Here is a 144,179-nt window from a genome sequence, read left to right as displayed (position 1 = left end):
TGTCATTTTTAAGCTCATAGGCTTTTGTTTCTTCAACTGCTTCGGTTGCGTTGGCTTTGAAACATTCATAGGCTCATACACAAACCCCAGGGGAAGGACACGAACTGGGTCTGGACCCTTTTCAGTCAGTCATCCTCTGTAATCATCCCCACCCCCAACAACAACAACTTCACCATCCCAATAGGTTTTGTTTGTTTGTTTGTTCTTTTTAAATTTTAAATTTTTTTATTTTTGCCTTTTCTAGAAGGTTCTATAGAGGAAACCATATAGCACGTGGCCTTTGGCACACCCAATCCCCTTCATTATGCACAGGAATTAGCAAACTTTCATGAAGGGACAAGTAGTAAATATTGTCAGCTTTGAAGGACATTTGGTTGCTTTTGCTACTATTCAGCTCTGTCACCATAGCTTGAGAGCAGTCACAGGCAATCCGTAAATAGCTGTAGCTGGATTTGGCTTGCAAGCCAGATAGTCTACTGACCCTCGAGTCAGTAAGCACAAAGTGGAGGTGCTCCATCCACATCTGACCCAGAGGAAGTTTAATCCTTTTGATGGCTGAACGTTTTACAGTGTGGCTGTATGACAGCACCTTTGTCATATTTAGAAGGGGAGACACATTTGAGTGTGTCTTAGTGATTATGAATTAAAATTGAGCTATGAACTAAATGTTTCCCCCAAATTTGGAATGAAACTCTGTACTCATCAGTGTACAAAGGTAGAGCTTTTGGAGCTCTTTAGGTCACGATGGCTCCTCCTTTATGAACGAGATGAAGGTCTTTACAAGGGAGATTTTGCCTAGGCATTTTCCTTAGGAGGACAAAACATTCACCTACTCTGAAAGGATGTCACAGATGGTACCGAGATGGGCTTACTTACCACACCTGCTAGACCCTTTGGAACTTCCTAGCTTCCAGAACTGTGCCCTATCAGGGGCCAGCTGAGCTGGTTACATGGTGGTAGCTTTAAAGCTGGCAAGTCAGTGATAATGTGTTACAGGGGCTAGTTGTACCTGTATAGAACCTATATTGCTTATTTTTAAGGCAAGTCCTTCACATTATTAAGTTAAACAAAAGCTGTACATCATGGTTCTCTTCTTACACACATTTCTTAATGTCACATGTTATTCTGTGTGTGAAGTCTGGGCCAGTAAGTTCCCTAGACTCTACTCTGACTGGGCCTTCAGCCTGTATGCTTAGAACATGAGACATTTTCATTTCCTGTTGACACTTGATTTGGATAATACTCTGCATTCCAATGAAAACACACTAGTCTATTAACAATAAAAATACAGCATTGAACCAATGGTGGGTTTCTCCAGGCAGTCTGATGACAAAGCTTCCAAATATTCAGTATTCACCTGAAACTCCAGCTGTCACAGGTAAGGGAAAAGAAGATCTGCACTCTGTCGGCTTACTCCACTTTACATCATGTCCCATACCCCAAAGCTCCAGCCTTTAAAACACAAATCAAGACAAATGCTGGGCATCGTACCTGCAGTCCCAGCATGGCAGGAGGCAGAGACTGAAGGAGCTTGAATTCAGAACTATATAGTGAGACCTTTATCTAATCAAAACCAAACAGGAGAGAGGGAGAGAGAGACAGAGACAGAGACACAGACAATATAGACAGATATAGAAAACTTTAGTCCTCATGCTTTTAATCCCAGCATTCGGGAGGCAGAGGCAGACGTATTTCTGAGTTCAAGACCAGCCTGGTCTACAGAGTGAGTTCCAGGACAGCCAGGGCTACACAGTGAAACTCTGTCTTGAAAAACCAAAAAAAAAAACAAACAAAAAAAACAAAAAAAAAAAAAAAAAAAAAAAGAAAAAGAAAGAAAGAAAGAAAACTTTTGTCCTCTTCCTACCATTTACTAATTGTGTGATTTTTAATAATTTACACTTATTAAGTGGAGTCATCACACAACTGTATCTTTTACCAGTTTCAATATTCTGTGATCATATAGGGGAGAAATTGAAAATAGACTGCAATAATATAAAACCTGAAAATAGACTGTAGTAAATGTGAAACCTGAAAAGGAAATGTTTCCTTTCCAATCCCCTGGCAGATTGGAAGCTCTAAATTGGGGGCTTGGGGGTCATTAATCAGTTATAGCATCAAGCATACTAAACAGGTAGATAATCACACTGACTTCCGTTTTTGTTTGTTTGTTTGTTTGTTCTGTTTCGTTTTTTGTTTTTAAGCAATCATCACTTAATTCATTCACTATCTTGGAAAGTTAGTGGCTGTCCAAACTCAATTACGATTTGCAATTAAGTGAAAACCCATGCTTGAGTGACTGTAAGTTTATGACTGAGTTGGCACCTCTGCGCCGTGCTAAAAGTGAGACTGTGGGGACTTGCAGATTTAAGGACTCAGAACAGACAACAGTCCCAGGAATGCCGAAGGGATTGTTAGAAGTTAAAAGCAGCCACTTCCCCCACTTGCTAGAGAATTTGAAATTAAAAACTGGAAGGTTGTGGAAAATCAGCAGAAATATGGTCCGAGTGCACCGAGAATTTCAGAAATGCTGTCCAAGTGCACAGAGAATTTTGAGCCCCCCCCCCCCCAGCTTCCGTGAGAAGAAACATAAAAATCTGAGAAGTGTATGGCAATGGGACCATACAGGAAAGGCCTGTACTGCCCACTTCAGGTTCCTCTCTCTGCCCTCCACGCCTGCACACATGAGCAACTAGACCAAATTCACTCTAGAGGTACACGCCTGGCCCCTGTACTTTTACTTCAACTTTAACAGTAAATAGTTACCCCAGCCCAGTCACATGACATAGTCTGTTGTTTACCATTGAAAAACTGTTCAAACACTTATTTACACACCTTCCCCATGGTGAGTTGGTATTGTTTGCTGACAGAATTGGTATTGTTTGCTGACCAGCACTGACGTCTTGTTTGTGTTGTCCATTCGCCTTTAGCATGACCCTGTATTTTCTCTCATTTTTCCTTTCCAGTCCCCTGACAGTGTAGAAGTACCACGTTGTATTTTACCCAGTGAACATTATCATTACGTTAGCTTTTTAGATATTGAATGCTATGTTTTCTGTGAATGCTTGAAGTTTTTCAGTATTCTCATCTCTTACAGTGATATAATTTCTATGTATATCTTATGATATAGCTCAGGATGATATAGCTATTCATTCAACAACTTCTGCTACTTTTTAAAATCTGATTTTAAACTGAAAAAAAAAAAAGAAAATTTCAACACTACACACCACAGCGAGTGTGTGAGGGGCTTGGGGAGATGGCTCAGTGGGTAAAGAACTTGCCATGTAATCGTGAGGGCCTGAGTTCAGACCTCTGGCACTCAGGTGAAAATGGTAAGACACTGGAGAGGAAGAGAGAAATGTCCCTGTACTGGATAGCTTTGGGTCAACTTGACACAGCTGGAGTTATCACAGAGAAAGGAGCTTCAGTTGGGGAAATGCCTCCATGAGATCCAGCTGTAAGGCATTTTCTCAATTAGTGATCAAGCGGGAGGGCCCCTTGTGGGTGGTGCCATCTCTGGGCTGGTAGTCTTGGTTTCTATAAGAGAGTGGACTGAGCAAGCCCGTGGAGGCAAGCCAGTAAAGAACATCTCTCTATGGCTTCTGCATCAGCTCCTGCTTTCTGACCTGCTTGAGTTCCAGTCCTGTGTCCTTTGGTAATCAACAGCAGTATGGAAATGTAAGCTGAATAAACCCTTTCCTCCCCAATTTGCTTCTTGGTCATGATGTTTGTGCAGGAATAGAAACCCTGACTAAGACAGTCCCCAAGGCTTTCCAGCCGGCCATTCTAGCAGAACCAGCAAGCGCCAAGTTCAGTGAGAGAAGCTATCTCCAAAAATAAGGTGGAAAAACAGCTCAAGGCAGCTGGTGTCAACCTCTGACTTCCGCAAGCACGTGTACATAAGCAAGACACACAAACACTTACAGAACACGAAAAAGTGATCACTATCTAGTCGATACATGCTCAGTGCTTTTTAGATAACCTCTTACGATGGCATCTGTTTCCTATAACTCAACCTTATAAGTTAATGTATTTGATTTTATTTTGTAAAGTTTTTAAAAAATAATATTTTACTAATTCTTTGAGAATTGTATAGAATATGTTTGTTTGTTTTTTATCAAATTCATCCCTACTCCCCCAACTTCTCCCAGATCTACCCTCTCCACCTCCTACCCTCCACCATCTCCCCAAACAGCTTTGAAACAAGTGTTCAAACCCATGAGCCGGCAGGGATGTGATGACTAATGTTAGTAGTCCACTTGACACACTTAGGGAGAGGGAACCTCGACTGAGAAACCTCCATTAGATTGGCCTGTGGCTTGTCTGTGTTTATGTGCATGTGTTTGGGGGGGAGCATTTTCCTGATGTGGAAGGGCCCAGGCCATTGTGAGTGGTGCAACCCCCTGGGCCGAGTTATATAAGAAAGCAAGCTGAGTATTGGGCAAACGCCTGTGCGCACCATTACTCCATGGTTTTGGTTCCCACCTCACCTTTCCTGGATGATGGACTGTAACCTGTAAGCCAAACCCTTTCCTCTCCAAGTCCCTTTTGCTCAGTCTGTTTCTTACAGCAACAGAAAGCCAACTATGTCAGACTTTGGATTCAAACCACAACTTACTTCTTCACTAATTCTCTCCTTTGTCTTTATCTGCTTCTTTTCCTGTGAACCCCAGAAAATGGAGATCAGTTCTGTTTTGTCTTTGTATCTACAGTTCTTAGGATTGAAGCTTGGGTCACTCAATTTTTTTGCAAATAAATTAAAGTAAGTACTTTCAGATACATTTTGTGATGTTTGACAACTTCAAAGCACTTTATAATGACACTTCCTAACTTTTTACTTTCAAGTTCTTCCCAAAATACTAGATTCTACATTAAAATATGTCAAAGGAATAGTCAACAAATGAACTTGTAAATGAGCTAGTGACTCATAAGGAAGAAATATTGCACTGCCTCCATATGTAGGGCCCCATAATAACTTCTGTTGCTTTAAAATTTAATGTCATCAGTTCCATGTGCAGTCCCTGCCTTTACTGACATTTAAATCTATAAGCTCTTATACTTAATCCTTAAAGTTAATGCAGTGTAATATGCTTAAAATCTGTCAAGGAATCAGAGTGAGAAGCTGTATGGACATACAATTCACCATGTTACATATTGATTTCTTTGTTTCTGACCCAGGCACATAGAATCAATGTTTATGACAGTAGTTGATGAGGGGGAGTGGGGGCTAAGTGAGCTTCCCGTGTGCACTCATAGCCCATAAGTGAAACAAAGAGATCCACTGTGAGTCACATCTCCGGTGGCGTTGATTAAACCTGAGTGTGTGTGACTGAAGCATCGCAGCATGCAGGTTGTGTTGCCTGGAGGGTATCAGTGGCTGGCAGGAGCAGCAGGCAGTGGCATTCTCTATGCCCAGTGATTTCACTGCATGGATATAATTTCAGACAACTGCAATTGAAAACACTTGGATTCCCCTTAGCACTACAGAGACAGCCAGGCCGTAAATGGCAGAATGGCTGCTTCAGAGATCCCCTCACCCAGGAACAGTGGGGCTTGACAAGCAAAGAGAAAGCAGCAGCAGACACCAGCCATTCCTTTAGGCTGTCAAGGCCAGAGTGGAGGGAATCCTGTCTCTTTGTTGGTCTTGCAAGCAGGCAAGGGAAAAGAAATATAAGCAGGTATTCAAGGAGAGAAAAATTGTATGTGTGCTGTTTTCACAGCTGGGCTGAGCACGTCGTGAATTATAGAGGAACTTAAGAGCGTAGGGGGAGGGTCTCCTGGAGGATAGAAAATGCCAGCATGTGGTTATCTGTGTGTCCTGACTCCCCCATGCTATTCTGCAAATATTCACAGAGTTCCTGCTGGGATGCATAAAGGATATAAAGGACACAAGCCAGGTCTAGGCTCTGGTAGCCTTGTTCTGCTAAAACACACCTTTTCCATTATCAATTAGATTGCAGGCGGGAGCTACAGTGAAGAGCATGTGGTGTGTTGCGGGGACAGGCCACCTTCCACCGAGGGCGGAGATTTCTCGGGCACACCAGTACTGTTGCTATCACAGAGATAATTGTTCTGGGACACATTTAGCATCTTGGGCATTGGGAGTGCAGTTTAAGAAAATGATTCCATCTAGTCTCTTCACAAAAGTATGCATGCTTAGCAAAGGGCAGCGTTAAAAGGTGTTTTATTTAATGTTCAAATTCTGCAATGTACTTATTTCCAAAAATCTTTATTAAGTAACCTGGTGCTTTTAAAGCTAGATTTAGGAAATCTAGCTTTACTGATATAGAAAGGTGAAAGCAGAATACTATACTAACCACAGTGGGAAGTTATTAACAAGAATTAAAGGTTAGGAATTTTTTCCTTTCAGATGGCCAAGCATACACTGCCAGGAAGACAATCCCTTTTAATACAGGTATTTGATTTCCGACCCTGGGACAAGGAAGTAAGATGCATATATTACATACCAAAGCAGACCTGGCTTCCAGGTTCTCCCAGCATCCCTCAGTCCCTACCTGGCATACCTTGCCCCAAAACTTGAACTTTCCAGCCCAGGGGCTGGGCTGCCCTTTCTTTCCTTTGAAGCTCTTTTCTATATAATCCAGACATTTTGCTCTCTCTCTCTCTCTCTCTCTCTCTCTCTCTCTCTCTCTCTCTCTCTCTCTCTCTCTCTCTCTCTGTCTCTATCTTCCTTCTCTGTGTGAACAACCTTTCTCCCTTACTCCCCCTGCCCATGTTGATTCCCCTGACCTCAATCCTTGGGGCCAGTGAACTCACCTGAAAGCAGCTTCCCAATAAATATGCCTTTAGTATAATCTAATCTGGTATGAACTGGCTCATTTCACTAGCAGAGAAATGATCTATCAATAGGATTCTGGAAAATCATAAAAATTTTTATAAATAGAAAAATAAATAAATAAAACAGGAACTGGACCTCTAAATCATACATAGATTTGGGGGTTCAGTGTGCCCAGCTTAGCTATATACCAACTATGTAACATCTGGGTACTTAGGTAGTCTATTTTATGGCTTTTCCCAGGAGGACAGGAACAGTGTCTATTTATTCCAGAAGACACATTGATGATAAGCCAAAGAAACAATTCCACCCCAGTCTAGCTTGCTGACCAGTGTGTTTATTGTAGTTTCAAACAGGACTACAGGAGACAGGTTACTCCCAGGAGTTTGGATTAATCAAAGGCAACTATAGAACAAAAAAGCCTTTCCATACGGATGAGAATTCACGTAAGCTATATCCCTGAAGTTTCTTGCATGACCTATAGGCAGCTCAGGCTGCTGGAGTCTCCTCTCCTCAGTACCTTACTGTGTGCATAGTCTTGATGAGGAGCCTTGTGGATCCTGTGAGTTTCAGGAGTTTCCTGAGACTTGCTGTGTTTACTTCCTAGGCCTTGGAAGACTGTTTATTCCCTGAGGGTTAAGGAGCCCCCCTCTCCATCCAGTAGGGAGATGATTCAATCTGGAGGAAGAAGTTACACTATACAGTGTCTTAAGGACTCAGTCTCCTGTCTTTAAAATGCTGTGGACTGTAGTAACTATTAACCCTCCATAGGCAGTGCTGCTTCAGATGCATCTCTTATCGGAAAATCATTTTCAGGGGTGAGGACCATTAGCACCCAGACTTCTCAGATGAGGAAACCGAGGCACCCCTGGCTCCAGAATACATGAAATCCCAGCATACCAACAAAGCCATGTAAATGTCCCATGTCATGACAGTAGGTTGTGCTTTTTTACTGGGCACAGATATCTGGTCTACAAAGAAGATAGCATCTTCTCACAGGATCCTTGACTCTCTTGACTGGGAGTAGGACAAAGCACAGAAAACTAAACTCTGGTTTACTGATGTGCATAAGAAGGCCAGTGAACCTGGGCTTCTCATCTTCTACAGTAATCTAAAAATCAAACTCGTATTATACATTAAGATGTAACTTTTATTTCATCTTTCCCAATCTTCATTGGCCCCCTAAGAGTGCTTTACCTTTTATTTAAATATTTTATCCTTATTTTGTCTCATCTAATAATGCTAACCGCAGTCTGTTTAGTGCATTCAAATGCTCTCCTTCTCATTCTCTCTCATACTTTCTCTCAATGGTGGGTGTGACTCCTTCCTCTTTTGCTCTCCCTCATGGCCTGGGTACAAATCTAGCTCACCTGTATCACACACTACAGAAATGTGTTACCTCGTGGCCCAAATGTTAGCATCTGCCAGCTCGCGTGTTTCCTTTCTATGACTGACATGAAGACAACACTGTCAAGCTCTGCTCTGATGTGTCACACACCTGTCTGAAAGTGAAACTAAAACATGTCAGGGGCTAAATGTTTGGGTCCCTTGAAGTTGCAGTGTCCACATCCAAAGCTTTAATATGTTGGTATTTTATATATGGGGTCTCTGAGACATCTCAGTGGAAAGCCCACAGTCATGATTCCTTATAAAAAGAAACAAAAAGTTTTATTCTTGTTCTTGATCTCTTTCAGACTCCACTGTGGTTATATACAAGACAGGAAGAAGAGAGACCCTACTGTAACTTGACTGTCTGGCATGGTACCCTGGTCTTGGGTGTCAAGCCTCTAGAAACAAACTTTTTTCATCTAAGTGACCTAGTCTACAGTACAGATTTCCCGTGTACAACAGGATCCTCATGAAATCATCATGAATGGAACCTATTGTAAGTTAGTGATAGGGTGGATACATTTAGCCAAGCAAACATCATGGTGAACAATGCAGTATATTGTAGAGTTCTGGCTCTTCTCCTCTAACCACATGTCTTATGTTCCTATTGCTATGAAGAGACACCATGACCATAGTAACTCTTATAAAGGAAAACATTTAATTGGGGTTGGCTTATAGTTCCAAGATTTAGTCTACTATCATCATGGTGGGGAGCATGGCTGCACACAGGCAGACATGGTGTTGGAGAAGGAGCTGAGAGTTCTACACTTGGATCCACAGGCAGCAGGAACTGTCCTGGCTTGAACTTTTGAGACTTCAAAGCCAGTCCCCTGTTGACACACCTCCTCCAAACACAACTCCATACCTACTCCAACAAGGCCACACCACACTATTAGGAGTAATAGTGGCATTCCCTATGGGTCTATGGGCCATTTTTATTCAAACCACCACAGCATGGCTGCTGGAATGAGAGAACATCACTACCCTGGGATATGTCAGGCTCAAAATTCCAAGTCCAGTGTCCAAGGTTTTATCACTTTCTCACCACTGGCAAGTCAAGGAGCTGTTAATTGAACCACAGTGCTTAGGGGCTGTCTGTATTCTGCCAAGACATTTCCAGATGACTAACAGAGTGAAGAAAGTTTCTAACCTGGTCTTTCCACGCAGCTTGCCAGAATCTGGAAGATGACTGCTATTTTTAAAATGGGTATTCTTCAGGTATGGCAAGGCCTACACATCCAGAGACAATTGCCACGAAGAAAACAGACTTTGTGTTGGGAGTAGAGCCCAGTAGTAGAACACCTGCCTAGAATGCACAAGGGAAATTCATTCCCCAGAACTAGGGTCAAAAAATAGAATTATGTATATTTCATTGCTCGGATGAATATATTATGTGTTTAAGCATGTTTTCCATGCCCCAATTCAGAGCTCAATTCAAGCGTATCTGTAAGTGTGATATGGTTCTCATTTATTGAAAGAGCCACATATATTGAAAGGGATCTTATAAAACAAATCTCTAGCCATAAATTTGAAAGCAGTGTGGATATATGGGTTGATAAATCTCTGTGCCGTGCTGTTTGTTATCTGGTTCAGTTGGGCTCAAAAAAGTTCCATCCCTGGTAAAACCCAGATTTCTGTAAAGAATTCTTCATTCCTTTCTCCGTGAGATGTTTCCTGTGCTGTTCGACATACACAGAGCAAACGCTCTTTGTTAGAGAAAGCGTACAGAGACAGACAGATTCCCAGGACAGTAGCCACAGAGTCAGACTCCTACAACAGACAGGAATGAAAGACCCGGGGAGAGGAAAGTAGAGAACCAAGTCCGGGCTCGCCTTTGGTACTGCTTTGATTCCTTTTCCTAAACATGACGCTGACACATTTTAGGTACTTTGAGGTTGTTACTAATCCATTAAACACAAAATGTATATGTAATTCAAATGTCAGTGTTCATAAAGCTTCTGTTGGCACAGAGTCACCTCATTAAGTATCCTCTCTTGCTGATTCTGTACTACAACAGCAACGCTGGCCTGCTCGGACAGAGATACACCACCTGAAATGCTGAAAGTGCTTGCATTCGGACTCTTTATAGAGCATGTTTGTCAGTCCTCATATTGTATCATTAGTACAGAGCGAGGGGATCTGCGTGCTAGATACCTCAAATTGTGGAGGCTACTAATAGGTGCTGAGGTATGTATGACTCTGTTATGAGATGCCAGAACACGGCAGGTTTAGAAGATAATTGGAGGAAGAGAGAATTTCTCATTAGGAAAAAAAAAAACTTCTTCATCAAAGGTAAAATATTAAGTTTTATTAGTGAAAACATAAAATTGAACAAGTAATCAGAAAAACATGTGAACTAAGACAATCACTTCACTGTTTTGAGGGCCAGTTCAAATCAAACACTCTTCATATTTCAAAGTTATTTTGATGATCAAGGGCAAATCTACTGATTGTAAGAAGTAGGGTGCACACCACAGACAGAAACTCACTATGGAGGCAAAGTATTCCAAGATAGCCAAGGAGGTTATCACAGAGCAGCAGCCAGGGCCAGGAAATCTCTCCACAGCAAGCACAAGTGATGTCTGAGAAGCATTCGAGGGTGTCCACACCGGATGTTCTCTGCTGTCCTCCTCCTCCGTGCCCTAAGCCTGGGAAAGAAACCAGCCATCTGCTGGCCAGAGGCAAATGTCCATCTGTGATACGGAATCACTCACCATCGGATGCTACAAGTCCTTTTCCCATCTGTGAAACGGAATCACTCACCATCAGATGCTACAAGTCCTTTTCCCATCTGTGAAACGGAATCACTCACCATCGGATGCTACAAGTCCTTTTCTCATCTGTGAAACGGAATCACTCACCATCGGATGCTACAAGTCGTTTTCTCAGTAGATGCTTGCTTAACACCTTTCATAGGAAGAAGACTGTTAAAGCCACTGGGAGAGAAGGCAGAGAAATAGATTTGTGGTCTCTGTTCTCCAAATAGGTAACCACTGCGGGAAGATAAATCATCAGTGATAAGAAGCAGCAACTGAGAAATCCTGGAAACAATTATTCAGAAAAGAAAGCTAAAATTCAGCCCAAGGAGTCAGGAACACACATCCTACCCCCCCAACCCCCACTGCCACCTCTGACATCAAAGGAGGGAGAAATATTATGAGTATGTATGTGTGTGTGTGGGGGGGGGGTTCTGACAAGTTCAGGATAGACTGGGAGAGACGCACACCCCAAAGAAGAAATTAGGCTGAAATATGTGAGAACGATGGAGGGAAGCTGGAGATAAAGACAGACAGGGAAGGGAGAACTTAAGGACCTAAGAACTGTCTGCAGGATGAAAGCCTCATCCATTTGACAATGAGTAAACTCAGTGCGTTCGCATAAAGATGAGGGATTATACATTGGTGGTTTGTTTGTTTTTTTTTCAAAGCAACCAACTGCAGGGGACAGAGCTGGATAATCACAAAGGAAACAGAATAGGCAGATGGTATTCCAGTAGGAGAGAAGTGAGCATGGAGAAACAGTGGACATCCTTGCCTTTACAAGATAACCAAGGATATTTCTAATTGACAGGCACATCCTATAGAGCGCCAGAGAATAAACATGGTAAGAGACTAAGAGCAAAGACTGAGACTCAGCCAGCACTGTGAACCTGGGGCACATCACACTCGGACAGCACACTGGCCGCACACCTAATAGCTTTACTTACACGAGGACCTGATGAGTCTCTTTGGGAAGATGAGTTAAGCACTGGACCTTCCTGAGATGTTGTCTTTAGTAATTTGAGCATCACACACATTGGAGAAAGGACTAGTGTCAAAGGGACTCCATGGGGGAGGGATCCAAAGGGCACTAGCTAAGGCTGTTGCTGTGATGTGAATGTTTGTGGCCTTCAAAGTGCACTTGCTGAAATCCTGATGTCCAAAGAAGCAGTGCAGGAAGGGGCTTTTGTGGGTGGTCATTAGGTCTTAAAGGTGAAGGCTTCATGAATGGAGTTCATGCCTTTGTTAGAGGGACTCCAAAGAACTGTCCCACCCCTTCGCTGTCCCACCCCTTCGCTGTCCTACCCCTTCCATTATTTGAGGACAGAGTGGGGTATCATCCATAAACCAGGAAGAGCTCCAGAAACCAAGAAACCAGGTATGTAGTCATTTTGAAAATGTCACTAGTGTTTGTAAGGTACCTAGCCTATGGTATTTTGCCACAGTAATGAGAGTGAACCAAGACAGCCATTGGCCAAAAATAGAGGAGAAAAATCTTCTTTTGGGTAGATTCTTGGTAATATTACCCTGATTAATCTGTCTTTCTTCCTTGTCTTCTCTTCCCTTCCTTCACTTTCCCGATTCCTTTCATTTCTTTCTTCTTTTCTTCATGGATGATATTGAGAAACAATTGCCAGAGCCCTGAGCCCAGAGACAGCAAACATCAGAGCCATTTGCTGTCCATATGAGGGTCCATGGGCATCAGCCCATACACATGCTACAAAGAGACCGGTAGCCATCACTTAGAAATGTCTTCAAAATACCTAATTGGCAGGTGACACCTTCCTGATGTGACCCTTGATATCTAAGTTTGTTTTTTTTTTTTCCATTCAGTTAGGGACCACACACCTATGATTTTTGACTCACACAATAGAACAAATTGTTTTTTAATAAAATAACAATCTTTTAGCTTTGTTAATGGACTGACTAGTAGATATGGCTTTTATTCTGAGTTGCCACATCCCATGGGTGATATACTAAGGGATTTTAATTGCTACAGAAGTGACCCACGATTTAAGTAAACCAGGAGAATTCTGGGATGCACGGCCTAAAGTCCAGTGTTGTCTTATACGGGCTTTCTGTCAGCTCTGACCAAAATGTGCATATACCTCATTAAGAATAACACCTAGAAAAAACAAAACAAAACAAAACAAAAAAGAAATAATAATAATATCCATCACCACCACCACCACCACCCCTCTCGGGACTAGAAAGACTGCTCAGCAGGTAAGAGCACTTGCTACTCCTCTGAAGGATCGCAGCTAGCCCCCAGAACCCATGGCAGGGAGCTCACAGTTATCTTTATCTCCAGCTCCAGGGAATCCAATGCTTCCTTTGGTCTTACACACACACACACACACACACACACACACACACACACACACACACACACACAATCTTTAAGAAGAATAACGCCATTTCTAAAGAAAAAGAATTACAAATGAAAAGCAACCCTTCATTAAGATGACTCCTGGAGGCACAAAACCAGAAAGTAGCAGTTATCCTGGACAGATCTTGCATGACTGAAGAAACACTCTTGTAATAAATAAATGAACAGAAAGCCAATGAAAACTTCAAACCAAGCTGGTGGTGTAGATCTGTGGCATGTAGTGCTTAGAATGATCAAGATCCTAGATTCAGTCCCCAGCACACCAAAACACAAAACAGCAGCAGTGGAAACCTAACCCACAGTTTGTTGGCAAACTTAACATGCCTCCATGTGAACAGATTTGGTATGGATGGGGAAGAGCAGAAACTTCGCAGCTTTATATTTCAGAAGGTGCGCAAACATCCAAGTCTTTTGCTATCAGTCCACAAACACCTTAGTAAGTACAACGGGCAGATCCCGGCAGCACTGACATTGAAACGCTGTCCTAGAATCAGTTTGATAGACTAGGATGAGTCTCATAAATGAAGTAAATCCTAGGAAGAATAAAGGTTTCAGTGACCTAAAAGCACAAGATTTATTTTGTCAGCGCAGAGGGAGGAAAAATGGTTGCAACCAAAAATAAATTATAATCGGTTGGAGAAAGTAAATCTATAAGCTTTCCTATTAAAAAAACGAAACTTCTGGGGTCAACTCTTTCTATATTACATTTGAATGTGATACTTTAGGTGATTAAAATTAGATTATGGAAAATTCTAGAACACACTTCTGAAAGTAACAAAAGCAACAAAACTTTATGAGGAAAGGCAAATTACTACCATGAAAAACTGCGTTTTTCCCAGGAAAGTTAAACACACTCAAATGTCAAAGTGCTTAATGAGGTTATTTTTAAAACTATGAAGTTCAGGTCACTTATTTCAGTGAATACTAATAAGTTGTGAATAGTCATTCTGGTACTTTCTCAAACAGCATAAATTCAACACTGGAATTATGTGGGGGAAAGGAGGAATGAAAATTCATGTGATGGGAGCCCACTTTCTTTTTTTTTTTTTTTAAGATTTATTTATTTATTTATTATATGTAAGTACACTGTAGCTATCTTCAGACACTCCAGAAGAGGGCATCAGATCTTGTTACAGATGGTTATGAGCCACNCAGACACTCCAGAAGAGGGCATCAGATCTTGTTACAGATGGTTATGAGCCACCATGTGGTTGCTGGGATTTGAACTCCGGACCTTCGGAAGAGCAGTCGAGTGCTCTTACCCACTGAACCATCTCACCAGCCCAGGAGCCCACTTTCTAATCCCAAATGAGATAGCAACACATGAATCATTTCCTGCTAGCCAACCTAGTAGATGTAAGGCATTAAATGGCCAGAAAACATACATTCAGTGAAGAAGAGAAACCCCTAGGGGGAAATTGTTGGGTTTTTGTTTGTTTGTTTATGTTTTTGTTTGCTTGTTTTTTTTTCTTAAGATGGGGTTTCACTGTGTAGCCCTGGGTTCCTAGAACTCTCTGTAGAACAGGCTGGCCTTATACTCAGAAATCTACCTGTCTCTGCTTCCCAACTTCTGGGATTAAAGGTGGGCCCTACCAATGCCTGGAGAGAGACTCCATGACTCTCTCTTCTCTCCTAAGCTGAGCCATTCTCATGGGAATGTTTATTTTAAAGAGAAGAGTAATTAAAAGTTCTGGTAGTAAAACTTGGTTGCTGGTGAAAGTATTCCAGTAGTTGGAATTGGAACTTAAATATAATTTATTTAAAGCGCATGCTCTGCCTCAAAAGAAGACCAGTAAGAAGTTCCAGATCAAGGAACAACTGTTTGGAAACAAGAGACTCATTCAGAGTTAGGCACCAGAGAATATGGCACAAGCGTCCATCATGATTTACAGCAGGGTAGACCGTGGGGCTTTCTAGGCAACTAATGCTGACACAAAGGTAGTTGGTTGTGACTCCTCCAAGGTTTAGGAACCTCTGTTCATTGTGACAGAAGAAGGCTTCAAACAGAGATTAGAACTGTCCCCTGAATGTTAATAAGATGATTTCCAATGGCAGATCACCCCGAGGCAAACATGTGCCTGGAAGCCTGGAAGCCTGGGAGCCAGAGTTCCAAGGGACTGAGAGAAAAGCCTGTGTAGGACCCCCTCTCAGGGACCCCCCTCAGGTCACAGGAGTCAGGGTATCCCAAGGAAACACGAGAGACCTTCTTGTTGCAAAAGCATGAGGCAGTTCAATGGCAGAGCTCCGGGCCAATGCGTACCTCTCGCAGGAGGTAGAGGCATCGACCACGAGGCTCGAAAGCTAGGGGTTTTTATGGGGTACGGGTCAGGGGGTTGGGGAGAATTGGTGCGGTTACACGTGATTGGCTCATTTGAACGTAAGCAAGGTGGTTACAAGTCAGCAGAATAGTACGTGAGGGCTAGGGAATTTCAGGGGCTGGGACTTATCAGGAAGGACAACACATCCGAGTGATGTACAACTTTAGGCACTTTAAACTATGTCTTAACGAAGGGGGGGTTGGGGGAAGGCGCTGTCCTGCCAGATGGCTGTCAAGCCAGCCAAGGCCAAGTTCCTGCACTCCTCAGATGGCTGTTGAGTCGGCCAGAATAGCCAAGGCCAGTTGACTTTAGTTTCAAGGCGACCTGGGCTTGCTTTTTTTAAGGCAGTTTTTAACCTTAAGTTTTTACATTAAAAGAACCCTTTTATGTCTCACATTATTTGAACCTTGAATTTACACAATTTTCTTTTAAAGTTACATGAATCCCAGGCCTTAAATTTCATTTCCCTTCAATCCCCCCCCTTTTTAAAAAATGATTCTAATCTTAGAATAACAATTTTGTCTCTAACAAAGGCAGCTAGTTGATTAATTAAACAGAGTCCAAAGGTTAAGAGTAAAAGCAGAATTAACAGTGGCCCAATGATTGCCAACAACATTGGTCAGCCTTCTTAACAAGAGACAAATGAACCCAGGTTGGGATTTCTTTTACTTTACAGTGGTGGGAACCATCAGCTGCACTGAGTAGGGTCCTTTTCACCTTGGCTCCTAGGTTCCTCGCTCAATGTCGTCTCACCAGGACAGTGTCTCCTATTTTAAACCGATGCAGCACCTGTGTATTATCAGTAACATAGGTTTCTTTTAACTGTTCCCAGACCTCCTTTTTTAATAATTTTATGAGCCTGTCACATAGATGGGTGGAAGTGCCCCATACATTAATTTAAAGGGTATCAGACCAGAGGCTCCGGGGGTATTCCAAGCCCTGAATAAGGCATAAGGGAGAAGGGCTGTCTAACTTTTTTCGTTGGTTTCTAAAGCCAAATTGGTTAGGGCATCTTCTAGCATTCTATTTATTCTCTCGACCTGTCCTGAACTCTGGGGTCGGTATGTACAATGTAATTTTTAATTTATCCCCAGCTGTCTGGCCAATCCCTGACTTACCTGGGAGATGAAGGCAGGACCATTGTCTGTTTTTATTATGTTGGGTACCCCAAAACGAGGAAGAATTTCTTCAAGTATCTTCTTGGCCACCACATTAGCTGTCTATCTCTTGGTGGGGAACGCCTCGACCCACCCTGAAAAAGTGTTTATAAAGACTAAAAGATATTTATTTCTGTACTGGGCTGGTTTTACCTCAGTGAAGTCGGTTTCTCAGTAGGTCTCAGGTCTGTCTCTCTGCAAGCACCTTTTTGGCAGAAGTCAAGAGTCCACACTGTCTGTAGATTGCCCCATGGACATGGGCTGTAGTGAAGGCATATTGGCCGTCTGTATAAATGTTAATGGCCTTTTTTTCTGCCAGCCTTAAAGCCTGGGTTAGAGCTATGAGCTCTGCTCTCTATGCTGACGTCTCCTCAGGCCGACTGCTGGCCGGACTTTTTATCTGTTACCGCTGCCCCTGCTCTGCGCCTACCTTTCACCACGAAGCTGCTTTCGAAGCTGCTTTCATCAGCTGAGGGGAATGCCATTACTAAACGTGGAGAGGCAGACACTAGCCTCTCTCCTTCCCTATTCATTTTCCCAGCCCTGTAGAGCACTGGTAATGTTGAGGAAAAGCAGCTCTTGCATTCTGCAAATGGGCCACACACACACACACACACACACACACACACACACACACACACACACACGGTGTGGAGTGAACTGTGGTAGCCACCCACGTGGTGGTTGCAGGGTCAGCCTCCCCAACTAAAACAGAGCTGGTCTGACTAAGCAAACAACTCCCTCCTTCCCTCCTTGTGACAGACTTACTGATTCAGCATTTGAGAACAGACACTAATGTGCTTTCTAGTTAGCGTTCCTTTGTTAGAAACTGGGCAGTGTGTGCAGGCACGCGGACTATTTCTCGGCTTGCTTATACCTAGAACCAGATGGGAGGAAGTTGAGCGAGTGACAGCCCCTCTTCTGCCATGCTTGAAGGAAGTGCCTGTCAGGGAGGCAGGCAGCCACATGACAAGTCCGCACACTTCATCAACTCCACTGTACACACAGGGCGAGGTAAGACTGCACATTCTGTACGGGTTAAGAAAACAAAGGGGAGCGCATGGCTCACAAAGCTTCAAATATTTATGATCTGGCCCACTGCAGGAAAATCACAGTAAGCCTTGAATCAACAGTAAATTATATGAGGGAGGGCGCTCAATTGTCCTTTGAACAATGTTTACAAATTGCATGTCACCACTGATAGCAGGCTGTGACATTAACTTGCTGTTTGAAGATGGTATGACACTATTATCTCAACCAATACAGAAACCATGACCTTCAGTATCTTGGAATGTCTCTGTGCTTGGGGACAGAGCATTAGACATTGTCCTGTCCCTGACACTGCTAACTGAAGCTTTGCTTGTTACAAAGCCTGATCAGGTCTTGCTATGATTCATGGGGCTTCGATCATAATTAAGTGAGGTCATTGGGGTAGGCCTTAACCCAGTATAACTAGAGTCCTTACAAGAGAAGAAATTTGGATATAGTCACCCCAAGGGAAGACAGTGTGATGATCCAGAGAAAAGGCACCCATTAGCACCCACTCTACTGACACCTTTCTCTAGGGCTTTCAAAACATTAATATGCATAAATTTTAGAAATGCGAGAAAGACTGACTAGACAGTCTGTGAGCTCTGTACAATGAAATAATGTTTATAATATCTAATCATATAGTACATGTGTGTATATTTAGTTTTAACATGTGATATACATTTTCCATATGGTTCATGGTAAAACAAAAATCTAGATAGCCACTAGCTTAGGAAAGATGTGCTCAGTGGACTTTTTGTTTTCTTTTGTTTTTTGAGACAGGGTTTCTCTGTGTAGCCCTGGCTGTCCTGGAACTCACTCTGTAGACCAGGCTGGCCTCAAACTCAGAAATCCACCTGCCTCTGCCTCCCAAGTGCTGGGATTAAAAGTGTGTACTATCACCGTCTGGCACTCAGTGGATTATTTTAAGAGTATCTGAATTATCCTACCTAGATCCTTATTGGGGTTGCTGACAATTTTTACACTTTACTGTTCTTTGTCTATAAATAGGACTGTCCATTTGTTGTCCTCACTTCTGATCTGATGCTGTGATCTCACATCCTAGACTTTACTGTGAACAAAGCTGTTTCTCCCAAGGTCAGACATCACTTTGCTTTGATTTGTAGCCATGCTCAGAACACAAGGCGGATTTGGGATGCAGTAGATGTCTCCAATATTCATCTAAGCAGCATAGCTTCCATCACCAGGCAAAAGCCCTCCACTGTCTTTTAGGGAACCAATTCTAGTCATCTGTCCCATGGCACAGGCACATGACACAGGCTGGTGAAGGCCTTCCCTGGTACTTGACATGTGGTCCTTTGTTTTAATGACTTGGAGAGAACTTGGAGTGGGTTCTCTCTATGGGACAAAGCTCAATTGTCTTTGGCCTTTGTCTGGCAAGTGATCGTCCCACGATCTGTGGCTGGTTTTTAGACCATGCCTCAGTAGTAAGCTTAAAAGGCTGGAAGCTGGGTTTAGCACCAGGTGAATGAGAGGAATGAAGGTTATAAACTAGAATTATTACCCTTAAACACCATTAAAGAAATGCATGCCATAAAAACCACCCTGTTGGGTCAATAACTGAACTAAATCAATTAGTAGTCAATTAAAAGAAAAATTTTCATAGTATTGGTTTAGAGGAAGAGTCATTGTACACAATGACTAAATAAAAATAAGGAGTCCTACAAACATAACCATGATTCTCTCATTTTAACTTTAATTAAGGAAACCTGGAGGGAAACTTTTATGGAAATAAAAGGGTATCTTCTAACTGAGGTTCATTGCGTTATCCTAGCAGACAGTAGCTTTGGGCAACGCTGGTCACTCAGGTGTCTGGAGGGTTTGCCATAAGTCTGTGCCAAAGTTTCCAAGCTTTGCTTGCTGTGTAGAAAGGATCCCCAAAAGCACATGGGTTTTTTTTCCTCCCTAAATAAAAAACAACAAACAACAACAAAACCAACCAATAAATAAAACCAATGTACCACAAAACAGCAATCTGCAGCCCAGAGACTATGATAACTTTAAGACTATATTTGACTAAGCCCTTGAAGCCCTTCCAGTCTCTAGTGCATTAAGGGATTATACTTAGGAGTGCAATGCAATGAGGGACAGGCCTGAACAGAGTGCTTCCAACCCACAGCTAAGCCTGACCAGCTGGCTGAGGAGCTGTTATTTATCTCAGCCAACAGGAAGGCTTAGCAGGGGCACTTGCCATCAGGAAGCCTATGCAAGGCTGAAAATGCTCCTAAGGACGCAGCCACTGCCCATCAGCTGGTCTGACATGCTTCTCTGTCTTCTGACTGTGAACACCTCCGCACGGCTGCCAGCACCTCTGCCTTCCTTGTTCTCATTTTCAATGCCTGTTTTCTTTCTGGGTTCCCCTGCATTTCTGTGGGGTGCCGGCACATTTGCTACTAGAAGTCCACCTACCCAAACTTACATTTGTTTGTTTGTTTTTGTCCTTAGTAATTCTCTTCAGGCATGGATGGATCCATCTCATTTCTTTTTACTATTTCAGAAGTTCAGGAAAACTGAAGCACTTCACCCAAAAACTTCCACTGAGTCCAATCCCAAGGGTGTGTCCTCGTGTTTGCCTGCCCTGACTTTTGGTTGATTTCTCTCCCCCTGGCCTTTTCCTACAATGGTGAATATTGGTTTCTCATGTTGGCCGACATCTCCTTTTCTGTCCTCTGGGACTTCATGGGCTATTTCATTACAGCCACCAGGATGTCAATGGGGTGAACCTGTGTGCTTACACTGGCCATTTCTCCTGCATCTCAAAATGAGACAGTCTCAAAACAGCCTGTCTCCCTACTTGGATTAATTCCATCTATTAGCTGAGTTTTAACTTTTGGATGCCTTCCCTTCTCTTCTCCCTCAAGAGGACATAAAGCATCTTCATGGCCATCATCTCAGCTCAAGTTTTCATCACTGAGGTGACTTTCTAACTAGTCAATACACCTCTTTGTCCTCATATGACCCTCACCCTGACCCCTCACATGCCATCCACTCATTTCCTTAAAACACAGACATAATTATTTGGTACTGTTAATTGCAACCCTTCAGCGTTTCCCTGAGCCAAAAACAACAATACTCACATATCAATGTGTTCGTGAATCACCCAAAGATCTTGTTAAAATGGAATTCTGACTGGAGTGGCAGCCACAGAGATGCTCTGATCTTTGGGCCACACTTTCAGTAGCCAGTTCTTAAAGATTCAAATCTCATAGTGTGAAATTCCAGGCCCCTTACGACCAAGCCCTTGTTCAGGACACATGGTTGCCTGTGCTGGCTCCAAATCATTATTCTATCCCAGGCACGTGGACATGCTGCTAGTGCTGATGGAGGTTCTTCTGAGAAACTCCTTTCTATGGATCGTAATTCGAGCTTTCAAATAAGCTCCTCTAATCTGATATTTCTGGTGCTCTGTCCATGACAGAAAGGGGTTAAAAAGCTCCCCCTCTATGCTTTAATAGCACTTTTATTCTGGATCCTTTTTGTTTGTTTGTTTGTTTGTTTTCAGTGCTAGAGAGCAAGCCACTGTGCCTTCTAGTGGACCCCCTTTGAAGTAATCACGTAATACTTAAAGTAACAGAATGATTTGCACACCTTTGTCTCTCATCTTTACCATGTAGCTGGCCCATGGTTCCCTTGGGGAGGAACTGTATTAGTCAGTGCTCTCTCTCAGGGAATAGAACTGGTAAAATTAATATCTAGGCCAAGAATTAATATAAAAACCAAGAGTTTGGTAGTTACTCAGTCCATGGGACAGGATGATGTCCCAAATGTCCTGATCTGGCTGGAGTCCTAGAATGCTGATGGTTATCCATCTATGTTGGCATCCTAAAGTAGTAGGTTTTAATGGCAGCAAAGGGATGCTTCGGTACAAACTTGCCAGTGAGGGCACACAGGCAAATAGCAAAAGTATCCCTTCTTCTGTGTCACATGTGGGCTGCCGCCAGAAAGTGCCACCCAGATTTAGGGTGGATGTCCCCACCTCAAACGATCGATTCTTCACAGGCATGTCCAGATACTTAGGTTTTACTTGATTCCAGATGTAGTCGAGTTGACAAGCAAGGTCAGCCATCACAAGGACTTTTGCACAATGCCTGGCACACGGTGAGCTTATTGTTCATCCTGCTTTCTTTAAGGGAACCTTCTTCACAGGCTGTGTGGTGACCCTTGACCTTCTCAGGTCTCCAGACACACTTCAAATCCCTTTCCATAGCCTGAGACGTATGCACCAGCTGTGGATGAGGCCACATTCAGGAGTTCAACATCAAAAACAATTTCTATAGTAGGGAAGAGAGGTTTCACAGGCTCTTTGGCGTGAAATGGTTCAATGGTATCACAATTGTCTCACGTTTCTTAACAACTCACACTTGGGTCGTTAGCATGGAGATTTCTTTTTTCTTTTTCTTTTTTTTTTTTTTTTTCAAACTTAATGAAAATCTCACTAAATTGTTCCTGAGGCTAGTGGTAAGAGAACAGAACTGTGTAAGAGCCTCACAAAATCATATTTTTTTACATCTTTCTCGAGAAATGTTCTTTTAATATTTTCATTGGATCATCAGTTCTAGCTTTATAGTTTCTTTTTATCATTAGATGCAGCTAACAAAGAGGTAGATTAAAATACATTTGACATCTTTGGCTATTTGGCCAGGTTGTACAATCTCCTATAGGACAGAGAAGTAATGCTTTTGTGAGAAACCACCCTCCCTTCTCCCCCCTCCTTCTCTCTCTCTTTTCTCTTCTTTCCTACCTTCCCTCCCCCACCTTCAGAGAGATATTTTCATATGAGAATCTCTCTCATAATATAGCTAAACCTCATCTGCCACTTTTAGTAACATCATCGAATATCTTATTGATCATAGAAACTAATAAAGTATGTGTACATTTCTGAACCTTGGCATGTTGATATTTGCTCTGCTTTAAAGCTGTCCACTTGGCTAACTCTTCCTTATTGGTCAGACATAGAACTAATTGCCTCATCTGAACTAACCTCCTCCTGGTTAATGCTGCTAGGAATCTGATTTATTTGCTTCATCAGCATCCTTTCTTCTTAAGAGTCAGGGACTTTAAATATCCTTAGCCTGTATCACCGGGTTATGGCGTGCAATGCTCAAGGTAGGCAGGATAATGTCCTTGGTTACACAGTGCTCGAATGCGCTACTTCACCCTGGTGGCAGCAGGAAGCTGATGGCGGCTTCTGGAGATAAAGAGGTTACACTGGATTATTTATTATATGTGGTGGTGACCCAAGGTAACCACTGGGGTCCTCTCAAGAAGGAGGAGGAGTGTCTGAGCAAGAGGAAGACACAGGAAGTAGCATGCTAGGCTGCGTGATGTGACTGTCAACCAGGCAGCCCCGAGGGGCTGAGAAGACGAGGCAGCTGATTTTCTTCTGGAGCAGACAGAAGCCACCCCACTTAACTCTTGGCATCAGCCTGTGAGACCCCCTAGCCTGAATTCTACATGCATTCATGTTGTGAGCCACCACATCTAGATGGCTTGTCAGCAGCAGGGAGTCACTGCAGTGTTAATGAATGTTCCTGTAGAGAGTGCCACAGAGATGCAACCCTGTGCTTCTCTTCCCTCCTCTCCTGTGGTAATTCTTCTTCCTTAGCAGCAAATGAAGGGGTGGTCCCTGTAGCTTTCAGGCCCATAGTGGTTCTGTTCTTGGCTTTCTTGCTGGTCCAGCAAGTACTGCCCCGGGCACTGTGTGGCTTCCCCCAGAGCCTGCATCACAGTGACAGACTTTCTATTGCAAAGCATATGAGATCCCATGGCTGATGACATGGAGAATCTGATTTGTTCTATAATTTACTTTAGAGAAACCTCTAGGTCCTTGGACAGTGAGCTTGCAGAAGGTAAATGTATGCAGGCCTGCTTCTAACCAGGCTAGACTTTCCCCTCCACAGGAGCACACCCCTCCCATCCTTCTAGAACGAGGTTTCCTGATGCCTTAGGCAATCTAAAGTGGTGTAAAGATTCACATGCTGCAAAAGGTTTCTGAAAAGGCCACTGCCATCTTCAGGGTTCTCTTCATTTGTTCTGGTGATGGTTAAAATGAACAGGAAGCCCTCGACTTGCATCTAGATATCAGGCCTCTAGGTGTCGCTGCTGCCCAAGCCCTGTTATACAATCACCAGCCTGCTCAATACATACTGCTTTCTCAAGATTTATCCAGCAAGTGTGTGTGTGTGTGTGTGTGTGTGTGTGTGTGTGTATTTGAATCACAAAACATTATCACTTTTCTCCCTTTCTGTATAAAACTGGAGGGATGAAATAATGTACCTGGTTACCACTAAATGTCATCCCTTTGTTCTATGTTCCTCTTTAGCACTAGAATATCCAGGCTCCTTTTGTTAGATGGGTCTTGCTCATCTGTGCAGATGGCCTCAGATTGGCAATGCTCTTGCTTCAATCTCCCAAATAGCCGAGGCTGCAGGTGTGTGCCACCACACAGACTGGATATGTTATTTAACTATCTCTTTATTAAAAGTATACCCAGATCTCTGTGTATACAGAAATGATTACCGTTGTGTAGCATATTCCAGTCGTTTCCCTCCCACTAGATGTATCTGCAGTTTCAGAGTCAACTGTGAGTCACATTGCTTTTCAAGGTCGTGGGAAAGAGCAGGCATCAGAGAGCGCACTAGAGATCTGGAAACACCATGGCCAACCTAGAGTCACTAAGGCTGGTGCCTTCCCTGTCTATGAGTTTGCTCGTTATAAATTATTTTGAAATAAGAATGCTACATAAAAGAACTTCGAGGGCTGGTGAGATGGCTCAGCAGGTAAGAGCACCCGACTGCTCTTCCAAAGGTGCAGAGTTCAAATCCCAGCAACCATATGGTGGCTCACAACCATCCTTAACAAGATCTGACTCCCTCTTCTGGAGTGTCTGAAGTCAGCTACAGTGTACTTACATATAATAAATAAANAAATCTTAAAAAAAAAAAAAAGAACTTCGAAGGCCTTTGTTCTACTTTGGTTTCTGTTTCTGGGACAAACACCATGATAAAAAGCAACCTAGGAAGAAAAAAGGCATTGTGTTGTCTTACAGCTTATGGTCCTCCATGAAGAGATGTCAGGGTGGGAAATCAGGCATGATCACCTACCTGGGGCGGCACCAATCTAAGTAGGCTGGGACCATCCATCAAGAAAATGCCTCACAGGTGTGGCCACCAGCTATTCTAATGAGGTAAAGTCTCAGCTGAGGTTCTCTCTTCCCACGTGATTAGTTTGTATCAAGTTGACAAAAAGTACCCAGCACAGCCTTGGAGAGAGGTGACAAGTCTGCCATCAAGAACGATCCTGTCCCACGTGACCTTCCATGACCTTCCACCCTTTCCTCCATATGACTAGATGCAGGGACTCTGTCTTAATTTTAAATGTGACAACTTCTTCCAACGCCGTTGGCTGAGCCATTCCTTTTGCCATTAGCGTCACTCACTTTAAATAAAAATGTATTTTATTTTTTAACTGCGTGCATGTGTGCAGGCATTTGCACAAGACTGCAGGCTGGAGGCTGGAGGCACTGGATCCCCTGGAACTGGAGTTACAGGCCATGGGAGCTGCAGATGCAGAGCACGGAATTCAAGTCTTCTGTATGCACTGTTACCTGGTGAGCCATCTCTCTAGCCCCACAGCACTGTCTGGGTGCCATTCTCTGCAGTTACACTGACTTTGTAACTTACTGTTGCTGAAGGTCATGCTTCTTAGCCTTGGCCCAGACAATGTCAGCTGGCTAAGTCATAGGAACAGCCTGTTGAAAGATATTTCTTGGTTTTGTCTCTGCAACTCAGTAGAACTAAAATGAGATAATTATCTGCATATATATATATATACATATATATATATATATATATACTATCATATTTAACTATATATTACATATTATGTTATATAATATATACATATATGTCAATCAAAATATGAGAGCTTCCCTGATCTTACATTTAATATATGTGCAGTCATTTCCCACTGGCTTTCAGTGTAACTGAAGTTATTATTAGGCACAGAACTTCACTTTGACTGTAATCGCAGCTACTGGAAGACAAGGGAACACACTGTTTTTATCATCCACCCACTTGTTCTACCTAAGAAAACTACTGAACAGCAGTTAGCTCATATATTAAGGGCTACATGTAGTTAACTTCTGAACTGCCAGATCCCTGTCTTGCTTCTACAAGCAGCTCCTATTGATTTCACTCCAGAACTGAAGCTGGTAAGAAACCCAGGAAGGCCAGAGATTTTTTTTTTTTCCTCAGTCAGAACAACCCAAAAGTTGTCACTGTCTAAACTGACTGGGTAGTTAAGGGTTGCAAAATATGCATGAAATTAAGTGAATTTTGTTCATACTGAGATAAATGGATAGTACAGAAAGGTCTCAGGTTTGGCTATATTTGTGTACCACAGCAGCAGCAGCAACCCTTCCTTAGCTATTGAAAAGAAAAATCAGGCTATTCAATTAAATAACGCTTTGCTAAGATAGAGGTCCCAAATCTCCCTACATGGCTTACACTGCACTTAATGTCTGACAAATTCTGGGCTTTCTGATGAAGTTAGTCAGCATCCAGCCAACAGAAGTATTCAGCCCTGGACAACCACACAATCCACAGGCTGGAGCCCACTGTGCAGATGGGCCCACTGCAGCCTCCTTCCCTATGGTGCCTCTCCCAGGCACACTGGCCAGTGCAATGGGGAGGGCGCTGGGACCAGCCATGCTGGGAGTGGCTTTCAAGTGTTCATCAAGGTGGAGGAGAATGGTACTGGCCCTCTGAGTATGGATCTGCTACTCTTGACTTGGTCAACGTGATTTAGTGGCACACAAATCCCCAAGGTACACATGAGAACATCAAACCATGGACCAGGGACAGACTGAGGCTCAAGTGCGGTGTTGGTGAGCACAGCACTGACCAGGGCCAATTATGTTATTAGTCATTTTTCTTTGACTTTGCATTTCCTCAGAGTTAATAAAAGCAGGGGTGGGGTAGGGCTCTGTGGCAGGATCACTGATCCAACCATCTACCCATTCAACAACTCACTGGATACCTAGAACTGAGAGTCAGGGTGCATGCCATCCATCACAGGAGCTAGCACCTGCCACTTCCTGAGACCTGCTTGGTCCTTCACTTCAGACAACCTCTTCCAGGCAAATGTTTGTATTCACTATTTCGGAAGTCAAGGGACTAGGCTAAGGCTAACGCTCTAAAAACAGGCTAGGGCTTATCATGAAATCACATGAGAAATTACATCATAAGTTTTCCGGATATACTTCAGCACCATAGTATTCTTTTTTTTTTTTTTCCTACCTAAACAAATATAGGTTGGGTTTTGTTATGTAGCCCACCCAGCCTGACCTCAATCTTTCCATCCTCCTGCTTCAGCCTCCCGAGTTCTGGGATCACACACAGGCTGAAATTAAATTTCACCAGTTTAATGAAATCGTGTACACAATCAAAATAAAGATCGGATCAAGCCTAAACTGTCTTCCAGATGGACTTGTGTTTGTGATAGGGCCATTCCTCAGCCTAATGAATCGCTAGCTCTCCAGTGAGGTCAGGCCAGCAAGGCGTACATATTTCCTGTAAGCCATTTTTACTTAAATTACTGAGGTTTTACAAAACACTGGCAGTCTCATCCTTTAGCTCTTAACATGACTGGCTCCAGATGTCACTTGGAGATTCCTATTATGGAATCCCTCGGTGGCATGTCTCAGTCACTGATTTATTTTCTTTTAGCTCCGAATTCTCTTTTCAATTGCTGCTTTGTGGTTAGAGAGAGAATTCCACTAATCATTGTTCTCTTGAAGGGTCAGGGGCTAGCCTTTTCAGTAGAGGATACTGGAGGGATACTACGTGAGATGTGGCTCTCCTACTGTGCCTGACTGCTGCACAGTAGGTCAGCAGTGTGGGTAGCTTAGGTCTGCATAGATTTTAGTGCCCTTGCGCCTTTGGCCTGAGCAATGTGATAACCCCTTTGGCAAGGACACTACTTTCACGGGGCCTCCTTTTGATACTGCCATCTGCTCCTTCTGTAAGCATGGCTGTTCACTTGCTCAGCAGGCCAGGCCTTAGCCTGTACTCTATGGGTTGCTTCCTCTTTGACCTGCAAACTTCCTACCATCCAGGAACTGCTACTGGGTCTCCCTCAAGGACGTCTGAAGGGCAGCCTCCCTTCATGTTTCCTCTTCTTGGATAGTCTCCATCGCTCCCAGGGGTTTCTTACATCTGACAAGCTTTAATTTTTTTTTTTTTAAATCAGAGTTCAGCAATTCCTTATATTCATCTGCCTTGTTTAAATCACGGTGTGATTCTTATCTCTTAATTGGTCTTAGGCTAACATAACATATTTCAAACTTATAGTTGTCAGCAGGAGAAAAAAAGATAAGGAATCAAACTTCCAGCTATAAAGTAAGGAAAAAAAAATCAGGCCTTCTTAGCACATGGTCATATAGTCAATTACCAAATAGACTGTTGCACACTCTAAAACTGCACATATTTCATCTGACAGTCAGCTTTGTGACAAATTTATGGCCCACAAGTAAAAAGAAGACACACAAGTACAAAATGACTCTCTTCATACAAAAGCAGGGCAAACTAGAGACAATTAAATGCACCAGAGAAGCGATGTCTGCGAAGTAAGTCAACATTTATACTCACAATAGCATAGCAAAAGCACTAGACATTGTCCAACAGCAGCATACAGACTTAAGCATTCAACTTTGCATCAGCAAACTCCACAAGATAGTCCTGGAAGACAAGAGCAGGGTCTGGTCTTTTGACTAAATGCATCTGGGCATGAACTGGTGATCATGCCATTGTTGAAGAGGGAAAGGAGTGTTTGCCTAACCCCCACCCCCTTCTTAGAAAGCTCGCTAACTTAAAGACATACATCAAAGTACAAAGGGAAGAAAGGTTAGGGACATAGCTGTATGGTAGAAGTGCTTGAAGCCTTGTGTGAAGCCCTGGCACAATCGCAGCACAACACAACAACACACACACACACACACACACACACACACACACACACACTTAACACAGATTCTCAGGCCCTGGCTGCACACCTTATTTGGAGGCTGTTTTTCCTTTTGCTATGTAGTACAAATGACCGTATGATACCAACTCCACAAGCGAATCACCAGAATGTAAATTATAACATACTGAAAATAGTACCAAGAAAGAGCCACTTGCCAAGTCACTAATAAGCAGTTGTTACTAATGAGAAAACCTTAAGAGAAAACTGACCTTGACCAACATTTACCCTCTGAATTTAGTTGAAGGGGTGTCTCCCGAGGTAGACACCTTCTCCACGTCCCTGTATGGGTCTGGCAGAATCCTTACAGCTGTCTAGATTCCAGCGGTGTCTGTTTGTGCTTACTGCAGATGCAATTATTTGCACACTGGGGTTCAAGTGAAGCTGTGCTAGGAGAGCTGGTCCCCCTGGCCTCTTTCATTAACAGGCAACATGGTGCCCTAGGTGAGTCTTGACTGGGGAAAAGTGTCTAGCTGTTGGTCAGAAGTTGTCCACAGGTGTGAATGCTATAGTCATTGTAGCAGCTAAATAAAGGCTGGGTGGTCTGCCCATATTCTGTTCCTCATCCTTGATTAGGATGCTGGAATGGTAATGAACACTTACTAGGACAGCCGTGGGGGTATTCAGGTTCCCAGGCTGGAGACAGGAATTCTGTTCCTATCACAACATATTGTCACCCGAGCTAGCAAGAGCGATTTATCACAAAGATGGGAGGCGAGACAAGAGAGGGTATGCCCTCTTGCTGACAAACGGCTGGCTTTCAGGCATGATGCTTGTCCTTGGCATCTGCCATAGAGCCATGCTTTGGAATGCCCCAGACCCCAAATCTTTGAAATCTACTAATGTGATTTCATTAGTGCATGACATGAAACCAAACCCAGAGAACTTAGGCAGATGAAAGACGTGGGTCATAGCGTTAGGAACATAAAGCTGACTAACAAGAAGAATATTTATCTTGAACATGTTGCTCTGTCCACCCAAGGAAGGAAAATTGCACATAGGTACGCAGTCCCTTCACGTGGCAGATTATGGGCCCCAAAGCAACAGGACTAGGAGCTCAAAAAATGTGGACAGCTGGCATCTGTCAGTCAGGCTTGCAAGAACTATTCAGCTCATTCACTCTCACTACAGGGAAGATTCCCAAAGAAATAAAAAGAAAAGAAAAAAAATCCATCACTCAATTATTTTAATGGCAAGAGAACTATAGGTTTACCCCAAAATTAGTATTCTAAGAGAATAGCAAACAGTACTTTAAAACCCGGGGCAGGTCTGTTTTCATCTCTGACACTACGACCGAAAAGAAATGTCCAAAAGGCAGATTATCCATAAATGTCCAAAAGGCAGATTATCCATATCCTTTTTTTTTTTTTTTTAACTTTGCAAATAATAGGAATTGAGGGCTATGCTCCAGGAACATTCACCACAGCTCTGAAGATTATACCTGGCATCTGTGTGAGTCACTACATCCCCCACTTGAAAACAGAAAATACAAAACTCCACTGAGACCTAATTCAGACACAGGGCAACTCCAGACATGAGCTCTGTGAGATGACAGGAAACAGGAGGCTGCAGAGAGAGATGTCACACATTCTGACAACACATGGCACTGCCCAGGTCCAGGAGAAGACACTTCCTTCACTCCAAAAAAATAAAAAAATGCTTCAAGCTCCAGGGGCAAAAGGCAGAAAATTATGCTCCCAAAGATGTTTGCAGTTTCTTTCATTATTAAAAATGAAGGACGCATTTTATCAAGACCTACAAATATTTCAAATGTATTTATTTCTCTATTGTAAATTCAAGCAAAAAGTGTGATAAAGAGCGGCGCTGTCCCACTGGAAATAATGAAAACTGCATATGAAACCTAAACTATCCACACTTACCGGAACACGTGAAAAGCTTAATATTCGACGTAATATAGTCAGAATATTTTAATGTGTAAACAACACAAAAATCATCCATGAGCTCAACTGAATGTTTACAATAAATATAAAATCTGAAACATCTTTAACTCAAACCATGTCACAAACCCCAGCAGGCACCCTCCTATGGCTCGGTGACTCATGGGACTTGCTGGGATGATGGACAGCACCATTCTGAACTACAGAGCTTCATTCTGTTTAACACTGGTGAACACCGACATTTACTTTAAAGCTTCTTCAGGGGGGTTTGGATATAATGATTTTTATTACTACGGGGCCACAGAGTATGTAAACAGTGTAGAGATCTGTTTTATAAGGGGTTCTCAATTTTCACTCTATCCATGTGGACAAGTTTTTGTTACTGCACTTTAAAGTGTCAGTGTCCAGTCTACCGAACCTGTTCCTTTGAAGGAGAGAAGCCTGCGTTCCTGTCCATTGTAATTCCACACACATGGAGACCGTTGCCACTGCCACTCACTGGGTTATGCTCAGGACCACCTGGATCGTTATTTAGCCCGGGGACTGTGCAGGGATGAGCCCAAGCTCAGTACAACCCTGTAACCTAGCAAAGATTTTTTTGCTGTTTGGCCCACAGCTCCACGCCCACTGCATATGCTGACATTCTAAGCAAACTGATGCACATGAGCATAAAATCTGTGTAAAGAGCTGCTTTTGGTGAAATCTGGTAAAGCAAACTGAACCAGAGCATAAATCCCATTGGTTTCCTGCCAAACAATGAAGTGACGAGTGAGCCTTCAGACCCGTCCAGAGGTGAAAGCCTCCTAGAGACGTCCTGGGCACATCTCATGGCTGACAGACGGGCTGTCAATCAATACTCTTACCTTTATTTCCTAAAAACAGACTAAACATCCACATGCTTTCCCCACTTCTGGAAAAAGCTTCAGAGGACTGATAATTCCTGGTTTCTCTTCACTTTAAGAACTAACTTATGGGCTAGAAGGATGTCTCGGAGGTAGAGTGTATATGAAAGGCCATGGATTCAATTCCCAGCAATACAAACAAAACATTCAAGAACTAAAAACACATCCAAATATCCAAGTAGCAGAGAAGTCTGACACAGGAATCCCTTAATAAACATGTTCAATTTACTAATGATTATTTAAAAAAAGCCAAATGAAACCACAAGATACCATTTTAAATTACACGCTTGGTACCAGTTTGTCTAGCAATCACGCAGGTTGTTTGTGATTAGTAGTTCTAAAAATGTTAGCACTCTGGTGGGAGCTGTAAAGCAGTACCATGGCTCGAGAGAGCAATCCGTCTGTCCTTAAACCTAATGTGTGCTCTTTCTGTACAGCCAGCAATACTACTTGAGGTGTAGCTCACTTTTATGTAAGAAGTTTCATACTTGCACCAGAAGTCAAATGAAAGAATATTTATAGCAATGTTCAACTGTCAACAATTGGAGAAAAGAAATATTATATATTCACATAGTAGAATAATGCTCAACAATGAATGTTCCCATTGCAAGAAGCAAAAATAAAACTGAATCAGGTTTAATTCTGTTTATTTTTCTTTAAGAATACATACATGGAGACAAACACTAAAGGGCAGGAAGGCTTCGATCCACACATATACAGGGTGAGGCTTTCTATATTCAACAGGGAGAAAAAGAAGGTCAGGGAAGTGCACATGGGGCACCTAGGGAGAAAGGCAGTAAGGCAGGCAGGAGGCATACGGGGTTATTATTATTATCACTCTTTATACTTCAGTAGATATGTATATACGCGTACAGATATGCATGTATATACGCGTAATCCATTGCATGTATAAGATCTAAAAAGTCAGGACGGTTTTAGTAGGAAAAACCCATTAACCTTTCTGCCGATGAGCTGTACCAGTGCTGACAACTTCCCTGGCCTGCCATTGACTGCGGTTGTACCTGCTGCTCTCATTTGCTCGCCTCATCCTCAGACAGGACCCATCACCTTGTGAGGGCTTAATTTATGCTGGCAGAAAAGACAGCCATGCTAATCTGGCCCATGTGTCTAGAACTAGGAAGCCCCCCCTTTGGAATCTGGGTCACACGCAGGCAGGGCTCTCGGCTGATTTGGTTTTGTGAGCGGACATATTTCTGCCAGCTTAGAGCTTGTTGCATGTGACCCCGCCCACACCCTCCATCTGTCCTGGCCTTTGAGTTCTGCAACTGTTTCTTGCTGAGTTCAGCCTCAGCCCCTGCCTTCAGAAATGTTTTCTTCTGCTTCCAAACGTGGATCATAGGAAGCCCAAGTGAGAGGAGTTGTGACCACCTCTGGTGTTTTCTGCAGCCGGTATGGAACAAACCACCGCTAGTGGCTTCAGTATGCCTGGAAAAGGACATGACACACCTAGACCAGCTGCTAAGTATCCCCACCTCAGTCCTGGGCGGCCAGAGAGGGCTCTGTTCTCCTTTCAGTGCGTCCAGGCAAAACCATGTGCATTCTTCTCACGTGTTGCTGCGGGAGCTCTGTAGCGACCCACTAACCCTTTCATGGATGGGAGCAGACACTCAGCTTCCTAGAGCAACAGGAAGGATCCAAGCCAATTCCAGAATAAAAGTTGGAAAAGGAGAGAGAATGGAAAGAAACAACTCCAGTTTTATAATGTATGTTTTCTGGAATTTATTCCCCTTTAAAGCAGAATATAAAATCTGAGATTTCACCAATGCCTTGAGAGACAAACACAAACGAACTGAGGTAAAAAAACAATTACACAGACTGAAATAGACCCAGACACTTGGAGACAAGTCTATATAAAAGGTATTTCTAGAAAAAACAAACCCTACAATAAAATCAAGCAAACCAAATGAAACATAAAAAGCCTTTGGTACCTTTCAATAACAAAAGAAAAACATATTTAGATGGTTAAATTCACACAATATGAAAATGTAAATGTTGGGTTAACTTTCTAAAACAGAAAAAGAAAGCCTAAAATATATTAGCATCTAAGGGCAAAATATTTCCTCTTTCGCCTCTTTGATTTTAATAACTCCCCAGAATTTGGCAAAGTATTTCCTAAACTAAATTGTCTTCTGGTCTGCAGACACCTGGCAGTATGGTGTTTCACGGTCACCTAATGTTCAAATGGCACTGTCTGGCATCAGCATCACACTTCCTTTGTCCACAAGCCAGCAGGAAGTCATCACTATGGCCTGAGAGCTGCTGGCATTACAGCCAAGCCTGCACTTCTTTTCTAGGCTTTAGAGATGGCGGTGAGCCAATCTAGAAGCAAGCTAATTAAAGGAAACCGGAAGGACACTCTTTCAGCAAGTATGTGATCCTAGCACTTGGAGGCAGAAGCAGAACTGAGTTCCGGGTCTACATAGCAAGTCTGTCTCAAACAACAACAGCCAGAAAGAGGGAAAAGAAGAGGGGGGAGAGAGAAGTCAGTCAGACAAGCAGACTGGAAATCACACAAGAGCCATCAGAGAGCATGCTCTGCACACACTGTTGTTTGGGAACTGTGGGTTACTCCATACTGGGCTTCTGGACGCTAAAACAAGTCCCTCACTACCTCTAACCTCATTTTTCTTGGCTGACTCCCCAATGCTCCCAGAAGACTCATGACGAGGGAATGATGTGCAACTATGATATCGATTCTAAGAACACCATCGATTCGGTGTGTTTGACACAGTCATAGTAGGTATGATATGGACAATTAAAAAGATATGTGGCAAATCTTGGTAGCTGTCTCCTCAACAGTGTAAGGTTATATTGCTCCTACAACCCAAAACATGCTAAGATTTCACTTTGCCAAACTGGTTCTTGGCACTCACTGGCAAGAGTAGACTCGATGTAAGTAAATAGATCAAGGTAACCTGGGTTGATTTCACAAGACAATTTAAAAATCGCTCTATTTTAAAGAGAGATGTGTCTGGTCAGAAGACTCACAAATTCAAGCACAATATCCAGCCGGAGGTGGAAAAACAAAACAAAACAAAACATAAAACTCTGTCAACTCCCTGGGATTTATCAAATGGAATTTTACCTGGATCATGTTTAACACCAACTAGCCACTAACGCCCACAACCTGACAAGCTTTCCCTGGGAAGAAAATTGTGCATCAATCATTTGGTCCATTCATAAAGAAAGCTGTCCTCCTTTCTCCTTGTTGCAACAGGACTGCAACAAGACCTCAGCTTCAGCATTTAGTAAGAACTGTGGGACAGCCCACACTTAGCAAAGCCTGGGCTGGGGGGGGGGGGCTTGTTTGATCTTTCCATTTCTCAAACATTTCCTTTTCAGAATTAAAGCGAAAGGCCTAGCATGATGCAGGCTAGATGGAGATTTCAGTCAGCCCTTTATCCTAGTCAAGGCTATCCCTATGTGTGAAATTAACTCTAGATATGCCAGGACACAGGAAAGTAATCTCAGTGTTTGCCAGTGTTCACCCAGAGGGAGCAGGGACTTTGCTTCTTAAGAACCATTCAGGACCGTGCTCTAGACAGCCCCTTCCTGTCTGGGCTGCTCTGAAATCTCACATGTGCTCCTACATCAAGCAGGAATGTGTGTCTGTGTTCTGAAAAGCCTAAGACTGTGAACTGTCTGAAATACGAACTAGGAGAGTAGAGACAAAGGTGTGTGACATGGAAAGTCACACTAGGCAGCCATCAAGGTGTCTCTTTTTCCTTCCCAGTGTACTGGAGCTGAATGCAGAACCTGTGTGTGCTATGCAAATGTCCTACCGCTGAGCTCCAGCCCCAGCAGGACTGGTGCCAATGGTTCACAAAATATATCTAACCAAGCATTTTCTTCCTCCAAAAATATAATCCCTTCACAAAATAGAACAAGCAGCTGTTACTTTGGGGAGCTGCATTTAAAAATATATGTACATGTGTGTACAAGCAAACTACAAGAGCTGAAAACGCCTTTGCATATTGACAGAGCAAACTCTATTAACTTACTATATGTAACTGGTGCACTTCTTAAAATGTATCTCTCAAGTAGTCTTATGCATATAGTGAAACCTCCCCCTTGCAAGAGATAAAGGAGACATTTTCCAAAACAGCAACTCTTTTCTGCCCTGTAACTTGGCTGTGATCATTTGATATTGCAGTGGAGGTTTTGGAAGCACCTGGAGAAGCCTGGAGAATTTATAGGGGTGAGGGTTTCCATCACAGAATAGATCTGAGAGCATCCAGCTCTTCCAGCAGGCATTATTACAAAGTACCAGAGCAGTGACATTTGTGACTCTACAACAAGAACCCTCAGAGTCAATGTCAGCCGGCACTGCTTTCTTCTTTTGGATTCAATGATGTTACCATCCTGGCAAAATGGTTTCAAGGATGGGATGCAGGCAGCTTAGAGAGGAATGGTTTTCTGCAAGACCGGTTTCTAATAAAACATAGGGCAGGTTCAACGTTTTCTCCCTGATGGTGCCGCCCAATTACCTGTCAGTCATTAAGGAAGCTGACCTATCATGGGGAGAGTACTTTCAGGTGACTGAGGCAACTGCAGACGAATCAGAAGATAAGAGGACCCACCACCACAGTCCTGATTGGCTCAGAGCAATCATGCAGTCCCCATTATTCCCATGTCCTCCAAAGACACCTTCTCCAGGTCAAAGTTACAGATTGTGTGTGTGGCTTTGTCACAGTGATGCATCAGGTAAGCAGGCGAGTGCTGAGTACCAGGGGGTGCTCCAAACACAACTCCATCACCTTCTACTCGTTACCTCTAAGGTTCCGCCTATTAAACACAAGAGGGGAAAGGCACGGTCATTATGTCATTACGCTGCATCAACAAGAACTTTTGCCTTTCGCAGTATTTTGTTTTTTAAATGTCGGGAACAGATATGAGGGAGGTTATAATGACTCACCCTGTTACTGAGAGGGCGAAGTCTCGGCTTTTAAGTCAGAGCCTCGACTTCAGTCCTACCCACCCAACCTGCAAACAAGCAAAGAAAAGCTCCATCTCTCAGCAGCCACCAAGTCTCCTTCTTTGAACACTGCTGTGCTACTAGCTCACAGTAGGTGGCTGTGACCTAGGAGCATGAAGAGGTACTGGTTAAGGGTGGCCCTGGACAAATGACATCATCAGAATGGCCACATCATTCATAACGCATCACCACCCCTGTTGTCCAAGTGCCACTCTGTCTGTCCCCATGACCCAATTAAACAAGTGTCACTAAGAAGCCATTGCAATTTGCTCCACTATGGCCAAAGAGTGTGCAGTGCAATCAGCAGTTATGGATCCTGAAAATCACCCCTTGTCTTTGTGACCTGGGAGCAAAAGTCTCCATACTGGCCTGCTGAATCTTTAAAGAATCTGTGCCTTTGGAGGAAATAAGAACAGAGATGGTGTGCACTCAGTATCTTCTATGAGGTTTTGACACTGGCTTCTGCCTCTGTAAGGTAATCCTTGCCCCAGGCTTTCCCCACCACACACACCACCCCATCCCCCTGTTCTCTGAAGATAAATCTGGATTGTTTAATATCTTTGGGTGAAATATTTTATACAAATACTAATTTTCCTAACAAATATTCAAATGTCTGACTTGTATAAAAATAGTTTTAAGAACCTGTAAATACTTTCTGTGTGGGCGTGCATAGGAACCACCCACAAGCCATCTGCAGGCTTGCTGAGGTAAAACAAGGCGTGTTCTCACGGTGGAGGCTCTGCTGCAGGTGCTGCAGCTGAGCTTCTATTACTGAAAGCCTCTGTCTCCTCCCACAGGGGCTTCAGATGGTACCTGTCCCAGGCAGCCTCAAAGGACCCGCTACTTAGACAAAGCTTCCAGAATGCACTGCAGGTTCAGCTGCATTAAAAAAGACACTTTAGAATTCAGCCTCCACTTGAGCTATTGCCAAGCCTCAATTACTATGTATATGAGGATTGTAAGGCACACTGGAAGAGTGTCAACGTGGTTGGCTCTGGGTAGTGAGTTTAATATTCTATTTTACACATATTTACTTCTTTACACTTTTAAAAAATAAGCCTAACTTACTTTTCTAGTCACAAAACCAGTCTTTTTAAATGAAATAACCTATCTATTAACTTACTTGGTAGGTATCTTTTTATTTTTAAAGTAAATCTTGTGCTTTATATGGCTGTGAAAATATCCATTATTCCGAAGTCTTTGCACCAAACAGACTCAGGTTCTTCACATTTTCCAAAATATATGACTTGATAAAGAGGCTTTAAAAATACTCAGGTCTGATTAGGAAATGCGGCATCTCTTTCAGGTCTGATTTGAGATGCCTTTCAAATGTGGCTGTGCTTCCGCTAATTCATAAAGCTTCTGCCCCTTGCACTGTGAGGATCCATCCCAAGTCCTTGCCAGGACCCCAGAATTCTCTAGTCTCTCCAGTACATAGCACCTGCACTTCTGTGCCCCAACATGGTTCAAAGCATCTCCAGTGACTGAGATTGCTTCAATCACGACATCTATGCAAGCAGGTGTGATGCTGTGTTAAGAAATGAGGTGAGGAAAGCCCAGCGCTTGGCAAAGGCAAGGGGATCGCTGGGAGTTCAAGGCAAGCCCAAAAGACATAATAAGTTCTAAGACAGTCAGACACAGAAAGGCACTGTCTCAAAAGAAACAATGGCAGGCTTGGTGGCAAGTGCCTTTAATCCTAGCATTCAGGAGGTAGAGGCCAGTGGATCTTGGTTGAGTTCCAGGTTATCCTGGTCTCAGAGAGTTCAGGACAGTTCCAGGATAACACAGAGAAACTGTTGTCTCAAAAAAAAAAATAAAAATAAAAACAATAACAAAAAACAAAACAGAAATAAGGACAGGAGAAAGCTTTACATGATCAGTACAGATGTGATTTTTTTCCCCCCAAATATTTTCATTCTGTGACCAAACAAATCATAAATGTGAAAGGTACAGACACAGGGTAAAACATAATGTGAATTTATAATTTAAATAAAAACTAGCTACCTATTTTGCTACCTTAAATTCTTCTTCAGAGAACAGGGCTATAAATTAAAAGTAAACTAATATTTTGATTTTAAAAAGTTAAAAATTTTGTGTGTAACCCTGCAGCCTATATTTACCTGAGAGACTGCAAGCTTAGTAGGGTAGATACACACCTCTCATCCATTCAAGGTCTGCTCCAGCAGGATAAACTCTGAAGCGAGAGTCAGAGGGCTTACCTACTATGGGTGCTGAAGCCCTAGCCTACCTCCAATTCACAAGGTTAACCTACCGTGGATGCCGGCCGTGGCTTCAGGCCTAAGAATGAAAAGACTGTGTTGCTTTCCTTCGATTCAAAAAAACTGTCATAGTCCTAGAAAAAGAAGAGAGAAGGTAAAGCCAGTGAGCACCAGCAAGCAATTACTTTACAGTTGATGCTTTCAAAAAATCCTGCGAGGAGGAAAACAATGTACCATTGCTCGGTCAAGGCCAAGGAAGACCTACATGCGCCCACTGGATTCAATGTGTTCGAGTTGAAAGGGCCTGTTGTAACAAGTCTTTTCTTTTTTTTAAACCCAGAATTAGGACAGGATTTGGCAACAGAAATAAAGGAGCAAACACTCCTTTTTCCTTGTGTGCCAAACTAGAATTTATCTATACACGCTCACCCTGATCTTAGATTATACCCACTAATTAGGAAAGCCACACCCCAGTGCCATGCTTGATATTTAAGCTATCCAAGACTTGGAAGGAAGGAAGGAAGGAAGGAAGGAAGGAAGGAAGGAAGGAAGGAAGGAAGGAAGGAAGGAATCAATCAATCACTGGTCACCAGAAAAGTCACAAGGGTCTGCAGGTATCAGTATTAGTGGCAGGCTTTGGCTCTGCTTTGGCAGTTTCCTGTGGACAGGCTCTGAGAAAAGAATCACAGTGGCCAAGCTGTTCTCCCCTACTGTCTTAGATAGAGCGCGGGGGCGGGGGGGGGGGGGGGGGGGGGGGGGGTCGGGAGCTGACGTCTGTCTGCCGCACTGCCCTTGAACTTCATGTTCTTTGTACTCTGGACAGCATCAGCCCAGGAGGAAACTAGCCATGGCCACATGTGTCCTGGTCCCTGGGCTCCGAGCTGAGCCACTGTTATTAAGGGGCTTTTAAGAACACCTGAAATCTAAATGAGTTCACAACTTGTAGAAGTTTCATCCTCAGAAAGCCTCATTTGATGAAAAATGTTTGGATTACCGTGTTTGGTGCTGTGCACAGCCCCGACCAGTGAGTCTCATGGCCTTAGACGTAGCTCTGACTCTAAACCTGCAGTGGTCTTGGTTTTACTGGGGTGACTCCTTCTGCGGCCGAGGAGTTACCTATCTGAAGAGACTGGCTCAATGTGTCAAGCAGAAGTCTCCCGAACCAACAGAGTTTGTCATGCCAATAGCTGACATACGGACACTGGGCACGGGCAGCATGGGAAGGCAGGGAGCTGGCAGGCTGCCTGGCAGCTGTTATGCTGGGTTTTATTCAGTTTATCTTAAATGCAAAGGAAGTCATGTAACAGTTTTAAACAAGAAAATAAAATGATGTCCCTTTTTTTTTTTTTTAATTTTCTTTATTTTCTTTATTTACATTTCAAATGCTATCCCAAAAGTCCAGGCATTGGAGAATGTCTCAGAAAGGGAGAAAGCTGAGAAAACTAGAGAGAAAATTAAGGGGGCACTTGGTAGTGTAGACCAGCCAGGATCCCAGTGGAGGTAATGGACAGGGCCATGGGCAGGAGGCGTGTCCCAAAGGTAGGAAGTGAGGGTTGTTTTTGGATGTGATGTGGAGGCGACAGGGAAGCAAGAAGTACAGTGGCTCTTGGCTTTACCGCGATGGGGAAACTGGCATTGAGCTGAACACGCTGTTTGAGAATCGCAGGCCTCCTGACTGAAGCAGATGAGGTAGTAGCTAGTGGCCCTAGAGCACTGCACAGTTTAGTAAAAAGTTGCCGATCTGTTGTTAGACATCCTTTTGCTCAGCCTTTTACTGACATGTGAACACTGACTCACTGATCCAGGCTCAACAGCCCTGCTCAGTGTGCATCTCCTCCGAGGACAACATCCTGCAGGAGGGAAGGTGAGGCTACATCACGGCTGGCTATAACCCACTCGGTCAGTCAGTCACTGGGGAAAATGCAATGATCTGACCCTTTCTCCGTGTTCCGCCTCTGCTCTTTGTACATTCTTTCCCAAGGGCATCTCTTCTGCTGGAATTCACTTCCGGCTCTGACCTCTGCTACATTCCAGATCCATAGAAGCATCAAGCTGCCTGAGGAAACCTGAATTCTCAGTCTTCAGTCTACACTACGTGCCTCTCAGCAAATGGCGGCTCTCTAATGAGCACTGCAGGCCTTTTCTCTTCCCTCCACTACATGACATATCCCTTAAGCCTCCTCTGTTTTCTGTTATTTGTCTTCAACATCCTAACCACAGTGCCTCGTTATCAGTCCTTGCCTAGTCCCGCCCATTTCTACCCAACGTCATATTCTGTCAAGGGACACAATAGATTTCTAAAAGCCAATTGGACCCTACCACGCTGTGGTCACACCCCTTCTTGAAGACTTCTGGTGATCATACAGTAAGCCTGAGAAACAGCATGGCCTTGAAAGCCGTGCATATCTCTGCCAACTGAGGGGTTAGGCATAGCTAACCCCTCAGTTGGCAGAGATGAAGGGTCCTTTAGTCTACCCTAAACTGACTGGCAATCGCAGATTCACTCAAAGAGGCTCAGACATGGACAATGTTGGGCAGAATGCAATCCGTCAGGTAACAAGCATGACTGGTCCTTTATGCCTCTCCAGCTTTCCTCCCTACACTGCATGTGACTGCAGTCCACTGGACTTACAGATTCCTAGGAAATAGTGGAGCAGCGGCTGGAGCTGCTGGAGGCAAACTGAAGTAAGGCTCTCCTAGTCGTGCTTTGGTTGCAGATGTCTACTGGAATAGTTGGCCACTTCCTTCTTTCTGCTTTCAAAAGAGGTTGGTGGCAGCACAGAAACATTACATAAAAGAGTAAAAAGGCTGGCAAGGGGGTTTAGTGTTTATACTTCAAGTTGTAATCTTTATAAACCTCAAAAATGATCATAATTCCCCAAACCACAAATTTAAACTGAAAACAAACTTACATGCAAACTTGAGAAACAGCTAAAAACTATTTAGAGGTGGGAAAAACGTACAACAATATCAATAACCCATTTATCCACATTGAAATGAAGCTGTCCTTACAAGTGCTAGTCACCAACAAAGGTATTTGCAAATGTCAGATATTTAGAAATCTCAGGACAATGTTTCTAACTTATAAAAAGAAAAAAAAAACTTCTAAACTATATGTCTTCGCAAAAGTGACAAGCACAATTCTTATTTAATCAACTTTTTGCTCAATGCCATGTAGTTGTGGCTTGGGGGCTTCTGGCCTGAAAAGTACCGAACTTAGACTCCTCAGTAGAATTTACTAGTTTTCATTAAGATAACTAAGTCCCTAAGAGAAAGTGACACATATCTAAGTCAGTAGTTAAAAAGCAGAATACTTTAGAGTCACTGAAAAGCTCTATTTACTACTATTGTATGTATGTGTGTGGATGTGGAGGAGGTGTGGCCATGCCAGAGCACCCAAGGAAAGTAATAGAGGGGACAACTCTTAGGCACAGCTTCAGGGACCGAATGCCAGGTGTCTGATCTGCATGGTCACCAGTCTCCCCAGACCTGCCTAGCCATCTAGCTAGTCCAGAAAGTAATTCTTAAAGTATTTGGCTAGTACCGGACACATTTTGGATTACCAGTAAAACCTATGTTAAGTTGGTGTATCAATGGTGTTTGTTAATTATTGATTAGTATATCACGTGTTAGCATTTTGCCTGTTCTGAAACAGTATAAAAACATTTGCTTTCTGACATCCAAAGCCTTCTGAGAGTCCTGCCAAATCCTAAAGTATACAAAAATAAATATGTTTTTGGTCATGTTTGGATAAAGTGGATTATTGAAAATTTAAAAACTAGAACATTTTAATTGTTTAATATTCCTTTCACACTTAAACAGTAGATGTGAAATCATTTAAGAGTAACACAGTCAGAATTAAAAAAATAATTTCCCCTTAAAATATACCTTCTTACAGTATAGCCTTAGGCCATGTGTTCTAATGAGAAAAAGAGTTAATGCTTTCTTATCAAATGCGTTTCACTTGTCAAATTTTAAATATATTTGTGTGTGTGTGTATTATGAGAGAGAGAGAGAGAGAGAGAGAGAGAGAGAGAGAGAGAGAGAGAGAGAATCCCTCCCAAAGGTGAAAAGTATTATGGTTTACAAATAAACACAAGGCTTCTAAAAAGGACCCACTGAATTCCCTACAGTTAAAGGCACGCTTTGAAGCTGCTGTCTGTAAATACACTCTGCAGACCACACTGCACATTGCAGAATAATCTGCTCTGTGACTTCAGGCTATAAAGATCAGTTAATACTGACTCTGCAAAGGGCACAAATGCAGAAATCATATTCAGTGTGAATGTGCCTGCTTTCGACAGCTGATACATTTTCATTACAGTTAAGACAAAGGATGGAAAAAAGCCACGGCTTCTGATGGCAACAGCTAAAGAAGGGAGGGGGAGCGGGGCGGCTTCCCAAATGCTTTTAAGAAGAGCACCGCTAAAGAGGCGTGGAAATGCCTCTTGAAGGAAATGCAGAGGTAAAGAAAAACGGCTCAGGTAGCCTCTGCCTCTGTATGCGGTCAAGTGAGAGCCAGTGTTGGAGACATTCATAGGCCCTCGATAAAAGCTGCAGCAGGTAGCGGTAACAACAGCCTCACTCTTCCACAAAGCCCAGGGAAGGACACTGCCCTCCTGCTCTGCTTAGACCATTATGGACTGCGTAGGCACTGGAGACAAAGATCTTCAAGTTCTTTGCCTTTTCAGTGATCCCTAAGAGAGTGGTTAGGAGAGCCCATAGTGGCCACTCTGAGAGGCTGTGTGCCTCCCCTGACTCAGCTAATGACAAGTGCAAGATGGAGCCATATTTTTTCCACATGCCAAGGGCCTAGGCACACTGGGGGCTGCTGGAAACACAACACACAGGCAAGGAAATGGAGGCGGGGGGCAGTCTATGTAAGTCAAAGGAAAAGTGGGCTTATCCAAACAGAAGAAACTGTTTAAAAACCCACCTTCTGAAGGCCACTGGAATTGCTGCTGTTTAAGACAGACGGAGGCTCCTGCTTAAACTTTCCTCTCGAGCCTGAGGGTAGCCTTCAAGCAGAATTTCAGAGTAAGGGCCATTAATGCTATATTCTATTTTATGAAACTTTGATGTTGAAAAAAAAAAAAGTTGGCAGACCCAATCCTAGCAGGGTCGATAGGGAAGTTACAGCCATCTCAAAACAGCTCCAGTCAGCAATTCTTACGCTAGACACTGAGGCTGTTCGGTTGGGAAGTCATGTCTAATATTTCTGACCACACTGGTTCAGGGTACAGTGCGGACATGTGAGGCACCTACTGTCTTGTCTGGATGCCATCTGAAATGAGGAGGGGCTGGGGCAACAGGACAGAGTTATGCTCAGGAAGGCAGCCAGCAGTAAAATTTCATCACCTCCTAGAATGCATAGCAGATACAACTGGACTGGCAGAATAAATCCCAAAGAACAAAGGTTTATTACAGCCTCCTGCAGAAGCTGTGGGCCTCAGAAGCTAACACAGTGCTCGGGGAAGGAATGATGGGAAAGACCAAAGCAGCACACGGTGTGCGTGCAAAGGCTGGGGGCACTTTCTGTCCTGGTGCTGCTGTAAGACTGGGATCCTCTGAAGAACACGCACCAGGCTCCAGAAGTGGGAAAGGCCAGCTGGTCACTCTGTACACTTAGGACTCAGAGAGATGGAAAGACTTGTCCTGGAAGGGCAACTCTGACCTTCATGCCTTTGCAACTCCCTCTTTTGTTAGCAGTCAGAGGGTCCAAGCTCTTATACAATCTCCTTTGCTCTCCTACCCAAAGCAAACAGGTCTGTGAAAGTCCCAGGGTTGGGGATAGAGGGGGAGGCTTCACCCTGGCTCCTAAAAGAAAAAGTCAAAAACCAACAGCCAGAATCAGAGCTGGGGCTGCACAGGCCACGGGAAAAATCGTTATACCGTGTATTTTAAATCAATATCCTTGGAAAGAGTTAAGATGCTATATCCATGTAAGAGGAACAAGACATTATTTTTAAAGGAGAAATAAAACAATGCAAAATGGTTCCTAGAAATTAAATCTGACTGCTAAATACAAAATGTAAAAACAGAGTAATGTAGAGCTGAAAAAAAAATTCCATCCAGCTAGTGACCTAGAAAATAAACTCATGAACACTGCTTGCAAGCACGGAACAGCGTCAAGATGAAGAGGTGCAATGAATAGTTTTCCTTCCTTCCTTCCTTCCTTCCTTCCTTCCTTCCTTCCTTCCTTCCTTCCTTCCTTCCTTCCTTCCTTTTGTAGGTAAGATCACTGAACAAATAAAACTAAATCCTGCAGGTGAACACTAAAGAATAAAGAGAGTCAAAGTAATACAAAAACTTCCCCAAAGGAGGGAACTGGTGTTCAAACTGAAAATCCTACCAATTGCTCAGCACAAAGTTCTCAGGCGCAGATTCCACAACTCAGGAAACAAACAAGCAAAAAACCTCAAGGGAAAAACTTCCAGAGACAGAACTAAGCCAAGCTAAGGAACCTAGCCCAGCAGACGAGAACACTTCAGAAGTCAAACAAGAAAGAAAGCCAACAAAGACACAAACCTGAACGTCTCCGAGAGAGGTAGAGCAACCAGAATCTACTGCAGCACACGTGGGTTCTTCTAACGGAGCAGGAAATACAGAAAATGAAGTTGTCTGTCCTGATAGAATATAGTTTTAAATCTAGAATTCTGCGGCCAGTAAAAATGAAAGTTATAAAAAAGACAATGAGAATGTTTACAAGATCAGCGTGTCATGCTATAAGGATTTTTTTTTCTGACAGAAGTCTAAGCAAATATAAAAAAATATAAGAAAAAGTACCTTCCTCGCATCTTCACAAAATGGGCGCGGGTTTTGTTCAGCTCTATGGCGAAAATTCCTTGGTACTGAGATTTGTGTCAGTCTCTGTAAGCTTTGAGGACTTAGTAAGGTAGGATTATACGTCCTTCCCTGTGGCTGTGCACACTGCTAAACAGCTTTGCAGAACAGCATTTATAGACCCGCATCAATATAAGACACACGTATGCAGCAGCCCCAGCTCCAGAAGAGTGTGGGACCAGCTTCAACAGCATCATGTACAGATGTGTATTTACACATCAAGATGGAGAAGAAATGAGAAACTGTAAGAAGGCCAGTTTCCCCTCTCTTTCAAAGGAAAAGATAAATACCAACCAAATCTTAAAACCAAAGGATACAGATTAGTGTATGAAGCACAGATGGAGAAAGCAGAAAAGGAGAGCAAAGCTTCCAGAGGAGGTAGCTTCTAGGTTCTGCCCTGGAGGGAGCCTATGGGGGCGGGGCAGGGAAGGAACTTTCATTTCTGATCCTCTCCTAAGCAGGCTTTGATGTCTCAACACTGACGCTGATGTGACCTTACTGTCTGCACAGTTCTACTCTCTTCCCTGCCTTTAGTTGCAGATGGCTCAGAAGAATTATGTGAACAGAAAGGACACTGCCTGTCTAGACGAGAGTTCAGATGACTGGCGGCCAACACGGGTGGCCTCAAACTTTCAGGACGGAGGCTCTCAGCACTCCCAGCACGATTCAGCATCTCCATGACAGTCACATCCCAGGGACTCATCACCTCACAGTTTTGAGGCAAACATCTCAGTGAGGTGAAAATGGGAGATTAAACATTTATAGAGAGCAGAATAAAAACTATGGTAAGAGAAGAGAAAGCTGCAAGGAATACCAATACTGGCTGCTGAGCGACAGGCAGCAGCGAGAATCAAAATCATACCCTACTCCTCCACAGTCCCCCACTAAACGTGGGAGGGTACCACAGGCGAACATGTACAGCCAAGCAGTGGATAGAGAAGACCCCCACGGTTAGATAATTTGTCTTTCACAGATGGTGCTGAAATACAGCAGGACTTTAAAATCATATAAAGTTTGCCAGAAAAATCTGTGTGAGCTAAGTGAGCTTCTAATGGTGGCGATTTTTAATGGATTCCACTATAAAAGTTTACAAGCAGGTTCAGTCAAGTTGTCTTTAATGCATTTGGCTTTGAGCTTTATAAAATGGAAACACAACCTGGTCTTGCAGACACACTGTATTAGAGAACCACAGGAGCGGCAGACACAAGTGTGCTCCACTGTGGTCAATGTAGGTTCACCTCATTTTATAGAAGAAGGGAGTTAGGGATAATACTCCACCTGCTGCTGGACAGTTACCTAGCTCAACCGACCTCAGGTAACGGCCACCTCAATACCTAAGACAGTATGTGGGAAGGAAGCCACAGTGGGCCCCAAGTAACTGACATAAATTGGGCAATAACTTATCATCCCTGATTGGCTAGCAATGTGCCCAGCGCTTATGCATATACTTAACATTATAAATAACATCTATAAAGTATTTTTAAAAAGCCAACAATTTTTAAACATTAATGGGGGAATACCCTCTCAGAGGCAAGGGGGAGGAGGAATGGGAAAAGGAACTGTGGGAGGGAGGACTGAGAAAAGGAAGCAACGACTGGAATGTAAATAGATAAAATAATAAACAAATAAATAGAAAAAAACCTTTAAAATGTCTAATGAGAAAGGCCTGACTGTCTGAATCTCAGGTCGCCTGTCCTTTGTCATTAAGATTGAACATGAATAAAGGACTTTCCTCTTGAGTAACTAGCAGTATTTTACATCCACTCCATTTTCCTACTGTCAACACAGATGCCTGACCGAGCAAGGGCATCTGCAGCCAGGCTCTCACGAAAATGTCTTGACTACTGAATGCTGTTGTGTCTTATTCCTTGATGGTTAAGCCATAAACTGATTACTGTGATTTTAATCCTGAATGAATTTCTATGTGCTAGTTTGCTAAAAAGGGAAAATATGAATTCAGCAGAGCTGCATGACACAAAATCAGCACAAAAAGGTGAGCTGCCCTTGTATACACTAGGAGTCAGCAATACCTGTGTATACAGTCAGCTGCAGTTGTACACAGAAACAGCTACATGTGTACACAGGAACAATCAGCTGTATTTCTATACTGTCAGCTGCATTTGCACACAGGAACACTCAGTTATATTTCTCCACACTAATAGTCAGCTGCACTTGCATTTGGGCACAAAAACAGCCGGCTGCATTTCTACACACTGGCAATCATCTGCCTTTCTGCACAGGGGAGGGCTGGGGACGAAGGCTGAGTACAGCTTCAGTAGAACACAGTGTTTCCCAGCACACCTAGCCTGGAAGATGAAGACTTGTACACTAAAAATTATAACATGCGATGAAAGCAACCAGAGACACAATAACTATAAATTCCATGTTCATAGGCTGGAACCTAAAACTTAATTTTGTTAAGGTGTGACTACTACCCATTGGCAAATACCATTAGAGTAAAATTCAACTAAAATTCCAAGAATAGCTTTTTTTTTCTCCCTCAAAACAGAAAAAATAAAAATAAAAAGCCATCAAATTCCCAAGGAATGTGAAAGGAGCCCAATTAGCCAACACATTTAGAAAAAGATACTTTCTGAACAAATTATTTTGCAAAGTCATGGTAATTGAAACAGTATGTCATTGATAGAAAGGAAAATATATTAACTATATTTAATAAATATATGCTCTAATGACAAGACATGCCACTCAGTAGGGAAAGGATGGTCTCCTAAATAAACAATACTGGAAAGACTGAATGTCCTTGTGCAACTAAAATAAAGTTAGACCCCATTCTTCCAGTACAGACACAAATTAGCTTAGAAGATTAAAGTCCAGTAAAATCTGTGACCCAAACTTTATGGTTCCTGTAAGGAAGCCCAGGGAGGAGCTATGGATATATGCAGATGACAGATGTAAAACCAGACAATTGGCCCATCAAACTGGGAAACTTTCATTCACCAAAAAGCACAATCATGAAAACATGGAAAGGCAAAGCAAACGCCAGCAGATCAGGTACCGCCGAAGGATCATGACTAAGAACACATAATGGATACCCCTAACTCAACAGCAAAACCTACTAATGACTGAGAGGGGTAAAGGCATTGACTAGATACCCCTCAAAAGACAATCTGCAAAGAGACAGCAGACAACATCACCAGTCAGCAAATCAATGATCAGTTTTATAAATCAAGTCCACAGTGAGGATCACCTCATACCCATGAGAATGTTCGTTGTTAAGAAACACATACATATGAAGAATAAGGTATGTTGGTAACAATATTGAAAAGCTGGAACTTCCTGGCACTGTTGGTGTAACAGGATGGAAATGGCTCCTTGGCTGTTTCCCTAGACAGACAGACAGACAGACAGACAGACAGACAGACAAATCCAAAGCTACATGTGATCTAGCAACCCTACTTCTTGTTATAAACCAAAGCAGCTGAACGCAGATTCTTAAAAGAGTATCTGGGGGCTGGTGAGATGGCTCAGAGGTTAAGAGCACCAACTGCTCTTCCAAAGGTCCTGAGTTCAAATCCCAGCAACCACATGGTGGCTCACAACCATCCATAAGGAAATCTGATGCCCTTTTCTAGAGTGTCTGAAGACAGCTACAGAGTAGTTACATATAATAAATAAATAAATATTAAAAAAAAAAAGAGTATCTGAGTGCGTGTGCTCACACTGGTACTATTCTAAAGGACAGGAACAGCAATCTAGAGACTAATGATGGGTGAATGAATAAACAAAGCTGGGACATAAACAATGAAATGCTAGGAAGCCTTAGACAGAATAGTACGGCATGGATGAACACCAGCTAAATACCACATAATCCCATGCATGGGAGTTTTACAACATAGTCAAATTCATAGATACAGAAGAATGGTAGTTAGGGGGACCTAGAGGAGGGTGCAAAGAGGAGTTGCTGCCTAAGGGATTGGAAAATCCAATTCTGTGAGGCACAGTGCTCCAGGGTTTATGCTCGAGGACAATTCGAGTAAATTCAATAAAGGACTGCAAACCTGAAAAAGGGTGAAAAGGTTTTTAACAAGAAGTAAACATATGTGATGAGCCAAACCACCTGTATGCTAACAGGGAGGCAGGGGATGCACAAGAGGGGGATGTTTTCCTTCTGTGGAGAGGCATGCTCATGTTCAGCACATTCCACACACATCAGCTCAGAGTGAACTCAAGGGCTAAGCCTTCCAGAATCCAATCAGGCATTAAAACATACCAGAGGGAGGCTCAGGAGGACCAGGTCTCACCCCCTGATTCCTGCTCACACTGAGATAGATGCTCAGTTCATCAAGAGCAGTGGGGTTAGCTAGCTAGCACTTACACCAGTTTGGAGCAATACTTGACAAGGCTGCTGGCTGCTGGAACAAGTTTATGGAGGTGTACCACTAGGTGAGAAAGAAAGTCATCACAGCCGGACAGTTTAAAAAACAGGAGAAATTCTTGCTGCCCCACTAGGCAAGAACCCCTCAGGCTATGCCCCAGGGTCAGCTATCAAAGCCCCAGCTAAGTAGGCCCCATGCCTTGGGCACAGGCACTATTACAATGAGCCTTCGACAGCACTTGTGTTTCTCCACTGTTCCCTCAATTCCAGGGAGGGAGGAAATGACTGTCACTGTCATGGGAGCTTGTTCAAGCAGAGGGAACAGGACAACCACATCCTAAAAAAGAGGGGAGTCACATGTCCATACTGGTCGCCAGGGAGCTTAGCTTATTCTAGGTCTCATCCACTTAAAACCAGGTAAGATGTTTCTAGGGAATCCTGTACAGCACACTGTACAGACTGTTCGAATCCTGTCACTTGCAACATAACAAATGAGACCTTCGCTAACCAGCACTGAGAAGCAAGGTACACAAAAGAAGGTAGAGAGAGATGGAACCTACTGTTAGTTGCCCTGCAGATGTTCTTTAAAGGTCATCATTATTTGACCTAGAAAGGAGTAGACATCATCTTTAACACTCCTGTCCCAGCAAATGGAGGACAGGACACCAGGCAGCAGCTGCTGCCACCTCAACCTGGGGCTTTTGCTGCTGAGAAGCAGCCATCGATCCGGCACAGTTTAATCAATGAAAGTCAACTCCTCCACAGTCTGCCTGAAGAAGTCCCACACACTCTGTGGAGCAGAGGGACAGAAAGGCTGAGAGGTCAGAAAAAGGTAAAGAGAAGAATAAAATTAACCTTATTTTACAACACTGCAGTCTTTTATTCACCCGATTCAAACCCCTGTTCTAAAACCTTTGCTGATTGCTCTACTGAAACAGAAACAACTATGTCTCTAGCATCTTTCTCTCAAAAGGTCAATAACACAGGGAAATTGAAACTAGAAAGAGAGCCAAGCACACTGGGGCACGCCTTTAATCCTAGCACCCAGGAGGCAGAAGCAGAAGGATCTCTGCTGGCCTGCTCTACAAAGCAAGTTACAGAATAGCTAGGGCTACAGAGAGAAACCCTGTCTTGAAAAACCAAACCAGAAGCACAAACAAACAAACAAACAAACAGAAATAGAAGCTCATTTTCAACACTGTTTGAAGCATCAACAACCTAAACCTGACAGGCAGTGAATGGGGAGGTGGCGGCAGATGTTACAGAGCAGAATAGCAATGCCTCAGTGTACAATGACAGCAACATCAGAAGTGAACTATGTTGTGCAGGCCACAGTCAGTGGATACCCTGGCTACTGTGGAGAGCCTGGTGTGCAGAGATGGGAAGACTATATAAACGTCAGTCCAGTTACCAAGGTGCCTCACTCTCCTCTAACGAGTTTGGAGATATAATGAACAGACATGTCTCCTACAAGCAAAGGCTTTGCAAATGTGGACAGTGAAATGTGGACAGCTTGGGTAGAGAGATGTGACATAAAATGAATGACAAAGGCCTTCCCACTCCCTCACTTGGCCAGAGCTAAAGCATTATGGGCAGGAGGATGCTCCCAAAACAAGAGACTGAGAGCTCATTCTGTGATGAGTTAGAATGTCACTTGAGAAAAGCCCTACAGATGCTGCCCAGAACCCACAGGAAGTAGGCTAACAGGCTGCTTGGTTATTCTACCTGCTCAGAAGCTGCATTCATCTGAGGACACACGTGCGACTTTTTATGCATGAACAGAAAGGTTTGCACATGACCTAAGCATTGGGGAAAAAAAGCCGGCCAAACAATCTGGGGACCTGGGGCTCCTCAGTTACTGACCCAGGAGATTCAGTGCCCACAGTTCAATCCCGGCACCAATACAGGAGAGAGGAAGAGAAGGAGAAAGAAGAGAAAAAGTGGGGGGAAGGAGAGGAGAAAAGGGAAGGGGAGAGAAAAATAGGAAAGAGGAAGGGTAGAGGGGAGGGGAGGGGGGATGGGGCGGGGCAGAGGAAAGATCAGTGTGGATGAGGACAAGAGTTGCTACAGAAAAAAAACTTCAAAGAAATTGCACTGAGTGTCCTCACAGAGTTAGCACCTTCCATCATATCACCCACCAAGAAACTTCAGAAAATACTTCATTCTAGAGTGCACATATATGCACCAAGCCTTCCAATTCTGCACAGCAGAAACTGACAAACACCCACAGGACCACAGGACCGGCCTTTGACATCTGTGTCCGTCCCTGGACCAGACATGAATGAAGCAGTCACAGTTCTTCCCCACCAAGAATTCTACACTAGAAAGGACTCCACAAACAAACAAAACAAAGGCCATTTCATACCAGCAATGTCTCAGGGGAGAAACAGCCACTGGCTTTTGTGTTACATTTTCTGACGTATTATTTTATTAGGCTGGTGTGAAAATCACTGCGTTTTTTTTTCCATTGCTGCAATTTCTCATGATACTGGAGTAATTTAAATAAATGTGGTTATGTTACACCTACCTTTAACATCCATTTCTCTCTTCCTTTCGTTTGCTAATGATTTATTACCACATGTCTATTTTACATGTATTATATAACATGGAAATGTTAGACAAAAAGCAAATTCAGGGGACTTCTTATGTGAGATCAGAATGGATAGGTAAGGAGAAGAGACAACTCTGAACACAAGAACACATTTGTTTAGGGACTGCTAATGAATATATAGTTAGGTAATTATATTATTAAATTATAGTCACAATGACTTATAATTTATACCCTAACCTGCAATTCCTTTTGGGCCAACCCACTACCTGTAGCTTTATTTTGAACTGCAGTTTATATGCATTTCTACTAGTCCCCCACTCTGGTCATTGACACGCTAAACATCAGCACTGGCCATCATGAATAGGATGTACCCTCTGTTTCTATACCCCTCTCTAATAAAGTACAGACACGTGATGTTCTAACAACTCCTAGTCTTTATCTTCATGTGGTGACTTATATAAGAAGAGCTTTGGGAACGGTCACAACCCTTGCTCAAAGAGCTGAAAACTAGAGCTGACGTGTGGCTCTGAGGCCTCTTCCTGCCTGATTTCTCACTCTCTTCTCTGCCTCTACACCCACCAAAACATACTATTACCTCTTCTCCACCCTAATGACAACCCAGCCACTTACAGCATCTATGGTTCTCTGCACTGTTGCTCTTTAAAAGGACTGAGTTCCCAAAATAAACACTTGTGTGTGGCATTTAAAGCTGTGGTAAAAGTTAAATCCCAACCGACTCAGCAGGAAGATTTTGTTTCTTAACCTAAGAAATAAGTGAGGTGGATAACTAGACAAACTGACTTCGCTTTCTCATATACCACCCAGCAGGAAGGCACCAAAACAGATTTTAGATATTCACAGCAATCCCTTGCTGATAATCTTTTTTTTTTTTAATATGAATTCTGTTTTCTAATCAGCTATCAGTGGGGAATAATGATTCAAGAATAATTACCTCTCCAGTCTGGCCCTCAAACGTTTTAATGAAGAGACATGCTTGAAAAGTCAGAACACAGTAAGCACATGCTCTCCACTTCCCTTCCAAAGCAAAGAGAGGGACAGGATGGAAGACTGACAGACACCCTGGAACTCCATTACATACCACACAATTCTCTAACAGCCCCCTGTCTGTGCTGCTGATCTTGCAGCTGCTCTGAGTTCCACTCTCTGCTAGGCCTACGACCCTGAACAGGTGCTGAACAAATCCGAATGTACCCTGGTTTACATACCCACAGCGTTATGGGCAACAGAAGGAAAGAGTGTGGGAACAGTGCAGCCACTTACTCCACAGTATCGATCCCCATTAAATATCTGAGGTGGCAGAGGGTTGCCCTGCGCAGGCTTCTTCTCAGGGGGAATATTTTTGTACATCCACTGCCTCTGTTCTTCTGACATGGTGATGTCCACCTCCTCGAACTCTATCTTGTTGGCTTCCAGAAATCGAACCACATCCTGCTGCTTCTTCTTGATCTAGAGAGAAGATAAGCAAAGAGAGATGCTTACCTGGTGCACGCATTTGCAGATTAGCCTATTCTAGATTCCCTGTGGTCTGAGGAGATATGCATGCTGCCCTCACTGTCTAGGCCAGGACAGAGCCAGCTCTAATGCAGTAACTAGCACACCCAGACATCCCAAGAGGTTGAGGCTCAACCCTGACGTCTGCAAGGACAGAGGATGAGGGGACAGGTGAGATGGGATGAGCCACTTCCTACCTCCCCACCCTGCTGGAAGCTGACATTTACAATCAGGTAAGCCCCCACAGCCAAGGACCATTTGTAGGATCATTTGTAAACCATGCGTAGCCCATCTGAGATGGACTTCAGTGACCAATGAAGAGCAGCAACCCTGCTGTTCCTCTTGGATATTCCACAGCTACAATCATGATCAGGAAATAATTCTTTTATCAATTCACAAGAGAAAACATGACTCCTTCCTCACTTCTGTGAGGGTGAGACTAAGCCACAAAGCATCTTTCAGCCAACTCTGTCTTGACCCTTTTTACTCCTACGACCCTCCAAGGTTCCATCTCCAGTCACTAGGGGTCAGGTGCGCTCCTCAGTAGCTTTGGCTGCATCAGCATGCCCTCAGATGTCGGGAAGCCAGTATTCACTGTGTTAAACATGTCTTAAGCAGATTAAACATAAAACATGGCTGCCTTTTCTAAGTGACCAAAGAAGAAGCATTAAAAAAAAGAAAATGTAAGGAATGAACAGACAGCACAAAGCCTGAAGAGCAAACTCTCACACAGACTCCCTCTACCTCCATCCGCAGGTCCCCTTAGAAATCACCAGTAGTATGTGACGCTGGGGTTGGAAAGCTGTAATATGCTATAAGCAAATGGCTCTGATCACCGGGTCCATGAATGACTAACAGGACGGGGCAGTTCTCCAGACACAGACAAAGTGCTGCTAAGCAGCACATCGATAAGCTCGCGTACATGAAGCCGAGATTACTGTGTGGTGATATAAACAAAGCCATCTTTCATTTCTGAAAAAGAAGACTGTTTTCCTTCACATGGGATACATAATTTCAGAAATGTGATTTTATTGTTTTGAAACTTTAACCTGAGGGCAAAAAAAATTACTCACTCAGCTTGAAAACTAAGAAAGTGATTTTATTGCTTCTGTCTTACAGCTAAGAAAACCAAGGTCAAGAGTGGTTCCCCAGTGTCTGATGGAGGTCTGACAGCTGGTGTGCTGTTAAAACACTCAGAGCCACTCTCCTGCCTTATATCCGCCTTTTGTCATCTTCTCTCTGCCCTGAGGGACCATGCACACTTCTGGGCAGGGCTTTCATGATCCACTTCCACTTCCTGAATGTAAAAAGCCCCGAATTTTGAGATCATAAAGCAGTGGCCTACAGTCCTGCTGACCCGGGCAGCATATATCCTAATCCAGAGGCGTGGGAACAGGAAGGGAGCTCGGCTTCTTAAGACTGCCCTGACCCTCATATGGGGTCCCATAACTAACTGTCAGGGGGTAGGGGTGGCAAAAAACAGTAACAGGTTCTGAATTCACAACAGGTCAAATATTAATTCCAAACTCAACATATAAGGAGCCTGGGGTGGCAGCATTCACCCATGAAGTATGGCATGACGTCACTGCATCCTAGGTTCTGAACAGAGTGCTCTCATCACAACACTCATGGCTGATCAACGCTGCCTGAAGCACCTTGGCCGGAAAATACTGTGTGTTATGAGAGGCACATTTTATATTTCGTACATGTAATATACTTAGGTGCATTATCTTCTTGGTTTCTCTTGTTGGTGTTTTGCTACTGGAAAAGCACCACATGATGAATGATAAAATCTTGTCTCAGTCTGTAATGGTGGCTGTAATGAAACACCACAGACCAGGTGACCTATGAAACAGGGGCAGTCTGTTTCTGCTCATTCTGGAAGCTGAGAAGCCCAGGATCAAAATGTTAGTAAACCAGGTATCTGAGCATTTCCTGGGTCATGGATGGAAGGAGCCCTTCTCTATGACCCCACTTGGTCGAAGAGACAAGGCAGCTCCCTGGGGCCTCATCCTTAGGGACACTAATCTCATTCCTTACCTCCCAACAGCCTCCTCCCGATTCCATCATATTAGACACCAGATTTAAACACACACATCGGAGGGGACACAAGCAGTCCACAGCAGCATCTTTATAAATGCTCCCAGTACTACCCCAGGTAAAAGCCCTACAAGTGAGACTCATGAGCCTTTTGGCACACTCAACTGGCATGTGCTACCACAACAGGCATGATGAGTAGCATTCAACTGTCAAACTGCACAGATACTTTTCAGGCTCCTGATAGACCGGTACTAATCTGCCTTTGCCAAGGCCATAGTCATCCACAGGAACATAAGCAGTATCTTAAGAGTGTCCAGCTCTTAACATCCTCCTCCTTATGGCCAGAACCTCAAAGCTGTGTGAAATGACCCAAAACACTAAAATTCAAAGACATTAACACTGACCATGCTCAGAGATGAAGGGATAGGTCCCAAACAGCGATGACTGATGGAATACTGTACAGAGATGGCCGCAGTTATGGTTATTACTACGGTGATGAATTCAAAAGCAACTTGGGGCAAAAGGGTGTATTTCACTCACAGTTCTATAAAACAGTCTCAGCAAATGCAGTGGGGAGAGGAACTCAGTCAGGACAGGAACCTGAAGGCAAGGGCTGATGAAGAAGAGGCCATGGAGGGGAACTGCTTGTTCACCATGGCTTGTTCACCATGCTTTTGTATAGAACCCAGGACCACCAGGACCACCAGTCCAGGGATGGCCCCACCTACAATGGACTGGGCTCTTCCCCATCAATCACTAATTTTAAGAAAGGCCCTACAGACTTGCCTATGGCCTGATCTTATTGGAGGCATTTTCTCAACCGAGGCTCCCTCCTTTCAGATGACTCTAGCTTGTGTCAAGTTGAAATGAAACTACCCCGCGCAGAGATGATCAGTATTTTCTAAAGGAGCACAGCCAGGTCTGGGCTTCAAGGAGAGTGTTAGTACTGTCCAGCTTAAGAACAAAGCAGAGTTCGAGGCCAGCCTGGTCTACAGAGTGAGTTCCAGGACAGCCAGGGCTACAGAGAAACCCTGTCTCGAAAAACAAACAAACAAACAAAAAAGAACAAAGCAGAAGTGGAAGCAGAGGCATCCCTGTTGTGACCTGTTAACATCATCCTGGAAAGATCTACAGGACTGATCAATAGGTTTAAAACCTGCAGACCTGGCTCGTCTCTCTTTCCTTTTTAGAAAAGCAATGAGGAAATCTGGGAACATATCTGTTCTATTGAAAAGAAAAACTCTTATAGGTCATGTAGGAAACTAACAGGAGGCGCTGGAAGCCCGAGGACAAAGCGAGGGACAACGTGGAGCATGGGAGGAGCTGCAGTGAGGACAATGGGAGTCCGGGTTTTACTCTAAAGTCTTCTGGAAATTACCAATGTGTGACTATTCATTAAGGAGAAGAAACTAATCTTAAGAGACAGTCTCAGGGACAGAGACTAGAATCTCACAGAGAACTGTCGGGGGGGGGGGCAGTAAAGTTTCCCCAACTAATAAGAAGACATCTCAAAGCATTTTTGTCATTGATCTCCGGGTTACTTTCAGTGTGTGTGTGTGTCTGTAGAAGATTAGCCTGCACTGCTCAGTCAATCAACCAAATATTCAGGGAAGGGAAAATCTAACCAAAGGACCCATTATCCCAGAGGATGTGACTCTGGCTGCAGGAAGGAAGATGAGTAACACCACGTGACTCTTTATAAGCCGCAGAAGTGGTGTGGAGTTGTGGAGCCCTGGCTTGCATGGGGGGGGGGGCAGGGTCACCATGGAGAACACCTAGCCTGATGGGTGGCCCCCAGGTGACAGCAGGAAGTGCTAGCCAGGACACTGGAATCCAAATATAAACAGGATTCATTGTCCTCCGCACAAAGCATTTTGTTCTCTCCAAGATTCAAATCTTATAAGCAGGTTTTTTTCCCCCCATTGCTGGGCAAACAGAAGAGGGGTAAACTGTAGGAGCATGGTGGGTGACACCACCTGTGTCAATTCATCCGAGCTAGAAGGTACAGGCAGCTCACATTTGTTTTCACTCCAATACACTTGGAAGTCATAGCAAACAGTGGTTATTTCCTCATAGCCAACCCCACCTTTTTAATGACAGAAGTCTGCTCCAGGACAGCCCTTGCTTTCCCTGGAATCTTTGGAGCAGGAAGTGATCCCCAACACAGTTCTGGAATGCCAGCTAGGGGTGGCCTTGGCTGCCAGCCCAGCATGCAGGGGGCTGAGAAAGGAGGATTGGGCATTCAAGACCAGCCTGGGCTACACAGTAGGATGCCCTCCCCAGTCCCTTCTTCCTTGCCTGATAGCAAACACAGTTACCTGGAGATACAGAGAACACAAACACCGCCTGCTAGGGACTCTGAAAGGGAAAGCAGGAGCCTCTGCCCTGGTGACATCTCACAGCTGCCAAAACCTTTGCTTTCCCTGAACTTTCCCTCTTAGACAAACAAAGCCCTAATAAGTTAAGCCACTCATGTGAGTGACAGGGGGAAAGAGACTGTATTGAGTTTGAGGTTAGTCTGGTCTACACAGAGAATTCTAGGCTGGCCAGGACTATATAATAAGACTGTCTCAAAGACCATATTTAAAAAAAAAAAATTAAAATTTCTGGTTCATTCCCCCAGTGAGCCCTTCTTATCCATTGGAGTTTTTAACCAGTCATTCTAGAACTTTCTATTCCCTTTGAAGTCCTCCATTTTTTCCCCCTATAGCCAGCACTTGTTTTATGTCTGCACATTTGCCCCTTCACATGGAATATAAACTCACCAAGGACAGGTAGTTTTGCCTGACCTGTCCATAGCATGGCACGTGGTACATTACATACAGCAGGCATACTCACAGTGCATTATTTAATGAACACACCAAGTTTTCATGGGTAGCAACTACTTACACAGCAACACAAGCCCCTTGGACTCAGCCCTCTCTAGCTGTGTATGGCACTTCATAACCTATGTGTGCCAACCTTTATCTGTTGTTCCCTTACTGCTGGTCTGCCCGCCCCTCACAGTACAGATTCTACAAACCCAAGGACTGTCCCTGCAGTCCACCCTTGATGACTGCCAGTTTGCAGATCTCCACTCAAGCTCTGTACAGCAGAGCAGCTCTTTAAAGCAAAACAGCAATCTAGTTTAACTGAAAGCCAACCCAATAAGATGGTTCAGACACTCTGATTTCTCAACTTTAAGACTTTGTGGATTTAAAGGCAGTGTATTTAGGGACTTCTACCCAACTACAAACAGCTGCAATGGATTCAGGGATATCTGGACCCTGCAAATGAGCACAGTGCTTCTAACTGACAATTACTGAAAAAGTCAGTCCTAACTACATAACACTCCTGTTTAAACATTTCCTGTTTAAGTTCTGTTATTATTATTTTTTAAAAACAGGAACATAACTTAGTGCTTGTTTTTACTGGTTTGTAGCTGGATTTGCAGACGGATGCTAACGGAATATCAAGGAAGTACGCTTTGCTGCTTTGTTGTACTGACTTCTCATTGCTACCCTGGGGCTCCATTACCCTTAACCACTTCGCCATCTTAGACTCCACAGCCATCTCCTGAGACATGATTGACAGCAAGCAACCTTCCTGACCACTGCATGGCAAACCATTCCCTTTCAGTTATTCACCCCAGGATCTGCAGAGAGCTCCCCAATGCCTGCAGCCCAGGGTTAATGACACACCCCTAGGCACCTCAGCAGTGAGCTGTCTGGACTTGCACCCCAGGCTTTGCTGATGAGCCATGGTCACTCAGTGACCCGTGTAAATCGAAGTAAAGATCTTGCCTGATGTTTTCATAGGCCTCAGCAACCTCTATGGAGTGGATCAGAAGACAGATGAAACAGATCACATTGCACTGGACTCAGGCTTAGATTCTAGTTGTGGCAGTGGCCTCCAATAAACTCCATTCTCTTGTAGGACTAGTTCTTTCCCGGGGGGGTGCCAGTTAATTCATATGATTAAGCAGCCCTGTCAGAGTCCATCCATGGACTTCCAGACATGTCATCTTTTGTTTAAGTTCCAAGTGTGCATAGTTTATGTGGCTCCATGGGACTTCTGGTCTCACTTGTAAATGACTAGGCATAATCAATTTAAGTGAGATGTGGTTTTTGTTTTGTTTTGTTTTGTTTTTAATTGAGATTTAATGTGTACAACTGTGGGCAAGTGAGTTTAATTACAGGCAAATTAGGCACACACAGAGGACAGGGAAGACACCTGGGGTGGCAGGGCAGGAAGACACTAGCCCAGTTGTAGTCAGAGTCCTGCAGGGCGAGAGTCCCATGAAAACTAACATCCCTCCCAGCCTCAGTTGCCTAAAGTGTGAGATGAGCCCAGGGCCTTTCACTCTGACTGAAGAAGGGTGATAGAGTTAAGATTACTAACTGTGTCTCTAGCTGCATGTGTAGCAGAGGATGGCCTAGTCAGCCATCAATGGGAGGAGAGGCCCTTGGTCTTGTGAAGATCATATGCCCCAATATAGGGGAATGCCAGGGTCAGGAAGCAGGAGTGGGTGGGTTGGGGAGCAGGGCGGGGGGAGGGTTATAGGGGACTTTGGGGATAACATTTGAAATGCAAATGAAGAAAATATCTAATAAAAATGTGTGTATATATATATATATATATTTACACTGGACTGTTTCTTTCATTCAAGCGTGCTTGCTCTTCTTTCTTTGACCAAGATGTGACTTTACACGAAACCATTAAGTGACTTCTAGTGTTAATCCCAAAGATGGGAGATCACTGACCCATATCAACATGGACAAATTAATTAAAGCAGGTGATTAATTAAAGAAAGCCTTTATTCATGTCACAGGCTGCCTCACTATACAATGGGATTGAGAGGTCATCACTGGATGTGGAAAAAACAGGCTTTTATAGCTCCAGGGTAGAGGGCTTCCAAATGGGGGATTTGACAGGCCAAATGGGTGGGGTTATAGCAGTAGACCTCCTGAAACAGAGACATGGTTGCAGGATGGGCAGAACAAGGTGCTCATGGGTGGTCAGAAAACTGTCTGAAACACAGGTAGGGTCGCAAGATGGTTATAAACAACTTCCTGAAACAAAGACATGACTGCAGCACAGAAAGAACCGTTTTTAAAGTTAAGGTTACAGGTTAGCCCTATGCTTGAGAAACACAGGTTTAATCATAAACAGGAATAAACCTAGTTTGTCTCTACTATAGGATCTCTTTTAAGCGTAAGGTGGAGGCAGACTGATTCTTCACCAGGTGGCTTCAAAGGTGGTAGGTATTTGATGCAACAGGTCTTTATCTCACCTACTTCCACAGTTCAAACACATGGCTTCCTTTCCCCTAACCTGGAGTGGATGCTTGACTGATTAAGGCCTTTTGATGTATCTCAAGTTGGAATAAAGACAGTAGGCCGTATTTGGAGGTAAACCCGCTGGTGTGTGTTTGTAATGGTGCAGAGACACAAGAAAAAAGGCACACAACAGAAACTGAAAGGGTTTTGTGGCAAAAGGGTATCCTGTTGATTAAAGGCCCAAGGAATGCCACAAAAATCACACCATGCAATAGACCTCAATGCATAGGGATCTGCTGGGAAAGTGGGCATACAAAAGTCTGCCTCTGAGCAGGGGTAACAAAGAGAGACCGACCAGGATGTGATGGTGTGGACTTTACAGGGGGTGTGGAGCACACAAATAGGAAAACAGCTATGTGATGATAGACTGGAGGTGGGCGGGGGATGTGAGAGTACCTGCTTCCAGAACAGTTCTTAGTTCTTAGACTAGCAGAAACTAAAGCAGAATAAAGATCCTCAACTCTGTGCCACAGTAAACAGGCTGTCACACAAAACCTGACACAAATCTCACCTGCCTGTCCAGAGACAGAGCCAGAAATCAAAAATGATTTGTTTTCTAATCTAAACACCACTGTGTAATCACGAGAAGCCAACTTACTCCACAGCCATAATTCACAAATAAATGAATAAAAGGATTTCATTTCAACTATTTCATTATCAAAAGCATTTTTAAAGTTAATTTGAAAGAATAATAAAAAAGTTGTTATATACTTTGGTGATTAAAAAAAAACAAAAAACAAAGTCAATATTTACCTCCCCCCCCCCAGCCCCTATCTGTACACAAATGAGAAACCACAGCTCCTTCACAGCTCTTCCCAGTGAGGTGGAATCTATCACTTGCTGCATTTACTTTGCTCTTTGGTTTGCAGAGTTTTGTTAAACTCTAGCTTTGTAGCCTAGGCTCTCTCAAACTCACAAACCCTCAAACTCCTGAGTACTGAGTGGTAATACAGGAAAGCGGCACCATGCCTGTCTTATGATTTTTCGGAAGTATTCTGTTCTATTAATCTCCGAGTCGACTCCTGTACAAAACTCTGGTGTCTGAGCAGCACTACAGTTTGTTCCAGAAGAAAAAAAGGGGGGGGGTGTAGAAAGGGTCTAAAAAGGTCACAGGTGGAACCTTCCCAACATAAGTGCCCCAAAGTAGTGCAGGTCTATGGTAACAGATTAATCAGTCTGATGACCGGCCAGTCTAGGAGAGATGGAAAAATTAAAATCACATTCCCCTCCTCACCTAGAGAGAATACAAACAAAAACATTCTTTGTTTCCATAAAAACAGCTGCAGGCATTGCCAAAGTTACTGTGTACCAAATAAAAAGTGTTTACAATCTCAAGAAGAAAGGACCCTACACAAAGGGACACCTATGTTCTAAGCTGTACAAATCACTTTCAGATGAGCAGTTATTCTACACCGAGACTTACAGTTCAAGAGACAGCAACTAGAAAGTGTTTCCACAGAGAAGGGTCAGTGGGTACCAGTGCTCACTACACACACAAGGAACTGAGTTCAGATCCACTACACCAGCATAGAAAGCCAAGTGTGACTGCGCATGCCTGTAAACCCAACACAGTGGTGGTCAAAACCAGCAGGGGTCCCTTGGAGCTTGCTGGCCTCCAGCATATCCCTAAACAGCAAACTAGGAAATAGGGGTGGGGGGGGGGGACCTGCCCAAGGTCTTCCTTTGGCCTTGTGAATGTACCTTTGTGTCTAAGTGTACACACATGTATGATACAAACACACATAAAATAAAAAAACAAACAAAAAACAAACTACCCTAAGGGCAGGAGACCTAGATCAGTGGTGAGGTCCTTGGCCAGCATACACAAAGCTCTGGGTTCAAGTTCTAGCACTGAGGACTGAAAGCAGAGAAAGAGAAAACAGAAAGTAGTTTTATATGGAAGAATCAAGATGACCTAAAACCAGAGACTAAATTACATCATGAACCTTTTTAGAAGTCAATCCCACTGTCAAAATGTCACCAAATGACCCTTCCTTCGTCCTAGGTCTGTCCTCCTCTGCTTGGAGGGTTCTCAGGCATTTACTCATCCTGAAAACATTTTCTAAACATGTGGCATAAAAAGTGCCAAGCCCCTGAACGATCTCTGACATTCTATGTTTCCATGCCGGAATGACTCCAGCTTCTGGTTCCCTCTGGGCCGGACCTTACCCCTCACCCACCTTCCCTCTTTACCAACCCAAGATCCAGCCCAGCACACACTCAAGAGACTCAGCCCCAGAGAAGTACCATGGTGGTGCTTATGTTTGAAGACCCCCATCTACCACACAATGATACTTCTATAAAACGAGAAAGAAAACCTAGAAATACATAGTAACAAAAAACACCCAAGAGAAGCTCCCAGTTTCCATCTCGCTGGTCAAAGGCAGCATTACCCTGTAGAGTTGCTACAGTGTCCAAGTGATTCTCCGCAGCTCCCAAGCTTACTACCTTCCCCTCACTTCCTGAGGGCTGTTCAGACATCCCTGTGTCCCCCCTCCCCCATCACTCAGCCTTCCTTATCTTTTATTTACTTACTCCTCATGGCTCAGTCCCAAATGTACAAGGTCCTTCAGGTAGCCCCACTGCATGGTCCCAATCTCAAAGAGACATGTCATGCCCAAAGGAATTTTTGGCTGTCATACATGCACGGTCTAGTCCCCATAAAAACTCCCTAACCTAAAGTTAAACAGTGCTGAGGGTAAAACCCTCTACCCACAAGATCACCTCCTTCATCAAGCTCCTATTACAACCACAGCGACCACGACCTGGCATTTAATGACATATGGTCTGACTGCTGAGTAATACTGGAATGCTTCTGACCCTTTCCATCAATTTAACCATAAACTCCTCTGGATGAAGATTTTTGTACTGCTGCCCACCCCACACCTCACATCTGGGGGTCTCCTCTCTCACCTCTGGGCTGCAACATACCGGCTCTAACCCTGATCTCTTGGTACTTGTTCCTCGATTTCTTTAAAACCTGATCACTTGGGGAAGAGATTTAGCAGAAACAGGGGAAGAAAGGTGTGGGTGGGTTGGCCTTTACTGTCTTTAAGTTTTCTATCAAGATTACATGTTTACTTCCCGAAGAAAAAAGGCAGCCAGGCATAAAATATGAATTTACGATGCCACTATTTGGCGAGATTCTCTCCGCAAATTATATACAACTCATATATGTGCTTCCTGTTAATTAGAGGATACTGTGTGGAAGAGCTGTTCCAGCAAAATCTGCTAAAATCGTCAAAACCCTGCCATCGGGAGGAAATCCTGCTGACGAAGGTATTTTCCACAGCAGACTGTAAGAATGCTGCCTGAGGCAGCACCTTCAAAAGGCTTGAGGTGTGGTTCTGCATCCCTGTTTCAGGAGTTCGCTGTTCCCACCTCTCCATCAGTCAACTGGTAACTGAAGTGACTAAAGAGCTGATTAACAACTATTTACAGCTGAAAGATCACGTGGGGGGACAGCAGGCCATTTTCATAATGATATTTTATATACAGTAATTGCAGGCTGTGATCTGCTCACATTGCCACAGAGGGCATAAATTAACGCACTGAAGTGTAGATGCTCTAACCCCGCACTGTGTAGACCTGGCTTCTGTTGTGGGTTGGCCGCCATCAGCTCATCAGGTCCTTCCTCCCTCCTCCAGATGAAGGGAGTCGTCTGGCTTGGCCTCACCATCCCCTGTCTCAGTCTTCTAGGTGGTAGCATCAGAGGCCAGCGCCATCATACCCAACTAGTGTTACTTCTCGAGGGAAACGGACAACCATCAGCTTCAGCTGGACACTGGAGGTTTCATTCCTAAGCAAAGTGCCTCCAGGAGCTCTGCCGGCCAGCTCAAATCTCCTCAGGAACCGCCTGCAGGCTACTCTCTGCATCCCAGGTAGACATCATAACCATCTTTGATTTGTAAGTGCTTCTTAATTCTGGTCTTTACATAGAACTTCTTGACATCTTCAGCCTCAGAATTCTCCATCCCATTTTGACAGCAGAAAAATTAAAACCAACAAAAGAGAGAGAGAGAGAGAGAGACAGACAGACAGACAGACAGTGGGGGAAGGGGACAAGGAAGAAAAACTCCATGTCTCAGACCCCATGGTTGTTGATAAGCTCCTAGCATGCTCTATTTGTTGCCCTAGGAAATAAAGAAAAACTCAAGTGCAAAACCAAGGCCTCTCCAATCAGGTCTAGTACAAGGCTCACTGGGCTGTAAGGCCAAGGCAGCCAGAAGGCATGTACCTTATGAGGAGAGTTTCTGAAGCTAGTGATAGACGAGGGAGCCAAGAACCTCAAGCCCAGCGTCAGAAACACAAGAGGAAGTTTGAATGAACTGCCTTCAGACAAAAAGGGAGTGTCTTACAGGTTGAAAGGCAGACGCTGAGTCAAGGAGCAACTAGCTCCTTTCTCTAGGAGGGGGAGAGACTGAGGCGTTCTCCATCATCACGCTTACTCACCTAACCACAAAGGCACTGTATTGTTCAATTTTACTTTACACTCTCAGATTAAAAATCTTTCCGAAACACACCACATATGTTCTCTATTGTTGAGCCAAGTATGCTGAACCCAAATATACCCAACCTGATTTAATCTGCTCTGGAACAAGCAGGATTTTCTTTTATATGCTTTGATAGAGCATGCTGACATTCTCAAGAGGCCACTTATGGGTAAAAATCTGTTGCTTTACTATCCACACTAGCCTAAACCCATGCCCTAGAAGTCTACAGATCTGCCCTGAAGAAGGCAGCTGCCAGCTCTCAGCACAGCTCCGGAGTCAGCAGTAGCTCCGAACACTCTTTCTGCCATTACAGTGTAAGTCAGTGCACCCTCCTGGGCAGCTGAACAGGCAGGCCTGAGGGCAGTGAAGTCTACTGTGCCTCCCTCCCAGGACTCCAACTTTACCCCACATGGCGGATCTAGCAGACTGATACTCAAATAGAAGGAATAATGCAATAAGCTGTCTTCCTAACACAGATTCTTCAAGCCACGTATTTAAGAAGCAGTGAAACAAATCATGTCCCCAAAGCTTTTACGTTTTAAAGCAAACTGGATTTGCAAATTCATTCCTGTTGGTTTTCTGAAGTGTTCATAAACTCTTGATTAGGTTTTTATACACATACACACACTGTTTCAGAAACAATTCCAATGTATCCACTCAAATGCCAAGTTCTCTAATAGAAAATCTGCAAGAGCAAAAGACATACAGGCCAGTCCCTGACCCAGAAGAATAAGAATTCCAATAAATCACAGGCAGAAGGCCCTGAGAGCCACCCTACAGGTGGCATGGCGGACTGAAATCGAAGAGCTCTCCCACTTTGGACAGCAAGAAGAGAGAGGCAAAGGGACCGTGGGGAAACAGCCCTGCCCTATGCTTTGAAGAGAGAAGGGAATGGGACTGAATGTCACATAGGGAGTTCTCAGACAATGTGGAGAGGACCACAGGACCAGCCAGGGTGGAGGAGAAATCTGGTGTATTTATGGCGAGAGAAAGCTGCACAGACAGCCCAGAAACAGGTCAGACTACCCAGGTGCCAGGTCAAGCATCCAGACATTTGGGTGTTAACACTGAGGGCCAATGGGACTCTGCCAGGCTCTCTGACCCTCATACAGAGACTTCATCTCATTAACAGAATGACTTTTTTTTATTTTAAACGGAAACAGAATTCAAAGGGTAAATTATTAATCATCTCATCTCTGTTAATTATCTCTTAGAACCAGGTGCTCACTAGTAAAAGGTCACCACGAGACTGAGCATGCAGTCTCCATCCGCCTTGCTGGGAACAGACAGACTATGGGCCCAAAAGGGCACCACCTCAGGCCTACAGCAAAGGGCAATGAGGCAGGCAAGGCAGGCCATCTCTGTGGCAAAGAACACATCCCACACTGTCCACCCCACTTCACAAGCCTACATAAATCTTTGGAGGAGAAAATGTTCTTTAGCTGGTCACTAGAAGCTTTCATTTAAACATTTCTAGAATCTTACACACAGCTGGGATCTTAAGAGATGAAATTTCTATGTGGCTCTTGCTCCACTGCACACATCTGGCCCCATGACTTACCTAAAGAAGAGATAAGTGTATGTTTAGTTCTACATGACCCCATGTGGCCTCTGATGCTTGGTTTCCTTTTTCACAATCAGACCATGAGTTGTTCAGAGGGGAAGGCTCATGGCTTCACACTCACTCTGTACCCTGAACACAAACAGTAGGGAGTAAGAGTTCCTGTAAACACACCAACTCATTAACTCAAATAACTTCCAAAATATGGACCTCTTATGTGCTTGATCCATTATTCACAATGGTTTGTGTGAAATGGAAGAATCTGAAAACTCAGAGCTACAAGAGAACTTCTCAAAAAACAGAAAAAGCAAAAGCACTTCTTAAAAACAAAACAAAATAAAAACAACTGTATTAGTCCTTAGGAAGATTCAACTCAAAAGTCACACTGGCATGGCCCCCTTCAACCACTAACAGGGCTAAAACTAGAAAGATGGGGCCAGGTTTGGCAGCGCATGCCTGTGATCTCAGCATCTGGGAAGTGGAAACAGGAGGATGAGGCGTTCAAGACCATCTTCACTGATGTGGTCTGCAGGCATGTTGAACCTGTGCCTCCCAGGCCACATGCCCTGGGACAGCTATGAATAAGCCCAACACAAAAGTCATTGTGTTTACTTAGAACGTGAGTGTCTTGTGATTTTCTTGTTTTAAATTTGGTTTTATGGTTCTTGAGCATGTGTATATGACAGCCTCATGTCACAGAATCAGATGGGTAGGTATTGCTGTAGGACAGTGGTTACGGTGCTCGCCTCACACAGTACCAAAAGGTGGACATGACTGGTAATTCAGAGCCAGCGAGGGCTACACAGGGACAAACAGATAACTGAGAGCTGGGGTTGGCAAGGATACAGGGACAGGAACACCCTACACTTGTCAATGCAAATGTAAAATGGAGTAACTCTGGAAACAATATGGTTGTGCCTGAAAAACATAAAACACAGAGGCATCCTAGGAATCACCGATTCTATGCTTCAGTATACTATAAGCATGTACGTGCACACAAGAACTTACAAGTGTTCACATAAGCATTATTCATGATAGCCAAAAAGTGAAAACAGCCTAAATATTCATCAACTGGTGAATGGACAGATACAATGTTTTATATACAGTAACAGAATATCAGCCATAGGGGCTGGTGAGATGGCTCAGTGGGTAAGAGCACCCAACTGCTCTTCCGAAGGTCCAGAGTTCAAATCCCAGCAACCACATGGTGGCTCATAACCATCCATAACAAGATCTGATGCCCTCTTCTGGAGTGTCTGAGGACAGCTACAGTGTACTTACATATAATAAATAAATAAATCTTTAAAAAAAAGAAAAGAAAAGAAAAGAAAAGACTATCAGTCATAGAAAGAATGCTGGCTTATTCTACAATGTGGACAAACCTTGAACATACTGTGCTAAGTGAAAGATGTCAGACATAAAGGGCTCAATACTGCATGATTGTACCCCCACAAAATGTTAGCAAAGGCAGACAGGGAGCCTGAAAGCAGGTCAGCGGTTGTCAGCAGCAAGGGGTACTATGGGGGAGAGGACAGCGACTGGTAAGAGACGTGAGCTATCTTCCCTAGGTGATAGATATTTGGAATGAAATAGCTGCACAACAGAGTGAACACTTCCCACTCACTTAAGTGTACACATTTAACATGTAAATCCTGCAGGACGTGCGTTACACCTCAATTAAACAAACAATCGTACAGCAGTAAGTCTAAGCTCTAAGAAGTTAAGTATCTTGTTCAAGACTCAGAGCTGACTAAAGGAAACCACTACAGCTACAACCTGGCACCCACAGCCGCTTCCACAAGAGGCAGGACAATGTTCTGAGCTAGAAACCTTCACCGTAGGCACTTCACAGTCACATACACTCCCCTTTTCCTCCTCCTCTTTTTAATTTTTAATTTTTAATTTTTTTTGAGACAGTGTCTCCCTGGTAACCAGGGCTGTTTTCAAACTCAAGATCCCCCTGCCTCTGCCTCTGGGGCCCTGGGATAACAATAACAGGGTACATCTCTGAGCCCAGCTTGCTCACACTAAGGCAGCCTGAGTCCTCGTCTAGTCTGAGTCCTATAGGTAGAACAGTGCTTCTCACCAGGAAACGGGAGCTTTAACCTCGCAGGGGGGCATGTCAGGATGTCTGGGACATGTTAGCTGTCAGGTACTGGGGTCAAAGGTGACCGAGCAGATAGAATCCGCACACATCGCTCTCTCTAGATTGCACAGGACAGTTGTCACATGGGAAAGAGCTTCCCAGCCCAAACTATAAGGTGCGCCACAGTGAGAACCCAGATGAGGGTCTGTCAGAGTAGCAGCTCAGTGGCTGGTGTGACTTTGAGACCAGCACTTGACTAGCACCAATCTCAGAGCACTCACTGTTGTTCCTACAACAACCCAGACAGACGGTGGGAACACACTGCTTCTGTGTAACCATCAGGGTGTCAGGCAGAAACTAAGCAATGAAGTCCACCGATGTCTAACAAGCATTTGGGGGTCTTATTTCCTTCCTTCACGAAACTGGCTCCCACCTTCACAGAACATGCATCGCTATCAATACAGACTTGGGTTTCCCAATTTTGACAGACATGCGTGTCCACTTCTACAGTAAGAAAAAAGGCACAACGAGCTCAATGGCGAAGTCTACAGTTGGGAAAATTCGGGAATGGAAGGGGGCTGTGAAGACTTCAACGGTATGAATTCCTGATGAAGGCACAACCCACAGAGTTCTGGGGGACTTGCGCCATGCTGCCATGCTGAGGTGAGGTGCCAGGACCACAGGACTTCTTCACCCGCCTCAGGAAGAGAGGCCATCCTGAGTGTGTTTTTATGACACAGAACCTAAAATACACTTGCTCAATAGTTCCAAAACTCTGTTAACTCAACAAGGTTTTCATACCACAGTCTGATTGTGGAGTCTAGTCCACGTTAGCTTTAATAAGCAGTGTTACTTCAAGGAATACAAGTAATAAACACCGAGTCCCCGTTTGTTTCCCTATAAATGGCAGTCACTATGACTGTTAGGAATTCTTAACTTTCCACTTCAAACCATATTCCTTTTCAACAATTGCCAGTTCCTGCAGAAGCAGAACCTCTGCTTTCTTGTGCCCTACAGACACTGTGCCTATAACCCTAACCCTAACCCTGCTGATCAGCAAGTGGGGACTCTGGAACTGCCCCTGAAGAATGCTGTTCCACCCTACGGGAAAGCTCAAGCCCACACGCTCTAGTTATTCTAGTGAGCTTGATGTTTTAACACAGACCATGTTCTCCCAGTCTCCACTCAGGGGCTCTTCTGGGGGCAACATGGTAACGGGAAAAGCACAGGACACAAAACTAAAGGTGAGGCTTAGAACCAATGAGCTGTGTGATATCAGCACATGTGACCACCCAGTGCCTTGATATTCTCATCTATAAAACTGGTATTTAAAAAAAAAAAAATCAGTTTAGAGGACGCCTGCAAGGACTAAATAAGAAAAAAAAAAAAAAAGCCTACCACATAGCTGTGTACAGGTGAAAAATAATTGTTCATCTATCCTTTAAACATTACAGGTTCTGCAAATCAGAACACCTATTCCAGGAGTCTGTTCCTCCTGTTTCCATGGTATTTTCCACAAAACCCCCAACCCTCTACTTCTCTTACTGTCACCTACCTGCCCATCTTATCAGGCTGAAAGTATCCGCCCTAAATTACAAAGGCATCTCAACTTCAGAGTCATAGTTGTGGAAAACGTCACCGTTGGTGTGAGACAAGAACTGTTGCCACCTAGCCAGCGATTCTGCCTGTGTCTCACGTTTCTCTTTCCTGTTACTGATAGACTTGAAATCCTCTCCATCTGTTTACATATCTCTCAAAGACACAAGAAAATGCAGTCTCAGACCTGGGAGTAAGAGCTGGGACCCAGCCCGGATCCTCCTTCCTCTAAGCTTGCAGGTCTCACCAGCAATCATCCATCCTGCTGCTCGTCACAAACAAGACTCCAAAGCAGCTCTCTAGGAAGCCACTGGCCCCTAGGCCTTGATGTCATTTAGGAAGAAATAGGACAGGTCTCAGAAACTGTAAGTCAAACCAGGCTCTAAAACTGGACATTTCAAGAGAAGGACGAGTCACCATTGGCATATTAACCATTGCCATAGCAATAAGCATGTTGGGATAGTGAGTAGATATGGTCTAAATGATAGTACAATGTGTGAATCGCCTAACAATGTACAAAAACAAAAAAATGGCAGGACACAGTAATTGATCTGCTTAGGGGACGTGTCCAAATCATATGCTCTTAATTTAAGTTTAAACAGAAAACCCCTTACACTTAAATTATTACAAAACTCTCCTAAAATTATCTCAAAACGCACCCTCAGGCAAGCGTTACTATACCTGCACACCACTTGGGGGATGCTTAAGGAACTCACATGGTTCAGGGTCATGGTTTTCTACTGCACCTATTACACGACTGTCGCTTCTGAGGGCAACACGAACGAGAATGACAGTGACCAGCACTGTGCATCACCCAAGCTCTCTGTGTGGTAACTCTCACAGCATCAATCTCATCTGTCACAAACTCTACATTTACAAATGAACAGCTGATGTCACTCAGCTACATTAGTCTGTTTTCTATTGCTGTGCTGAAACTTTACCCCCCCCAAAAACAAACAAACAAACAAACAAACAACCCACAGGTAGGGAAGGGGTTTGTTTCATCTCTGACCTTACAACTCTGGTATACAACCTATTACTCAAGGCAGGAACTGAAGCAGAAAGCCTGAGGAAAGCTGCTTTCTCCTTGGACTGGCTCACCCCCTTTTATACAGCTCAGCCCCACACTCCTGGGCAGGCCGGATCCCCCTACTGCAATCAGCAATTTAGGAAATGCCCCACTAGCCAATCTTCTGCAGGCCATTCCTCAATAGGAGTTCCCTCTTCCCAAGAGACCTGTCTGTATCAAGCCGACAAAACCAACCGGCATATTCACCCTTCATCAGTGGCACCGATGATTCTGACAGCCATTGCTTTAGCTACGTGGTGCACGGCCTATCCCAAGGATCAGTCTATGTAAGTAGGGGTTGATTGTAAATCCAATCTAAAAGTAAGTTGACTCATACTCAACACAAACAGTTATCGTTTTCTAAAATAATAATAAGTATTAGGAAAGGGTTGGGCTGGGAAGTTAATTCAGTTGGCAAAATGCTCCTGGTGTAAGCCTGAGAGTTGAGGGTCGATCCCTAGAACCCATCTGGACAGAGTGGTGGTGCATACTCGTAGCCCTTGGCCCTGGCATGGCAGAGCAAGGCAGATCCCTGAGGCTGGCCCATTTGCCTAGCCTGCTCACGGAGATCCAAATAGTGAGAGACCCTGACACAGAAACAAAAAAATAATAAAAATAAAATGGAGATTGATGGTCGGGGGGGGGGGGGATGACTGAAGGTTTATCCTCTAGCCTTCACACACACAGGAGTACCCATGTGAACACACACTTCCCCCCCTCCCAGCTCTCATGTAACTCAGACTCCTGTCAATCAGGGTTTCAGGCTTATGGAGGAGTCAATTCACACTCAAAGCAACACAACCAGCCGGCCGTGCTGGCTACAGTCGCTTTGCTTTGTTTTTGGTTTCAGGTTGGAACGCAGCAGTAGCTGCTGCCTTACATATGGCATTTACCAAACACCACTGATCTGACCTGTCAAGCAAGCTACTTCACTGGGTCTTTTATTCTCAGCCCTTCACTCCAGCTCCCTACATCTAACCACTTTCAAGCAAGCACTGCGCCACCACCCAGTGGGAAACATCCTTAGGCAGGCAGAATTGGCTGCTTCAGTCATGGTCAACACTGTGCTGTTGTTCTGGGAGATCCAAAGTAGTGCTGGCCCGGGGCCACCAAGGTCTATAACAATGCAGACACACCCTGATGCACACCTCACCCTGTGCCTGACCAGCAGGGGTCAGTTCCAGGAAACCTCTCCTTAATTTCTGCCAGGCACTGAGCCAGTCCTGAACAATCAGGTTCCCTCAGGAATAAGCTGTCGTCAGTGGTGACAGATGGACAACCAAACTGTCAGATTTGGGGGAGGGGGCAGATATCACAGGACAACACAGACCCTCACAAAGTGCCTTTATAGGTAGACAGGCCTGTAATTCAGCTTTTGGTCCCACTGCAAAGTTGTCATGAGTCCAGAAAGGAAGCATTCAATTACATGCTTTTCCAAGTTTGATTTCTACTTGAGTTTTGGGGTTGGGGGGAATAACCTAATATACAAGAGATAACATTTCTAACCTTTCAAATGACAGCCAGCTCCTAAGACTGCAGCAGCTGCCAGCAGATGTTCCTGTTAAGGGAGGAGAGGAAGGGAAGCTGCTGGAACCCTGACTACTCAGTACCTTAGGCCTCCAGTCTCCTCTCCTCCCTTCCTCCCATCTCTCACCAAGCATCTGCTAAACGCAGGCACATGGGGATCACTGGCCAGAAACCACTTCTATAAACTTATGGCAAGATGCTAAGCCACAACTAGGAAGAAGACTCCTCCCATCCCCCAAGGCAAATGTCCATAATCAGAAGCAGAAACTTTCCCTTAAGTGTTAATTTACTGTTTTGCATATATATTAGTCTGCTTCCCATTGTGAGAGCAAAGTGTATAAATACATACAGATATACATGTGTCTATACATATGTATATATATATGTGTATATATATATATATATATATATATATATATATATATGTTATATGTGTATGTGTATACACATATTTGCTTAGAGGTTTGAATGCTTAAAGTCCTACTTCAGGCTGTCCCTATAGTTCAGAATCCTGTAACAAGGTCTGCTTCCCTCTGACACATCATGGTAGAAAGGGGAGAATTCATATGGTAAAGACAGGAACAAACTGGGGTCCTAGAGCAACTACCTTTATCCCTTCCTAGAGCCACCCCCCAAGTGGCCATTTAACCCCTTCTCACTAAACCCCATCACCTCTAGCAGTCTTAGGGAGACACGGCACCTTCCAAAGCATAACAACACACAAATAGCAGATTTTCAGTGAATTTCTAATTAGGGAAGTTAAAGTTCTCTTTTTGCATAATGGATAAGCAATATTAGGTCTATCCAAGAAAAGTAATGAATACGCAATGTGATTTAAATCTGAATTTAAGTGTCTCACTCTGCAACCCTAACCCCAGGAATTCAGTTCTCACCAAAGGACTGCCAAGGCCCAGGAAGGTCACCTTCCTGCTCAGAGTTTCAAACTGACCATTTTAGGTTTTGTTTGTTTGTTTCCCTAGGTATTCCGAAGATCATTTTAAAAATTGTATTTGAAAGATGGGGTAGTTAATTCAAAGACAAAGAAGTGGGCTTTTTAATCATGTATTTCTATTAGAAAGGAGGGTAAAGGAGGGTCTGGGGGTAAAGACGCTGATAGAGCATTTGATAAATTGAAAAGAAAGGCCAGACACATCACTGGGATAGGGTATGGGAGCAGGAGAGTGGGGGGCGCGTTCCCAAACCTATTTAGAACTCTAATGAACCTATGTGTTCTGTGTGTGTTTAGACAGTCAGTTGGTGTTCCTTTTTAAATATTTTATCTTTTGACAGTTTTATACATGGATATAAGATAGTCTGATCACATGCTGAACCCCCTATAATGCTTTCTTCCTCCCAACAGGTTCCCCTTTCATGTGTGTGTGTGTGTGTGTGTGTGTGTGTGTGTGTGTGTGTGTGTGTGTGTGTATCTGTCTGTCTGTCTTCCTGTTCCACTGGATTTAATGGGAGTTTCTTGAATGAGAACCAGGGGGGGATTATTTACTGAAGCCTGGGCTCTACCCAGTAGCTATACCACTGCAGAGAATGACCTCCTCCCCCACCAGTCTGCTGAGTTTTTATACACTGACTTTGGGCAAATGAATAATTTCTTGATCTCATTTTTAAATCTGTATTTCAAAATATAATACTTAACATTCCTGTGTATGTAATGATTGGTAAATCAGGCCAATTTTCATTTTAAGCAGCAAAACCTCTTGGTAAATATAGACTTTCTATTCTGTCATTCTGATGTACTCTGAGAAAAGTCTAACTTTTTATAAACGAAATATTTTTAAAAAAACAAAAAAACCTAACTGTGCCGGAGAGATTGCTCAGTGGGCACAGATGAGGACCCAAGTGTGCATGTCCAGCACTTGTGTCAAAAAAGCCAGGCAATCTGATGAAGACGGCCTGCAATCCCAGTGCACGGGAGTCGAGAGGAAACGGGAGGACCCCTGACCCTCCTCCCTACCTAGGCTCACAATCAGCAAGAGACTAAGGTGGGTGTGATAAAGGCAGACACCCAAGGATGACCTGGGGCCTCCACATTGGAGTGTGTGAACTCCTGCACGCATGCATGCACACACACACACACAAACACACACATACAGAGGAAGAAGTCTCATTTTCTTAGGCGCTCCCACTGAACTGTTGAGTCTTTTTCACACTAACTCTCCTTGTTTGTGTGTATGTTTTTTTAAAGATTTATTCATCTTTTTATTTATATGTGTACTCTATCTGCACATGTACACCTGCATGGCAGAAAAGGATCATCAGACCCCAGGATAGTTGGTTATAAACTATCATGTGGTTGCTGGGCACAGAACTCAAGACCTCTGGAAGGACAGACTGATGAGCCATCTTTCCAGCCCATGTTTTATTTTTAAAAAACTGAAAAAACAAAACAAGAATGATATAGTCTTACACTCTGCCTGGAGTACAGAAACCACCCTGAACTTCCTATGACAAACATTTGTCAAGATGGAGCTGAGCCAGATGGTGGAATGCTGACTCTAAGTATCAAAACACAAATGGATTAAAAAGTCCCACATTTCACAGAGGAACCCATGCTCTTGGTTTTATACTCATTTGGACAAATTTAAATGTTTTCGGTAGAATGGCCAAAATTGGAAAACATAAAAATGTACAGAAAACCAGAGGCCAGGAGTTCCCTTTCAATGGTTATAAATCTCCATTCTCAGCAGAAATCTCACATAGACTACATGTCCATGCAAGTTGCCATCTGCTAACCTTACAGTGGAAGAACCTGCCCAGAATCTTTCCAAAGAGAATTCTATCAGCCTGTAGAGCTCAACCCTCAGACTGGATATGGCTCTAGTTTGAATTAAACGCACCTCAAAGATCTTAAGTACCAATTTCCCGTACCTGTAAATGTGACTTTATTTGGAAGCAGGATCTGTGCAGATGAGGTCCTTAGGATGAGGTCATTAGAGTAGGCCCTACGGCAACATGCCTAACTCCGGATTAAAAAAAAAGGGGGGGGGGCATTTGAACACCAAGACATAGGCACGCACACAGGGAGAATGCCACATGAACACATAAATACATAAAAAGGCTATCCAGGGGATATGTCTACAAGCCAAGACATGCCAACAGTTGCCAGCAGATTGGAAGAGCAGATTCTTCCTTCCAGTTCTCAGAAGATCAACACTAGGATCTCCAAACTCCAGCAGCAAGAAGAATGAAACCTATTTCTGATACGATCAAGGCCCACAGCCCCAGGAAACAAATGCACAGTCTCTCCTTACCTCCACCCACTTGAGTCCTCAAGTTATTGTTGCCTCTTTTGATGACTCCTTGCACAACCTCAACCTGAAGCCTGCTCCTCACTCCTCCACCAGTGCCCTGCAGCACTGGTTCTGGCCAGGGAGCCATTGACCCATACAGCAACTCTCTGTGCAGATTAACCTGCAAACCGCAGGATGTCTCTGTCTGTCTGCTGTGTCTGTCTGTCTGTGTCTCTGTCTGTCTGTCTCTCTTTCTCTCTCTCTCCCCCTCCCACTCCCCCTCTCCCTCTCTCTCGGTACAATGCACATGAGGACAGAGACCACAGGGAGAGTTTCTGCTCTAGAAGCTTGGGAGCTAGCTGTCAACAGGGGGTTTGACTCCAGGTCAGGACAGCAACTGAACCTGATCTGGTTTACATCAGTTCTCTTCAGCTTCTTCACCTGTGACACAGCAATAACTGTCTTGCTACAGGTCAGTGAAGACCCAAGAAGGCAGAGGTCCTGGAGAGCCCACGCATCTGTTTGCTAGCTCCTTTAAGAGTCAAGCAAACAAACCCAGAGTCCTGTTACGGGGCATGATCTCGTCCTGACTTCTTTAGAGGGCTTTTCTGAGGGTTGCTGATGGAACAGCATCACTGAACACACTCTACTGGGAAGCAACAGCTTGAGCTGCTAATTGCATGCTTAAGATAATAATCAACTGTGCACAGCAACAAGGGCATATTATATAACTGCAGAGAGCTAGGCAACTCTGCGCAGTGTCTGTCTGTCCTCCCCCTTCATACCCACCTCACCTTAACACAAGGCCACAGCAAACTCTCCACTTCCAAGCTTCTTTTCCAAACTCTTCCTCTCTTTGGTTCCCAAATGGCGATTCTCCAGCATTCAGAGACACATAATATACTGTCATCTAGCCCATCTCCCCCTGACTCACGAAAGCATCCCTCAAGCCACCATTGGTCCTCCTTGACAGCACGGCTTGCATGCCAAGTCTCTGAGCTTGATGAAGAGAGCAATGATTTAGGCTTGGTCCATTCTCCTGACCATCCTGGTATAGAGCACCTAACACCACCTGACTTGGTACTAGGGTTAGGGCTCAGTGGGGAAGAGTGCTTGCTGCACTCTTGCTGCACTTGGGTTTGAATTTCAATACCTATCTAAAAAGCCAGGGAAGGAAGCCTTGCACACACCTGTAACCCCAATGCTATGGGTAGTAGAGGCAGGAAGGTTACTAGCTCCAGGTTTGAGGGAAAGATCCTATCCCAAAGAAATAGGGTGGAGAATGATAAAACAGAACAATCAGATAAATCTGATATCCTCCTCTGGCCTATGCAGACTGGCACATAAAGCAGCACACAGGTACACAGAGTGAGAGAGAGCCTGATACTGAGGTTTCAATGCTTAAAATAAGCACACGCATCAATCAACCAATCAATGCAGGAATCCAGCTTCCACTTGCATCTCACTGTGCACTGACTTCATAAAGGACATTAGGGCAAATCACTTCGCCTCTGTGCCCAAGTTTCCTTCTGTGTGAAACTGTGTGGTTGAATTTCACTTCTGTAGATGTGGGTTTCCTGCCAGCTCTCAACTGAGCCACAGAACTTTAATAAATGGTAAAAAGATATCCATGCAAAAAAGCATACATCTTGTTTCCATGAAGACTTTATTTGGTTTTGATAAATTTTAGTCCGAGGCAGGCAGGAAAGGAGCCTTCTAAAAAACCTCATGCCGGAAGTCTCCCCTTGAAGGGCAGTAAGTACCCTGCTACCTGAAGGACAAAAGGCTTCAAGCAGCAGACAGGCTCAAAACATCTCCAAGATGCTGAGCACCATGGAGTCGGAATTCCTAGGCTTCCTTTGGGAACTTGAAGAGTTGACCTTGTCATCCGAAGATGACAGGGGCATCTGCTGCTCACCCCTCCTCCCCATGCACCTCCACGTCCAGCCGAAGAAAACGGGCTCAGGAGCCCTCTCCCTCACTCCTCTCCCTGCAGGCTGCCTCCACATGCATATTTTATGATCCTAGCATATTCTCTCCGAATCTTACATCCAGCAACGCATCCCTCTGCAGCCTGTGGCATTTCTGCTGTGTAAGAATGTTCCCATGAGAGGCATGTCCTTGAGCTTCGAGCTGTTACTGAAGGTTGCACCTTTTCTAGATGATGTCCTCACCTGGTCTGTAGATTCCTCAAGAACAGAGACCACACCCTACAATCTCCTAGGCTTCCCTGCCAAGATCAAGGGCAGAGCTGGGGAGGGGAGGGGCAGGCCAAAGCAAATTCTGTTTAGTACAAGAGTGAAAATAACCTTTTAAATTTAAAGTCACATTAACATATTTCCTGGACAAAGTTATCAAAACCTCCCTTGTCAGGCACACATACATAATGAATTCATATATTAAATGATCTTTCTATGGCTCTATTTTTTTTTTTAGAAGTGAATAAAATGTCCTCACTATAACAGTAACATGCCCGTGGTCTAATGGGGTCTAACTTTTCTTTCCTAGTACAAGCTGGCTTCCCCCTGCAGCTGGAGAGGATGAAGAGGTACCACCCTTTCATGTCAGTCATTGCTACTGCAGAAGCTCCAGAGCCCAAGGGAACCAGAGGTGAGGAGGATTTTCTCCAAACACTCTGTGTAAGTCCTGCCGCCTGGATTTACTTAGCTAGGTCTAATCCAGTCGCATTCCTTCCTTACAGTTTAATACACTTTAGCTAAAACCAAACTGAGATGGGCATTAACATTGTTTGTTCTATATACCTGCTGGTCACAGACAGGTACAGGATTAAAAAATAAAATAAAATAAAAGTGCCACCAGTCAACCCAACACCTGCAGAAGAAAATCACAGCATTCCAGCAAGACCTTAATACAGTTTAATGTTGTAAGTCCCATGAGCCTCCCCAACCAAGAGTTCACCGACACACCTTCATTATGGCTAAAAAGTCAATGTTCTGGCAGGTAAGCATAAACTTTATATAACTTAAAATATCAACATTGCTGTAGAGGAAAAACTACATGAAATAGGAGATATTACAAAATGGGGGGACTCAATGGGCGTTTAAGACCTGAAAAGATTACATTTTCAAACAGCAGACCAAAGTGAATAATTAGTGTTTACAGGCTGTGCCTATGTGGTAACTGAGGGTAACCTCCCAACCAAATGAAACCACATCAGACCATGGGGATCTGAGACGCGGTTAAAAAACCAAAGTGGAAAAACTGCACTTTGAAGTTCACCAGTCTCCAGTTCAAACGGAATAGGTTGGTATGAGCTTCCCCACCTTTACTCAACTGACGAAAGCATTTTTAAAAGGACAGCGACATTGTGAGTGCCTCAAAAGCCTTCCTGGTACAGGAAAGAGGAAGGGCAGAGCTCGGGCACTGCTGGTCCCCACACTAGGCAGGGCACAAGAACTTGTTTCCTCAACTTAGGTCCATGTACAAAACATTAAACCCAAGACTCAAGTCACACAGTAGGCTGGCACTAAATACACGTGTGTTTATGGAACTGATGAAATCAGGTTACAGGATGCAGGTCTGGATACATGATGGTTGTGACTTTCCCAACACAACCGAAGATCAACACCGGAGCTTGTCGATTCTGAAATCCGTACGCTGCTTGTAAAATAATTACTGAAGCTGGTAAGTTCATGGTAAAGACCAAAAGCTCTATAGTAAGGAATCCGTTTCAATAAATCTATCTAGGAGATAGTACATTCCATGGGGCTCAGCTTTAACAGGGAAAAATCTTTAAAAGGCACCTATGACTGACTAAGCAATAGCAAAAAGGGAGGATTTTGATAACCACAACATGCCTGTACATACAGGAAAGCCAGCAATTTCCCAGCTACTGTGTCCTTGTATCAAAAAAGATTGGGTTAAGAGTTTCAGTAGTTTACAGGGATTTTCCAAGTAGTATTTTATTCCGCCCTTTACCCCACCCACTTAAATTCTAAGACCGTCTGCCTACTGAGCAGGCAACCAGCCAGCGTAAACTTTAAACCAATCATCTTGTACTTTCTTCTATATCTGATTAAGTATCTGACGAAACAGACTTTTGGAGATGTAGTTTAACTCTTAGCTAAGGAAATCAAGTCTTAGCAATCACATAAAGCATGATTGACACACTACACATGTGTTACATGTGTCTTAGCATACATGTGCCTTATTTCTTAAAGTGTGACATCTCCAGTTATTTAACGTCTTCTAAAGAACAATATTCCTAAAAAAGAAGTCAGCACTCGACAAACAGAATAGCTAAAAATAGAAAACACAATTTATTCTTAAAATGAGATTTACCACAGCACTGAAGGAACAAGGGAAAGGCCAAATGTAAAAGTATTTGTAACACCTTAGGCTAAAAAGCGACAAAGAAGATAAATTAACTCCGACTTAACAGGACAAGTGTGGTTTGCTGTTCTCTTTGCTCAGGTGTAAAACTAAAAAGGACTTGCTGGGTACGAGAGGATGAAGAGCAATGTTTAAAAATGGGTTTCCTCCAGACGCCAGGTCAGCAAATCAAAGTAGTCTAAACTCCCATAGAAAACATAAGCCGACTTGGGTGTCCCAAGTCCGGAACCTCTAAACTCAGCAAAGGGCCCCTGGAGCCAACAGCTGCGGCAGGGGACTGGCTCCCCTGGGTCCCCTCGTCAGTTGCCAGCGCGGGGTGTGTGACCCCTGTGCTTCCACCGGGTCCGAGCCCGGCGGTCACCTGCCCGCGCGTCTCCTACGGGCGCACGCGCCGCGCGTCTCCCGCGATCCCGCCCGCTCGGCTCACCGCCACGAAGCCTGAGCATGAGGCGACGAAGACGCGGACCACCATCCTCTCTCTGCGTCAGGGATCGCCGCTGACACGGTCACAGAAGCTGGACGCGACTGAGGCAGCTGCCGACTCCCGCGCGACCGTCGGAGAAGACCGCAGCGACGCGTCTGGCTCCCGCCGCTCCGCGGATGAAAGCCCAGCGCCTCCGCCGCGGGCTGAGCGGGAGGCGGGTGGGGCCAGGCGGCCGCGGGGATTGACGGGAGTTGTAGTTTCCTTGGCGCCCAGAGTGACCGGGCACTGCGCTCCTTCTGCCCCGCGCCTGCTTCACGTGAATTAATCGTACACGCAGGTGGCTTAGGAAGGACCCGGAAGGGGGAGAAGCTATGTGGTGAGAAGCCAGCTTACAAGAACACAGCAAACTAGGCAAAGGGTTGGTGGATAGTCCAAGCTTGGGTTTTGTTTGCGGTGGAGATGGGTGGAGCATCCTCTATCAGAAACAGCCATGGAGCGGCGGAGACCCACTGTTTTAGAGACACGCAAAGGCACGCCCCAGAGACCTTGGACAGGCGTGGCAGTGGATTGAGCTTTTGGTGTGTTTGTTTGTTTGTTTGTTTTGTTTTGTTTTTTCCTGCAACCCTGAAAAACTGTTGGAAGAGGGGTGTTGTTGTTTTTCCTGGAGGCGGTTTTATTATGTAGCCCAGGCTGGCCTGGAACTCACTTTCCCCCTTCATCCTCCCTAGTATTAAGCATACATAACCACGCCTAGTTTGCAAAAGGAATCTCTTCGGTAAACGAAACAGGCTTTCGCCTTTATTCTAAAGACACTGAAAATTGGAAAGCCAAATGAGAACAAGACTGATATTTTATTTTTTCTTTGCAAAACTGTAATTGTAGTAAAAAAAAAAAAAAAAAGTACGGATAGAAATGAAAATCCCCCTATCAACACTGCGAATCAGATCCCACCCTCCCCCACCCCCTACCTCGCACAATGCCTTTGCCTCTGTGCACCTACCGGATATTTACAGTTGAGCCAAATCTGGGCCTTTTTCGAAATCGCTGCGCATTCCAGCGCGGTATCCCAGGAGGATACCATTAAAGAGAAAGCTTTCATGAAGTGGCTAATAGGTTCTGAGTCGTGCTTTAGCAGGTTGTATTGGCTTGGCTAAAGCTCAAACCGCTCCTAGTTTTGTGGAAGTGAACCAGTTTCCCTCACACTACTGTACTTACTTTCTTCATTTCACCAGGGGACTTTAGCAACGGTCTGGGAATGCTGCTAATTAATTCTAGAGAGAAGGAAATTTTGTGATGAAGTCTCCCACATTTGCAAGTGTCTGGCACAAATGGTTGCTTGAAGGATTTTGTTTTTTAGGCTTAATAATATTTCAAGTTGCCAACCTTTCCTGTGGCTTATGTTTTAAATAGTTTTATTTGTATGCATATATGTGTGTGTGTATGTATATTTTTGTTTGTGTAGATCCATTTAGCACAGCATACTTGTGGAGGTCATGGGACAACTTGTAAGTTTCTCCTTCTACCATGTGGGTCAAGATTAGCAGCAAGTGTCGTTACCCACTGAGCCACCTCACTGGCCCCTTCATTGCTTATCTTAATCCACTTTTGTCATAGACCTCTTTAAACCTAGTAGAGTAAGAATATATAATCCTGGTGGGTCTTTATTTCTTTTTAATGTTAAAAACTTAAATATAAGTTCTGCTGTAGCTATAACACTCTGTAAATATTCTTTAGCTTTTGCTATCACAAACATGGAAATGAAGGCATATAAAATGTGAAATAATTTTCACAGAAGTAGATACATTATTTCCTGTATAAATATGGGTCTTTACAAAAGGAACCATTTTCCCCCCGAAGTATAGAATTAATGTAGCAATGAAGATAAACAGCTTAACAGTAGAACTCAGAAGCGCTCTGAGCAAAATGGATAAAAGAAATTGACTAAGTCATTTCCTCAGTCAGAAAATTGGAATTGCAACTGGGGAAGTCAGGCAGCATGAGGCTGTGACATAGAACACAGGGCTCTGAGGAACTGTGTTAGTCATCTTCCTGATGTTGTGACAAATCACCTGGTGACCAAACCAGCTCAGTCAGTGGACAGGGTCTCAAGCGAGAGAGTGAGGATTGAAAAAGAAGAAAAACAGTTAGACAAAATTATAACCTGACTCCAGCCCGTACGGAGGCTGTGAAGCAGCTTTATGTCTCTCCAGCCTGCTTTTTTTTTTTTTTTTTTTTTTTTTAATATCATTCTAGGTATATCCAAGACACATGGTCAGTTCTTAGATCAAAGACAAAAGTAATCAATCGGAGTAGTAATCAAGGAGATCACACAAGAAAGTAAGCAGAGTACTAAGCAAAAAGATCACATAAGGAAATAATTCAGCAAAAAGATCACATAAGGAAATAATTCAGCAAAATAGTAAAACAAAGCCCCGTTGTCACTGTTACTCTTATCTAGTCCTACTTCCTTGTCCGAGCCCAGTGACAAATACCCAATTCCTGGAAGTGGCACCCAAAGCTCTCAACAACCTGGGATAACTTAAAGAGGGGAAAGGACAGAAGGTGTGGTAGCACAGGCCTGCATCCCTACCACTTGGGGGACCAACACTGGAGGAGGCGCGACCATACACTTCATGACACCAGAAAGCAAAGGAAGAGAAAAGGAAGTGGATCTCAATGTGCCCCCAAGGACATGTCCGTAGTGGCTTAGCTTTCCCTCCACTAAGTCCCACTGCATCCTAGTAGAGCCCCCACGGACTGGAGACCAAGGCTTCAGTGCATGAGCTGTTGGGAGATGTTCACAGTCCTAGCTGTAACTGAAACTGTAACTGTGTCTGGTTGTCCGCTTCATAAGAGCCAGAGGAGCTAAAGGAGCAAACCAGTAAGAGGAGGGCAGTAAGGCAGATAGGAACTGACAGCTGCCCCAACAACAGCCCTGGCAGTGCTGTGAGTTAAGGGGTGCTCAACCTGCATCTTGTCAAGTTGGCCCTGGGCCCATTTTTACAAATAAAGTTTTATTTGGCACACATTCCATATTGCTTATGGCAGAATAGGAAAAGACTCCATGGTCCTCCTGTTGCTTTCACTACTCGTCCTTTACAGAGAAAGCCTGCCAGTCCATTTCTGGTTTAGCCTGTTCTGTTATCACAGACTGGTGACACGCCTCTGTCTATATCATAAATTCTCCGACTTGCTTAAGCCATCACAAATGGCTTTTGTTTTGCACAAAGAACCCATACAATTTTGTACTTAGTCTGTAATAGTCCAAGGATGATTTAAAGATCGAGATAACAACCCTGCTTTTTTTTTTCCTACCTCTGTTTAAAAAAATTGATTTCTAGAGACTATATGCAACACTAGCTATATTCTCAACCCAGGAACCAAGTGAGAAAGTAGAGACCCTGAGTTAGAAAACAAACTGGGAGGGTACCTTGGAGCTCCTTAGAGTCTGATCTCTGGATAGAGCAGTCAGGTGAAGCTTGAGGACAAGACTCAGGAAACCAAGTATGCCAGAGTTGCAACCGTGTCGCACTGGGCTTGATCTCCCCCAGAACCCATGCTAGATCATCTGCCAGGATCCTCAGCATTTCAAGGAGAAAACCAGGGGTCCCTGGATCGTTTCTCAAAAAGAAATGTTCATAATGGTGTTTTAGAAACCAAACTCAGAGGACAGAGGAAAGGCTACCATGGAAAAAGGTTATCAGAATCTTAAGCACACATTGGTAAAGGTGTATGCTTCCTTGTTACTGCTTTCCGGAAGAAGCTCTGCTGCCAGAACAGGTAGCCACCATGGTTGTGAAGGAATGATGGGGAAACGTTTAAGACATTTTCAACAATCTGAAAACAGGAAAATATTGAGACTTAGGAACAAAGCCACAAGTGTTGCTACTACAGACTGCTCAGATGCTTAAGACAAGGCGCTGGTGTCCTTTAGTTAGTATTCAATGACAAAGCAAAGATGGGATCTTTTCCTTCAGTCATGTTCATGAACCTATGAAGCTTCTAACTTCTACCTATAAGGCCCTTAGCCTGGGATGGAAAGAGGCTCCAGGAAGCCTAGGTTGAGCAGTCCTGGTGTTCTGGCTGTATCCAAATGTGCAGAAACCTATGATTTGGCAAAGGAAGAAAGTATACGAGAAGACAGCAGAATTGGAAAAAGAACAAGGCATTGAAAAGGGATGGGGTGGGGCACAATCAGATCAGTATAAAAGTGAGAAGACAGCGGCACAGGACCCAACGAGTTTAGGTTTCAGAAAGGTGATAATACCTAAGGGATGGCCAATAGCTATAAGCAACAGATACTAACTACACAATTCATCGGGGTTGCTCCCTACAGCCCTGCCCACATTGTAAAGCCTCCTGAACAACCACCAGACACTCAAACAAGAACCTTATATGGGAAAAAAGCCAGTTCTTGCCTCACACATCACTCTTCCGCTTGCCTGGAACTGTAAGAACAGTCTGTCTTGGGACCTTCTTGAGATTTCTCAGGCTCCAAAGTCCCCATGCCCTGGAACTAGTGAATGTCGCCCAAGAGCTGCACCAATAAACCTGCTCTTGTTTGCCACCAATTCATTCTGATCTGGTCACTTCCCATCACACTTGAGCCTCTTCATCTGTGTAGTCAGCGATGTTTGGGTCCCATCTCTGTCTTGGTTCAACATAGCCTATTGCAGCTTATGGCATGAATGGCAGAGCTTGACAATAATACATCGTAGTTCACCAAGATCCTCATTCAGGATGTTGTAGTAGTGACCTTGAAAAGGTAGTGGATGGAGGATGCTGTGATGCTGTGAGGAGTGAGCGAGAAGCCCTGTGTGAGTTAGGGGAATAAGAGATTTAAAACAATAGGTAAGGAGAGGAAGCTGGTACTTGCGTAGGGTAGAAGATGCAGTAACAAAGGGAGAAATGCTAGGAAATGCAGTGACAAAGGGAGAAATGCCAGCTAAAGGACTGCTGCTGTGACCTCACTCCCAGTCTTTATTTTCACGGATCCATGGCTGTCATTACCTATGCAGAAGTTGCTGCTTTCTAACCCCTCTCCTTTTTCTGGCACCTGAAGTGGAGCACAGCACCCAGGAAAGTGTTAGGACAGTTACTAATACTCCTTGGGAATTCTGCCAGTGACACAGACGACAGGCAAGGCAGGGCTCAGTGGACATAGATTCATACAACATTCATGCCCTCCAGCATGGGGAACAGAATAGGCTGCATAGAACATCTGATTTACCTACTCATTTGAAATATTCTGATTTTTTCAAAGTCATCTCGATCTTTACCGATGCAGGAAGACTAAACCATCTGTCTGTAACTCCACCCTCTGCCTTCATTAGGCACTTACATATGCCCACGCCTACACACAGACATACAGATACACATATCTAGACATAAAAATAGTCTCTTAAAATTGCTTATTGCTTAGGTAGTTCTAGGTGACACAGATTATAGAAATTTCTAATACTCTAAATTTTAGTTACTAGTCTACTGTCTTGTAAACAATTACCATGTTGCAATAAACATAACATTTTACGTTTGGGTTCTAGTTGAATTCAGAGGCTATTTTCGACTCCTCAGAAATACATTCTTAATGACTTTTCTGAATTCAATTTAATTTCTCATTATGCCAAGCTTATAAAGGCCATTTATGACAATTGCAACAGCAAAAGTGTAAGAAGATGTTTATATAGAGACATAATTATAGAAAATCAAATTGTTGTAGCAATTATATTTTTATTGTTTTATCTGAAGTCTCGAAAGACCTGCTAAATGAAAAGTATGAACATTTGGCATTAGTGCATTTGTTCTTGTTGTTTTTGTTGTTGTTGTTGTTGAGGACAGTTTCATATAGCCTGGGCTGGCTTCAGACTGATTCTCCTATCTCTACTTTTCCCAGTGCTAGAATTTCTGACATGTATCACTGTGCCTGGCATTTTTCCTGATGTTTAAAACCAGAAGACATACAATTTTGGAAAGAATAAGAGTCTTCTTTTAATTCCTCAACTCTTTCTTAAAAGTAAAACTGAAGGGTAAATTAGAACAGAGAACAGCTTGACAGGGGCTCACTATTCCTCTCAGTCCTTGGGATCTACCTCTGTCCATTCAGAGTGCAGCGCCCAACACTCCGTACATCACAGCCAGAGTTTGGAGGTTAAAGTTGCATCCCCCTGCACCAAGAGGAATCCCTTTAACACTGAAGTCTCAGGAAGGCTTCTCTATGAGTGCAGTTTACCTGTGTTCTGAGCCTCTGATCTCACCCAGGCGACTCTAAGTCCTTAACAAGATAAAGTGCTCACTAATGGAGGGTAGGCCATCTGGAGTTAATCTCTCTCTTGTTGTAAATCTGACATGTTTGAAAAATTCATTAAATTCTTCTTCAGAGAGTAGCATAGTGAAATAAATGGTTTGTCATCTTATTCACAGTGTACATTTGCTAGAAATAGATGAGCCCATTTGATTTCGTTCAAATTATTTGCTGAAAACCTGCTCTCCGTTAGTAACCCATCAAACTCCTCTCTTCAGCAACTTTTAATAATTTTCAAGCCCAGGAAAGTGTTAATAATGTTTCTGCGTTCTTATCTAAAGTGAAAGCTGTAGGTGAAAGAAAATCATTGTAGTATGAGCAAAGTTACCAGTAAAAAAGTTATAGTTTGGATGGTTAAAACATCCCCAGTGTCTGCTTCCGACAGTTTGCTGCATTTTGCCTGTGTTCATTTGTTAGGAGTAGCCTAGGTGTGTGTGTATGTGTATGTGTGTGCAGATGCGCGTGCCTGCCAGGGAGTCAAGTGCAGGGAATGACCGATGCTGGAGATGACATTTTTTTCAGTACTGAGTAGCAACCTGTCAGTCTGAAAGACAGGCTTCTCTGTTCCTCTATCCACCTCTGCTCCAAGTCAGCTTGACCTGGCTAAACCTGACAAGCTTCCGGCAACACTAGTGACATCTAGTTATTATTCAAAAACTAAAAAAAAACAAGAACAGTGTGTCCAAGAAGATGCAGAGAGCAGGAACTTATTTCTCATAGTTCTGCAGGCTGAAAGGTTCCAGTCAAAGCACGAGCAGCCTCGGTGTCCAGTGAAGGATTCGGTTTCCCACCTCTTGATGAGATTCCATCACTTTGACCTTACGTGGATGGAGGGGCTCACTAGCTGCCCAAAGCACAACCACTACCACTCCTCCTCTTCCTCCTCCCACTTCCTCTTCTTTTTCTTCTGTTGGTAGAGAAAGAGAGTGGAGAAACAGCTCACTCGGTAATGGCGCTTGCCATGTAGGCATGAGGGCTGGAGTTCACTTGTCATCCTGGGGCTGAGGAGGCAGAGACAGATGGATTCCTGAGCTTCCCTGGGAAGCCAGCCTAGCCTGTCTCCAGGCCAGTGAGAGACCTCTAGACTCCGTCTGCATGTACGCAGGGCTTAACTTAATCTCCACTTTAACAGCCCCATCTCAGAACACGGTCTCAGCGAAGGTGCTGCAAGTTAGAAATTCAGTATGTAAATTAGGGGATGGGGGACACAACTCTACCCATTACAGTGAGTGTCTAAGATGAGTTAGTGATTGAAGTTCCATTAGTCTGTTGTTTGTGTCTACTGTGAAATCCCCGGGGCTGGATGACTAGAAGAAGAGGAGGGATATTAAGCTCACAGGTCCGGAGGTTCCACGGCAATTGTACCAGTTTTGATAAGGCCTCGTGGTGGATGACGCCACAGTAGCAGAATACCACACAAGACAAGATAATGCATGATAAAACAGGTACCAGAGAGACTGGAGCTTCTCCATCCCTTTATAACACATGTGCCTAAGAGCCCTACCACTGAGCTACATCTCCAGCCCAGTCTCCTTACAGTCCATCCCTCAACATGTCCCCCCACCCACCCCAATACCAGCACATGAACCCTTGGAGGAGAACCCACGCCCAAGCCAGAGCAATGTGGAAGTACAAGGGTCCTCTTTAAGAGCAGGGCGGTCTTTGAGTCCGGCTGCGTTTGCTGCCTTGCTTAGTCTTTTGCAAGTGTCTTTGTTTGCAAGTTCTGTGAATTTGAGAAAGTTATAGGCTCTCACCAAACATCAATTTCTTCCACTGTAATAAAATAAAAATCATACTTCCCTATTTTAAAAAGGGAAAAAAATTTTAAAGAACAAAAAGAAACCCAAAGACAGGAAGAGGAAAGCGGGGGAGTTGTGGGCTGCGGGCTTTGGAGAGGAGCATGGAAAAATCACCGGAGAGCGTTCTGATAAGAATGCGCCGAATACTACTCTGAGAAACAGGAAGCATTTGCTTTGAAAAGGGGGGTTCCAGCTTCATCAGGCAACACAGTCCTTCCTCACTTTCCGTAAAATCCAAACTGTAACTTGACGATCACCTAAGAGGAAAGTGTCTTCCACTTGTACCTATTAGAGGCTGCACCAAAACCTCACCTTCTCTCATCTTTCCATCTTAACAGGGCTAAGCCCAAGGGTTGAAAATGGTCTGATTAGGAGAGCGGCAGCGGCAGGCTCAGCCAGGTCCTTATCTGCCCTCATCTCCTCCAAGGGTAAGTGGGGCTGTCAGCCGGCATCCTGTAGTCCTCAGCTGTACCTGGCATTTCCTGCTCAGCCCATCTGGAAAGCCTTAGCTGGAGTCAAACCTCAGATGTCCGAGAGGACAAGAGGGGATAGATAAAAGCAAAAGGCCCACAGCACAGTGACACAAGCTGAACTGCTTTGTTCAGAGACTAGCAAGAGCACAGAACGGCTGAGCCCTGACACAGCAACCAAAAGACGGGCATGCACTGTTAAAAACACGCATAAACGTGATAAAAAGGAAACTAGTTTAATGATGGAAAACAAAGAATTAATGGTGTTTTCTAGGTGCAATCTATGCAAAATCAAAAGGAAGGACAGGTGAGATTCCATCATCTGTGAGATATTGACATGAGCTTTAGATTTAAAGATGAAGAATTACGCCGGGAGCACGAGGTGTGTAAAGAGAAGCAGTCTTTTAAAGTGCATCTGGTTATCTCTGGGTTTGGTCTTCAAAGTGGTCCAAAGAAGGTGGTATCACTGTCCTCTCTTGGGAGTATCAAAGCCGGCGTTATATTTTAAGTTTTTATTACTGTGCCTAAGGGATCCATAAAACAAAAATGCCTTAACCTGTAAGCCCCTTGCCCAAGGACAGAAACTTCCTGAGATGCTGGAGGCTCTTTATGAAAGATGACAAGCCACGTGCTTGCTGCTCCCATAAACACGTTCATTTGGCCTAGCTACACCGGATGTGCTAGATCACTTGTAGGCGGGAAGTATGTAGGCAGGAAGTACGTCAGGATATATGCTTGCCCCTGATTGGACTTGGTGAGAAATATGTGGCCTTATGGGTTTGCCTTTGAAAGTCTCCGCAAAATGTGACTCGTTGCCATTTTCTGGGATCCCAGGAATGGGCCTGGCCAGAGCCCATCATTCCTGGTCAGTATTCAATTAAAGCTTGCTTCAAATATGGCTCAAAACTGTAGTTGTGATCTTCTTCTCATCCAGTGAATTAGCAGGAGGAGAGATCTGGTTCCTGTGAGATGACACTTTTGCCTTGGGCTCTGCCTCTCCATCAGAGAAAATTTAACTCATTTTTTAGGGGTGATCTGTCTTGCAAGGATTTGGAGTTTTTGTACTCTAAGGTGTGTGTAGGTTTAGAACAATGACTCTTAACTTGACAATGTCCGTGCCTAAAAGAAATGACACAAAGTAGGTATTACCTGTTTTTAAATGGACACACCTTGGTGATTGACGAGCCTGTTCAAAGTTAAGCAGGAGTCTGTTCCGAAGCAAAGAAGACACACGGAAATGAAGACGTCCATACCAGGCTTTCCTCATGCTTTAGTGACTGTGTGGGCCCGAGGGCGGCATCATTGGCTTATAGCAAGAACAGCTTATTAGTGTCTATTAAAATTCATGATGAAATTTGCATAGGTGAAATTCCAAGGTGTCTTTTTCTTGATGTCAAAAATGAACCTAGCTGTTAATGCATACATAGCAAAGAATCAAAAATGGCAAAGTATTCATGGTTATTGAATCAAAGCGATGTTTTCACAATCAAAAGTTCAGTGAAAATTCACATACAAAAGAGAATCAGAGATAATATCTGGTCCCTAATAAACCGACCAGTGGTTCTCAACCTTCCCAATGCTTGCTTACCCTTTACTACGGTTCTTCACGTTGTGGTGACCCCTGACCATAAAATTACTGTCCTTGCTACTGTTATGGTTGTAATATAAATATCTGATATGCAGATGGTCTTAGGCGAGCCCTGTGAAAGGGATCATGACTTACAGGTTGAGAACACCTTAAACAGTCCATGCATTCCTTTCCTTTCCTTTCCTTAAAAGTCAGAGTCCCCCCAATGTAACTAGGCAGCACACAAGAAGCAAAAGGGAGTGTGGAGGCCATATTCTCTTACTTCAGGATGCCACAAGGGAGGGGAGCAAGGCCCTGAACACAGAGGTTGTTAGAGTGTCAGGCCTAGCTTCCTCGAGGCTTTCGTTCTTCCCAGGAGACTGAGCTCCAGAATGAGGAAGACACAGATGCAAGGCTTTTCTGCACATCTTGGGCAAGGCAATTAATGTCACTGAGATGCAACTTCCTCATCCGTTAACAAGGATGGTAAACGACTCTCACACAGTCATTATGCGAATACACTGAGAAAGAAAACGTGTACAGAGGACCCAGAGGAGATCTGCCACACTGCCTGGCCTCATTACTGGCCTCTGCAACCTCCCTGCATTTTCTGCCGCTGTGGCTTTTCCTACAGATAACCTTTTCTACATCCTTCTCCCCAAAGCACTCAGGAATCACGCCATGTGCAGAACTGCCATGCAAATGAGCTCCTGCTTCTCCTGGGTTGTTCAGATTTTGCCATCTGATGGGAGCCATGCCGGGCCATTCTGCTGAGGAAAAAAAAAAATGTCACCAACAGCTGTTCAGGGCTCTGCTGCCTTCCAAGCACAACAGAAGGAGGTGGCTGCAGTCCACATAATCATCAAATAAAACCCAAAGAAATTGGGGATATTTAGAAAACAGGTTTTTTTTCCTATGCAAATACAAAATATCAGAAAATACAAACCCAGAAAAATTTGACATTTAGTAGAACTGTGAGCTACAACCCACACAGGAAGATCCAAGGGTTTCTGAAGTTAAAAATAACTTGTCCAACGTTTAATGAGTGTCAGGAGCTAGAAGAGGCACTCTGCTGGTGTAGTCACACTTAATCCTGATGACAACCCTTTAAGGGAAATTTTCTCCTTTCAGAAGACAGTTTGAAGCATAAACGTATTTGAAAGGTTTTTTCCCTGGGCTTCCAAAGATGATAGGGCATTTGTGTGTGTAAGGCAGAATGTGTTTCTTAGTACATAGGGTATTTCATATTTCAACTTTATTGGTCTCATTCTCCACCACCACCACCCACAGTGCCTCTCTCCACTGTATCTTATTTCCTCTCTCTTTGGAATTGCTTGTTTTCTCTACTTTTTTTTTTTTTTTTAATGGTTTTGCCTAATGCAGTGTTTCTCAACCTTCCTAATGCAGTGACCCTTAAATACATTTCCTCATGTGGCGACCCCTACCATAAAATTATCTTTGTTGCTACTTCATAACTGCAATTTTCCTACTGTCATGAACCATGATGTAAATATTTGTGTCTTCCTGTGGTCTTAGGTGACCCTGGTCAAAGGGTCATTTGCTCTCTAAAGGCCTCTTAGACTCAGGTTGAGAAACACTGGCCTAAACTATGTCAAGCAAGCTGCTGATTTTCTTTAGCACTTGACTATGGGAAATCTTTCTAGATTCATTAAGTTTATTTAACTATTGAAGTGGAAACTTATGGGTTCTTTGGAAAGTCAGTTGTGTTCGATGGTGTTTTGCTAGGACAAACACATGTTAGCTGAAGCAGACACAGGAGAAAGGTTGTACTGCTAAAGCAAGCACATGAAAGGACATGTGATGAGGGATTCTTTGCTAACGACATGCATGTATTGGTCCGCCTTACATTTCAGAGTTGCGCTGCATTTATCGGGACTCCATAGAAAGAAACCCACATGAAAACTTCTGGTGATGTGCTGCAGTTTCCTGTCACTTCCTCAGACTCGGGCTGATTGGCAGAGTGATGTCAGCTGAGACAGACATACATGCTAAAGCAAGACTTGTACTGAGACGAGACATGTGGAATACACTGATGGCCTGAGTTTGACCCCTGAGATCACTTGGTGGAAGAAAATAAATCTACCAAGTTGTTTTCTGACCTCCACAGACACTCTTTGTCATATGGGCGCAGCCCCCACTTCATACAAACAAAATACACACAAATGTATTTTTCTTAAGAATGATAAACAACAAACAAGAGAACATACAGAGATTAGGGTTTGGTCTTGGTATGTGTGTGTGTGTGGGGGGGGGGAATCCTATGTGGATGTTATTATAAACTAATAGTGTGGTACTAAGATGCATTGAAATGAAGTTCTAGTTTTGCCAAGTTCCTGCATTTGACTCCTGCAGGAAGCACAAGTTCAAATCTTAGCTCTCAAGATCATCATCCAATCACCATTCATTGAGTGTTTATCCGCACCCTTTCTATGCCTCATTGCTTCCTGGGATGGTTTGTATACACTTGGCTCAGGGAGTGGCACTATTAGGAGGTGTAGCCTTGTTGGAGTAAGTGTGTCACTGTGGGTGTGGGCTTTAATACCCTCCTCCTAGCTGCCTGGAAGTCAGGCATGTTAGACTAGACAGCTGCCTAGTCTGTTTTCCACGAGACACTTTGTAAAGGCCCAGTTCCCTAGGTCATGAGCACTCATCCACGGTGCTCTAGGAGCCCCACAGTGAGGGAAGTCTGTTTACACCTGCCACATGCTCTTCACTCCACCTAGGCACTAAGGTCGTGAAGGTGTCCTTATTAGAAGAACCTCACAGTCAACCTCTTGAGATATGGCCCTGAGTTAGGATTTTACTGCTGTGAAATGTTGTGCCTAACCCTGGGGCTAATTATATCTGATGTGAATTCTGTTCTCCTGTGAGTGGTTTCGAACCAGGAATGAGTCAGCACTCAGGTGATCTCCTGTAAACCTGCTTCCCACCTTAATTTGTAAAATAAAGGACAACTGATGATTGGGCAGAAAAAAGGGAAGGTGGAGTGGAAGGGGAGAGAGAGAAGGAGAAAATGGAAGAGGGAGAGGATGCAGAGGAGGAGGAAGGAAGGAGAAAAGCAGAGCAGAAGCACATGGCCTGGAGAAACTGCAAGTTCTAAGGGGTCTCATAGATGTGGAAGATGGTAGTATAGCGGTAGATCTGCCCAATCTAGGCACACGGCATGTAATCATATTAACTGTGTTGTGTTTTCATTGCTGGGGTATATTTGGGAGGAGATTTACTGCAACAGTGAACAGACACCATGACCAAGGCAACTTTTATAAGGACAACATTTAATTGGAGTTGGCTTACAGGTTCGGAGGTTTAGTTCATTATCATCAAGTCAGGAACATGGCAGTATCCAGGCAGGCATGGTGTAGGAAGCTGAGAGTTCTACATCTTCATCTGAAGGCTGCTAGCAGAATACTGATTTCCAGGCAGCTAGGTTAAGGGTCTTAAGCTCACACCCACAATGACACACCTATCCCAGCAAGGCCACATCTTCTGATAGTGCCACTCCCTGTGCCAAGCATATACAGACCATCACAGGCCCTTTCCTTAACACAGAACCCTAGCAGGACCAACTGTGTTCTTTGTCCCCTTGGGTTAAAACCTAAGGAAGTCTTTCTAACCCAGGAAAGGCTGACTCTTTCTGACTGGGTGGCTCTCCCTTCCATGTCCCCTAGTCCTCCACCTGTCCTTATCACCAGCTCCTCAGCCAATGGTTTGGCTGCCCATCTTGTCCCATGTTTCCCTGGAGCAATGACGAGGTAGGAGTCTTGGGAGGGCATAGAGAATGCTTACAGAAGAAAAACATAAGCTACAAGCTGAGGCTGTGCTCAGCCACGGTATCACATATGCGTAGAGCATCTCACCTAGGTACCACAGCAGTCTTCTACCCTCTCACTGTAGTGCCCAACACAGTTCTTTCCCAATACCACCTCTCTGGAGCCAAAGCTCAGGTAAGAGAGGACCCTGTCTCACATCATTTAAATGTTCTGAATGGCGTTTCTTCAGGGAAAGGATAAATTTAAAAAAAAAAAAATTTTTTTTCCCCAGGAGTAACTGCAGGTAGGCGTTCCAAAGTTCATGTAAACATTGACTCAAGTTTACAAAAGAGCCTTATCTCTGGGAGCAAATGTCAGATGCAGAGAATAAATGGCTTTAATCCCCTTTCCACATAGTTTCCTTGAAACCCCCCCTCCCCACAAATGAAAATCTGTAATATATACTATAAACAATTGGATAATGGTTTAAAATGAGCCTGTGCTTTTTAAGCATTTTAAGATTGAAATTTCAGATACTTGAACAGATAGATTCTGACTCAGGGTTTGATTCTAGAATAAGAATGAAGAGGAACTTCAAAACTAGCTTCCTTTTGAACTGCAGATTGCTTTCATTTCTCGTTCTGAAAGTCACGCTCTGGTTTTGTCTTCCATCGGCTGCATGTTGCTTGCTTTGGTGGTTAACCAGCCCTGCCAAGCTCTCCTCCCCACAGTGACTCGGTTAAGAAAAGTCCCAGACAGACTGGCTGTCCTCAGGCTGTACAAAACCTCTTGTCACAAGTGCCATGAAGGCACACGTGTTAGAGATTTGCTCCCCAGCCTGGGGAGGTGGTAGAGAATTTAAGGATCTAGGGAGAGGCCTTTACTGTGGTTGTCCTTGAATAGGGTAAAGGGGATCCTGGCTTCATCCCCTTTCTCCTTTTTACCTCCCGGTCATGAGACAATCGCCTCCACAAACACTCCCTCTGTGATGTGCTGCCTTCCCCAGAACAACAGGGCTGACCAATGATAAATATCTAGAACTAAGAGTCAAAGCGAACCTTCCCTCCTCATAATGTGTTTATCCCGGGTGCTGTTGTAATGGAAAGCATATGTGCAGCCCAAGAGAAGACTCAGTGATGAGATATCCCCCAGGTCTAATTCCAGACTTCTGGTAGCCAAGAAGGAGCAAGAGGATGGGGCTGGCCAGTGGCTGCTAACTTCATAGAATCAGTATTCTGCGCCATTTCCCTCTCAGTGCCTAGGCAAGTGCTGATTCTGTACATTTTGTGGATTGTTGGAGGATTTGAGTAACAAATGTTCAACACTGAGCAAGGTGGACTTCTCTGAAACCAAGAAGGTTTTGAGCTGCCTCTTCTTGCTTTCTGATGATATGAGCTCAAATAATGGGAACTGCTTTTACCCTAAGTAGCACTTAGAGGGGACATTTGTTGTTGAAACATCTCAAGTGTGCTGGTTAGTTTGTTGTCAAATTGATAGAAGCTAGAATTTTCTGGGATAGGAACTTCAATTAAGAAAATGCCTTCAAGGGGCTGGAGAGATGGCTCAGGGGTTAAGAGCACTTACTGCTCTTCCAGGGTCCTGAGTTCAATTCCCAGCAACCACATGGTGGCTCACAACCATTTGTAATGGGATCTGGTGTGTGTCTGAAGATAGCTACAGTGTGTGTGTGTGTGTGTGTGTGTGTGTGTGTGTGTGTGTGTGTGTGTGTGTGTGTAATAACTCTTTTTGTTTTTTTAAAAAAGAAAAGAAAATGCTTCCAAGTGTGAGGGTGAGAGGGGTGGCCCCACCCCTCATCTGCCAATGTGAGAGAAAGATGCCCTGCTCCTGCCCTTTACCCCTCAATGCCTGTGGCAGGAGGGTGAGCTAGCCCTGAGGTTATGAGAGCAGAGGAGCTGGCCCTGCCCTTCACTGACTGCAGCACTTGGGAGAGTGGCCTCTGAACCTTGCCTGGGCAGCACTGTAGAGCTGGCCCTGGTGGCTAAGGCACAGGTGAGCCTGCCCAAGGACATGAGAGCAGGAGAGCTGGCCCTACCCCTTGCCAGTTGCGACATTGGGTGAGCTAGCTGGGGCAGTACTGCAGAGCTCATCCTGAGGTGCAGCTGCAAGAGAGCTAGTGGGCTGACCAACTCAGCTACCACCCAGGCCAAGATCCAAGGTTTTGGGTTGACCCACCCCAACCTTTACTTCTTCTATGATTTGCTGAAGCACAAGAAAAGGCTGGTCCTGTAGAACCGAACCTGTAGCATCTCCATGCCACAGAGCATCAGCAAGATATCCAAGAGGAGCCCCCATGAGGATCCAGTATTGACAGTGTAGCAGTAGCCAGTGGCCTCAAGACTGATGGCTCATTGCAGTGAACAACATCTGCAAGGAAAGATGTGCATACACTTTCTGCGTATGTGAAGACACTGTGTGACACACTATAGCTTCCATGATAAGATTTTTTTTTTAATTTCATTTTATTTTGGGTTGAAGGTTGCAAGGGCAGATACAGGGAGATGAGTGGCATTGGGGTGCATGATGTGAAAGTCACAAAGAATCAATAAAAAGTTTAAAAGAGAAGAAAAGAATAAAGAAAATACCTCCATCAGATTGCCTGTGGGCAAGTCTGTAGGGTTTTTTCTTTTTTATGATTGATATGGGAGAGCCCAGCTCTTGAAAGCAATAGCACCTTCAGCGAGTATTCCCAAATTGTGTATGGATGCAGGCTAAGCAAACCCTGAGGAACAAATCAATAAGGAGCATTTCTCCATAGTCTCTACTTCAGTTCCTGCTTCCAGGTTCCTGCCTCAAGATCCTGCCCTGCTTCTGTCGGTGGTGGAATGTGATCTGTGATGTGTAAGCTCAAATAAAACCTGCCCTCCAAAAATTGGTTTTGGCCATGGTGTTTTAGCACAGCAATAGAAACCCTTAAGACATTAAGTTCCAGTTTGAAGAACAAGATTTTCTGTGATGTACATTACACAGGCGCTTGTGTTTCATAGCATCATCCCAAGAAGGAGGCTCCAGTGACTGTCCTCTCTCTTGAAACATGTTTCCTACCCACTTATCAGATCCCTGACAAACTGGGGTTCTCAGACCAAGGTGGGGTTGGAGAATTATTATTGTGGAGAATCCTGGCAAACGTCACTACATGCTACAAGTAGGAAAGTGGAATTTAGTAGAGCAAACAGGCATATTCTTCCCCAGAGATGAAGTTACAGAACTTCTGGTTTCACTTTGTCTAACACTGTGAAATTATAATGTTTTGGTTTCTTGAGGCACTTCTTTGGCAAACTCTTTACCTGTACTAAATCCTTATGGAGAACCAAAGATACAAAAATGATGCACTTCATTAAACATTGTTGGTGTGCGTTCACAATATGTGAGTGTGTGTTCATGTGTGTGAGAGAGCACCTACATGCCATGTCATGTGTGTGGAGGTCAGAAGACAGCCTTTCTGTGATAGTGCTTGCTTGTCCACTGTAAGACAGGGTCTAGTGGGGCTGACACCCTGAGACCACAGGTGCTTACACTATTATGCCTGATTGTATGTGGGTTCTGAGAATCTGAACACCGGGCTTTTGTGGCAAATGATGTTACCCACTGATGCCCCTCCCCAGTAAGACGCTTCACATTTTAAAAGTTGGCGATACTGGGTTCTGAATAGTCACGTGACCCATCCAGCGTGACACAGGAGTAAGTAGCTGCACTGGCAACGACATTTGGATTTGCTCAATATTGAAGTCTATAACAACTATTCTTAGACTGGAGATTTAGGTTATTTACTGCAGTTAATTGGAGGCAAATTGATTGAGCAATTAGAGGAAAGAACTGTCACCTAACAGAGAACATAACAATGACTGACTTTTGCCGAGGGCCTCCTGAATGTTTCCTAGGTGTCTCAGATCCTTAGTTCCCTGAAGCCACAGGGAGAATCTCACGGTTGTTACCCTTTACAGAGGAGGGAGGAAACCGAGTAGAGAGGACCTGTATCACACTTTCATGGAGCGGGCTGGGGAGGGCTTGGGCCGCACTGAGGAAAACTAGGTTTTGGATCCAAGTTGAGGCTAACACTAGGATAAAATAATCCTTTGGAACCCATCCTAATGCACCTATGTTTACATGGGGAGAAGCAGGTTGAGAATGCTGACCTCCAGACTCGCATCCCTTAGCAAGGCGTGAATCCAAACTAGAATATGGACTCAATTAAACAGATAATTCTCACGTGACTATCTATGATGTGCCGTGGTCTACTACTCCGCACACAGGTCGTGAACAGGCGGTAGGACAAGGATGACAATAAGCAGTCAATACAGGAGACCTGAACCAGGGATGGACCACAGAAAGAAAAATGTTCAGCCTGCCCTGAAGCCAGAGGGAAGGGCCAGACCCAGGGTGCCAGTTACTGCCTGATCCTGACTGTGAATGTAGAAACTGCCACGCTAAGTTACCTTAGGACTGATTTCTCTGGCATGAAATGAATTTCAACCCTTTGGATGTTATCGCAGAACACAAGGATGATTTATCTTAATGACATCAATAAGACGAGTGAGAAGCATCGGCTTTTATAACAAAGGGCCACATTTGCCTTGTGCGTGATTTATGACCTTCTGTGAGTAGTCCTGAAGACAGGAGCAGGCCCTACTGTGCACCAGGCAGGCTTAGGGTGCAGCCGTCCCATTGGCTTCAAGGTTGCTGTCTCTCCTGGCTGAAGCCATGAGTTTATGATGCCCTTAATTTGTGAGACTTTAAGACTCTACACACTTTAAAATTTTATTTTTATTATTATTTATTACATATATGTATATCTGCATATACATATACATGTGTGTGTGTCAGTATGGGAGTATGTGAACATAAGTGCAGGTGCCTGGGAGGCCAGATGCATCAGCTCCCTACAGAGCAGGAGTTATAGGAAGGTGTGAGCTGCCCAGCGTGAGTGCTGGGACCTGAACTTAGTACCTCTGTATGAGCAATAAGGACTCTTAACCACTAAGTCCTCTCTCTAGCCCTTCTAGTAAAAAAAAAAAATAAAAAAATAAAAAATAAAAAAAAGATTTATTTTTCAGTTTTTAATTTGCACATTTTCAAGAAACACATATAGAGTGAACGAAGCCTGTGGTGGAGACAAATGAGCTACGCGTCTAGTGGACATCCAGACTGATTTAGCTAATTAACAGCCATCTTGAACTTGCAGTCTCAGTCCAATTTCTATTAGATTTTTCCCAATTTGCTTCTTTTGAGTTTTTCGCCCTTACAACAAAGGATTGTATCATCCTGCCCGCCCCCCTTCTCTGTAGAACGCGAATGTCAGCAAAATGCCGTGCAGTCTTTGACGAAGTAAATGTAAAGCCGGGGTATGGGAGAGCAAGCATTTTTCCCTAAGACGGATTGGATAGTGATATTTCTACCGTTCTCTAATTTGACATTAGAAATGCACTTTCTGTGTGCAGAAATGCAATCGCACGTCTGTTTGCTGGAATCCATGGGAAATGGCCCTTGAGTGGCCTGCCCTCTTTAGTCAGTAAGTGGAGAAGCTGTTAGCTCTGTGCCCACAGTATATCTGCTGCATTAGAAGAAATCAACACTGTCTTTGTAAAGCAGAAAGTCAGGATGACACCTGACTGGTTCTGCATCTGAAATCCTGACCAATAAGGGGAATGGAGCTATGGGGCCATTTGGATCAATGTGGCTGGTAGATCAACTGTGCGTGAATGCACCATTAATAATTGTCACAGAAAAAAAAAATCTGCTAACTCTGATAGTTCTGATACCACATCCATGCATGTTTTCCAGGGATGATAAAATCAGACAGATACTTGCAGCAAAAAAAGCAAGGAACAAAGGCAAACACTTCCTCCTACTGAGAAAGGCCCTGACAGCAGGAAGAGGACAGGGTAGGTGAGCACCTAGAAGAGAGGCCAGGGCAGATGTGGGTCTAGATTCAGGTCTGGGAAGGGAGGACCAGTTCTTGAATTCATGCCAGCACTGGGTATGACCTTTCCTCTTCTAGTCAATCATCCAACTGCATCAACAATGACCTCTCCAGGTAAAGGGAGACTTCGGATAGTACCAGCATGCATCCCTCCCTTTACACGCACTTTCATTTTGCTCCAATAGAACGTTCATTTTCTAGCCAACGCAGGCCATTTACAAGTGACAAGCAGCAAGCAGCCACAAACAGGTGTGCTAAAATCTCATGTCCTACACGGGCAAGGTGCTTACCACAGAATGGAAAATTCTGTTCGTTAATGCATGCTCAGCATAAAGGATTGACTCTGACCTCACTCTTCCACATTCCAGGAAACACAGTGTTAAGCCCGTGGAATGCCGTGCCCTCAGCCTCCCCAGCCATTCGGCAGAGGGGGAGAATTGGTTCTGCCACTCTCTTAGCACTGGCCTCTGTATTTCAGCATTCTCTGAGGACAGTGTATCAAGGCCTGAAAGGTACGTGACCATCACATCGACCACACACGTGTGTTTTCCACTGGGATCTATTATCTAATGAGTCCAAATTTGTGATGAAAGAAATTAAGTCTGTGCTCCAAGAAAACACTCCAAACTGGACCTGGCAGCACAGACCTTCAATCTATGATACTCAGGAAGCTGAGGTAGGAGAATCACAACTTCAGTGCCCGCCTGAGCTACAGGGGAAGTTCTAGACTAGACTGGACAACTTAGAGAGTTCCTGTCTGGAAAGAAAATGGAGAGGGGTGAAGTTGGGGGTAGACCTCAGGGGTAGAGCAGTGACATTGCATTCTGGGATCTCTGGGTTCAATACCCAACACTGAGAAAAACAAACAAATAGACAGACAAACAGACCTCAAGCACTCCACGTGCTTCTGAGGTATATTGGAGATGAGAAGTCAGTTTCCTGGGTTGAATTTACAAGCATGCGTGTGTGTGTGTGTGTGTGTGTGTGTGTGTGTGTGTGTGTGTGTGTGTGTGCTTATGCGTGCGTGCACACACACAGAGAAAACACATGCACACACATACCTTTATACACTATAGACCTCCCCCTAGAATAATAACTGCTGAGGCATTTTTGTAAATACTTACATAACTACCGTCACAATACCCTGTGTTAGGACCCTAGGTTAAAGCTGCAATCTTTTTGGAGGAATCTCTCTCTAGGTCACATTAAGTCAGAACATCTTAGAGCCAGTGTGATATGACCATCCCTTTGAGCAACACAAGCTAAGGGTCTTTACTGCCTACAGGACGCTAACACTGAGCTCACTCTGTAGAAAGCCAGATTTCCATTCACGAACAATCAGACAGGAATCCAGAGACCGAAAGAGCAAAAGGTACCGATGAGGTAGTCCTGGTGCCATTGTTGGCTATCCCAAAAGGGACATTTGGGAGCTTCTGTTTCTGCTTCTTCTCCTGGTGACAGAAGAAACACCCACTCATGCAGTGTTTCTGTACTGGGCAGAACTGCTCTCGCCATGTCAGAATGAGGCACTTTGGAGGGGAAGGATAAGATATATTCGAGATTAAATGCTCAACAGTGGTTTAAAGACAGGGTAGAGTGGTAATAAAGATGGAAAAAATAAGATGAGAGTGGAGAGAGGGGAAGTTATGAGCAGGATGTATTGTATGAGAAAATCATCTATCTTCAATAAAAGAAAAAATAAGAAAAGTCACTTGTAGCTCAGAAAGGAGATGTCTGTCATTTGTCTGCTAATTTAGAAGCACAGCAGTGTAGTTTGAAGCCTAATGCAGTAGGCTCAGCAGCCCACCCTTGGCTCTGTCAGACAGTTGTTAAAATAATTTTTAAATTCATCTTTCTTTTCCAGCCCCCGCTCCTGGAATTATTAAACGCCTAGGCCATAAGCTTTGGCTCATTCCCTGACTAGCTCTTATTTAAACTATTCTACATCTACCACTTGGTTAGTTACCTTTCCTTCGGTCCCAGCCTTCTTCTTCCTTCCTGTCTCCTCTGAGCCTCTCTCAGCATTTCCCTGACTTATCTACTTGCTGGTTTATGTCTGTCTCCCTGGTCAATCCTCTCCAATCTCTTGAGGCTCTCCCTACGTCTCTCTTACTATTTCCCAGAATCCTCTCTCTTCCTGCCAGTGTCCCTATTTCCTGCCTCAGCTCATTGGTCATTGGCTTTTTTATTGACAGGTGGTATTTATAAGAGATTCTCTCTACAGACAGTTGCTGATATTCTAATTCTTTCCTACTGGCCAGCAAAGCCCGAGCTATGCTTCTGGAGTTCAAAGCCACAGGTCTCAAAGCCGTATACGTAGTGTCTTAGTCGTTGTTCTATTGCTGTGAAGAGACACATGACCACAGTAACTCTTGTAATAGAGAACATTTCATTGGCGGCAGTTTCGGAAGTTTAGTCTGTTATCATCATGTCAGGGAGATGGTGGCATGTACTGTGCTGGAGCAGTAACTGAGAGCTATATATCCTGATATGCAGGTTTTTGAAAACCTCGAAGTCCACCCCTACTGGCATACTTCCTCCAACAAGACCACACCAACTCCAACAAGACCACACCTCTTAATCCTTCTAATCCTTTCAAAAAGTTCCACTTCCTGATGATTACACAGTCAAAATATGAGCCTATTGAGGCCATTATTCCTCAAACCATCACAGGGAGGTAGTTGAAGCTGAAGAAATTTCAGCTGAACCAAACTGCATGGGCAGAGACCATATTTCTTTTTAACATGAAAAGGATGCATTGCTAAAATGTTTTAAAAATGTATATTTTTAGTGGAACTGCCCGTTCAAATTGTGGCATATAAATAAATGACAAAAGTTGTTAACTGATATAAACTTCAACTAAGAAATCTTCCTGGGCTTAAATAACAAAACTATGATATCAACTGAAAAGGAAGAATGACTTCTAAAATGGCAAAGATCAAATGCCCTTGACCCAGTAACCTATGACATCATAATAATGATAACAAAATTATTATATGCCACAATTATATAGAAATATATTATATGATTATTGTGATTGTCATAATTAATAATGATTTATTTATTCTATCTTTATTTTATTTATTACACATAATTATATATATTATTAAAATCATTTTATTATTATTATTATTATTATTATTATTATTATTATTATTATTATTGTTACAATGGTTTCTGAAGGGTCTTTCAGTAACCAGGCACCAGAGGGCCAGGTTGTTTCTCTGTGAGGGACCAACTAGTGTCAGTCATGGACCCAGGAGCCAACTGTGTTCATGTTGCAGCAGAAATGTACTGTAAATGTAATTGTGACAACAGAAAGGTCATCTTAACACTGAACATGAAGAACATAACATTTCCAGAGACCCGGCAACACAAATCGATAAGTTTACAAAGGTAAATAAACATATACGTTACCACGTTGAGGAAAAAACAAATGATATTTCTTACTACTCAGCCCTACTGATGGCGTGTAGGCATTTTTCCTTAGGCCTAAAGCACACCAGGAATTTGAAGCAGGTTAGACTTTTCCTTTCCTTCAGTAGAAAGGCTGACATAGACCAGGTGGTCTGTGACTTCCCTCAACCAGCCAGTCTGCCTGACTTCCACTTCCGGTACACATGTGTTCCCTAGGTATTAGTTCTCGGGCTCACATAGCCTGCCAGTATCTTATAGTCTACAAATGTTGCTTATTTCATTTATTACTTTTTATATTTTGTCTTGAGGCAGGGCCCAGCTGTGCCCCAGGGCACATGTGGCAGTCAGAGGACAACTTGCAGGGAGCTTGTTTTTTTCCTTCCCATCTTGTGGATCAAACTTGAGTTGTTAGGCTAAGCTGAAAATGCCTTTACCAAGGGAAGCCTCTGCTGTTTATTTTAAGTTAGCCTCTGGATGCTTTCCATCTGGGATTTAAATGTGTGGATAAATGAACACCCATAAAAAAGTAACTGTATCGAGATTCTACATCTAGGTAAACCTGGCTTGCTGGTAACTATGTCTCCCATCCATAAGTCCTCTAGGCACATGTGTTTTATTTCTTAATCACTCGACAGGGATAATTTATCATTTGTTGGGTCTAATCAAACTGTCTAAGGTGACGATACATGTTAAAGATCTTCATGAAACTTACATTTTCACTCCCCTGTGTTGTGATGATGATCTGCCATACAGCTGTTATCCAGCAGTTCCTGTATAATAGAAATGCCTATTTGGCTACTTGGATTCCCATATATTTTATATTGGAACCTAAAATTTGAATTTAGGTAGTATTTATTGGATTAACTCCTCCTATTTTAAAATTTTCTATGAATATTATGTTCAGATTTACCATAACTTTGAAAATTCAAAATGGCTGGGATAACACTGGGATAAAAGTTATGATTTTTTAAATGTTTTGTTGTTATTGTTGTTTTTGAGACAGGGTCTGTACTGGCTAGTTTTGTGTCAACTTGACACAAGCTGGAGTTATCACAGAGAAAGGAGCTTCATTTTGGGGAAATGCCTCCATGAGATACAGCTGTAAGGAATTTTCTCAATTAGTGATCAAGGGGGAAGGGCCCCTTGTGGGTGGGACCATCCCTGGGCTGGTAGTCTTAGATCTATAAGAAAGCAGGCTGAGCAAGCCAGGGGAAGCAATCCAGTAAGGAACATCCCTCCATGGCCTCTGCATCAACTCCTGCTTCCTGACCTGCTTGAGTTCCAGTCCTGATTTCCTTGGTGATGAACAGCAGTATGGAAATGTAAGCTGAATTAACCCTTTCCTCCCCAACTTGCTTCTTGGTTATGATGTTTTGTCCAGGAATAGAAATCCTGACTAAGACAGGGTCTTACTACATAGCCCTGACTATTCTGGAGTTTACTATGTAAGCCAGGCTGGCTTTGAACTCACAGAGATCTTGTTTTTACATCTTGAGTGCTGGGTTTAAAAAATCATGGGTTTTTTATTTGTTTGTTTGTTTGTTTCTGTTTTTTCCTTTTTCATTTTTAAATAATTTTTTTCAGTTTAAAATATATTTAAAAGTCATGATCTTAATATTTGTCTAAACTACTTCAGGGTGCAATTTCAAGGACAGGAATAAAAAGCTGAACTCTCACAGAAGACTCGGACCAGATCATAAAGGTTTTCATTTTAGGGTTGATAGTCCCACAAATGCTTATTCTCTTACAGCTATGTCATTGTCTGGAGGATTCTTTTGTTGATCTCTCTCAGCACCATCCCTGGGCCAACTGGGACCTGGGCTCTCTGGGGCTGTGATGCCCAGTGTGGTGATGGAGTATGTGGCCATCCCTAGACAACCAGTTGGAATTAGCTGATAGTATGTTCCTAGTGAGCATCAAGGGTTTTTGTTCTTCTTGGGTTTGTTTTTGTTCTGAGGGAGGAGTTGCTGGGAATTGAACTCAGGACCTAAGGCACGATAAGCAAGTGCACTATTACTGAGACACAGCCTGAGCCCTTTTTTTTTTTACTTTGAGACCAGTTCTTACCCCAGGCTGGCCTTGTGTTCACTCTGTGGCTTCAGCGGGCTTTGGACTTGTGATCTTCCTGACTTAGCCTGCAATTAGAGGCCTGTGTCACCAGACCTCATAAAACAATATTCTTAGAAGAATCATGCCAAGATTGCGAACGGTGCTTTAGAACCCATTACACGGAAGCCTTGAGATCGACATTATGGATGCCCCTTTTTATTCATCTAAGCAACTCACTAACCCAATTCATAGAGTGAGAAAAGAGAGTCCACCTCTTAAGGAGATAAGAGGGAAGCCATATTGCAAAAGGCCTATGGGTTATGGAAATCCCAGCTCAGCCTCTTTTTGAAACCTCTCCCCAGTACACTAAGTCATGTTCTTTTCACACAATACTGGTCACCACCTGCTACTAAGGTTTATCCTGGAACAGTACCTGCTCAAAGTCTCAAGTCTAGCCGTCACCCAGGTGTGAAAGAAAGAGATGGAGGTGTGTGTTCCTTTTGACTCAGAGGCGCTCTCTCTCTCTCTCTCTCTCTCTCTCTCTCTCTCTCTCTCTCTCAGCTGGTGAACTTTTTAGGCTTCTTATCTTCTCCACATGGACAGTGAGTAAGAAAGAAACAACGGCAGGAAGCCTGTGAGGGACAAATACTCTATGAAGCTGGAGTCCTGGATGGGCAGAGAATGTCCCAGAAAGACTCAGGAAAGCTGGAGTCGGGAAGATGGGTTAAGATCCCATGAAATCTTTAGGCCAGGGATGACTATGAAAGTCACTGTCCCTTCCTGAGCATCTACTAGAGACAGGCACCATTCTGAGCAATTCCCCCACCCACACTTTCCCATTTAACTTGTGAACCTGATAGAAAGATACTTGTTTACTAACCGGTGAACACCTAGGCTGACAGGTGAGAGGTGAGGTATCCTTCAAGATACGTGTGACCAGAGGATATCAACGTAGCTTAGACCTTTCCAGATTGGATAGTACCTGAGATAGAGAAGATGTGTAATAGCTCGTGGAAAAGCTCAACCAATATTTACACACATGGATCTTTGAGATGTCTCGGAGATATCTATGGAGAAGGAACTGAGGTCCACCAACATAGGCTTCAAAATGGTTGGTACTGAAGGGATCATCAAAGTAGATTCTCTAGGGAGACTGGGAAGAAGTCTGGTTGAAACTGCTAAAATCCGATACCTACCCGATTCTAGCTTATGGCTGGAAGCTGTTTATTTGGGGCTGGCGGTTCTAACATGTCATACTTCAGGCGATAGTTATGGGCAATGGCCCAGAGCTGAACCTTTCTGTCAGGCATGATCCCGCAATGCTTATCACAATTCCTGTGAACTTGGTCAAGAAGATTCTGTTTCCAGAGAGCGGTGAGGGCTTTAATGATCTCTTTCCTGTGACAGGAGAGTGGGTTGCACATTCCTACATTTGAGGAAAATTAGGTTTGCCTTTAATCAGTGGAGGTCTCCCTGCCTTGTCCGCAGCAGCTTTTGTTTCAGATTGCCTTTGGCTTCAGGCTAAATCGATGGCAATCGGAAGCGTATTAAGGCATCAAGCACTGTGACCTTGCCTCGTTATGAGGTAGAGAGAAGCAGTAGCCTTGCAGGGTTGGGAAAATCAAGGCCTTTGTGGAACTTCAGATTCTGTTTTGAGACCCTCAAAGGAAACTGTGCCTGCATCCTGCTGAAGAGGGGTTTACAGTACTTCGTTTTGACTCTGAGAGACCATTTTCAGAAACAACAAATCAAGCTCATCCACTGTGAGGGCCACTTTAATATTTAGCTGACTACTAGGTCATGTAACTGTTCAGTGTGGATTGGGTAAAACACAGAGGGTACAGAGTTTCCATAGCAACAAGATCTAAGCTTATTTCTGCCTGTCAGTTTTTTTCAACATCATTCCCGTTTTATCTCTCTCTCTCTCTCTCTCTCTCTCTCTCTCTCTCTCTCTCTCTCTCTCTCTCTCTCTTCCTCTAATCCCTCTTTTGTACATCACTCTGATCACTGATGGCTAAAGAACAAATCAATAGATTTCCGGTAACTTTTTTTGTGGGCTGACAGTCTGGAAAGTCTTCAGATATTAATGACCCAGCGGCACTGTTTTAACCACATACCTCTATGCTTTACTTGTCTCTCTTTGCCTTAAGCAGAACATGTGGGTAATTATAAAGCCAGATTGTGCCTGAGTGAAACTAATTTTCTTGCCCTTTGCAAAGAGGCAAGGTCACAGAGGTCTGAGGACGTATGCACACTGTTAAGGATTTGAAGCGACTTCTGGCTACACTCATTTAAAGCCTTCCTTGATTTTTTTCACCCAGAGTCTCCTCTGGGATCACCAATTATAAACCGAGGCACTGATTACAAAGCTGAGTCTCTGTTTCCATCTATGGCCTTACTCAGCAAGTTTTCTGACAAAGGAATATTCTGAGCTCTGCACTTCAAAGTCAAGTCTTGTATAAGAGCACTGCCAGAAGCAAGGAAGGAACCCTGTCCCTCACAGTCAGACCTGAGGGAGGGAACCGCACTTCATATCTTACCTGGTTTTTAAATGTTGTCTCCTCCGAGAGACCTTCCCAGCCCTTTGTTAGTCTATCATTTAATTATAGACTACCCACTTATTATTAATTAATTTATTTATTCTTGTCTCTCCCAGAAAATACCAAGCACTAAAAGGTAAAGGCTATTTTGAAATGTTTGGTACTGTATTCTCAGTGTCTTCTGTACAGTGTGGATGACTCCAGATATTCAGTAAATGGTTTTCAAATGTGCGAATGAATGTTTCCTTTCTGATGAACTTCTAGAATTTGGTTTTGAAAGAAAACAAGAACTGGTTTGCTAATTAGAGATGTTAATATGTGCGTTCGTTGATCTTCTCCTTTAACAGAAGCAACTTCAGGAATGAAGCGTTGATTTCAGGTTACACATTGGGGACACTGACTGTCATGGCAGGAGGACACAGACTGTCACTGGGGGAGCGGGAGCGTCATGGTGGGTGGCAGGAGCTGGAGGAGGCAGCTGCTCACATGGCACTGCAGTCAGGAAGCAGGGAGGGAGAATTAAGTGCTGGGGTTCGGCCCGCTTTCTCCTTTGTATTCAGTGCAGACCCATAGCCCATGGGCTGCTTACCTCACATTCAGGGTGGCCTATCCCTCTTCAGTTCAGTCTTACCTGGAAGCACATAAACAGACATATCCAGAGGTGTTATTTCCATAGTGACTCTAAATCTAGTCAAGTGAACAATTAAGATTAACCATTACAGCTGTTCCATCTGTCCACTCAATACTCAAAACATCACTTCAAATTATAATATTTCACTTCTGGCCCTCACAGCTCATGGTCCTTTCATAACGCAAATTGCATTTGTTCCTACTTCAAAGATCTCTGTATGTTTAACAGTTCCAACATTATCTACAACTCTAAAGTCCAAGTTTCTTCTAAGATTCTATGAGAGTACTTCCTCTTCCTCCTCCCCCCTCCCCCCACTCAGTTTCTCTGTAGAGCATGATGGCTTGGATTCTCAGAGATAGATATGCCTCTGCCTCTTTGGTGCTAGGATTAAAGGCATTCACCATCCCACCAGACACAAAATAAATATTCCTAATCCAACTGAGAGAAATTGGGGCACAGTAGGAAAGATCAGACAAAGCAAGTCTGAAAGCCAGCAGGGCAGATATTACATTCTGTAGATCTGTGGCTAGACCATGAAGCATCCACTGAAATCTGGGCTCTCAAGGCTCTGGGTTGCTCTGCCCTTCCAGATCTGCAACCAGTAACTCACAGAGCCTCTCTCCTGGTACAGCTCCACTCTTTGTCAACATCTTTCCTCAGAAGACTTCTGTCTTAGAGTTTTATTGCCATGAAGAAATATCATGACCGTGGCAACTCTTATAAAGGAAAATACTTAATTGGGACTGGCTTACAGTTTCAGAGGTTTAGTCCATTATTGCCATGGTAGGAAACCTGGCAGTGTGCAGGCAGACATGGTGCTAGAAAAGGGGCTGAGAGTTCTACATCTTCCTTAACAAGGCCACACCTCCTAATAATGTTACTCCCTATATGGGCCAAACAGTCAAACTCTTGAGTCTATGAGGGTCATTCCTGCCGCAGACTACCTCCTTTCTGAGGTCTCCTATCTGGGTCTCTGGTGGCAGATGAGCAAGGATTCGGCGAATGACAAACAGAGTCCACATGAAAGAGAGTGTAGGATCTGAATGTAATGTTCAAATTGAGCATCAAACTTTTAATACAGAACAAACAAGGAAAGCCAGGCAGGATACATCCACAAGAGTTACAGTGACAGAAGACAAAGGATTGTATACATCAAAAGATCAGGGGGGACCAGGCAGCTTGAGGAGGAAGCCAGGTGTTAATTGTTATCCTCCACCACTAGGGGTTCCCAGTAAATCCTAGATTATGCTGTTCCTTTGGGCCTAGCAGAAAAACCTGTTTTAGGGGGATTTAAAACCCACCTTTTCACCAGGCCAATGTTTATTCCCTGTCCTCAGTAAACACTTCTGCAGACTAGCCCTGAGCTATGCTGGCTCTGTTCTTTGTAATGCCTAATTAGTTTCACTGTCTCTACTAGAAGTAAATTTGAATGTTAATGAATAGGTAACCTTTCCTACTGAATTCTGAGCTCCTGGCTTTAAGGATATTTTAGGACATTGGAACACTGGTGGAGGCTCACTTATGATAAAAATTCAATCTTTAAAGGCATTATAATACTGAAAGAGAGCATACACCATACTAACATGCGGATAGGGTTTGAGTATATGGGTTATTGGAAATTACAGGGCTCCAGGAGGCTGAGCTTCTTTTGAAACTCATTTGCCCCAGGACTGCGACCAGGTTTTCAAACCTGTAATGCAAGTCACTACTGGAGTGGGCGTGGCACATTCCTATTTAAATCACCACAATATACTATGATTCTGGCATCTCTAACATCCTGGGATTGCCATTGCAACTTTGGCTTTTATGGATTAATACAAAAGCTTCCTTTCAGGGACACTAACCCTGTCCCACACATTTCCTGTCTGAAGCACCTCTTGGCCTTGGCACAAACCTTCACAACCCTTCATTCTTGCATCTTTCATGCTTTCAAAAATATTATGGCAGCAAGAACATGAAGCAGCTGGTCATATTATATAGAAGGCTGAAGAGAGATTAGTGAGATTCAGCCCATTTCCCTTAAAAAAAAATGTTTCCACCCTAGGCAGCATCATTCATTCGTTCAGAAGAGGATCTGGGCAGTGTAAGAGAGAAGGAAGCTAGCTGAGAATATTCAAGAAGCTTGTGTACTAACTCTTTGCCCTTGGCTGTGCATTGCACTGCTCCCAGCTCCTTGAATTCCTGTTTTGACTTTGTTTCAGTACTGTTCATGACCTGGAATTGTGTTATGTAGCACTTTGCTCTTAGATGAAAACCTTCCATTTTAGAGGGAAGATCAGTAAAAACGTGATGTTAGAAAGGAAGTGAAACAAAAGGATGTTCTAAGGGGGTGTGTGTGAAACATCCTGTCCTGCAGGGACACCCTTTAAGCTCAGGAAATGTAATAAATAACTCAAAAGGCTTCAGGAAGTTCATGAAACTGATCAGATACACTAAGTCCCTCTGTTACTAAGCCTTTGGTAACTGTAAGGAATGTTGAGAAACATTCTCAGATAAGCTCTGCTTCCTGAAAGAAGCAGAGACTGCGTGGAAGAGTCTTAGTTCAGCTGAACTTCCTGGAAAGGCTGCTCTCCAAACTGTTGAGCTGCCTGCGGGTTGTGTAGTCCGCTCCAGGCTTCCATGCTTCCAGGCTTCTGTGAACTGTCACCCATGGTGGGTGGTGGGCTTTGGTGAGTCAGCTGTCTTTGAGTCATTTCTGTTACTGTAAGTAACTCTAATAAAACTCATTGGTTCATCAAGTTGGACTTTGGTGGTGTCCATACTTTCTTCTGTCCTCAGTTCCTTATCTAGGGTGAATACACATTTGTTCATGTTTCCCCAGAAACAGCATCACACAGCAAACAAATTGTTAGCTTTATAAACTTCTTTTTTCCTCTAAGCTGTTTTTTCTTTTTTTTTGTCAGAGTATTTTACCACAACAACAGATATGAGCCATGTATTTTTCCCTTTGTTATTGTGGTTGTAAATTTTATATTATTTTATATTTATTTTTATATATAATATATTTTATATTTATATAATATATTTTATATTTATTATATTATTAGGTATTTCAAGTGCTTTGTAAAAGCAGATAACACGTAATATACTAACCAAAATAATATGAAAACCTTATAATAATACTTCAGTAATTTTGTAGAGAGAATGATGTAGACTATAAAAATAATAACTCTGTTAATAGTGACAGGAATGGTGATCTGAAATAAAGCAAACCAAAACATTGTAAATATATATAATAATATATATAATACATAGTGTATATAATATGTATATTATATAATATATAACATACATGTTATTTTTTAGATATAACATATATTCTCATTAACTATCTTGAAACATGTACGGCTTAGAGATTTTTCCATTCATCAGTAAAATAGCTTAACTTTGTTTTAAATTGACCCCCTCCCCCAGAATATTCTTGCAGGCCCAATTTACCTTTCTCTTTATGGCTTATAGATTCCTGCTGCACTTTTACAAAGGTTTACCACCTTAGACTAACACTGTTGCCATATGACCCATATTTGCAGATCCAGGACATGAAAGCCTTCGGCTAACACTGAGACTGACTGTCAGCAATGGTGGGGAGAGCTTTGAGAAGGACTCCTGAGACTTAAAAGGTCCGTGAACGTGGGGAAGCTGCAAATGAATGACATCAGTGTCACCTGGGAGGATGGTGAGACATGGGAAGGTTTATTAATAGAAGGGACAACTGGAAAATGTCACACTTGATAAATAATTTAGTTGCAGGAGAAGCTGGGAGCCTATTTCAGATGAAAGTACTTTTCCAGCAATAAAGGAAAAAGACAGCTTCTAGTTCCTTTGTCTAAGGAGAACCAGATGTAGAAGGCAGGTGGTTGAATTTGATTTTCCTTCCTGGCCCATGGTGAGCTGGTGCATAGAGGCTAATGACGATAAACGTAGATTCTGATCCAGCTTGAGAGGAGAGGATCCAGTGGCTTCCATCCTCATCTCTAATTCTCCAGTACTTGGCTGTTTTGTCTGTATCAATGGAGTTTGACTAGGGGACAAATGGAGAACAATGTGCCTTCTGTCTACCCTTAATTTCCTAACTGCTAGCAAGGAGTAAAAGGTTCTTTTCCACACAGTCCCATCCTGAGGGTGATGGTTAATTTTCACTGTCAACCTGACTGGATTTGGAATGACCTTGGAGACACACCTCTGGATGTACCTGAAGAAAGATCCACCAGGAATAGTGGTACCAGACCATGGGTTAGTATTCTAAGGTAAATAAAAATGAAAAGGGGGAAAGAGAGATGAACTCCCCATTCATCTCTTGGCTTCCTGACTATAGGCTTTGGGAAACCAGCTGCCTCACAGTCCTGATGCTGTGGTTCCCCCAACATAATGTACTGACTGACTACTTAAACTGCAAGCCAAAGTGAACCTTTCCCTTCTTTCTTATTTTGTTTCTTTTTTTTTTTCTTTTTCTTTTTTCTTTTTTTGAGACAGGATCTCACTATGTAGCCTAGGAACCTATGTAGATCAGCCTGGTCTTGAACTCATAGAGGACTTTAGCTGTTCTTTTGCTACTATAGGGGTTCTTTTTCCTTCCACCCTTCTCCATCCTTTTTCTACCCTTGCAAATCCATAACACTAGATAGAAGGGAAATTTTGAAAAACATTACCAAGGTAAAGGGGGTGATATTATCAGTAGATTACTTCCTGCTGACTAGGGACATCAGGTTCCTGGGGTGGGGGGGGGCAAGTTTGAGCTTTACCATTAGGATATCTAATTTCTTCTTGTTGTCTCTTCTTTATGCATGTCTGTTTAACAAACTGTGACCAACACCAACCAACCAACAACTCAACCCAACTCTTGGGGTCCTAGCATTTATCTACCCTCTGAAAAGTTCCCAGAATTCCAAATATAACACAATCACAGGAACTGTCTGCAGCTGGTAAAACCATCCTCCCTGCTAGAGTGTGAGGCAAATCATAATCACCCGCAATGAATATTATGAAGCAGTCCTATACTCTACATGTGGGATTAAAACAAAAACATATTCCCATAACATTTCTGTGTCTTTTAAAGAAATGAAAATGGCAAAATTGTCGCTACGGGGGATTCCTTGCCTCTGCCTCCCATGTGCTGGGGATTTAAGATGTGCACTACCATCATAGCCCAAACTCTTTCTTTCTTAAACTGCTTTTATTTCATCACACCGATGAGAAAGGTCATAGGCGTAGAAAATAGCCAGTCACAAAACTCCCATTTTGTCATTCTTTTTGTCCTGTGAATATGGGCCCAGGGGTGGGCTAAGTTTGAAGGGGCTGAACAAATTGAGCAAAAGCAAACAAAAAATTGTGTATAGAGAGTGTTGATTTTGTGGTTTTGTGGTGGTAATTGCTTAGGGCTCTTCATCATCATCATCATCATCATCATCATCATCATCATCATTCGCAGCAGCAGCAGCAGCAGCATCTTCATCTTATTCTTCTTCATCTTGTTCCTGGTCTTTTGATTTTGTCCTCCTCCTCCTCCTCCTCCTCTTCCTCTTCCTCCTCCTCCCCCCTCCTCTTTCTCCTCCTCCCCCTTCCACCTAGTTTTTATTTCCAGAATACCTTCTCCTGTTGAGGGCAATTTTGATGGGGCGATCTGTGAGATGTATGCTCTGTTCTTTTTTTTTTTTTTTTTTAAGATTTATTTATTTATTATATCTAAGTACACTGTAGCTGTCTCTAGACACTCCAGAAGAGGGCATCAGATCTTGTTACGGATGGTTATGAACCACCATGTGGTTGCTGGGATTTGAACTCCGGACCTTCGGAAGAGCAGTCGGGTGCTCTTACCCACTGAGCCATCTCACCAGCCCGTATGCTCTGTTCTTAACAGTGAAATCTATTCTGTAGTTGGTGAACATTTAGAGGACCTTATCTCTTGCTCTGTGGAAATATCTACATTGCTTCTCATCTCCTGGCGCTAAGCTGTGAGGGGGATTTTCTGGGTTGGCTTTTGAGTATCAGATTGTTCTCCAATGTGCATCTCCAACTCACTCCCTAAGCTGCAAACAAGCACTCTCATTGTTCAGCAACCATGCATGTTGTTTCCATTTTCCAAAATTTAAAACTCTCCCACCTACCCAGAGCAGAATTATTTATAAATATGACTCTAATTTGCACCTAGCTGTTGTTGATTGGAACCCAGCATTTTTAATGTTTTGGGGAAATTTTCGTTTATATTGAATTCACATGCCTTATTATTTAGTCACTTAAAGTACAGAAGTCAATTGTTTTCAGTTTAAGCACAGAGTTGTGCCATGATTACAAGCAAGTTCAGGGTATTTCCCCATAAGAAACTCAGGACCCACCACTGACAGTCATTTGTCATCTCCTCTAAAGTGTCTCAGCCCTGATGACTTTTTGGGCCTAAATATTACTTCCTTTTGGTGGTTTTTATACACAGATTTGGTTAATGTGGTCCTCTGTAGGTGGCTTCTTCTACTTATGTTTTCAAAGTTTATCCACATTGAGATATATATATATATATATATATATATATATATATATATATATATATATATATATATATATATATATATATATAATTTTTGTGTTGGTGAATTGTCTTCCATGTGATATGATTATGCCACACTCCATTTGCCCATCTATTAGCAACACCTGTGTTGGTCTACCTGTTGGCTACCAAAAACAATGTTTCCATCAGTATGCACACATGCATTTTCCTATGGACATACACTTTATTTCTTGGGTGTCTACTTGTATTAGTTACATCTCTGTTGCTTTGAAATGCCATGGCGAGAAGCAACTTACAGAAGAGTTTAGTTTGGCTTACAGTTCCAGAGGAATAAATGCCATCATGGCAGAGAAGGCATAGGAGCAGAAAGCAGGGAGAACACGTTCCTTCTACATACAGGAAACAGAGATCTAGAACAGAAAGTGAGGCAAATCATGTTCCTTCTACACACAGGAAACAGAGATCTAGAACAGGAAGTGAGGCAAAGCTATAAACCATCAAAGCCTGAGCCCAGTGATGTACTTCCTCAAGAAAGACAGCATGTCCTAGTGAAAGGATGACATAAACCCCACTTGTCCCCATTTAAGGACCAGGCCTGATTTTGAAAAGAAGGCTATAGGGCACCAGCTCTAGGACCAGACCATAAAATCCAGAAACAAAGTCATAAAACCACCTCCCAAAGAACAGCCTGGGGATAACCACAAAAGTGGAGAAATAGCTTATCTCAGGATGGGCCGGGTGAGCTGGTCAGCCCTATCTTATCCTTTGGTTAAACATTCATGGCATAGGAATTCAGACCACTGACCCCCTATGACCCCCTAGTGCCCACCAATGGAATTTTAGATTGCCTAATCCTTCTAGAGAGTTTCCTGGTTCCCTATAAGAAGGCCTGCATACCTTTGTCTGGGATTGTCATTTTGAAGAATAGTTGACCTCTGCATGGTGGATGTTTCTGCACAATAAACACTCTTTGTCTTTGTATACTATCTGAGTCTGGTCCAGGTCTTCTTTCAGTGATTTTCAGACTCTTACACTAGAGGTTCCATGATCTGCCCAAGCACTATTGCCAACTAGGGACCAAGTTTTAAATACATAAGCCTACGTGGGACATTTCTCATCCAAACCAGCATCGTACCTAAGATAGAAATGCTGAGTCATGTGGTAGGGCCTTGCTTGTCTTTTGAGGAAGCTGCCAGGCTGTTTTGCAGAGATGCTGAACTCTTTTATACACCCAAGGAGGCGGGGGCGGGGGGGGAGAGGAAGTTTACAATTTCTCCATGTTTTGACTGATGTGTTATCTGTCCTCCTTTAAATAGTTCTTGTAGATGTAAGGCAGTGTTTCAGTTTAGTTTTTATTCACATTTCCCTGTGACTAATGATGTGATGTGTCACCTTTGTATATCTTCTCTGGAGAAATTTTCATCTAGATCACTTGTTCATTTTGAAGTTAGCTTATTTGTCTGTTTTTAAATGACTCGATAGTAAGAATTTATCCTATATTCTACATATAAGTCTTTTTTTCAGATACAGAAGTTGCAAAGAATAAAATAAGATCCTACCATGTAACGGCTTTTTCCCTTTCCCTTCTTTTATGTGCAAACATTATTCATTTCAGTGAAGTTTCTCTTCTTGCTGCTGTTGTTTGTGCTTCGGTCCTACCTGAGGAGTCACTGGCTCTATCAAGGTTAAGTGGACTCACTGTGTTTCCAGCTCACACTTGGTCCACCTTGGGTTAAATCGGCATGTGGTCTGACTTCCTAGTTGTTCACCTGGATATGCTACCCCTGTTCCCAGCACTATTTCTTGAAAAAAAAAAAAATACAGTTTTCTCCCTGTTGAATTGTTCTGGAAGTCTTGTTGAAAGCCAATTCAACTAGAACATGAAAGTTTATGTCTAGGTTCTCAATTCCATTGATCTGAACATTGTTCCTTGTCCTGTTCTACCACAGTTCTGAATTTCCATATCTTATCATTCAAAAGTATGACTCCTCTACTCTTTCTTGGTATTCAGGATTGTTGTGCCTGCCCAGGGTCTTGTGAATTTCCATTTGAATTTTAAGTTGAATGTGTCAGTTTCTGTAATGAAGCCATCTGGGATCTTGATGGGTATTGCATTAAGTCTGTAATTCATTTATTTTGGCTTACTGTCTATCATATTTACAGTATTCTTTTGCTCCGAGAACAGGGACTGTTTTCCTACTTATTTCGATCTTCAATTTCTTTCAAAAGTCTCTAATTTCCAGAGCTTAAGTTTCAAACACCTGTCAGTTTATTCTTTACTGTTATATTTCCTAAATATAACCTAAATGCATCTAAAAATAGTAGCTTGACTTCTTCCTTTTCAGCCCTCGACTCTCTTTGTGCCACTTGCCCTAGCTAGATTATTGAGCACAGTGTTGAATAGAAATGACAAAGCGGCATCTTTTTCTTGTTTTGATAAGGAGAAAGCAACTAGGCAGAAACTGAAAATTTTTTTTTCATAAGTGTTTTAAATCAGATTGTAGAGTTGTCCTTCTGTTTCTAATTTATTGTTTCTGTCATGAAGGGGAGTGAACTTATGCAATTGTTTTTTCTGCATCTACTGAAATAATCATCTACTCTTTGTCCTATATTCTATACTGTGCTGTACTTCATTAACTAATTTCAGATGTTAAAGCTGAGCATTTTAAAATATAGTCACAAGACACTTGCATTCTCTGAAGTTCTCTTCATATATTGCCCATTTTCCTATTGAATTATTTGTTCTTTCCAAGCTGACTTATAAACAAAAACATTTTTATGTATCCTCAATTTTTTAATCAGTTATATGTGTAGCAAAATTTTATCTAAAGTTGTAGCTTGTCTATGTAGTCTTTGGATGAACAATAGATTCCTAAAGCCTATTTTATAAAATGCTAAGTTTGCATTCTGTAGTTTAAAGACATACATATTTAAGAATCCTCTCTCTTCTGGAGGTAAGTATATTTCTTTAAAAAGATTTGTCTATTTGGTTCAATTTGCATTCTCCCAGGAGTTGTTTTAAGGAGCAAATGTCATATTGTCCCTATGGATGTCCTATCATCTTGGACACAATGAAGTTCCTGAACCCAGACTCTCCCTCCTTAGGCAGCTCTGTGGCTCTTGCAGAGCTCCTAAATGACTCTATGGCTTCTGCAGCTGCTGAAACATCTGCTGACTGTCTTTGTGTGTTCCATGGAGATGCCAGATCCCACGTGACCCTGTTGTGCCTATTCTTGTGGGAGCATCAAGGCCAGGCATGAGGCCCAACCTAAAGAACACAGTCTCTGATCCTCCAGCCAGTGCCCAAAGTAGGGGACAGATTGCTTTCTCTCTCAGTTGGGAAGAACCGCTGCAGTAAAAGAGCTGCCAAAAGGAGTAAAGATAAGCTTAATGGTACCTGCAGTTCCTAGCATCTGAGGGAAACTCAGCCACCAGTTGAGTTAGCTTAGAACGCCAACTTCTACATATCTTTAGCCAGGGGACAATAACTATAGAGAAATGATATGACAGTAGATAGGATATTGGGACAATATCTTCATAATTGTCTTTCAGCTGAACAATTTTGTTGCAATTTTCTAATTCTATGGCTTATCCAAAATTCTTTAAAATGTCAATATAATATTTATTGTTTTAGACTTCTCCACTGCTTCTCTCAATACATAAAGCATATTTCCAAGGCGGTGTTCCAATGACTTTCAATGTCTGAGGTTTTAGGATATTATTCTGCACCACTATTTTAGTTTTTCCTCCCAGATTGATGGGATTTGCATTTGAGATAACTCATTGTGAATGGCTGCTGGTTCTTGGAGTCTTCATGTCGTTATAAGGGGACATTCACTTGCTTTAGTCTCAGACCACCGTGGATTGCTACTACTCTAAGTTGTCTATTTCAGGTTTCTCAGACAATATAGCTTCCATGAAAAGTGACTGAAGATTGAATTGCACTTACTCCTACGAAATCATTTTTTATTCCCTCTCCTCTCCATACCAGGGTGGAGACTACCTGGCGCCCCGCAGTCTCCTGCTGATCGCTAGATTGTTTTGTTATTCACTATGAATATGTTATTCCCACATTCATACGGTCTGCTTATGGAACTGTCACCTGGAAAACTCTAGGCTTAATCTTCTGTTGCTTCCACTCTTCCTGCTGAAGCTGTCAAGGTAGGAAACAGATGGGAAGAATCCTATTCTGAGAAGGGGTAACACAGGCTTGTGTTGTCTCTCCCCCATCCCACTGCAACCCTCTAATGAGGAGTTTCTGTTTAATTTTGAGCCTCTCTCTATGAGATGCTATTTTGTGTGATGCAGTAATGTGCTTCCCTTCTCAGATTTTTCTGGCATTTTTCACTGCTTTAATTTTACAAATCATTGGTTGACTCTAGTCTGAGAAGTGAATACACTTCTATGAGAGAGTCCTGCAGGTCCTTCATCTCCAGAAATTCAGTATCTGTAGACTCAACCACACACAAAATCAAAGTGAGTCTGCTAAACAAGGAAAGTTTTTTTTTTCTTTCTTTCCTTAAACAGTAGAGTATAACAACTGTCTATATTGTATTTGCATTGAATTAAGTGTCATTAGTAATCTAAATATAATTTAATGTATATAGAGAGTGTGCATATGTTACATGTCAATGTGATGCTGTTTTATTAAAAGGTACTTGAGCATCTGCAGATTTGGGCATCTATAGGAGTCCTGGACCAGTGCAAATTCCAAAAGATAACTCTATAGTATTGTCTTTAAGTTTCCATTAGTCACCAACAATTTAAATAATATTTTCTGGTAATACTTGATTAGTTTTTGTGAAAAAAAAAATCAAAATATCCAGTATGAAGGAGGATTCCTGGAAAGAAGCTGCGTCTGTCAAGGCTGATTGACTGCTGAGAACTGCAGTGCTAAGGAGCAAAGTGAATGCTGTAGGTCCAGAGCCTCATTCTGATTCATTGTGACTTTTTTTTTTTTCCAGCTAAATAGCCATTGCTTGCCCATCTGTGTCAGAGCTACTATCCTATGACTAACTCCCAAAACAAACCAACTCTTGGAATGTATTTACCAAACAATAGTTCTACTGACCCAAAATTCTACAAGCCATCAGATAGCCTCTATAGTTGGATTTCTTTGCCGAGCTGCACTTGCCCCTCCCCAAACGTTTCCATCAATGTATTTTAAAAGTGACTAACTTTGTGGCTTCCTTTGTTTTGTTACTAGAAAAACTTCATGAAACGGCTTCCACGTTGCGATATGGAATGTGGAATAACCTAAATCTTTGTTCCTGGTCAGTCATATTTGACTCCAGAATAAATTATCTCATCTCTTTTGATGTGAGAGTTGTGTTTTTTCATCAACATCAGGCATCCTGGGTTTCCATTCTCCCCTAGAAGTAGGTATAAATTGTACTGGTGTCCCTTGTTAGTGTCTGGCTTGTAACTTGTTATTTGCTGTCACACACAGCTATCCTCTGCTTGTCTGCTTGATGGCTTTTGAGCTTGTAATCCCCACTACTGAGAGGCGTGGGTCACCTCAGCTTCCTTCTGACTTGCTAGAGAAGCTCACTCACCCTAACTCCCAACACCTCAGTGTCTTTGTGTCTAAAGTGGAACTACTAATAGTATTTACTTTGTATGGTTGTGATAAACATGAACTGGGATTACCTATGACTTTCGGTTCCAAGTTCAAAATTCTAAATTGGTTCATGTGCTACCCTGATCTGATGTTCCCACCAGGTTCTCCAGCCTCGTCCCCATCTGTGCCTGCACTATGTGCTCCAGTAAACAAGAAGGCTTTCTGTTTGCATCATCAATACTTTGCACTCACATACACTTACACATAGAGTACTAGTCTATGACTTTAGCGCTTTAAGGATTTCTTCTAGGCCAACTCCACCGCCTACAAGCTCTTGTATGAACTTTTCCAGATTTTCTTCTTTTATACCAGCTTTCTTCTATTGAGCTGTGGTCTTGAGAACAGAAGCCATCTCTCTCTTGTACATTCTCATAATACTGAGGCTTAGTCAAGGACAGAGTGGGCCATGATAAATAATTGGGTAACTGAGTCAGAGAAGTAGAGCTAGCATTATCAGGCTATGTTTCCAGCACGTTTTCAAGAGCAAGAACAGAACACAAGAATCTGTTCATGGCCGCAGGCTGAAAGGTCTGATAATGGACCTAATGGAGCACATATACCAAGACTGCGCCAATGTCTCAGCTTTTTATGTCTCATTATATCTGCTCCCAATGGGTTAAAAGAATGAAGTTGAATCTCTCTGAAAGGCAGCCTGTTCCAGGACTATGTATAGAGATGCTGATGTGGGAGACCTTTGAGGTTGTGAGTTTGACTCTTCCGAAATGTCCACTTCAAATCTTTGTCATGATTATGTAAAAATATCAGCTTAAGAATAATGTTTGATTAGTGTGGAATTTAGTCATGTAGTTACTGTTGCTGATGATTATAAATTGGAAGTTTGAGAAGAAAGTCAGGAAGTACATATTAAATAATTTATGCTCCAACTTTATCCCCTTTAATATGAAACAATTCAGAAGACAATTTGAATAACAATACAAGACAGAATAAGTATGAAAAGTACCTCCCATTTTAAAGGACTTGGAGAGTAATCTTGAATTATTTAAACTCAATAGTAACTACAATGTGTTGATAAGTTCAAACATATTAACACTATAAAATTCTCTTAGTATACCTCTGTTCTTACCATGGGGTTTCATGATTTAGAACACAGAAGAGTTCTAGCTATCTTGGAAATCAACAGTTCAGCTGGGACTAAATATGTAAAACTGTCTTTATTGTTTGATGTACAAAGTACCAGAGTCTAATTCTAACTCCAATATTGGTTTATTCCATGTTCATTCAAATTAACTGTAACAACATAAAACCAAAACTGGGATTCAAGTATCATTATGACTAAAGAGCTTAAATGTTTTCAGAGGATTTCAGGAAAAACTCTAAAGAGGATTACAGTTACAAAAATACTTTATAGTAAACAAACAAACAAACAAAACAAAAATCCTGTTATGTTGTTACCATTAAAAATGTTATTTTACAGTTATGACATACTTTTTTATTTACCACATATAATTAAAATGTTCTTAATGAAGGCACTCAATAATATTGACAGCTTTTTGGCCACTTAAAGTTCTTTCTGTAGCCTGATCCTCTTCATTCTGCAAATGTATTATAATAAATCTTAGGGCTGGAGAGATGGGTCAGTGTTTATTGCCTTCTCTTTGTAATTTTTTTTCAATTCTCAGACATTTTGGAGCCTGCTAGAAGCTCATCAGACCTGTCCTCCCCAACCCTAGCAATATGGCTTTGGAGCCATCAATTGTCAACTATGATGGCTGCTAAGAAAGCTTGATCCTGGCCCCATCCCAAACAGGATGCTGAGAAGTACCCCAAATCAACAGCCAATTCTTTATTTATGGTTAAGAGAATGATTCAGTGCTCTTAACCTTATGATATTTATGTGAAAGCAAAGGACTTATTTCCATCTTCATAAAATATGAGTTATCTCTGGGAGTTTTGTGCATTCCAAATGATTAATGGTGATGGGGGGCTCAAATTATATAATCTCACAATCTATCACTTCAGTAAGCTGATTATTCTGAGCTGAGACTGACTGAACAACAGATACAGAATGGCACCTTCAAAGATGTACTTCCTACTTCAAAGTAGAGTGTAAACTCAGGGAGAGAATATAATCAAGCCTTCTCAGGCACAGGGAGTTGACACTGAGATGTATTTTAATGAGAATGGCCACCATATGCTCATATGTTTGAATATTTGATCACCAATTGGTAGAAATGTTTGGGAAGGGTTAGGATATGTAGCTTTTTGGAGGATGTGTGCCATTAGAGGCGGGCTCTGAGGTTTCAAAAGCCCATGGCGTTCTGAGTTAGCTCCATCTACATTGTTCTCATGGATTAAGACGTGAACTCTCAGCTAAAACCACAGAGCTATGCTTGATCGTTGTTGCCGTGCCCCATGGCATGATGGGCATGGACTGTAACCTGTCTAAACTGTCAGCCTCCTGTCTCAGTTTGGGTTTCTATTGCCCTAATGAAATACCATGGCCAAAAAGCAAGTTGGTGAGGAAAAAGTTGACTTGACTTATACTTCCACATTGCTGTTAATCACCAAAGAAGACAGGATAGGAACTCAAACGGGGCAGGACCTGGAGGTAGAAGCTGATGCAGAGGCCATGAAGGGGTGCTGCTCACTGGCTTGCCTCCTCTAGCTTGCTCAGCCTGCTTACTTATTGAACCCAGGACTACCAGTCCAGGGATGGTACCACCCTCAAAAGGCTTCCCTCAGTGATCACTAATTGAGAAAATGCCTTACAGCTAGATCTCACGGAGGTACTTCTTCACCTGGGGCTTCTTCCTCCCTTATGACTCTAGCTTGTGTCAAGTTGACACTAAACCAGCCAGCATACACCCCCACCACCAATAAATTCTTCTGTACTTTTCTTTGATCATGGTGTCTTACCATAGCAATAGAAGAGGAATGAAAAAAAAAATCTATACAAGCAATCATACTAAAATAAAACTCATCTTTATAAGCCTTGCCCATGTGTTAATTACATTGTCACTCTCCCACAGTTTAATGTCAGTCATCCAAACTCCACATATCCATTCCCACAAATTTATCATTAAGACGGCGAACAAATTTTCAGGTTTATCAGCTTCATTAAATTGAAAATTTTAACATACGAAGGTTTCTATGCCACGTACAAATAGTAACTTCAGGTCAGGGGACTGTAGATCAGTCATAGAACACTTGCCTAGCATGTGAAAAGTCCTGGGGTTGATATCCAGCACTGAAAATGAAGAAGGGAAGAGGAAAAAAGAAAGGAGGGGGGAGTTAGAGCAGGAACCTGGTGGCAAGAAGTGAAGTATAGACTGTTGAGGAATGACGCTCACGTCCTTGCTCCCATTCAACTTCCTTTTATGTATGCCTGGGCCTGCTTGCCTAGGCGTGGCACCACTCCTAGTGGGCCAGGAGCTCCCATATCAATTAGTGTCTTAGTTACTGAGTTCAAATCCCAGCAACCACATGGTGGGTCACAACCACCCATGAGATCTGATGCCCTCTTCTGATGCGTCTGAACACAGCTACAGTGTGCTTATTTAAAATAATAAATAAATCTTTGGGCCAGAGTGGGGCCGACTGGAGTGAGCGGATTTGACTGGAGCGAGCAGAGGTCCTAAATTCTATTACTGTGAGGAGACACCATGACCAAGGCAATTTACAGAAGAAAGCACTTAATTGTGGGCTTGCTTACAGTTTCAGAGAGTTAGACCATGATCATCATGGGGAGCATGCTAGCAGGCAGGCGGGCGGGCAGGTGGCCTGGCGGGTGGGCAGGCAGGCATGGTGCTAGAGTAATAATTGAGAGCTTACGTTCTTATCCAGAGGCACAAGGCAGAGAGAGAGTGCAGGGCTTTTGAAAGTTCAAAGTGACACATGTCCTCCAACAAGGCCACATCTCCTAATTCTGCCTAAACAGTCCACAGACTGAGAACCAAATATTCTTATATATGAGTTTATGGGGACCGTTCTTATTCAAACCACCACAACAATTAGCAATCAAGCACATGCCCCACAGCCAAGCCCACAGGCCATTCTGATGGAGGTGATCTCTCAGTTGGGAAAATAAATTGTATAAAGCTTGTGAGAGGTAATCAGCACAAAACTCAGTTACTAACTCTTTCCTTCCAATTTTTAATAAGACAAAATTGTTTGACTTGATTGAAGTCAACAGTCCTAGTTTCTTTTTTCTTGTTTTTAATGTTTCTCATGCTCCATGATCCTTGTGTACTTCTGTGAGTGAGATGAGTCCCCAGGAGAGACAGAAATAGCAGTCACAGGAATGAAAAGCTAACATTAGAGCCATTCTGGCCTCATAGGCAACCTCTACCGTCAATTGCTGCAGTCTCTCGTCCCTACATCCTTTCAAATAAGTAGCTCCTTTATACCAAAATTTCTCTCGGTTTTCGAAAAGATACAGAGCAATTTCCATGCCATATAATTTTCTCTCAGATAAGCTCCCTCGGAAAGGGATTACTATAATCGCAATAGAATTGAATAGGTAGAAAAATACTGACGATACTTATGGGGGCCTGTGGAAAACTCGCAAGGCCTGAGTGTTAAGGGAGGTTTTGAGGCAGGAGACTTTGAGAAGTGTATTCTTTACTTTAAAAAGCATAGACCAAGGCGGGGTGTGGTGGTGCACGCCTTTAATCCCAGCACTTGGGAGGCAGAGGCAGGCGGACTTCTGAGTTCGAGGCCAGCCTGGTCTATTAAGTGAGTTCCAGGACAGCCAGGGCTACACAGAGAAACCCTGTCTCGAAAACAAAACAAAACAAAACAAAACAAAACAAAACAAAAAAAAAAGCACAGCCCAGACAGGAGTGGATCTTTGGTATGAGTGGTGAGGATACAACGAACTTACTCTTTCCTCTCTCCCATCCCTCAGAGGGAGGAGCCTGGGAAGGAAGGACAGGTAAGGGAGAGATGAGACTACACAGGACCAACTGCAATCCTTCCTTACCACGGCGCCCAACCACCTTCTGATTATAAGCCTTCTTACTGCCCTAGCTTGATACCTACGGAAATGGAGGTCTAATGTAGGAGCAACATGGCAAGTGAGAGCAAGTGAGAGTTCCTGGCAGAGACCTGTGGCGTCTCTCCAGCTCTGACATTGACACATGGACCTTAACCTGTTCAATTTATCATCTGTAAACTGGAACGATACTTCCAGCTCTACCTGTCTCACACGGCTGTTATAAACAATTCATGTGAAAACGTGTCAACAGTTGAATGGATGGGCAGTTTTAAGTACTTCATCCAAAGCACCACCAGTTGAATTATTTTATGATAATTTTCAACAACTGAGGATTTTAGTACTTTTGTCAGGACCACTTGGGGAATTTCTATAAAACTATGTCGTCCTGGATACCCAGAACTGCATCTGATTAAGATGGTTCTAACCTGCTCCTCCGTGTTTCTAAGTCCAAGAAGCTCCAGTGCAGATTAGTAACACTGAGAAAAGTGTGGGCCTTGAGTGACAGAGCCTTTCTAGCCTCAGAGGGGCTTAACTCAGGAAGAGGTTGTGGGCTGAAAACCCAGGGTCACACAAAACTTCCAATTGTTCTGAGGTCTTCCCTCACAAATCAGACGAATGATTTTCAAGCACCACAGGGAGGGGTGGACTTCTAGAAAGGAGTTTGGTATATGTTTGTGGATGAGAGCCTAAGAAGATGAGCGAGTGGGAGAAAGAGTGAGAAAGCCAAAGAGAACCAGAGAGCCAGAGAGAGGGGAAGAGGGAGAGGGAGGGGAGGGACTGGGAGGGGGAGGGGCACCTATATAGCAGAAGCAGGATTCAGAGGTGGGGAACCTTTCATGGGACTTGTGGTAGAAACAATGGAGGCATGGTGTGAGCCAGTCCTTCTAATTGGCCCGCTGGTCCGTTTACTCTTTGTTGCTGTAATCAACTCCATGACCATAAGCAACACAGGAGCGAAGCGTTTCTTTAAGGTTATAGTCATCTAGGGAAGGCAGGGCAGGAGCTCAAGACAGGAGCGTGGAGGCAGAAATGAGGCAGAGGCCATGGAGGAAAGCTGCCGACTGGTTTAGCTTGCTTGTGGTTTTCCTGGCTTGTGTTCAGCTACCCACCTGCTTAGGGGAGGGTCCTTCTCATAACCAGCTAGGCCCCACTACATAAATTAGCACTCAAGGAAAATGCCCTACAGACATGGCCACAGGCCAGGATGATGGAGGAGAGTCTTCAGTTGGGGTTCCTTCTTTCTAGGTGACTCTGGGCTGTGTCAGATTAACAGATCATGCTAACTATACCATCCACTGACAAGGTATCCATGTGCTTTGACACAGCAGTGGGTTGTGGCACACATAGAGCCTCTGGCTGGAACATTTCTGGCATGTCTGACTTCTGGCCAGTGCAAAACCAAATCCAGCATAGGAATCAGGGTCTCTGCTTGGAATGTTTATGACATTTCTGGCCAAAGACAAGAATCAAAACTGTTTGTTTTTCATGCCCCTGTTGTGATTCTATCTCTTGTTACAACTCTCCTCATCCATAACTACCTTCATGGAATTGTGCAATGGCTGATCTGGCTTTTTCGAGTCGAGCTGGGTATTCTGGTGTGGTAATTGGGTCACCCCTCCGGTGGTCCCATCTAAGGGACCTCAGAAATGCTACAGTGGTTCCATTTGTACAAAAGTCAGGTGGAGGGAGGAAATGTAGTCTTTGCCTGGATACAGCTATGTGGGAGGATTAGAGGCTTGAGGAAAAGCAGGGGCAGTGAAACGGAGCCCTTTGGCAAAGAATGAGTCCATCCTGCCAGGAGCAGAAAAAGAGTTCATCCAAAAGGTTAGCGTGGTACAGCCCTAGGGAGAAAGCCAGGAGAATCCAGAACAAAAAACATTTAAAAATGTCCCAAGCTCTTTGGAGTTGCTCCATAGTCTCACAAGGGCATCCATCTGTGCTTATGGGGCTCCTCCCCAGGTTTATCCTTATCTGGCCCCAAGGCCAATGAACTCAGGATTTACTTTCAGGCGTGGGGGTAGCTAGTGAAGTGGCTAGGATCACAGTGTGAAGTCCCTTCCTGTTGGCCCTCCCTGCTGGCCTGTGTCTGCTCTCCCCCTCAGGATAGCCAGGCCCCCTTGTGCACTGGGCTGGACTGGAGGAGAGAAGTCTAGCCAGGCACGAGTGGGTGCAGGCAGGATCTTGGTCCGCGGTGAGTGCACCAGCAAAGAACACACACTCCACACTCAGGGGGAACAGCTTTGGAACACTGGTTCAGTTTAGTGGGGGAGGGGGAGAAAGTGGTATTTGTGCCTCTGGGGAGATGTCCAGGGTCTCTGGGAGCAAGGTTTGTGTGACTGTGTACAACTGGCCAGGACAGTGATGCTGGAAGATGTTCATTTACATATTCATGGGCTATGGGGGGGGCACAACATGACCTTATAAGGACGAACTGAGAGTAAAGATTGATAACTGTCAGGGTAATAAATTCTTTTTATTCATAGCTATATAAACTATTAACAGCAAAGGACCAGAGAGTCATTTCTTCTTGAATACACCCACAGAACAGCCCTGGTGGCCTCGGTGTGCTGATCTTGGACACGAAGGTCTCCATTGTGGCACAGCCCCCCACGGGCTCTAATCTTCTTCAGCCGCCCCGGGTCCTCACACAGCTTGTTTAGATCGATGGCCGGATCCTGACTGTATTTTCCATCCTTCGCATCCTTTTCTGTCTGTTCAAGAACCAGTCTGGAGCCTTGTGCTGTCGTGGATTCTCTAAGGCGGTGATCACACGCTCCCCCTCGTGCTCTGTGTGTTCTCCAGCCCTCTCGGTGAGGTCAGCGTCTGCGTTCCTCAACACCACGTGAGTGGGTCTCCGCTCCACACCCTTAATGTCAATGTCAGTGATGGCAAAAGCTATTTTCCGCTGCCCATAGATGTGGGTGTTGAGCACTCACAACATGTGCTGGAACTTCGCGGCAAAAGCACTGGCATGTAGGGCTCCTTTGGAAGCAAAAATTCTTACTCGGGTTGGTGGGAGGACAGCCAATCTAATGGCGACAGGTTGGGAGGGGGAGAGAGTCAACTCCTGCAGCCCTCATTTGAGGTATACAGGGTTGAAGCTCTCCTTCAACCTTGAGACCCTTCCTCCAAAATCCTGGGCCGATACGGTCCCACATGCCCCAGGTGGGTTCTAGAGAGATATGAGAAAAAAAGAAGAGATTTAACCATCATTTAATCTCCAAGTTGGACTAATAATTGGCCTATCTCTCCAAATAGGTCTCATGTAGGTGCTACAGTATTGAAATTGAGCCAAAGTTTTGATGTTTTTTTAATCTGGGCAGCAGTTTATTTAAAAAAACAAGTCATTTGTGAGAAATGGTTTTCCATGTAACATTTCAGAAGGACTGAAGCCTAAAGTCTGGGGAATATGATTCTTTGGACTGTTAAAAGAATATGTCATTTTACTTTTGGCTAAACTTTCCTGTTGGGGTCTGAAGACCATGCAAGTGACTCATTTTTCTTTCTACTGCCAACCTCAGTTGAGTCTGTTGTCTTCAGGAATGACTGGATGTGGGAGGAACCCAGGTCCATTAGATCCCCTTTCCTCATTTCTACCCTCTACCGGAATAACTCAGGGTCTTTCTGACTGGGTTTCCCTTGGCAGCATGGAGGACATTTCCTTTTGTGTAGACTCTTTTCTTTGCTGAGTATACACTGGTAGAATCCAACCTCTGGGTCTCCATGGTTTCCCTGGTCAAGGTGGCAGGTCACTTACGAGAGCTCTGGGAACCTTTGAGAGGTGTCTTGTAGTCAGCTCCCTGTTATCTAACTGGCCTTTCTCCCTGTCCCCATTGCCATAACCTTCAGAGTTAGCACAAACTGTGTTATAAAATTTAGATAGAATTTTACAAGACAATGGGACCAAGTACCTTCATCCTTCCCCTATAACATCTCGAGCTCCTGTCTGTATGCCAGAAGACAGGACTTTGATGCTGGTCCTCCTGCCCCACCTGGGTGTGGCTATATTGAATATATATCTGTCCTATACTACCACCCCCTATCTGTCTTTTTTGGAGCCTTGAAAATGGAAGTGGCACAGTCTGGCTTGCTGGAATGTCTCAGAGTCAGAATTCTAGCCCATGACTCTGGTGAAACCAGGATAGGAAATTCTAGTGATGGGACTGAGAGATTCTATGGGGAAGTAGAAGCTACTGGATGATGAAGTTCCTCAGGTTCATCTAATTTCTAATTGCCAGTCTCCAGTGAGCAAGGCTAATTTCCAGATTCCGAATACAACGGATGTCTTTCCTAAGAGAATATCTGTGGTTTGTTTTGTGCAAAGACAAGCCAAGTCTCTCTCTCTCTCTCTCTCCCCCCCTCCCGCTCCCCCTCCCCCTCCCCCTCTCCCTCTCCCTCTCCTTCTCCCTCTCCCTCCTTCTCCTTCTCTCTCCTCTCTCTCTCTCTGTGATGTATGCGTATTTATGTTTGTGTACGTATATATGTACACTCACTCACATATGAAGATCAGAAATAAACATTGAGTGTCTTCCTTTCACTCTCTGATTCAGTTTTTGAGACAGTGTCTCTGTTAGTCAGGGTTCTCTACAATAGCTGTCTCCTTGCAGAAAGGCCAAGGGTCTGGAAGTTTTCTAGTCCATGAGACTGGATGTCCCACCAGCACCAACTTGGCACTGCAATCCCAGAAAAGTCCTAGAGAGCTGCTGATTTTCAGTCTACACTGGAATCCTGAAGAAGTAGGTTCTAACATCAAAAAAAAGGATGTCTCAGGAACAGGATAGATAAACTTGCCAGTCAGAGTGTAGGAACACAGGTAAAAATGCAAAAGCTTCCTTCTTCTGTGTCTTTTCATGTGGGTTGCCACCAGGTGTGGCTCAGATTTGGGGGCCGATCTAATCTCAAATGATCTTGATTTAGGATGTATCTTCTACCTCAGATAACCCTACCAAGAAAACTTCCCCACACATGAGCCCAGATACTTGGGTTTTAGTTCATTCCAGATGTACTCAAGTTGACAACCAAATAAACTGTAACAGGGTCCTTTATAGAACTCAGAGTCCACTAAATCAACAAAACTACCTAGCTTTGCGCTGCTTACCCAAATACTGAGATTGCAAGAATGAACTATCACATCTGGCCCTTACATGGGCATGATGGGGCTCTGACTTTAGATACTCATGATTATACTGCAAACACTTTGTCTACTAAGCCATCTCCTAAGCCCTCCAAATGGCCTTTCTGATGATACCATGCCTCACCTGGTTTTGGCTTGAACTGAAATAATTAATATCTTACCTAGTGCAGCCTAATTTGAGATGATACAGCTTTAAGGCTTTGAAAGTAATTTTCTTTCAACTAAATGGGTTTATTGAGATGTGAAAACAAGAACAAGAACAAGAACAACAACAAAAACAACTCTTGAAGAAAATCGAGACAGTAAGCTACCGACCCACAAGTTCTGCCTTCCAGTTCTTTCCAAACTATTTACTACATTGGAAAAAGCAAGGATGGGCAGCCGTTGTGAAGGCTGCAGAGAAGTCCATGTCACATTTGGTACGCCCCACCTTAGCAGCAAAATTATATATCACCAAATAGATATTGCTCTATTTTGAAGACATAGATAGAGATAGCTGGTAACATTTTCTCATTGTGCTAATCAAACAACTTGACCTACACTAGTTTTACTGAATAAACCTTCCATAAAGGGCAATCAGTGGCCATGCTGAGGTTGACCACTAGATTTCTCTTGCGTTTCCCATTATCTTGAAAGTACTGGAGTACCTCATCATGGTTCACTGCTTTTGGTGAAGTTCTATAAGCAGATTCATTCCACCAATTAGATGCAATATTTCTGATGTTTAGAAGGCAGAAAGGAATGAGGTTTGTCACAGCAGTGTTGCTCCGCTCCTGACTGTGGAGGTGGCTAGTGTCATGTCACCTTGACACAAGTTAGAGACATCAGAGAGGAGGGAACCTCAATTGAGAAAGTGTGTCCACAAGATTGGGCTGTAGGCAGGGCATTTTCTTAATTGGTGATCGATGGGAGAAGGCCCAGTCCACTATGGGAGGTTCCATCCCTGGGCTGGTTGTCCTGGGTTCTATAAGAAAGCAGGTTGAGAAAGCCAGGGGGAGCAAGCTAGTATGCATGCACAGCTTATAAACCATGGATTCTGCATCACCACCTGCCTCCAGGTTCCTGTCCTGACTTCCTTTGATGGTGAACTGTGATGTACAAGTGTAATTAAAACTTTTCCTTCCCAAGATGCTTTGGTCATAGTGTTTGTCAAGGCAATAGGATATGGGTGGGATAAGAAATTATATTACCTGATGAAGGTTTACTATAAAGCTATTGTGAAAAGTCTTAGGACTAAATATATGAATCAGTGGATTAGAATGCTCAAAACCACAAAGTTATATGGTCAATTCCCAAGGAATTTAATGAAACAAGATAATTTTCATTTTGATTTTTCCCTACAATGATGCTAGACAGTAGGTAGCCAATTGCAGAGATGGAGATGACAGAGACACAGAAAGAGACAGAGAGAAATTATTCTGTTATATCAATTTTTCAGAAATATAAAAGATAAAATTACAAACTTTACAACAAAAATGTACTTTTGTATATGCAATAACAAGGATGATTCTCAAATATATTATGTGTTCAATAAAAGAGATAACAATCTATTTAATGATAATATAAGTTTATAGAAAGGTCTAGGAAAGTATACTCTAATTTACAGGTCTGTAGAGGGAGAAATGAAGTTTGGAGTATGAGATGCATTAGAAAGAGCAACAGATAAACATCTGGATTATGATCAGATTATAGATTACAGTTGTGGTGATAGCATCGTAGGTTTATAAATTTTCAAAGCTTATCAACATATATACTTTGCATGAGGACATTTTACTGTACATAATTTAATAAAATTGATTTAACAACAAAAAAAAGCAAACAAATAAAATGTCTTAAAAACAGGTAAAGAAAGTAGACCATTGATTAGACCTGACTTTTCCATAGCAAGACAGACGACAAACAAACCATCCTTCAAGTGTAAAGAAGGGCTTCAGAGAGACACGTCTGCTCATCTCTGCTACCAAGAACAACAGTGATTGTAAACATGTCCAAATGAGCACATCTAAGAGCTTTGACCTGAAACTCCTCATGGTCGCACAGCTAAAAGATGTGTGGTGGGAAAAAGGGAATTGGAGTCAGAGAAACTTCAATTGGATTCAGAAAGTTTTACAAGCCAAGAGGGTGTTAGACTATGTTCAAATGACAACAAATGACTCATAAAACAATACTGTTTTCCATGACCAATATGGAGAGTGTTTTTAAATGTAATCATGATGCTAGACAAAAATAGCTTGCAGGATAGGAGGTGCTCGGAGATATCAGACAGAAGCCCTGCATCATTTAGAAGAGAGGCTGCCATGGTGCTTAGCTCAGTTAGCATGGAGGGCAATGACTGGGAGGGCAGAAATAGAATTTTCATTCCCTTAGCTAAAAAATATAAATATTTGAGAAATCTGAAAAAAAAAAACCTGACAGTGTAAATGTGGGCTGAGTGATGTGAATGATGCTGGAGATGAATCCAATCACAGCCACAGAGAGATTGGAAATGAACATAGTCCAATATGGGAATACATGTAAGAAAACCATTATTAATTCAGCTACATGGGTATTTTCTGAAACCAAGGGTCAGGTTATAATGAAATCAAAACAAAAATACAAAACAAAACAAAACAAAACAAAGCTGTTAAATTTATATTAACAATATACAAAGGGGTAGTTTTGAGTAAAACGGCATGATTTGAAGAGTCCTCAAGTGCTCAAATGTGTTTTTTTTTTTTTCTCTAAGAAACATATTTGAGGGAGAGAGAGAGATCAGCGTTAATCTTCTCCACCCCCCCGCCCCCAGAAAACCAAGAATAAATTGGGAAGGGGCTGGAGAGGTGGCTCAGCAGTTGAGGGTATCAGGAATGGCATGTAGTGCGCAGATATACATACAGACAAAACATTCATACACAAAAACGCAAATAAATACATCTAAAACTAGAATAAACTGGGGAAAGAATAACTCAGGACTGCACGATATTATCATGCGGCATGAAAAAGCACACCGTACTGGAAAACTAAAGCATTCTAAGTAAATATGTATCTATGGCTTCCTCCTTCCTCCCCTCTCTTCCTCTTAGCTCTCCACAAAGTCGTAATTTTCCTGTCTCCCACCTGACTTCAAACCTATCTTCTTAGCTTAAAAATACATTATAAAAATGATAGAATTATAAGAAAATATAATAAGCACACCTACATAATCTGCAAAATTTTAACACATCTCCCAGAAGAATGGATGGATCAGTCAGACAAGCATTAGCAAGACCATCAATGATGTGAACAAATGGGACAATCTAACATCTCTGCAAATGGGTACTGGGTGTTGAGGGGTCTAATCATGAGTCAGTCTTGTGTAGAGGAACACATCTGTAGTAAGTTCAGTGCATCAGCTATGTCTGTCGAGAGGACATCCTTTGTTACACATCTTTCCATCCTTGTCCTCTGGCTCTTACATTCTTTCCACCCTCCCCCGACATGTTTCCTGAGCCTTGGGGGAGTGAAGAGTGAGACAGCTGTCCTACTTAGGGCTGAACACTCTACTATGACGGATGGCGGTGACTTTGGCCAGATATAGATTTCTGCATTAAGCACTCCACCCTCTACAGTAAGAAACTTGCCTAATGAAGGTTTGGTAGAATACTAATATGAAGGTAAAAATGTTTTGATGACAGTTTGACACCTTGGCCATTCAACAAAACAATACTGGTAGGTTCTCCAAGAGGACCTATGACCCCCCTAGCCATAGCTTTTGATCAAGCTCATAGAACCAGGAATGAATTTCTGCTTATGGAGTGGGCCTCAAATCCAGTAAAAAAGGGTTGGCTCCCCCAGGACAGTCATGCTAGTACTACATTAGAGGGCACATCTTCCCTGGCTAGTCAATATTGTAGGTCACTGAGTCCCACCTATGACTAGGTAAGACTATTGGTGATTTTTTTATCCTCCAGCATCCTGCATGGTACCCTCTGGCACTGTGAAGGCTAGTGGATGGGAAGGAAGCTTCTAGCTTAGCTCCAGCTTGATTATCCGATTCTTTTCACTGACATGTGATAGGTGTTCAGCAACTGGGTCTTAAGTTCTGTTGGGCAACCAAGAGCAATGATACACACACACACACACACACACACACACACACACACACACACACACACATATGGAGAGAGAGAGAGAGTCATGCATAGAAGACACTATTGCATGGCAGACCCGACACCCGACATCCTGGTCTGGCTTTTTCAGTCTTTCTGTCTCGTCTGCAATGTTTCCTAAGCCTTAGATGTAGGGTTATGCTGTAGATATATCAGCTAGGCTTGGGTATCTACGATGAGTTGTTCTCTGCATTTGGACCAGTTGTGGATTTCTGTAATAGTCTCTATCTCCTATAAAAAGGTAAGAGATGAAAACTAATCTTATCTTTGAGTACAGGGATAAGTGAATGTAAAATTTACCTGTATAAGTACTTTGTGTGAGTGTCACTATGTCTTGATTTGGTTTTGATTCCCTGTATTAAGTGGCTCCAGCTCAGGGTCCCCTGAACAGGAATTCAGGAGTGAGGGTATCTACCCCACAAGGGCATCTCTCTGCACTATGGACTGCTCAGCAGTCTGTGAGGCTGTGGTCATCTATGCTGGGATGATGCATTTAAGTGAATAAAGTAAGTAAGAGTGAGTATCCCAGAAACCAACTACATTGAACTCTAGTTACTAATCATTAAACAAATTTGAAACAGGTATGCTGCAGACAGAGCAATTAAGTTAGTAAGTAGTGATTGATGTAAGTGATATTTGTGTTTGCCATACATCATGAGAAAACAATTATTTTCTCATATCAGCGTGAGGAACAACTAATGACCACTATAGGCAAAGCCAATGTGATGCTTAGATTCTTGTGGTTTGTTCCCTATGTTCAAAGTTCGAGAAAGTGCTGTTTCAAATGGAGGCTCGTGGAGGCAATCACAGCCCATAGAGAGAACAGGCTGAGGTGACTGAGGCAACCATGTTAAGAGCAAACTTTGTGAAATACTCAAAATTTGTTAATGTTACTAATTGTTCTTATTTTGAAATAGGGTATACTATGGTGCCCAGGCTGGTTCTGAACTCTTTAGCTCTAGTGATCCTCCTGCCTCAGCTTCCTGACTAGCTTGGACTGCAGGCAGGGACCATCACACACCATAATACTTTAACACAATACTTTCTAAAATCAAAGGGAAAAGTAATTTGAAGCAGAAAAAGCAAAATAACAAAATTTAAACTCTGTCTGAAAGCCTTGGAGTCTAACGTCACACTCCAAGGATTCTGAAGTGATCTGGATTCTGTAAGACATCCTCTCTCTTCCTTCTTCCTATTGAGCACTGTTTGTGCAGAGTCATCAGAGGCTTAATCTTATGCTTACACAGGTCAGTGAATATAATTAAGGTTTTAGTAATATATATATTTCCATAGTATATAAATTCTTAAAATAAAAAATTATATTTAAATATATATCTTATATATATTAAATACATTATATATCTTAAAATATAAAGAAATTTAAGAAATATAGACTTCTTAAAATGAAGTTTCAGAAATCCAAGGTATACATACATACACCATAAACATGGTGTCTACGAATGGCTATCTTAATTAGTTTGATGTTGGTAATAGCTTCATCATGTCTACCAGTATCAAATTACAGCAAACAGTCACATTATAATCCTTGAGTGTATGCAATGTTAAGTTGCCAATTCTATCTCAATATAACTGGACAAAATTGTCTGACTTTTTTTTTGGCAGTGATGACTAATGAAACATAATAGGAATGGGGAAAGACAATTTCACTTAGGGTTATTGTGTTTATGGTTAGTAAAGATATGTGATCTTAAAATAATTCTGATTATTTCTCTTGTGAGGTGAGATATTCTATATGCTAATAAATAATTTAGTGCATGCCCCCAAAGGAAAGAGAGATGCTTAGGGGCATTTTCACCCATTCACACTGCACTGTTTAAAAAAAAAAAAAAAAAGCGTTAAAGACAGACTGAATGGACTCATGTGTCTTCATTCGCTGTGACAGAGCATGCTCTCCCAAGAGTCATCGCTAACAGACAAAGCATTTGTTCTGTCCCCTGTGCTGGAGCAACGGCAAACAGATCACTCTCTAAGATGCTATGATTGCTTATGGAAATTTTGGAGGACTTGATTTATTTTCAATTTGTTCACCCATTTGTCGCCGCCAGTACTGAGGCTCCACCTAGGGCCTGTTTCTACAATTACACGTGTGTTCATTACAGTGATCTCAGCCTGTTTGATGGCAATAAGCAAAGCCGTTATGCAAATAGAACACTCATGAGTGGTTTTTCTCTCCCCCTCCCCCAGTTGATGTCTAGCATGTAAAAATGAGATTCTGTCATTCCCTCCTAGGAACTGAACAGTGAGGTGGTAAAACCAGGGCGGGTTGCTTGCCAGGTGAGGATGTGGTTAATGTCTTGGTTCTTTGTCTTGGATCACTGCTCTGCAGGAATGCAGCCAGGTAACCTTCAAAACAAGTGGCTTAGAGGTCAGTAAAGTGAAGAAATCAATCACCTCCTGTGGATCCCAGGGGATCCTTGAAGAGGCTTAATCACATGGACCAGAGAAAGATCAAAGATGGGCCCCACAGAATTTGGCTCCTAACTTTGGGTATCTTTCTTTTACATTTTTTTTCACTTTTTTTATTATTATTTTCTTTATTTACATTTCAAACGCTATCCCAAAAGTTTCCTATACCCCTCCCCCCCACCTCTGTTCCCCTACCCACCCACTCCCACTACTTGGCCCAGGCCTTGCCTTGTGCTGGGTCATATAAAGTATGCTAGACCAAGGGGCCTCTATTCCCAGTGATGGCCAATTAGGCCATCTTCTGCTACATATGCAGCTAGAGACACAAGCTCAGTGGGTACTGGTTAGTTCATATTGTTGTTCCACCTACAGCCCCCTTCAGGTCCTTGGGTACTTTCTCTAGCTCCTCCATTGGGGGCCCTGTGTTCCATCCAATAGCTGGCTGTGAGCATCCACTTCGGTTTAAGTTTCTGGTCTTTCCTCCTTGTTCAGTTGGTGATGTGATTTTGTACATTCGCTCTCTCCAGCCCTGAGTAAGGCAGAATGCTTTGAATTCAACTAGCACCCCAGTGTGTTTTGACTCGCACCTGCCATCTGTCTGCTTAGTCACTGAGCAGCCCTCCTTCTCCTAAGTGATGATCCATCCGCACTGGATTTGGGAATTGGCAGCAACAGTTGTTGTGTTAGGAGATTGCCGGATTCCCGGTCTTCTTTATTCTTGTCATGATAGCAGTATGGCACATTAATGTTTCAGATATTCACTTGGCTTTTTCTTGGAAATACCATATGTTCCTAAAGATACTTAATGTGGGGAGAGGGTAAAGGAAGAGAAGGGAGTATTTTTTTTTTAATGCTACTCTGAAATTGTACACACGTAGGGCATTAGCAGGCAACAGGAAGGAGAGTGGAACTCTCCCAATTTACTCACAATGTCAGTCTTCAATTTCTGCAGGCAGATCCCTGCTTTCTGCACCCTCTGTTGACAGCTAACTCCGTGCAATCTGGGTTAAATTCTGTATAAATGAAGATAGAGAGGTAAGGGGCAGATTTCTTCTTACATATGGTTGCTGGAACCAGGCTGGTACTGTCCTTCAAGCGACTAGAACAGGTCAGCACCTAGACAGAAAAGGTAAACATGCCCACTGTCGAATTGAGATGTAAGCTGGAAATGTAGTTGTTCAGCTTAGCATCTATGACACACAGCAATGGAAAACTTAATTTTGACTTTGTCAACAGAATATAGACACACACACACACACACACACACACACACACACACACACACACACACACTCATGCAGCACTGGGAAAAAAATAAAACAAACCTGGTTGAGTCCACTTTTGGGGATAAGAACAAAAAGTCTCATCATAAACAAAGCACAATAAAATTCTTACTATAATAAAATGAAATGAAAATAAATACGGTAAAAAATTAGAACCTCTATCATATCACTGACATCCTCTTTTGCATACCAGACCTAGTATCTCCATTTGTCTCATATTCTGCTTTCTCTATCCCCCAGTAATCGCTGTCTTCAATTATGCGTGAGGATTTAACTCGTTTTTGTACGTATTTATTTACTTTGGAAGCACCCATCTGCCACGGGGCACTTGCGGAGGTCAGAGGACAGCTTGCAGGACTCAGTTCTCTCCTTTCTCCATACAGGTCTTTTCAGACAGAACTCAGGTTGTCAATTGTGACAGCAAGTGCCCCTACTGGCTGAGCCACCTCACTTGGGGTAGGACTCTTTATTTTTTATATCTCTCCAATTCCTAAGTAAATCTATTTGTGGGTTTTGTCTATGGCCATACTACCCTGCTCTGGTGGGATCTCAGAAGCTAAGCGGGTCTATTAGTACTTGGAAGAGAGGTGCTTATGGATTTTTGCATGTATTTTTTTATTTTATTTTATAGATGTAGAAATGAAGTTTATGTTATTTTCGTTGCTTTCTTATTCATCACGGTTATGTGTCAGACATTCATTCATGAGGACACATGGACTTTCAGCATTCTACATCCATGTGCTTGGTGTGTTGCACATGCACACATGTGAGTATACAGGTGGACACATGTACATGCCGAGGCCGGGGGACAATGTCAGGGATTTCCCTTTATTACCCCCTCTCCACCTTATTCTCTTGAGACAGAGTCTTTTACAGAATCCTGAAACTTGACGGACTACCAGCATGTTTCCACCTGTGCCCATCCCCCCACACTGAAGTCACAGGTGCTTGCAGTCATGTCTGAATTTTTTTTTTTTTTTTTTTTTTTTTTGTGGGTGCTGAAGATTTAAACTCAGGTCGTCATGCTTACACAGCAAGCACTCTTACCCACTAAGCCACATCTCCAGTAAGTATTCTATTGCGGAAATGCAACACAACTCGTGTAGGCAGCCTCATGTCAGTGGTTCTTTGGGTTGGTTCCAGATTTGACTTTTAAAAGCAGTGCTGTGGTGGCTATTTTAGTATCTGCTTCCTGCTGAAGGTGTGCAAGGGTTTCTGTCGTCTGAAGGTGTATATCCTGAAGTGAAACCACTGGGTATTAGATGGGTGCATCTTTGGATTTTAGAACTCAGGATTCTGCGTTCTGGACAATGGTGCTTATACTAGCATCCTCCTCCCTGGGGTCTTGGGCTTTTGGTTTTAGACTCACAATCAGATCGTCAGCTTCTTTGGTTTGGAGGCCTTTGGAGTAACACTGAGCTAATCTGCTAAAATCCAAGGTCTCCAGCTTGACAGGCAGTCTGCCAGGGGACTTCCCAGCCTCCCTGACCATTCGAGTCAATTCCACTAATAAACCTCATTTTTTTTTATGTTAAGTAGCCTATGATTTAACAATAGCATACTCTTATGGGGCCACCATTAGATGCACCCATTATACAGTGCATGGCTGTACATCTCTAATATTGATCTGTAAGGGCCCATGGTGCACCAAAGAATGTTACCCTGGACTCAAATAATATGTAAAAGCAAAGAGTGTTTTATTCTGCAGAGGTCCAGCATGCTGGGGTCTTCCATTCTAATATGGAGAAACAAGTAAGTGAGCTTGCAGGCCCAATTTAAAGTACATTAGGGGAATTTCAGGGTAAGTGACATTTATCTTGCTCCATTTCTAGGAACATTCCAGAACCATTTGCAGGGCATAGGGGCTGGAAACTGTTGCTGGAGTAGGGGATGGAGGTCTGGAGACTGTTGATGACCCATTGCCCTTGCTTCAGACCAGGTGGCAGGGCAGCTCCTGATGTCAGGGTAGTTTCTGACTGGCGGCCTGAAGCCTGGGATTTTTTTTTTTTTTTTCTAGTAACTGACTTGTCTGAGCTTGCCTGGACTTGCCCAGTTCTTAGTCCTCGTCTCCTGAACTGCCAATTTGAAGCCTGTCATGGAGTCAGCCTGGCCTCCTCAGATCTCTTTCTCCATCTCTATTTTTTGTTTCACTGGTGTATGTAATCTCATGCTCGTTCCACATTAGTGAAAATTTAAATATTACTGGAATTATGGTAGACAACTTTCATGCTAATCTGTGTGGTTTTTTTTTTTCCATTGGTGTATTGATGATTCTTTGTTCTCATGGAGCACTCATGGACATTTTTTCTTCTGTGTGAATGCTATTATTAGTTTATCAGATTCCTCAAAAATAATTCAGCAATCATTTTCTGCAGATTCTTTCAATACCATTTTTTTTTCTGCAACCATAAGCTGAATTTATACAAATATGTGTTACAGTATTTTAAAGGAGTATTGGGGAAGTAAGAAATAAATCATGTGACATCAAAGTTACAAAATTCATTTAGTAAGATCTTATTTTGTCTAAGAAATGAGAGCATCATAACCTGTAGCCAAGTATAAGATCAATGAATGTTGAGGCTCATTTAAAACTGGGGCTTATTTGGGGAAAAATTAAGGTTTCAATAAAATCATAAAATAATCAGTTGCCATTAGCCTGGCACAGAAATATGTAAGTAAAATGAATTGTGACTTCAGTTTTCTGACTGTTTTGTTTTCCTGAGAGAGGATACTAGTATGCAGTCCTGGCTGGCCTGGAACTTGCTGTGTAGACCAGGCCAACCTCAAACTCACAGAGCTCCTTCTGCCTCTGCCTTTCGAACATTGAGATTCATGGTATTCACCACTACGTAGGTCATCACTCCGGTTCCTAACAATAAGTAATGTATTGTAGAAATAATCAACACTAACATTTCAAACTTCATAGTTCTAACTATGAGCTACTGAGAAATAAAAACTCAGATGCTAGAAAGGGCAGCATGAGTTGACTCTCAGGAGAAACTCCTTTCGAAACAATTAGAATTTTTTTAATGGGAAGGATATAATCACTCTGTCATGTATTTGACACTCAACAAATATTGGTTAATTGAGCGACATAAAAAAAAAACAAACCTCTTTGTCATGTGGGTACAGACGTATTCATGTTGATCCACTGGGAAACTCATTGTTAAATTCAAAAGGAAGAATGACTACATCAAGGAGAAACCCAGCCAATAGGCAGTTAATTAATTTAGTTTTAAGAGAATGAAAATCTGGGAAGAAAATGTCCCAACAACTTGCGTTATAAAGGAAAGCTGTGGATTTAACTTGGTGAAGTGCTTGCCTAACATCCGCAAAGCCTTGGCAACTATCCTTGTGAAACTGGGTGTGGTGGCACAAACCTGTTATCCTAGCACTAGGAAAGGTGGAAACAGAAACGTCAGAAACTCAGGGTCATCCTCATCTACATAGCAAGGTGGAGCCCAGCTTACCTTGTATTGAAAAACAAAGCAGTGCATGCTTCATGAAAAAACACAGAACTGGGCATGGTTTTGAAGATTAAATTGGGTCTCCATCTTGTTCTTGATCCTTGCTTTTTGACTGCAAGGAGATGAGTGTAGGTCGTCATCTCAGGGCTGGGGGTGTGGTAGGGTGGGGTGTTTAGGGAGTGAGATGCTGGGGGGATGGGGGCTGAGGGAGAGAAAGTCAGGCCTCAAAGAGCTTTCAGGCCAGGCAAGTGAACCAAACAGCCACTGCCATAGCTCTCATGGTTGTGACGTTCTGCCTCACCGTGGATTGGGAACCTATGGAAGCAATGCCTATAAA

General features: G+C 43.2%; 1 protein-coding gene and 1 pseudogene across 1 annotated transcript; both read right to left on the bottom strand.

Annotated features, from left to right (window-relative positions):
* Positions 1-33,392: 33,392 nt before the first annotated feature.
* Positions 33,393-82,022, bottom strand: Sh3bgrl2 (SH3 domain binding glutamate rich protein like 2). The gene is made up of 4 exons (XM_021207377.2): positions 81,850-82,022; positions 53,904-54,089; positions 38,946-39,026; positions 33,393-36,483 (listed from the first exon to the last, which is right to left on the bottom strand). Exons 1-4 carry the CDS (start codon positions 81,892-81,894, stop codon positions 36,472-36,474), a joined length of 324 nt encoding a protein of 107 aa, XP_021063036.1. The 5' UTR covers positions 81,895-82,022; the 3' UTR covers positions 33,393-36,471.
* Positions 82,023-129,921: 47,899 nt separating this feature from the next.
* Positions 129,922-131,129, bottom strand: LOC110328401 (annotated as a pseudogene).
* Positions 131,130-144,179: the final 13,050 nt, after the last annotated feature.

This window comes from Mus pahari, chromosome 10 (genome assembly GCF_900095145.1).
Source record: "Mus pahari chromosome 10, PAHARI_EIJ_v1.1, whole genome shotgun sequence".
In the NCBI taxonomy this organism is placed as follows: domain Eukaryota; kingdom Metazoa; phylum Chordata; class Mammalia; order Rodentia; family Muridae; genus Mus; species Mus pahari.
Note: the sequence above shows the minus strand (reverse complement) of the source record. Positions and strands in the feature narration are given on the sequence as shown.

Coding starts and splice junctions, on each gene's coding strand:
- Sh3bgrl2 (XM_021207377.2), bottom strand. CDS start 81,894: ATGGTGGTCCGCGTCTTCGTCGCCTCATGCTCAGGCTTCGTGGCG. Junction 54,090..81,849: donor CATGCTCAGGCTTCGTGGCG/GTGAGCCGAGCG, acceptor TCTTCTCTCTAG/ATCAAGAAGAAGCAGCAGGA. Junction 39,027..53,903: donor ATGGGGATCGATACTGTGGA/GTAAGTGGCTGC, acceptor TTCTTTTTCTAG/GACTATGACAGTTTTTTTGA.